General features: G+C 40.9%; 1 protein-coding gene across 1 annotated transcript; it reads right to left on the bottom strand.

The window, feature by feature from the left end:
* Positions 1-3,253: 3,253 nt before the first annotated feature.
* Positions 3,254-117,281, bottom strand: kif1aa (kinesin family member 1Aa). Its single transcript, XM_060919789.1, has 46 exons — positions 117,176-117,281; positions 92,627-92,700; positions 90,653-90,832; positions 90,232-90,300; positions 89,861-90,039; positions 86,504-86,615; positions 86,151-86,228; positions 85,611-85,676; positions 85,499-85,516; positions 85,165-85,243; positions 85,000-85,078; positions 83,094-83,236; positions 73,147-73,280; positions 72,734-72,813; positions 72,200-72,275; positions 70,933-71,012; positions 70,674-70,780; positions 69,428-69,505; positions 68,739-68,919; positions 68,572-68,644; positions 68,323-68,413; positions 64,671-64,819; positions 64,118-64,296; positions 63,871-64,008; positions 57,916-58,034; positions 57,561-57,646; positions 56,924-57,059; positions 56,151-56,304; positions 53,023-53,113; positions 52,812-52,930; positions 52,677-52,732; positions 50,753-50,861; positions 50,159-50,225; positions 49,908-49,992; positions 49,697-49,802; positions 37,198-37,312; positions 36,801-36,934; positions 36,606-36,667; positions 22,917-23,062; positions 19,402-19,605; positions 19,166-19,237; positions 18,911-19,035; positions 6,325-6,468; positions 5,678-5,870; positions 3,380-3,498; positions 3,254-3,296 (listed from the first exon to the last, which is right to left on the bottom strand). The coding sequence occupies exons 1-46, from the start codon at positions 117,279-117,281 to the stop codon at positions 3,254-3,256; spliced, it is 5,034 nt and encodes a 1,677-aa protein (XP_060775772.1).
* Positions 117,282-124,815: the final 7,534 nt, after the last annotated feature.

Below are 124,815 nucleotides of genomic sequence, written 5' to 3'. Positions count from 1 at the left end.
ATTTATAGCCATTATACTTTAATATACATTTCTCCAGACCATAATATTTCTCAGATAGCCTGAGTCTTTGCATTACTCAGCATGATCTGGAGGTTGGCTGGCCTCAGTCACGCTCCCATCTGCACTAATGTGTCAGGAGAACTCAGGGAAATGCCACATCACAGTCCATCTGGCTTAATCCAAATAAACAAGGATAGTTGGGATCTGTTCCAAGTCATCATAGTAATGAAACCACTTTTGTTTGTCCAGACAAACATAGCATTAAAAAAAGGTAAAGGTTAACTTTCAAAAAAAAAAAAAGCAGGTGAGCATGACCAATCACAACAGTGCAAATCAGTGGTGTGTAATATTCCTGGAAATTGTAACCATGACAAAGCTTCTGATAGCCAGCACTTTCAGCAGCGCAGTGTGGATTTTCACTTGTACACAAACAGTGGCATTTCAGTAACAGCACAGATACAAGTTGTTTGCTCTTCTCATTAAACATTAAGCCAACACTCGCATCACACACTAACCAATAAAGAGACTTTAGTTATTAAACCTACAGTATGAGTGCCATTAATAAAAATGCATACTGCAGCCTCGAAGCTTGCAGTCTCCACTACAATATTTTGTCATCTGTGGGAAATATAAGGTAACATGATACTTGAAAAAGGATGGTTTATGTGAACATCACAAAACACACTGTACACAGTAGGTCCATTTCCATGTGCAGACTTGTTGATCTGTGTGAAAAAAAAGTTCCCTGTCGAAAAATCCAGCTTTGTCTAATCAGCTTCCAGCTGCCAAAACGCAGACGAGGTGGTCAAACTAGTAGATCATCACCTTTTTTAAAAATTATTATTTTTCAACTTCTTTTATTTCTAAATTAAATTGATCAATAAATGTTTGAGTCTTTCCAATGACCTTACTTTTGTGTTTTCTTAAAAATCATTTATCTATGATGCTGCATGACTGGCAGTAAATAAAAAATGGCATCCTTTCGACCTTTTGGTGCCGGTTGATAAACATGCTTTAGTCCAGGGGGCATCAGCTGACACACCATGGTCCAAATATAAGTACTTGAAAAAATTATTGCAGCAGAGTGCAGCTGTAATTCAGGGACTTCAATTTCCTGAATATCAACCAGCTCGGCTTCTGCAGCAGACCTTCTGTTGTAGTTTATACAATCACACACATTTACCCAAATTTACCAAATGCTGAAGGCAAAATCTGATCATTGGAGCAGAGACTAGCTACAGTTTTAACAACATTAGATCAGAAAGGGAAGAATGTTCATACAATTTGATAAGATTTTTTGTTTAATTTAGCCTCTCTGGGTTGATTAGTGTGCTGATGACAGAAGCTTGTTGATGATCAACAATGAAGACAGAATGTTTGAAGACGATTGGAAAAAGAAGTATGTATTCATGCTCTGTGTCAAATGCAAAACTGATCCATGTTTCTCAAATGTTCCTAGTCATCAAATGTGGTAACAAGAAGCTCCACTATGAAACAAAACATAACCACTTTGAATAGTCTTATTTACAGCCATAATGTTTGTTGCCATTCAGTCATTTACATGGCTTATCCAGACCCAAGCAAGGATCCTTTGTAACTGAACCTTTCCAAATTGTTCTATTGGTTGAATGTCCCTGATCTACCAGTTTGACTAGTTCTACCTGTGTTTTGACAGCTTCTAGCTGGTCTTACCAAGCTGGATTTTTCAGCATGTATATAAGTAGTAGAAGCACCAGACCAATCACAAGTTATGCTTACAAAATTACTTGGGTATAATAAGTACATAGCATGAAAACTCAACCTCCATTCGATCAACCTTGGGACATGGTGAGAGGTTGCATTACTGGGCTGACATAATTTGGGAGACCTGAATAATGAAAGCAGCAAATGAGAATGTAGAAGCATGGGAAGCTAGTAAAATCATATAATATACAGCATTAAAAACCTGCAGTTTATGATTATACAGACTTTTGTCTTCAACTGATCTGGGTAACGATCCTTTCTCTGTTTCACAGCTAGATATTTTTGCAGCAAGTTCTTTCTTGCTTCTAACAGCTTGAAAGAAACGAAACATTCAGGTGATCTACACATAGTAGCAGCCATCACAGCATCACATCCCATTCCCTGTCCCTCTCCTCCGAAAGCATTCTGTAGTTCGAGGAAGGAGAGTCGCATGATACGTAAGCAATAGGTTAGTAAAACTCATGGGGGGAAAGTGCCATTTGCAGATAATTGCATTAAACGTCATCAAAACATTGTCAATAAATACACAACAAAATAAATAAACTCATGTTAAATAAATATCTAACTTGACAAGATTTTAATATAAACTTCAAATTAAATCAACCAGAGATAAGATCTTTAAGGGATAAGTTCATTTTAGAAAATATTAAACTGGATTATGATACAATTTATATAAGACTCACACACAACTGTCCATGTCTTCTTCTTCTTCTTAACACGCAGTTATGAGAAGGCTTCAAGAGTGATGTTTGATGTTTCTCATTGCAGGGCCTTTTAATGTCATATTATCTTATATAAATCTCTTTGGAGATTGTTCAAAACCTGTACTATGGCTGAACAGGGAAGAATCGGGTTCAATCCCAAACTGCATAAACTGCATACTACCATACTAAATAATCTGTAAAATAGTACAGCATGCTATTTAGTATGATAATTTAGTATGCATTTTAGGATACAGCCTCCTTAACATGTGTCAGTGAAGCTGGAATGTGAAGCTGATAAAAAAGATGTTATTGGCTGACTTAAATACTGACCAGATTCAACTGTAAAGAATAACACAATAAGGTCATGTGACTGAGACACCTCTATATTGACCATCAACTTTACTTTTTGTTACTCATCTTAACAAATCTGGTTGAAATGGGTGTCACTTGATCTGGAAGTGTCAGGCTTGTTTTTCTTCTATTGTAGTGTTGGAGCTTTTTGTGAGATTATCTAAGCATCTAAAATGAAGCTAAGCAAATGCTTCTAATCTCCATTACTACAGTGCTCCAAATCATAGTGGCCTTAGATTCTTAGGAGGGTTAATGGATTGAACATCCAGGTCCTGGTAGACACACAGGATTGTGAGCCTTTTGTACACAGGTGCTTAGTGCTATATAGGGTAAGTGCAGGTACACACAGGAAGGGAGGAGTGTAACGAGCATTAGAGACTGGACCAGGCACAGGAATGGAGGACTCTATTTACAGGGACAGTCTTTGTTTGTGGGGCTCTGTTGTCTTTGTCCTCTCAAAGCCTCATCTGTGCTGCTCTTCTTCTAGAGAGTTTGGACCTGTGGCAAGAAGATGTTAAATATAATGATATATTTATAATGACACATCTGGATGAGACACTTCCTGGCTTTATTCTGTGTACCTGATGGAGCCAGCAAGGAGAGGGTTAAATGCATACAGCCAGTCATGCATCTCTTTGTCATTACTGGCTTGCAGGAGTATCCCACGATGCTCTGTGCACACGGCAAATGTGTAGGGCGTCTGCAAAAGAACATCAGACTTATGAGAGTCACAAAAAAAACCGAGAATAATTCACATTTTTTCTCTATAGCCATAATATAGAATTATTATACATCCAGCACACTTTTTCAATGGAATAAAAACATGTATTCTATTCCCTTCTAGCAGGTTTCATTCATTTGGTTTGATAGCATGCAATATTGTGAGCATTTCGCTTATCTTACGTGTATTATGTCACTCTACCCAATGAAGAATGAGTGTTGAATATGGTTTACGATATTGCATGGTTGTCCCTCTTTGTGTTTGTCTTGTTTTGTCGCATTACAAGCTGGAATTAAAATGGATTTTTGGGGGGTTAGCACCATTTGATTTTCACAACATGCCTACCACTATAAAGGTGAAAATTGTTGTTTTATTGTGACACAAACAATAATTAAGATGAAAAAAAAAAACCAGAAATCTGGAGTGTGCGTAGGTATTCACTCCCTTTCATATTAAACCCCTAAATAAGAGCTGGTCCAAACAATTCACCTCATAAGTCACATAATTAGTTGATTAAGATCCACCTGTGTGCAATCAAAGTGGCACATGATCTGTCACATGATGTCTGTATAAATCAACCTGTTCTGGAAGGACCCTGACTCTGCTACACTGCTAAGCAAGCAACATGAGAACCAAGGAGCCTCCAAACAGGTCAGAGACAAAGTTGTGAAAAAGTATAGATCAGGGTTGGGTTATAAAAAATATCCGAAACTTTAAATATTCCAGGGAACACCATTAAATCCATTACAGCAAAATGGAAAGAATATGGCACCACTACAAACCTGATAAGAGAAAGCTGCCCACCAAAACTCACGGGATAAGGAGGGCATTAATCAGAGATGCAGCAAAGGCACCAAAGATAACACTGAATGAGCTGCAAAGATCCACAGTGGAGATGGGAGTATCTGTCCATAGGACCATTTTAAGCTGTATCACAGACCGGGGCTTTATGGAAGAGTGGCCAGAAAAAAATAATTGCTTAAGAAAACACGTTTGGAGTTTGCCCAACAGCATGTGGCAGACTCCCCAAACACATGGAAGAAGATTCTCTGGTCAAACGAGACTAAAATTGATCTTTTTGGCCATCATGGGCCATGTGCCATGTGTGGCACAAACCCAACATGTGCCATGTGTGGCACAAACCCAACACCCTGAGAACACCATTCCTACAGTGAAGCATGGTGGTGGCAGCATCATGCTGTGGGGATGTTTTTCATCTTCAGGGACAGAAAAGCTGGTCAGGACTGAAGGAAAGATGGATGGCACTAAATACAGGGCAATTTTGGAAGAAAACCTGTTGCAGTCAGCCAGAGGTTTGAGACTGGGACAAAGGTTCACATTCCTGCAGGGCAATGACCCTAAACATACTGCTAAAGCTACACTGGAGTAGTTTAAAGGGAAAGATTTAAATGTCTTGGAATAGCCTAATCAAAGCCCAGACCTCAATCCAATTGAGAATCTGTGGCATAACTTGAAGATTGCTGTCCACCAACGCAACCCATTTAACTTGGAGTTAGAGCAGTTTTGCCTTGAAGAATGGGTAGAAATCCCAGTGGCTGGATGTGCCAAGCTAATAGAGACACACCCCAAGAGATCTGCAGCTGTAATTGTAGCAAAAGGTGGCTCTAAAAAGTATTGACTTTGGGGGTGAATACCTATGCACACTCCAGATTTTTGTTGTTTCATCTTAATTATTGTTTGTGTCACAATAAAACAATAATTTTCACCTTTAAAGTGGTAAGCATGTTGTGTAAATCAAATGGTGCTAACCCCCCAAAATCCATTTTAATACCAGCTGGTAATGTAAGAAAACAGGACAAACATGAAGGGGGATGAATACTTTTGCAAGACACTGTATCTGATATACTCAATGCAATATACTACTCAACACCAGCCAATATTATTTAAATATAAGACGGAGGGGTAATATGTGGATTATAATATTCTGTTTGCTGCAGACTGTTTGACGTCACATGTGGACAAATGGCCCATTTAGCATTACGGTGACTTTTACATGATACTATGGATTATAGTTCTTCATTATCCTTTATCAAGCATTCTGAATGTGAGCATCACTTTACATCAATATGTGTGTGTGTGTGTGTGTGTGTGTGTGTGTGTGTGTGTGTGTGTGTGTGTACAGGTAAATGCATTTTACCTTCAGCATGGCCTGCTGGTCCTCACTGTACTCCACTTGTGCAGAAGACAGGTTGAGGATGGCTCTCTCCACTGTGTCTCTCTCTGAATTGTAGATGTAGACGTACGGCCGGCGCACCACCACATAGCGTTTCACCCAGCCATTAGTATGCGGCTCCAAGAAGTGCAGATAGCCCTTTTTCGATACTATTGGGCTGTAAGAGCAAAAACAAGAGATGATTTAAAAGCTAACACAAAGGCTCCTAACACAGTTGTTTCTTAATGACTAACAATGTTGACTTACAGAAAGCTTCACCATCTCAACAATTATGCATTTTTAATTGTTAAAGACCAACACATTAATTTATTATTAGACTTAAATTGCTCAGGAGTCCACCATACAAATTTCCATGTACTTTTTTACTCAAGAAATAATCACAAATGTAGCACATTAATATTTGGATTACAGCAACCAATATAGTCAGAGCTCCTGTTGTAAAAAATTAACAAATCTTAATGTTAATTAACAAAAAGAATTCAACAGCACTGTTGTTGAAGAAATCAATGAAATTATAACACTGACCTTTTGTAATTAGACATTAAAATACGCAATGAATCTGTTTATCCTTCTATTCATTTTGTCCTCAGTATTAAGGTCTGTAAACTGACCTGACACGGATTTCCTGAATGTCAGGGACAAATGTGTGGGTCCTTGATTTGGACTCTGGAGCTCCGTTGGGAGATTTCTTGCCCTCGCCATCAGATATTGAGCCTCGGTTGGGGCTCACAGCACGGGAGCGAGGTGTCGGGGGTCTGCACACATGAGTTTACATCAACAGTTTTAAAAAAAAAACATTGAGAAAGTGTGGCATCTTATAGATTATTACTTATTTCAAATTACTCAAGTTTTTTCCACACCAACCTCATCTTCATGGATCTTATTTTGAGCACGGGGTATTATTTTTTCATTATGCTGTCATAGTTAGTTTTGCCAGAGTCCCTACTTGCACTCAGTGCAAAATGTATACTGTTCTTACTCATTAGGTGACATTGGGCATACCTAACAACCTGTCTGTGTCCCCCCCCGTCTGATCCTGAGATTGAGATGCTGACCTCTTCTGTTCCTTGGACCTGCCTGATCCATCCTGATGCCCTACGTCTGGCTGGAGTCTCATCACATTGCTCCTGTGGCGGATGGCCCCATATGGATAGTCGAAAGTCACACTTGGAAGATGGCTCTGGACACTTACAATAATGCTTTTATGGCTGAGAACTACAGTTGACTTGCTAACTGTAGGACTGCAGTTGTCATGAATAGTTTTGTAGTCAAGTTTCCATCAATGAACAGTTTATAACTTCAACAAAATTGACTTTGTGTTAAAACTATAATGAATTTCCTGGTTTCACAGTTATATTTTGTGACTATATACTGTAGGACACTGGTATAGAAGCAAGTTATTTATAATCACGTCGTCTCTTATCACCCAAATGAGGATGGGTTCCCTGTTGAGTCTGGTTCCTCTTGAGGTTTCTTCCTCATATCGTCTGAGGGAGCTTTTACTTGCCACCATCACCACAGGCTTGCTCATTGGGGATAGATTAGGGATACAATTAGCTTATGTTTAAAGTCTTTAAATTTCTGTAAAGCTGCTTTGCGACAATGTCTATTGTTAAAAGCGCTATAAAATTAAACTTGACTTGACTATCATGCTGGAACACATTTGAGCTAGGCCCATTAGTTCCAGTGAAAAGAACTCTTAATGCTACAGCATACAACTGTTTATTGTGTGCTTCCAATTTCGTGGCAACAGTTTGGGGAAGTACCACATTTGGGGGAGAGGGTCACATGTCCACATACTTGTGCCAATATAGTGTATCTGCTGCTACATACACTTTGTATTTGTATCAAGACAGTTTGTATTGTGACAGCTAGCATTAGCATTCAGCTAGCTTGTATCATCAGAGTTATTATCATGCTAGCTAACATTAGAGATTAGGAATAAAGCTGCCGTTAGTTAGCCTTAGATAAAGTTTTCCCACATTCCTTGGTACTTTGGTTAAACTTACTTCTTATTCTTCTTACTTTGTCTGTAACTCCTATCTGCTGTAGCAGGCATTGAGCGGTTAAGGCCTTAGCCAACCATATCCAAATCCCTTTTAATGGAATATCTGTAAAATTTATCTTTAGTCATGCCGGTGTTTTTAAGCACTTGATCTTCTAGTGTTATCATTGGTCTTCCTACTTTGCTATTCTTGTTGTCATTGAAGAGAAGTCTCTTTGTCAAGGTGCTATTGGGCTGGCAGGCCAAGTATGCTAGATATTTTATTTATTGTCTATTGATGAACTTAATTATGTCTTCAGTTGTGCAGATGTTTTGCACATCTTTGTTTGTTAAGATGTTTGTTTTGGGTGGCATGGTGGTGTAGTGGTTAGCACTGTTGCCTCACAGCAAGAAGGTTCTGAGTTCGAAGCTGATGGGTCCTTTCTGTGTGGAGTTTGCATGTTGTCCCTGTGTCTGTGTGGGTTTCCTCCAGGTGCTGTCACAGTCCAGTCCAGTCCATCCATGCCTTAGATTGGGCTCCAGGACAGGAATTCAGTCCTGCCTTGCTGAAGGCCATTTCCTGAAGTGGCACTCCCACACCTGCTACCACTCCTCTCCCATCAGCCAGAGCTTTTGAAGAACTGTTTAGAGCTACTCCATTTGCCAGACTGTCTCTTGTAGACTTTCCTCGCCTCACTACAGCTCATTGGTATTGTGTCTTCTTGATTCCCCTTGCCTGAAATTCTCCTTGTTTTTTGTCAAGTTTTTCTGTCCAGTTTTTTGTGCCTGTTTTTTGCCTGCCTGTTCTTTTGAATTGTGTCTTTTGCTACCTCTGCCTGGATTTCCCTTGTCCCTGTGTTCATCAGTTTTTGTGAAGATTTTTCTGTCCTGTTTTTTGTCCTTGATTGTGTCTACCTGCTCCTCTGTGTTTTTGACCTCTTGGCCTGTTTTTCAACTACCAATTTTTGCCTGAGCCCTGCTGTACCTTTTGCCTTTCTGCCATCTACTTCATTAAAGAAGTTTTGTCTTTACACTACCTGTTTTCTGAGTCTGCTCTTGGGTCCTCACTTCACCCCAGCTCGCCACTCCTGACAGCACAGTCTGGCCAACATGGACCCAGCAGATTTCGCCCAGCTAAGAGCAGTGGTGCAGAAACCGGGAGCTCTCCTTGGGACCCACCAACAGGACATCCAACAGGTGAATCAAAACCTTGTCGCCATCTCTGACACTCTCAATCTTCTTGCCACTCAGCGACAACAGCTTCAAGTAACGTCTGCTCCTACACAACCCCCTCCACCTACCGCTCCTCCAGGTCTTGCTCCAGCCCTCTTCAGAGAGCCGAGACTTCCCGCCCCACAGCCATACGATGGAGAACCAGGTACCTGCAGATCATTTTTCTCAATGCTCGCTAACCCTTGAGCTTCAACCACTGGCCTTCCCTACAAAGCGTTCCCGAGTGGCCTACACCATCACTCTCCTCACTGGCAAAGCTACGGAGGGGAACAGCTATGTGGGATGCCAATGCACCATGCTGTGCCAGTTTCAAGGATTTCACAGAGGAGATGAGGCGAACCTTTGATCGCTTTCTGTCTGGCAGAGAGGCAGCAAGAGAAATCATGGGGTTGTGGCAGGGAGCCCGGTCTGCTTTTGACTATGCAATTGAGTTTTGCATTTTGGTGGCATCTTGTGGCTGGAATGAGTGCTTTGTTTGACACATTTCTGAATGGGCTGTCAGACTCCATCAAGGATGAGCTGGTCTCATGAGAACTGCCACCTGATCTCCCCAGTCTCATGGACCTCGCCAGTCGTATTGACTCCCGGATCAGACAGCAGGTGAAAGAGAGAACTCGGACTAGTCTTGCTCCCCCTCAGCCTCCCATCCCTTCCACTGAGCCAATGCAGGTAGACCGAGTCCACATCCCACCTGAGGAACGACAGCGCCGTCGGGATATGAGGGCATGTTTTTATTGTGGACAGCTGGGGCATTTCTGCCAATCTTGCCCTTTAAAAGGAAGAGTCCACCAGTGAATTTAGGGGCCCTGGTGGGCAATGTCCAGAATCAGCCCCCTACCGCTTGACTGCTACTCTCAGTGGTCATCATCCATGGCAATCAGCCCCACAACCTCCAGGCACTCATTGATTCAGGGGCTGACAAAAACCTGATCTGCTCGACCACCGCCAAGCACCTGAGGATTCCACTACTGGCTCTGAACCCGTCCCTCACTGTCCTGATCCTTAACGGTACTGGTCTGACCACCATCACCCATAGAACAGCCACAGTCACCTTAAGAATTTCTGGCAACTACTCTGAATTCATCCAGTTTTTTGTCATGAGTAATCCCCATATGCCCATAGTTCTTGGTCTGCCCTGGCTAACTCTACATAACCCCCATGTCAACTGGACTAACAACACCATTTTAGGATGGAGTCAATTCTGTTTATCATCATGCCTGAGATCTGCCCTCCTTCATGCCGAGCTGCTCCAGCCCACCATTGGTGAATATCCTGACCTCTCTAACGTGCCTCCTGAGTATAATGACTTAAAACCTGTGTTCAGCAAGTCTCAAGCTGTTTCCCTTCCTCCCCATAGGCCCTATGACCTTCTCCCTGGAACTGCACCACCCAAGGGGCGACTTTACTCTCTCTCTCCTTCTGAAAGCTAAGCCATGGATGAATACATCACTGAGTCCTTAGCAGCTGGAATTATTCATCCCTCCTCTTCTCCTGCAGGGGCAGAATTCGTTTTTGTGGAGAAGAAGGACAAATCCTTGCACCCTTGCATTGATTACCGGGGGCTAAATGACATCACCATCAAGAACTGTTACCCCCTACCTCTCATGTCTACGGCATTTGAGTTACTCCAGGGAGCCCAGATTTTCACCAAGCTAGACCTGTGTAATGCTTACCACCTCATGAGGATCAGGGAAGGGAACAAATGGAAGATGGTGCTCAACACCCCCACGGGCCACTACGAATATCTCATGGTTCCATTCGGCCTGACTAATGCTCCCGCAGTTTTCTAGGCCCTCATTAATGAAGTCCTGAGGGACTACCTTAACGTTTTTGTTTATCTGGACAATATATTGATTTTTTTCCCCCGCTCCCTTGATGAACACTGCATCCACGTCAGCCAGGTACTTTAGTGACTCCTGAAAATAAACCATTTGTTAAGGCCAAGAAATGTGAGTTCCATAGAAGTTCTGTCTACTTTCTGGGTTTCATTATCTCCCCCGCACAGATTCAGATGGACCCCCTGAAACTCAAGGCAGTTGCTGACTGGCCAACCCCATCCTCTTGGCGAGAACTCCAGCAGTTTCTTGGGTTTGTGAATTTCTACAGGCAATTCATCAGGAACTTTAGTACAGTGGCTGGGTCCCTCATGGCTCTAACTTCCACCAAGGTCCCTTTCAGCTGGGAGGAAGGGGCCGAGAAGGCGTTCTCCAAGCTCAAACAAAGGTTCACGTCAGCACTGATACTCACCATTCCAGATCCGTCCTGGCAGTTTGTGGTTGAGGTCGATGCTTCGGAGTCAGGGGTGGGGGCCATATTGTCCCAAAGATCGGCTAGTGACAACAAGCTTCATCCTTGCTCCTTCTTCTCTCGTTGGCTTTCCCCCTCTGAGAGAAACTATGATGTTGGCAATAGGGAACTGTTGGCTATTAAACTGGCCTTGGAAGAATAGAGACATTGGTTGGAGGGGTCAGACCTTCCCTTCATTGTATGGACAGATCACAAAAACCTCGAATACCTCAGGACTGCCAAGCGCCTCAATTCTCATCTGGCCCGATGGTCTCTTTTTTTCTCGCTTCAAGTTCACACTTTCCTTCTGCCCAGGCTCTAAGAATGGTAAGCCCGATGCCTTGTCCAGAATGTTCTCTCCCCTCCAGGAGGAATCGACCTCCTGGTGGGGGACGCTCTGTTAGAGGTGGAAACCCTGGTCCAGAAGGCCCATGAGCAGGACCCAGGGCCTAGTAATGCACCTCCTAACCATCTTTTTGTTCCTGTTTCTGTGCAGGCACAGGTGTTGCAGTGGGGTCATGGTTCCAGAATGGCATGCCACCCAGGAGCAGCCCGGACTCTGGCACTCATCCGACAATGTTTTTGGTGGCCATCCATCAAGGAGGATGTCCAGAGGTTTGTGGCAGCTTGTGACATCTGCACCAGGAACAAGACTGGCAACAGACCTCCTGCCAGCCTGCTGAGACCCCTTCCTGTTCCCCACTGGCCCTGGTCACACATAGCCCTGGATTTCATCACAGGACTCCCCGATTCAGATGGCAATACTTGTATCCTCACTGTTGTCGACCATTTTTCTACAACCCCGATTCCAAAAAAGTTGGGACAAAGTACAAATTGTAAATAAAAACGGAATGCAATAATTTACAAATCTCAAAAACTGATATTGTATTCACAATAGAACATAGACAACATATCAAATGTCGAAAGTGAGACATTTTGAAATTTCATGCCAAATATATTGGCTCATTTGAAATTTCATGACAGCAACACATCTCAAAAAAGTTAGGACGGGGCAATAAGAGGCTGGAAAAGTTAAAGGTACAAAAAAGGAACAGCTGGAGGACCAAATTGCAACTCATTAGGTCAATTGGCAATAGGTCATTAACATGACTGGGTATAAAAAGAGCATCTTGGAGTGGCAGCAGCTCTCAGAAGTAAAGATGGGAAGAGGATCACCAATCCCCCTAATTCTGCGCCGACAAATAGTGAAGCAATATCAGAAAGGAGTTTGACAGTGTAAAATTGCAAAGAGTTTAAACATATCATCATCTACAGTGCATAATATCATCAAAAGATTCAGAGAATCTGGAAGAATCTCTGTGCGTAAGGGTCAAGGCTGGAAAACCATACTGGGTTCCTGTGATCTTTGGGCCCTTAGACGGCACTGCATCACATACAGGCATGCTTCTGTATTGGAAATCACAAAATGGGCTCAGGAATATTTCCAGAGAACATTATCTGTGAACACAATTCACCATGCCATCCGCCGTTGCCAGCTAAAACTCTATAGTTCAAAGAAGAAGCGGTATCTAAACATGATCCAGAAGCACAGACGTCTTCTCTGGGCCAAGGCTCATTTAAAATGGACTGTGGCAAAGTGGAAAACTGTTCTGTGGTCAGACGAATCAAAATTTGAAGTTCTTTATGGAAATCAGGGACGCCGTGTCATTTGGACTAAAGAGGAGAAGGATGACCCAAGTTGTTATCAGCGCTCAGTTCAGAAGCCTGCATCTCTGATGGTATGGGGTTGCATTAGTGCGTGTGGCATGGGCAGCTTACACATCTGGAAAGACACCATCAATGCTGAAAGGTATATCTAGGTTCTAGAGCAACATATGCTCCCATCCAGACGACATCTCTTTCAGGGAAGACCTTGCATTTTTCAACAAGACAATGCCAAACCACATACTGCATCAATTACAGCATCATGGCTGCATAGAAGAAGGGTCTGGGTACTGAACTGGCCAGCCTGCAGTCCAGATCTTTCACCCATAGAAAACATTTGGCGCATCATAAAATGGAAGATACGACAAAAAAGACCTAAGACAGTTGAGCAACTAGAATCCTACATTAGACAAGAATGGGTTAACATTCCTATCCCTAAACTTGAGCAACTTGTCTCCTCAGTCCCCAGACGTTTACAGACTGTTGTAAAGAGAAAAGGGGATGTCTCACAGTGGTAAGCATGGCCTTGTCCCAACTTTTTTGAGATGTGTTGTTGTCATGAAATTTAAAATCACCTAATTTTTCTCTTTAAATGATACATTTTCTCAGTATACCCTTTGGTGACTGACCCCTTGAAAATGGTTCCTCCAGGAACCATGACGTTTCAGTTGTCAAGACAACGGAAAAACTAAAATACAAATACAAATACAAGAGCATTTTGTTTTGTGCACAAGAGCATTGTGACGTATCTTTCTGTTTTTGTATTTTAGTTTTTCCGTTGTCTTGACAACTGAAACGTCATCGTTCCTGGAGGAACCATTTTCAAGGGGTCAGTCACCAAAGGGTTAAACATTTGATATGTCATCTATGTTCTATTCTGAATAAAATATGGAATTTTGAAACTTCCACATCATTGCATTCCGTTTTCATTTACAATTTGTACTTTGTCCCAACTTTTTTGGAATCGGGGTTGTAAAGCTGTTCATTTTATCCCTCTGCCCAAGCTTCCCACCACCAAGGAGACTGCTGAATTGCTGATACTCCATGTTTTCCATCTACAAGGACTCCCCTCAGACATCGTATCAGACCATGGACCCCAGTTCTCTGCCCAATTCTGGAAGGCTTTCTGTAAACTCATTGGTGCTTCTCGCAGTCTGTCTTCAGGTTTTCACCCTCAGACCAATGGACAGACGGAACGGGCCAACCAGGAGCTGGAAGTGGCCCTCAGGTGCATGGTGTCCAAGGTTGCTGCCTCCTGGAGCAAGGCCCTTCCTTGGATAGAGTACGCTCACAACTCCCTTACCCACCTCTGCTACAGGTCTTTCCCCCCTTCCAGTGCTCTCTGGGTTACCAGCCACCACACTTCCCCATCCAAGAAGAAGTCATCATGCCCTCTGCCCAGATGTTTGTGCGCCGCTGCAGGAGAACGTGGGCATTGGCCAGGAAAAAGCTCCTACGTTCTGTCAAGATGTTTAAAGAGCAAACCGACAAACACCGCTCGGCAGCTCCCATCTATCGGGCGGGGCAGCGGGTAATGCTCTCCACTCACCACTTGCCCCTCAAGACAGTCTCCCACAAATTGGCTCCCAGGTTCATAGGACCTTTCCCCGTCTCCAAGGTAATTAATCCTTGCTCTGTAAGACTGTCTCTGCCTGTAACCATGCACCGTATTCACCCAACTTTCCAGGTCTCCCAAATCAAACCCCTATTCTCCAATTCCCTGTCCCCACCCTCCAAACTCCCTCCTCCTCCCAGGTTCATAGATGGTGGTGAGGTCTTCACTGTCAGGAGGTTGCTGAAGGTACAACGCTGAGGCAGAGGACTCCAGTACCTGGTTGATTGGGAGGGGTATGGTCCTGAGGAGTGGAGCTGGGATCCTGCCAGGTTCATCATGGATCCCACCCTCATCATGGACTTCCAACAATAACACCCTGAGGCACTTTCTAAGGTGCCTGGAGGCGCCTGTTGGGGGGGGGGGGTACCGTCAAAGTCCGGTCCAGTCCATCTATGCCTTAGATTGTGGGATTTTCATGCCTGCTCCAGGCCAGATCCAGGACAGAAATTCAGTCCTGCCTTGCTGAAGGCCATTTCCTGAAGCGGCACTCCCACACCTGCTACCACTCCTCTCCCATCAGCCAGGGCTTCTGAAGAACTGTTTGGAGCTACTCCATTTGCCAGACTGTCTCTTGTAGACTTTCCTTGCCTTGCTACAGCTCATTGGTATTGTGTCTTCTTGATTTCCCCCTGCCTGAATTTCTCCTTGTTTTTCTGTCCAGTTTTTTGTCCCTGTTTTTTGCCTGCCTGTTCTTTTGAATTGTGTCTTTTGCTACCTCTGCCTGGATTTCCCTTGTCCCTGTGTTCATCAGTTTTTGTGAAGATTTTTCTGTCCTGTTTTTTGTCCCTGATCGTGTCTACCTGCTCCTCTGTGTTTTTGACCTCCTGGCCTGTTTTTCGACTACTGATTTTTGCCTGAGCCCTACTGTACCTTTGCCTTTCTGACATCTACTTCATTAAAGAAGTTTTCTCTTTACACTGCCTGTTTTCTGAGTCTGCTCTTGGGTCCTCACTTCACCCCAGCTCGCCACTCCTGATAGGTGCTCCAGTTTCCCCCACAGTTCAAAGATGAGGTAAAATGCAGCTTAGGTAAAATACCCAGCCACTGGTTTGTACAAGACAGTGCATACTTAGTGCCAGTCTCAAGCCTGGATAGATTTGAAGGCCCAGTGTGAGATTAGCATAAGCTAAACTGGTTATTAACCTTCTGAAAATAAAGTCTATGAGTAAGATATAACTGAAGTCTAGATCATTGTTTTCTTCTTTTGTTTTTTCCTCTTGAATCCTCCTTTTATCATCTTTCTTAGCATGTTGATACAGTATGTTGCTCTAAGTCACTGTTCCTGATTTTGGGTTAGGTTCCATGTCTGGCATGAGTATATTAGTCACCTGCAAACCATGGTGTTTAGGATGTGTGCACATGTCCTTTAAACTAACAGTTATCAAACCCCTGATTAAAAAACCTGACCTTGATCCCTGTCAGCTGTCCAATTATCGGCCAATATCAAACCTCCCCTTTATCTCCAAGATCCTTGAAAAAGCTGTGGCACAGCAGTTATGCTCATATTTACATAGGAATAACATCCATGAAATGTATCAGTCAGGATTTAGACCTCATCATAGCACAGAGACAGCACTGGTTAAAGTAGTAAACGACCTACTGTTGGCGTCTGATCAGGGCTGTGTCTCGCTACTTGTGTTGCTTGACCTTAATGCAGCATTTGATACCATTGATCATTCCATTCTTCTGGATAGACTAGAAAATGTTGTGGGAGTTAAGGGCATGGCCCTCTCCTGGCTCAGGTCTTATCTAACTGATCGTTATCAGTATGTTGATATAAATGGTGATATTTCTAGATGTACCGAGGTAAAATTTGGTGTTCCACAAGGTTCTGTCTTGGGTCCACTGCTTTTTTCTCTATATATGTTACCTCTGGGCAATATTATTCGTAAACATTGTATTAGTTTCCACTGTTATGCTGATGACACACAGTTGTATGTCTCTGCAAAACCTGATGAGAGACACCAGCTTAATAGAATTGAGGAATGTGTTAAGGACATTAGACACTGGATGCTTATTAATTTCCTTCTGCTTAACTCTGACAAGACTGAAGTACTTGTACTAGGACCATGTACAGCTAGAAGTAAGTTTTCTGATTACACAGTAACTCTGGATGGCCTTTCTGTTTCTTCACGTGCAGCAGTAAAAGACCTCGGAGTGATTATTGACCCCAGTCTTTCATTCGAAACTCACATTGATAACATCACCCAGATAGCTTTCTTTCATCTCAGAAATATTGCAAAGATAAGAAATTTAATGTCATTGCATGATGCAGAAAAACTAGTCCATGCTTTCGTTACCTCCAGGTTGGATTATTGTAATGCCTTACTGTCTGGATGTTCCAATAAGTGCATAAACAAGCTCCAGTTAGTTCAAAATGCAGCAGCAAGAGTCCTTACTAGAACTAGAAAATATGACCACATCACGCCTGTCTTATCCACACTGTATTGGCTCCCAATCAAATTTCGTATTGATTATAAAATACAACTATTGACCTTTAAAGCACTAAATGGTCTCGCACCACAGTACCTGAGTGAACTTCTGCTCCTCTATGACCCACCACGCCTACTTAGATCAAAAGGTGCAGGCTATCTGCTGGTACCTCGTATAGTGAAGGCTACATCAGGGGGCAGAGCCTTTTCTTACAAAGCCCCACTGTTATGGAACAGCCTTCCAAGTAATGTTCGGGAATCAGACACAGTCTCAGCATTTAAGTCTAGGCTGAAAACATATCTGTTTAGTCAAGCCTTTTGTTAATGGTGTTTATGAGGTAAAGGAGTAGATCTGGAGGGTCCTCAGACATAGAGTGTTTTGGTAAACTGGGATGTATGGATGCTGTCAGTCCCCACTCGCTTGCTCACTCGAGTTTGTTGATGGTGTAGTGGCTGGCTGCTTTATGTCCCGGGGCTCCCTCATGCCTGTGTTACCTTCTGGCTCTCTCCTTTTAGTTATGCTGTCATAGTTAGTTGCCGGAGTCCCTGCTTGTACTCGGTGCAATATGTATACTGTTCCTACTTATTCAGGTGACATTGGGCATACCTAACCACCTGTGTTTTATTTCCCTCCCCCCCACCCCAAATCTGTCCCTCTGAGTTACATGGAGTCAACAGGAAATCTTTTGGTGGAGAGGGTGGAGACCTCGACTGGCTATCGTAGCCTGCAGGGAATCGGCCATCAGACATTCCGTCGCATGTCCCAGACCCGGTGAAATGTAACTGAATTGTCTTGGCCAGCCCTAAGGGTCCCATCTGCATCTCATCATTGCTGAGGAGTGTGCTCCCATCACCCAATCAAGCATCCAGCCAGAGCAGGTCATGATATATTTTACCATATTAACATGCTATTGTTGTGTGTTATGCCTGATGTAAAGACTCTCGTCTCTGCGAGCCTACCACACAGATTCAATACTTGTCATTTTTAGGGCATACCTAACAACGTGTTTTCTTTCTCTCTCTCTTCCCCCCCCCCCCCCCCCCCCCCAATCTGTCCCTCTGAGTTACATGTTGATCCTGGGATTAAGATGCTCATTGGGGATAGATTAGGGATAAAATTAGCTCATGTTTTAAGTCGTTCAAATTCTGTAAAGCTGCTTTGCGACAATGTTTATTGTTAAAAGCGCTATACAAATAAACTTGATTTGATTTGATGTCTTCAGATAAATCTTGTGGTTGGTCAGTTTTTTTACAAAGTTGGTGAAATTTAGCTTCAGCAACAGTAATGTGTAAATCAATTTCAACATCACCAGTTGATGGTTGGTCAAATTGAATGTCTTCGCCAAGGTATCTGAACATTTTGACATTCTCAACAGGCTTGTCATTAAGGCTGACAATGCCCTCTGGGTATATTTAGCTGTTTTTGTCAATATATTTGTAGTTGGCAATCATTGTCCGAATGAAAGAAGCATTAATTTATCATCAGTGACTAAGCTGGGCATGCTATTTGAGGCAGATATCTTTATTTTGCTAATCGTTCTTTAAGTAAATTTAAGCACCTTTGCCTTTCTACTTTTAGTAATTGCTCATTTATGTAAATAATAATAAAGAATTTGAATACTTTTACCCCCTCTGATTATAGTACTAGTTTGCCATAAGCAACACAATAAAATCAGTGATGTTTGTCTCAGATTTTGGACCCTGTTGTACACCAGGTACTTATATATAATACTAATGCATAATTCTCAACAGCACATTTAGATTATCATCTCTCCAGTTTGAAAAGATACAGTATGATACAATACAGTGGTGGGTTTCCCAAAAGCCTCTTAAAACTAAGAGCGTCTTAACTAGGAGACAGTGTTCATTGTGCTGCTCACTCTACCATTTAATGATGATCTTTGCGTTGTGATGCTTTTGGGAAACTCACCCCAGATTGGTGTTCACAGATGTTTAAACAAGCGAACTATGGTTAACCTGACCTGAGCTCAGTGTTGCTGCTGTAGCGTCCCTCCACCAGCGAGGGACAGGTGGAGGAGGGTGTGAGTGTGTTGATGTCAGAGATAGAGGTGGAATCTCTTATCAGTGTTACAGACATCTCGCTTAGCTGAAACATAGAGAGAAACCATAAACACTCATCCATAATCATGCAAGGCATCCGTTTAAGTTGAGGATGTTAACAAAGCAGGTAAAATCAAAACTTAACATAAGTGTATCATTTCCTGTTAGAATCTCACCTTGCTCTCACTGGCACTCACACACACATGGCTGTAGTCTCTGTTGAATGTGTGGGTAAGCAAACGCAAACACTGAAAAGAGTGAGGAAAAAATACAGCTCATTAGTGGAGTTCTGAAATCATAGCACAAGAGGTCCATGTCAATAAAATCATCATTAATAACAGTGTAATAGGGTTTTTTTATAAATGTTTCATCACCATAGTCTAGACAGAAGAGTATAATTAAGCTTCTTCACCTTGGCGGCAAGTTTGCGCTGCCTCTCATTGGTTATTTCATGCCCAGGGTCAGCATCAGGGTCATAACCCTGCCCCGGGTGTTTGGAGGGGGAGGAGGACTCGGTCAGATCTTCACACACACAGGACAGCGGCACCTCCTGGCCCAACAGCAGGGTGGACTCCAGCTTCTCCTTCAGGAGGAGGTAGTGCCTGGTTTTCTCCACCTGTAGCACAACAACCGTACAGAGAATGAAATCTAAAACACAGTATGTACTGTATATTAGAGATTGTTTTGATCCGAAAGAAACACAGTTGAAGTTCAAATAAAAGTGTTAGTGTTTGTAAATCTGGTGCAAAACAAGGTACATTCGTTTATTAATTTGTTCATTCATTCATCTGCAGCGACTGCTTAATTTTGGTCAGGGAACCCTGGAGCTGTGAGATGGCAGCTATACAGTCCCCTCTGAGAGTATTTCAATGGCAAGGCCATTCTGTTGGTTTTGCTATACACTGAAGACATGTAGGTTTGAAATCAAATACGAATATGAGATGATAGAAATTCAGCTTTTATTTCCTAATATTTACATCTAGATGTGTTAAACAATTTAGAACATGGTACCGTTTGTTTGAATCCACCCATTTCTTAATTGATCAAAAATATTGGAAAGTGTGACTGCCGTGTTTCTTGTGGCCCATGTGTGCCCTATTACCATAGATTGCTCTGAATACAGACATAGCTCTGAATGTCTACTCTTGGTTTGAGCCCTGGAATTCACTTGTGACTATTTGTTGTTAAAAACTGAGGACCAGGGAGGTGTTTATGGGGAAAGCATGCCAAATCCATCAGAGCCATTGCACAAGCATTGGGTATAGTCAATAATACAACGCTCTGGAATGATCTGGAAAACAGCAATTGATGACAGAAATATTGTGAGAGGTGTGAAGAAAACCCTCAAAAACAACAGCTCACTAATCTTTATTGATGATGTAACTCATGATGGTAGCAGCAGAATGAATTCAGAAGTCTATAGAAACATTCTGTCTGCCAATTTACAGAGAAATGCATCCAATCTAATTGGGAGGAACTTCATCATGCAGAAAGACAATGACATAAAACACACTGATAACACAACAAAGGACTTCATCGGGGGAAAAGTGGATGGTTTTAGACTGGCCAAGTCAATCACCAAACCTCAACTCAACTGAGCATGCATTTTACCTCCTGAAGAGGAGATTGATGGGATTCCCCCCCAAAAAAAAGAAAGAAAGAAAAGAATCTGTAGTACAAGCCTGGAAAAACATCACAAAAGTTTGATGATTTCAGTTGGTTGCTGGCTTGATGCAATCATTGCAAGTAAAGGATATGCATACTGTGTTATTTAATTTACTTTTAGACTATCGGTTCCAATACATTTGCTCAACTAAAAAAATTGGATGGTCTGCCAACAAAGTTGCCAAGTTCTAAGTAGCTTAACACATCTAGATGTAAATATCAGGAAAATAAAACTGACATTTTGATCTATCATCTCTTATTCATCTTTTGATCTGAGAATCAAATGTCTTAGTGTGTAGGAAAAACAAAAGCCTTGCTGTTCCAATACTTTTGGAGGGGCTATGCCTCCTATGCCACCATGCCACCTAGATTAGTTCAGTTTCATACAAATAAACACTATAAACACCAACACTGCCCATAACCTTAACCTTAACATTTCATATGCATTGACTCATACATGATTGCAGGCGAAACCATGTTGGTGCACACACACACACCATCAGAAGGATCCACATGATAGTGTATTTATGTGTCTATTTAAAAAAATAATGCATGTATTTATTAGCTAGACCAGGGGTTTTCAAAGTGTGGGAGAGTCAGCCCCCCCTCGGAGAGCAAATAAACAACAGCACCCCCCCTTACAATTTTTGTTGTTGCTATACTTAATGTTCCATTTGTATTTTTAAAAAATGGTTGTTGTACACATTTTTCTTTTTTTCTGTTTCACATTTTAAACATCTGTGCTTTTTAAAACATCTTGTTTTACACATCTTAAACATCTCATAGCATCGTTAGCTAGTACCTCTTGGCAGACACCACACTGTGGCAATGGAGCATCTTCAGATCCAGTCCATGAAAATCCAATCTTTAAATAATCGTGGTCATACTTCCTTCTTTTTCCAGTCCCCCAGGATTCCGCGGGCCTTTTTTGTGATTGTTGCGGGCTAAAATGTCTGATGTTGCGGGGGGGTTTCCAAAAAAATTGCGATGAAAGTTGCAGTGTTTTTTAGGTTTTTGTTGCGATTACATTGTGGGAGGAAGTGAAAGTTGTGAGAAATTGTTGCGATTTTTTCTTTTTGTGATTAAAATTGAGTGATATGTTAAATATTAAGTTATTACTGAAAAACTATTGATTAAAAAAACAAAGACACTGAGAAACGGTCCTATAAACAACTTTACCAATATAAAAGATTACCAGGACTACAAAAATGCAGAAAAATAGGCTTTACTTATCCAAATGCACCTGTTGGTTCAAAAGTTAAAGTGCAGAGAACCTCACAGCACAACATGAAGTTACCTTAAAATATAATATAAATGCCTCAGCTTTCATGTAAGAAAAAAAAACTATTAATACTAGTACTATGTGCAGGCAGTCTCTCCTGAAGACTAAATTAAACAATAATTATAAACTAATAAAATAAATGGCTCAGGCTTCATAGAAGAAAAAAAACAACAATTTGAACAGAATCTCACAGTATGATGCTGTAGCTGCCTAAACAATGGAAAATAAAATACCATTTTGGCAAAAATGTTTAATTTCCTGTATTAAGTAAAAAAAATAAAGTGCACACAGTCCTTCACTGTAAACATAACACACTTTCAGTAACAGAATTTTAGCCTACATAAACACTGACTCGCACATCATGCAATGTTGCCAGATACTGCTGACGTTTTCCAGTCCAAAATATGTTCAAAACCCGCCAAAATGCACTTGAAACTGCCCAATCTGGCAACACACACTGTGCACATGCTGCTCCTCTTAAACGTTAACATGGAAGTAAGGCGGAAGGTAGTTTGTCGATGTCACCTCAAGATGACGCCAACGATTGGTCAAATTTGCGGGAAAGTTGTGGTGATTGGATATAATTGCAGTACCGCCCTGAATTCGCGGGGATTGGTTGAATTTGCGTTGAAGTTGCAAATCGCAACATCCTGGAGGCTCTGTTTTTTTGCTTGGCCCAGACTTTGTCTCCTCACTCACTGTAGCTTTAGGTACTAAAATCGATCCATTTTGTCTCTGGTAAAGGCTAGCTGAAGTTCGCTAAATGTCCGCAGTAGTAACTTATTCTGGTTTATTTTTCCACACGTTGCGCCCCCCCTGAAGAACTCTGGCGCCCCCCAGGGGGGGCGCGCCCCACACTTTGAAAAGCCCTGAGCTAGACCATCTTGTTTGATTTTATACCAAGTCAGTAGATATTGATAAGGGAAAGGCAAACACGTGTGCATGGGAGAACTCATGTCATGGTGTGTTGTGTCTTTTACCTCCTGCAGGAGACTGAGCTTCTCCAGCTCCCACTGATGGTCCAGGATGAGGCTGTCACTGCGGGGCCTCCATCCAGCCAAATTCTCCTCCCCTCGTACATATGCCACGGATGTATCTAACACCCGCCTGCGCCTCCGCTGCATCCCTACAAAACAACAAATCTATTTGATGAAGCTCTCCAAAGTGATCTATCTTTCTAGTTAATGTATTCTGTCACAGTCAGTATATTAAGAATCTGTAACGGGGAAAAAAAGAAGTAGCATACAAACAGCTTTGGTTGAATAATATAGGAGGAATGGGTGTAATTTTGTAGCTTTAAGTATTCTGGCATTACCAGTAACTTAAAATGGTTACATTACAGGCCAGAGCTCCACAGCTGGAGATACTCTGGATCTGGTGAGCCTCAGATGGCACTGGGTTTGCAACTAACTGGTAGATTTGGATGATTTTATTTAAAATTATGGCCATTTGTCCATTATTATTCCTAAGTGAGAGTGTTGATCAATTACACACACCTCAATCATTTACAGAGGCATCAATATCTATTATTTAACCATAACATTTAAGATTTTACCCCCTCATTATTGTTATATAGAGGACACCTGAAAACTATGCCTTTCTCTGTTTTTTTTCCAAATACCGTAAATGTAGCAGTCACACCAAATGTTAATAAATTCTACCCATAAGAAATGGCAAGTCACTGAAAGGGAAAGGGTGCAGAATATAAAAGACAGATATAAAAGACTCTGGTAGAGTTTCTGTGGCAGCGGGAGCATGGTCAAGCATCGGTCTGTGAACGGAGGGCAGAGCCAGGGAAGGTAAGTGGCAGAATCACTGCACCTGATGGGAATTAACCTGTGTTTGTGTGTCTTCCCCAGTGACTGCGCCCTATAAGAGGAGAGGGAGAGCAGAGGAAGGGAGCTCCCCCAACCTGGACACTGGTGTGCGTGTGTGTTTGTGTGTGTGTGTGTGTGTATGTGTGTGTGTGTGAGAGCGAAATATAAGATGCTGAAAAGTGCAATAAAAGAGTTTGTGAGAACTCAGTTCTGGCCTGCCGTGCTTCTGTGCTCCACCCACCTTAAACTATTTCAACAGTGGTGCCAAAACCTGGGACGGAGTACAGAAGAGAACAGCCTCATGGAGTCCTCCCCCTTCAAGGACCTGGTCCATGCCCTCGCCATGGCCCAACAGAGCCAGCACCAGGCGCTGGTCACCCTCCGGAAGGAGCAGGAACAACGGTTCAAAGCCCTGGTGCTGGCACAGCAGGAAGATCGCCAGGTGTTCCGGCACCTGCTTGCGTCGGCGGGGTCCACCATCACCACCGTTGTGGACCCTCCCCACCTCACCCTAACAAAGATGGGTCCCCATGATGACCCCGAAGCCTTCCTCGCTCTTTCTGAGCAGGCAGCAGAGGCATGGGGTTAGCCGGTGGAACAGCGCGCGGCGCTCCTCCTCCCCCTGCTAACGGGCGAGGCGTAGCTGGCCGCGCTACAGCTCCCCGCCGACAGCCGGCTGGTCTATGCCGACATCCACAGGACCGTCCTCCAATGTGTGGGGCGCACCCCGGAGCAGCAATGGCAGCGCTTCCGCGCGCTGCGCCTGGAGGAGGTCAGCTGGCCATTCATGTTTGGCCAGCAACTCCAGGACACCTGCCGGCAGTGGCTGAGGGCCAACAACCGCGACGCCAAAGGAATCATCAACCTGGTGGCGCTGGAACAATTCATCGCCCGACTTCTGGAAGGAACAGTGGAGTGGGTCCAGTGCCATCACCTGGCGTTGCTGGATCAGGCCATCAAGCTGGCGGAGGACCATATGGTGGCTGTTCTGATGGCAGGACATCATGTCTCCTCTTCTCCCCTCTCTTCTCTCTCTCTCTCTCTCTCTCTCTCTCTCCCCTTCTGTTCCTCATCCTTGCCCCATTCCCCCACCGCGGAGGCGGGGGCCGGCTCCACCCCAGCCGGCCTGCTGCACCCACGGTGCCCTACCATTTCCCACTTCCGTGTCTGTCTTCCCCCCCTCAGATGAGTGAGCTCCAGAACACCGGTGCAGAGGGAGAGCCTGGGCCGGTATGCTGGTGCTGCAGGGAGCCAGGGCACCTCCAGCATCAGTGCTCAGCGATGGAGGTGGGCGCAGTGGTCCGGATCCCCAATGCGCCAGGGACCACCCTTGATCGGGCCAGAGCGTATCGCATACCGGTGAGTATCCAAGGGAATATGTATCAGGCTTTGGTGGACTCCGGCTGTAATTAGACCTCAATCCACCAAAGCCTAGTGCAAGACGAGGCATTGGGGAGAACACAATTGGTGAAGGTGTTGTGTGTGCATGGGGATGTTCACAACTCCCCTTTAGTGTCGGTCGACATTCTATTTCGAGGGGAGAAATTTAGAGTAAAGGCAGCAGTTAATCCTTGCCTTACCCACTCGATAATTTTGGAGACTGATTGGCCGGGATTTAGGGAACTAATGGCACATTTAGTGAAGAGTGGGGCCTGCCATAATTTAGCCGGGGGAGGTCCTGGTGTGGCATTGGCAGGAGCAGCTGTCACAGAGCCGTCTACATCATCACCGCATCAGGGTGAGGAGCAGCAGGCTCCTCCTCCCTCTCTAGGGGAATCCCTTGCAGATTTCCTGTTAGAGCAGTCGCGAGACGAGACTCTGCGGCATGCGTTTGACCAAGTGAGAGTAATCGATGGTCAAACGCTCCAGCCAAATGCCACCCCATCCTTCCCCTGTTTCTCCATTATTAAGGATAGGTTATACCGAGTGACGCAGGACACTCAGACTAAGGAACCGATAACACAGCTTTTAATCCCAAAGAGCCGCTGGGAATTTATATTCCAGGCAGCTCACTTTAATCCCATGGCTGGACACTCGGGGCAGGATAAGACACTAGCCCGAATAATGGCCCGGTTCTATTGGCCAGGAATTCGCGGCAATGTCCGTAGGTGGTGTATGGCGTGCCGCGAATGCCAGTTAGTAAATCCCGCGGCCATTCCAAAAGTGCCTTTGCACCCTCTGACATTAATCGAGACCCCATTCAAAAGAATTGGGATAGATCTCGTCAGGCCATTAGATCGGTCAACACGAGGATATCGCTTTATTTTAGTTCTGGTGGACTATGCAACGCGATATCTGGAAGCAGTGCCTCTTCACAATATCTCAGCACGTAGTATTGCAGAAGCACTCTTCCGCATCATCTCCCGAGTCGGAATCCCCAAGGAGATTCTGACTGATCAAGGCACTACATTTATGTCACGCACACTGCGCGAACAGTATGGGTTACTGAGAATTAAGCCTATCCACACCAGCGTTTATCACCCACAAATGGATGGCTTAGTCGAACGGTTCAATCGCACCCTCAAGAACATAATTCGGAAATTTGTAAGCGAGGACGCACGCAACTGGGATAAATAGCTCGAGCCCCTGTTATTCGCAGTGGAAGAGGTCCCGCAAGCCTCCATGGGGTTCTCCCCATTCAAATTATTATACGGGCATAAGCCACGTGGCATTCTAGATGTGCTGTGTGAAAATTGGGAGGAGGGACCTTCAACAAGTAAAAATGAAATTCAATACGTTATCGACCTGCGCACCAAACTCCACACACTCATGCACCTAACCCAGGAGAATTTGCGGCAGGCCCAAGAATGTCAAGTCCATCTGTATGACAGGGGCACGCGCCTTAGGGAATTCACACTGGGAGATAAAGTACTCGTGTTGTTGCCCACGTTGAGCTCCAAATTGATCCCCAGGTGGCAAGGACCCTTTGAGGTCACAGGGCGAGTTGGGGACATCGACTATGAGGTGAAGCGAACGGACAGGGGCGGGGCGTTACAGATTTACCACCTCAATCTGTTAAAACTTTGGAACGAGGAGGTCCCCGTAACGTTGGTGTCAGTGGTTCCAGAGAAGGCGGAGCTGGGACCGGAGGTTCAAAAAGGAAAATTGACATCGCCCACCGCTCCAGTCCCCTGTGGAGACCACCTCTCCCCGACCCAACTCACGGAGGTCGCCCAGTTGCAGACAGAATTTTCTGACGTGTTCTCGCCCCTGCCCGGCAGTACCCACCTCATAGAACACCACATTGAGATGCCCCCGGGGGTAGTAGTGTGCAGTCACCCTTACAGACTGCCCGAACACAAAAAAAGGTGGTTCAGAAAGAACTTAAGGCCATGCTCGAAATGGGCATCGTCGAGGAGTCTCACAGTGACTGGAGCAGCCCGGTGGTCTTGGTTTCCAAGGCCGACGGGTCGGTCTGGTTCTGTGTGGACTATAGAAAAGTCAATGCAGAGTCTAAATTTGATGCAGACCCAATGCCTCATATTGACGAGTTGCTCGATCGACTAGGCATGGCTCATTTTTATTTGACACTGGATTTGACAAAGGGATATTGGCAGATCCCCTTGACTCCGCTATCCCGAGAGAAAATGGCCTTTTCCACACCGTTTGGCTTACACCAGTTCGTCATGCTTCTGTTTGGGGTGCCCGCTACGTTCCAGTGGCTTATGGATAGGGTCCTCCGCCCAAACGCCACCTATGTGGCCACATACAACCCTGATTCCAAAAAAGTTGGGACAAAGTACAAATTGTAAATAAAAACAGAATGCAATAATTTACAAATCTCAAAAACTGATATTGTATTCACAATAGAACATAGACAACATATCAAATGTCGAAAGTGAGACATTTTGAAATTTCTTGCCAAATATTGGCTCATTTGAAATTTCATGACAGCAACACATCTCAAAAAAGTTGGGACAGGGGCAATAAGAGGGTGGAAAAGTTAAAGGTACAAAAAAGGAACAGCTGGAGGACCAAATTGCAACTCATTAGGTCAATTGGCAATAGGTCATTAACATGACAGGGTATAAAAAGAGCATCTTGGAGTGGCAGTGGCTCTCAGAAGTAAAGATGGGAAGAGGATCACCAATCCCCCTAATTCTGCGCCAACAAATAGTGGAGCAATATCAGAAAGGAGTTCGACAGTGTAAAATTGCAAAGAGCTTGAACATATCATTATCTACAGTGCATATTTTATCATCAAAAGATTCAGAGAATCTGGAAGAATCTCTGTGCGTAAGGGTCAAGGCCGGAAAACCATACTGATGCCCGTGATCTTCGGGCCCTTAGACGGCAATGCATCACATACAGGCATGCTTCTGTATTGGAAATCACAAAATGGGCTCAGGAATATTTCCAGAGAACATTATCTGTGAACACAATTCACCGTGCCATCCGCCGTTGCCAGCTAAAACTCTATAGTTCAAAGAAGAAGCCGTATCTAAACATGATCCAGAAGCGCAGACATCTTCTCTGGGCCAAGGCTCATTTAAAATGGACTGTGGGAAAGTGGAAAACTGTTCTGTGGTCAGACAAATCAAAATTTGAAGTTCTTTATGGAAATCAGGGACACCGTGTCATTCGGACTAAAGAGGAGGACGACGACCCAAGTTGTTATCAGCGCTCAGTTCAGAAGCCTGCATCTCTGATGGTATGGGGTTGCATTAGTGCGTGTGGCATGGGCAGCTTACACATCTGGAAAGACACCATCAATGCTGAAAGGTATATCCAGGTTCTAGAGCAACATATGCTCCCATCCAGATGACGTCTCTTTCAGGGAAGACCTTGCATTTTCCAACATGACAATGCCAAACCACCTACTGCATCAATTACAGCATCATGGCTACGTAGAAGAAGGGTCCGGGTACTGAACTGGCCAGCCTGCAGTCCAGATCTTTCACCCATAGAAAACATTTGGCGCATCATAAAACGGAAGATACGGCAAAAAAGACCTAAGACAGTTGAGCAACTGGAATCCTACATTAGACAAGAATGGGTTAACATTCCTATCCCTAAACTTGAGCAACTTGTCTCCTCAGTCCCCAGACATTTACAGACTGTTGTAAAGAGAAAAGGGGATGTCTCACAGTGGTAAACATGGCCTTGTCCCAACTTTTTTGAGATGTGTTGTTGTCATGAAATTTAAAATCACCTAATTTTTCTCTTTAAATGATACATTTTCTCAGTTTAAACATTTGATATGTCATCTATGTTCTATTCTGAATAAAATATGGAATTTTGAAACTTCCACATCATTGCATTCCGTTTTTATTTACAATTTGTACTTTGTCCCAACTTTTTTGGAATCGGGGTTGTACTTGGATGATATTATTATTTATAGTAATGACTGGCCGTGGCACTTAGAACACCTAAGGGCCATCCTTAGGTAGCTGAGGCAAGCGGGCCTCACAGCCAACCTGAAGAAGTGTGTGATTGGGTGGGTGGAAGTACGGTATCTGGGCTTCCACTTGGGCAATGGGCAGGTGCGTCCCCAAATCAATAAGACAGCAGCGATTGCGGCCTGCCCGAGGCCCAAGACCAAAAAGGGGGTGAGACAGTTCCTGTGGCTGGCTGGCTACTATTGTAGGTTTATACCTAATTATTCGGACATCACCAGCCCGCTGACTGATCTCACTAAAAAGGGGGCACCAGAGCTGGTCCAGTGGACGGAGCAATGCCAGCGGGCTTTCTCAGAGGTAAAGGTTGCACTGTGTGGGGGGCTACTGTTTCACTCCCCTGACTTTTCTCTCCCCTTTGTTTTGCAGACGGATGCGTCGGACAGGGGGCTGGGGGCTGTTCTGTCCCAGGAGGGGGAGGACTGTCCAGTACTGTACATCAGCCGGAAGCTGTCGGTGCGCGAGGACAGGTACAGCACAATAGAAAAGGAATGCCTAGCCATCAAGTGGCTGGTCCTTGCCCCCCGCTACTACCTGCAAGGGTGCCCTTTCACCCTCTGTTCGGACCACACACCCCTGCAGTGGTTTCACTGCATGAAGGATGCCAATGCGTGGATCACCCGTTGGTATCTGGCACTCCAGCCATTTAAGTTCGAGGTGGTCCACAGACCGGGGGCACAGATGAGGATTTCCTCTCCCATCGGGGGGGGTCTAACTGGTCAATTTTAATGATTTTATTTAAAATTATGGCCATTTGTCCATTATTATTCCTAAGTGAGAGTGTTGATCAATTACACACACCTCAATCATTTACAGAGGCATCAATATCTGTTATTTAACCATAACATTTAAGATTTTACCCCCTCATTATTGTTATATAGAGGACACCTGAAAAGCATGCCTTTCTCTGTTTTTTTTCCAAATAAATGTAGCAGTCAGACCAAATGTTAATAAAATCTACCCATAAGAAATGGCAAGTCACTGAAAGGGAAAGGGTGCAGAATATAAAAGACAGATATAAAAGACTCTGGTAGAGTTTCTGTGGCAGTGGGAGCATGGTCAAGCATCGGTCTGTGAATGGTGGGCGGAGCCAAGGAAGGTAAGTGGCAGAATCACTGCACCTGATGGGAATTAACCTGTGCTTGTGTGTCTTCCCCAGTGACCGCACCCTATAAGAGGAGAGGGAGAGCAGAGGAAGGGAGCTCCCCCAACCTGGACACTGGTGTGCGTGCGTGCGTGTGTGTGTGTGAGAGAGAGTGAAATATAAGATGCTGAAAAGTGCAATAAAAGAGTTTGTGAGAACTCAGTTCTGGCCTGGTGCTTCTGTGCTCCACCCACCTTAAACTATTTCAACAGGTTCCTTTTGCTTTGCACATTCTTCATCAACTTTATCTATGTGACTTACATTACAAGCACTGGCGGCTCGTTAATAGGGGCGATTTGGGCGACGCACTCCCAAACAGGGAGGGAGATTTTTTTTTTATCTACTCCTACTACCACGGCAACAGTAATGTCATTGTCCAATCAGGCTAAGGTCACGCCTGGTGTAGCCACGCCCTTTTGGGGCGATTTCTGTCAGGTTCAGATTTGCCCCAAAATCTCCCATTGACACTATTGGTACGTACGTTTTTTTTTGAAAATCATGCTCCCAATGCATTTTCTATTGGGTTTTATGTGCTCGCACAAGCAGCGTGCTTACGTCATACGCCTGTTGTGCCGCGCAAGTGTTGCCAGATTGGTGGGTTTTAAGTGCATTTTAGCGGGCTTTGAACATAACTTTGGGCTGGAAAACGCAACTTGCGCGGGAAATGTGTGAACATTCTATGAAGAAGATGGCGAGTGTTGAGTGCAACAATACGATAGCGGCTCTGAAAGAAGTTCCCTTTAGTCGTCGTACCAATGAGGAGAAAATGGCAATCAAACAGCTAGGACCTCCTAGACCGAATTTAAACATCAAGCAAGTGTCTACGAAGGGGGAGAAGACCTACTCAAGAGGTTTTAACAAGAACTGGTACCACTGGAAAACTTGGCTAGCTGGCTGTGATGTAGTCAGTGCTCTTTTTTGCTCCCCTTGCGTTCTCTTCCACCCTGGAAGTAGCACAGCAGACGGTACAGTGATATCTGATATTTGAATTTACTAGGCAAAAGTTGTTTTTGTGTGTGTGTGTGTGTGTGTGTGTGTGTGTGTGTGTGTGTGTGTGTTACCAATGGCAGTTTAACATTGCCATGTTTTTGTTTTACCAATGGCAGTTTAACATTGCCATGCTTGGAATATTTCAGTAGCCTCAAGTTCTCTCTGACTTGGTGTAAATTAAGCATATTTTCAGTTTTTATATATTGTACAGTATATGTGTTCATTGGAGCCAGCAGCACCTTACCTTTTTTCCAACTTGTTAAGCCAAGTTCACTGACTACAAAACCTTGTGTAACCTTGTGTGTGTATAGCTAAATAACTAAAGCCTTTTGTGTTCATTGACATGCTTGTAATACTTTAAATTTCCTTTTAAGGCATGGCTTTCTGGAGGAATTCTTGGGAAAAAAACTGCAGAATTTATTTAGAATTATTTGTTGTTAAAATGGTGCAATTCCATATAAAAAAACACATAATTAAGCTGCACATGTTTGTTTGATGGTTATGCTTTTCTTCATCTTTTTCAAAACTTAAATAAACACTTGTTTTGGATTTATATCCTGCCACTTTAATTGCATTCTTTAGAATGAAGAAATTAGAATATGTTTGTAATTAAGAATTTGTGTCTACTTATTATAGAATACTGGAAAAATATGAGAAAATGAGTAATGTAATATTAATTGATTGTGATGCCAAATGTTTTGCTTTGAAGGCTTCACAATGAATCTTCCTTAGTTTTAGCCTGGCAAGCCAGACTAAATGTGAATATTTGCCACTCGTAGGCAAAAATATTTTTGGCCGCTATGCGGGTGGGTCTAGTTTACTAGGCTACCTTAGTTTGCCACCTTTAACTTGTTTAGTGTTGCCACCTAGTGGAGAGAAGAGATTGTCTATATTGATATCTGAATTTACCAGGCAAAAACAAGTTCGGCCAATTGATTTGCTACCTAGGTCAATTTACTTCAGTCCTGTGGACATTTACGGTCCGTGTAGACATAACGGGGGAAAATTGCCCCCCCTGAAAAAAAATTCAGGAGCCGCCACTGATTACAAGCCTCCATCTTGTAAGTCAGTAGAACACAAGAAGGCAGTAAGTAGTGTCTTTGGTCGATAAAAAATGGAGCAGCTGTTCTGACACATTTGGTTTTGGCAGTGATATGGCTGCCCTGGACTGCATTAACCATTAGCCCCATCAGACTACTACAAATCACATGACCCTGTCACATGCCCTTCTGACTGCACTCACTTGTTATGTGTTGTCCCTTGATAAGTGTCCCTTTACAGTACTGTGTAAAAGTATTAGGCACTCTATTTTTAATACAAATTTTGTGATAGAGTTTCATTTTATGACTTCTACATTATTGAGTCAGTATAAAAATATTTTAGATTTCCAAGTCTAAAAAAAAAAAAAGGCTGCTGGGTAAGTGTGCATGAATAGTTACTCAAACTTCCATTAGGAAAAAAAATGAGTTGATTCCTGATTAGCATATCAGATCACATGAGACCATTCCACAATTATTGACACCTTTGTCCACAGTTATCGACACCATTCCACAATTATCGACATCCAGATGATTATTTATTAAAAAAGATATAATAATAATAATAATAATAATAATAATAATTGGTATGTGGTCTTAAGTTAACAAAACATATTTTTTTATTTAAAATTTGTTTTACAGAGACTTATATTTAGTACAAAATATATTTTATATAAATATATCGATGTCGGTGCTTACGTAAATGAGGAATTGTAATGTTTGTAAACAAATGAACTGATAATGTTTAACCTGTGTCAGAAAATCTTTTTGTTCCACTTTCTACCCACCTTCTAAGTATTTTTGTAGATCACATTTTGTTAATCATTCATTGTTGCCTGTATTAATTTCTAGTTTTGTAGTTTAACAATAACTCAAACAATGCTCTAATTTGTTGCAATTAGATTCAGATTGGTGAAGCTTCAGTATTTTTGAACAAGTGATTTTTTAAATTGAGATTTTTAATTCACATCTAAAAATATAAAATGTCTACTGATATTGTAATATGTGGTAGATATTTACAGCACACCGCAAAAAAAATATTTTCTGAATGGAATAGAAAAATCTGAATATTTCAAGCATGTAATTTTTTTATATGCTAGGAATTTAATTCTGGTCTAATTCTATTTATTGCAATAGGATTCCAAATACTCTATAAGAATTCCATTCTGTTATAAATCAGAAAAAAAAATTATGAAATCACAGCACTTTTTTTTTAAGTACTTCATCTATTTCAACAATGTTACGCAGAGATAGATCCATAACAGTTGTAAATGTCACTTAATTCCCAGAGGTGGACAGTAACAAAGTACATACTTGAGTACTGTACTTAAGTACACTTTTTGAGTATCTGTACTTTACTTGAGTCTTAATGTTTTTGGCAACTTATGACTTTAACTTCACTACATTTGAAAGACAAATATCGTACTTTTCACTTCACTGCATTTCTATCAAGGTCCTCGTTACGCATTACTATGAAGTGGCTTTGAACATGGATGTTTTTTCTTTTCTTTTCTAAAACGTGATTAGTTTTTTGCAGGTGACACTGAGACAGCCGATCAGTAATCACTAGGGTCACGTCACATCCATAGACTGTATATAGTCAAGATCAATGATTTCTCCACAGCATTATTTAACATGATCAATTGATGGCAGAATGGAAGGAGGTGGTACTTCTGGGGAATGCACACACCCATGGCCATACCTAGAACCCATGTTTCAGTTTTCTGAAAGGAATAAAGAGTCGTTTCATTTTAAATGGTTGCTTTGTTTGCCTAAAACGGAGCACATCATGGCCTACAAAAACTCGCCGTCCAACCTGCAGGAGCATATTGAGGTATGTAAACGTTTTATTCCAAGAGAAAGCTTCTAATGAAGTTCTCTGTGCTTTTAGAGCTAGCGATAATGTTGCAATAGCTGTGCAGTCTGGTTAGTCAAATGACTTTCTATGGATTTGCCCACCAAGTTGCCATCGCCTTATCCACGGCTAACGTTAACACATAGCTAGTTAACTTGGACACTGTTAGTTAGCGTAACTCCATTTTTACATGCTAAAATGAATAATGTTAACTTATCTGAAGTCCTTTCAGAAATGTTTTAGCATAATCTTGCCAAATAAACAAAATGTCGAAATCTTTCTTTTCTAGTAATGTTAACTACCCAATATGATTTCGAGTTTGAAAAGATTTTGCTCGCATGTCAGGTGGAGCTTCACTGACTAGCTAGCTTAACATTAAACCACCATGATTCCACAGGCAGATTCATATGTGCATGAATACATACTAGTACACTTGCACGCGCACAAGACCTGTGAGATGGATAGTATTGTACTAGTCAGTCACAACAAATGGTTGGAATTTTTCGTTTTGATGTCAGATGATGGTCTTGCATTTTTATTTTATTTTTTTGTCTTGCTTAAAGCAGTGTTGCTGTTGGGCATTTATTAAGCTCAAGATGTGGACCTGGGTTTTAATCAGGTTGGATTGTCACTTTTATTTTCTGAGCAAGCTGCATTTACAGCTATTCCACTGTCTTCCTGATTAACATACACATACATGTGTGCACACACTGCCAGAGCTGGGTCAGAACACTACCATGCTTCTTTGTGGGGGTGGGGAGGAGTGTTACAATTTCAAAAAAAAAAAAAAAAGAAAGAAAATGACAATGGTTCTTTTTCAGTTCAGTTGTGTTTCATTTTGTAACATTCTACCAGGTGTTTATTCTACAGGCTCTACAAGCTCGTCAGTAAATCCAGTCGGTTGCTTCAGAGGCATTAGGTTTTGTAAGCGTTGTGGCAATAATACAACAATGTGTTGACAGAAAATGTTCTTTTAATACTTAAGTATTTTTAAAAGCAAATACTTCAGTACTTTAACTTAAGTAAAAATTTGACCGTACAACTTTCACTTGTATCGGAGTAACATTTGACCAGTGGGATCTGTACTTTGACTTAAGTAATGAAGTTGGGTACTTTGTCCACCTCTGTTAATTCTGCAGGGTGTCGATAATGGTGGACACTGGTGAAACTGATCACTATTATCAACACCTCATGTGACTTCTCAAACGCACGTTTAGATACAAAATGGCGACTGTCAAATGAAAGAGTAAGAAACAAATTAGCTTTTGACAAGGATATCATGAAATATCTGTGAATTTAATCAGTAAAAACATGTCCATGATCTTTCCACCATGCTTACCTGCGATGATAATGTCCTGGTTTTCCTCAAATTGCTGATCGTGCTAAAAAAAATTCCATCTCAGGTAATAAGCTGTGTCATCAGACGACAAGATCAAAGGGTGAGGGGGTCTTCCAGTTGATTAATTAAGCAATAATAACTGTTGAAACTGAAACTCACCTTTGTAAAATTGTTTTTTATTGGTAAATCTGAAAAGGTGTCAATAATTATGGACTGTTGATAACTGTAGCCGCCGCTCTACTATATATTTTTAAGCAAAGGGTCAGCACATCAAAGATTGACTTTGTTTCATTTATTACTGTTTACTGCTTTTTATAGTATGTTTAAATACAGAAATTATTAATGTAATTATTTTTGAAGGCATCTTTGCTCTATAGCATTTCTTTACAGGTGCCTAAGACTTTTGTACAGTACTGTAAGTTTTTCCCTGTTTAGTTGCGAAGCATTTGTGGCGTAGTGTCTTGTGTGTTTGGTGCTATGGTCCACTAGCTATTGTTTCACTCTTCTTGTTTTGTCTTTGTTCTGTTTGTCTTTTGTTTCATTAAAAGCCTACATTTGCATTCATCTCCACCATTTTGTGCCATGCTAATTATTATGTAGCAGCCACGTTACTGCACTACACCACATTACTGCACTACTACTACTACTTTCTTAATTTCCCTGAGGGAACCTTCCCAAAGGGATCAATAAAGTTTTATCTAATCTAATTGAATCTAATCTAATCTAATCTAATCTACTCTAATCTACACCCTCAGAAAATAAAGTACCCCTAAAGGTACAATAAAGTACATTGTACCTTTAGGGGTACAATGACTTGTCACTGGGGCAGTACCCGCTAGGGTATTTATTTGTACTCTTTATATACTGCTTGGGAACATATATGTACCTTTTTGGGCCTAAAAAAGAACAGATAGTTACCTTGAGGTCTAATAATGAGCCCCAGGGTGTACATTAGTGTAGATTGTCCCTTGGGGGACAGAAATTGACTCCTACTGTACCCCTATTTCTGACAGTGTATAATTTATATATAGTATGTGTAAAAATGATGTTAATTAGGATACAGAAGAGAGAATGGAGGGCTGATATTTTACCTGGGCTGCCTGCATCTGCCAGGTGGCACAGACTGAGCTCATACACTCCAGTAATTCGGTTTCTACACACACACACGAAAAAAGAAAAATATGCAAGAAATCTATAATGACACAAAAGCAAGAGTCAGAAGCTTGCTCTCTCTCTCTCTCTCTCTCTCTCTCTGTGTCTAATAGAATGAAGCAAGGTGTGTTTACCCTTCGGATGGCCTCAGACTCCCACCGCTGAACAGGTTTCTGATAGAGCGTGAGGCTGAGAGCTTGGCATCTCGGGAATAAAACACCATGCAGAAGTCTTTGGTTATAATTGTAGGCTGTGTGCAGTTCTCCATCTAACAGAGTTGGAAATCATTTTAGACCACTTGTATGCAATTTTTAAAGTCAATCTGAGAGTGCTCATGCAGGGCAAAAAGCTCTTTTAAACCACAACAGATAATTAATAATAACTGCAAACTGAGATTCCAGTGTTTAATATTTTTAAAAACTGTATAGCAAATCTAGATTGCTGCAATAATCATGAATATCCAATATTATAAATAAATTGCTATCATGAACACAGGCTAATATTAATAGTGTAGTGAGAGTCGAATGGTACCTCCAGGTAAGCAGACAAAGTCATATAGATTTTCTCTCCATATGGAGTCACTCGGTTCAGCAGGAGCGAGTTGTGCATGGATGAATCCCAGGCAGCTTCAAAGCGGTAGAATGTCCTACACATTACATCAAAGGAGATTTAGCCTTATCGTTTTCTAGTCAAAATGAATGGCTTTAATAAGTATAGAACTAAACATAACTTAAAAACAAATATTAATATGGCAGTAACTGAGGCACAACAAAGATCAATCATTGCATGTGTTATTCACATTAATATGCAAAGATCTTAAAGGATTATATTAAAAGTGCGATAGTGATTTCAAAAAGCCACCGATTACAGGACATTAGCATTACAGAATTACAGGATATTTGCATGCCAAAATGAAAAAATGTGTGTGTGTGTGTGTGTGTGTGTGTGTGTGTGAGAGAGAAACACTTAAGTGTCTTTTTAAAGAACACAATCACTAATATGATGAAGAATGACAAAATTATTATGGAAAGAACTGATGAAAAGTACTGACAGGGGTGGGTGGATGTGGGACAATTATACCTAGGATCAAATCCCAAGGAAATGCTTTGTGTGGTAGAGAAAAAAAATCAACAATATGATCAGAGGCAAAAGAGGAGCCATGGGTAAAGAGGCAAAGGTACAAGCCAAGTTTTCATGAGTGTCCCATTATGGCATGAAAAATGTGGTCATTCTCATTGAAATGCCTCCTTACACAAGTTGTAATCACAATAAAGACCTGCAAATTGCCTCATATCTCTTCCTAATGACCATTACAATAAAAAATTATGGATGAAAAACCAGCCCATCCCAAAACATAATTAAGCAACTCTTAAGAATTTACTGCTGTCCTAGTATTAGATCTGTCTGACTTTCATGAGAAAGTATGCGATGAAAGCAGGATGGGCTGCATCTCAAACAAAGACCTATTCCACCCTACTTCTATACTCTGATAAATGTAAGTCTTGAACTTTCAGATAGGTTCATTTCTATCTCTGGCCTTATTCCAAGTGTGCACTTATGGCTCTGGGAGAAACGTGGGCGAGGGTGAGTCGTTGTGAAGCCTACGACAGATAAGGGATCAGATGGAAATGCTATACTTTAGGGCACTTTTACACATAATAGTCCATTTCCCAGCTGTGAATCAGAAGTAAAATCGATACTTTTGTTTAATTTGTGATGTGATTTCATACTACACATAACTAAATAAACCAAAAAGTAAAAAAATATATATATTGAGAGGCATATGGGGCTGAATTTTTATAGCAGCCTATTTATAAAACTCTTATTCATTGGTCAGAAACAAAATCATGGAAAAAATGTAAATCAAAATATCACTTCAGCACAGAGAACAAAGCACTGGTACTCATTAAACTACTAGATAGATAAACTACTAGATTTCCCATGTTTTGTTTGTCCAGAACAAATCACATTTCTGCATTACTACAGCTCTGTGCTTTTGGCTCACTTCAGCAGCTCACATCTACAAAACAATCCAGACCAAAATATATGCCATGTTTGGTTCATTTCCTGCAATCAGGTCGATTCAGAGTCAAATTGCTTTCTCACTGCAATCAAACTGCACCAAAGTTCATGAGTATGATTGTGGAGAAGTCATGGCCTAATGGTTAGAGAAGCAGCTTTGGGACCAAAAGGTCACCAGTTCGATTCCCTGGACCAGCAGGAATGGCTAAAGTGCCCTTGAGCAAGGCATAATCCTCAACTGCTCCCCAGACTGCTCTGGGTATGTTGTACATTACTCTGTATAAGAGCATCTGCTAAATGCCATTCATGTCATGTCACATGTCTAAATACACCACGGGGGGGGCACGCCAGGTTTTGATTCAAGCTGACTAAAGGCAGCACATATGAAGGCACCCTTCGATGAGGAACACAGCTGGACTGAGGACAGAGAGGTGTGGGACAGTTTCACTGAGGAGCTGGTGTGATTCATGGGAGGACAGAAAGAAGAACAAAGAGAGAATCTGGAGGACACATCCTCACCTGTTACACTGCTATATAGACCCTTCCCACTGACGTCACCGGAAACCGGAAGTAAACAAACCCTGCGCCATATTGGAAGACCAACAAACTCGTGATTAGGGGGAAATAACGGCAGCGTGCGGAATTTAAACCCACGAGGCACTTGATTCATCATAAACCTACAATGGTAAACTTTTGTGCTGTGTTAGGGTGTTCCAACAAAGCTGATGGGAAAGGTGAAAAGAAGTCTTTCTACAGAATACCAGCTGTGATTGAAACACAAGCAAACCAAGGAGCTTTCTGCCAGGAGACAGAGAATAAGTGCATTACTGAGTGTCTGTGAGCAAAGGAGAGTCTGAACGTTGCAACCTCCCTATTGGCTGTTTATTGGCTGTTTGTAAAAATGTATCAATTGTTGCCCTTCATCGCTGGCTCGAGAGACGAGACCTGACGAGTTAGTTCGTTGGTAGCAGAACAAAATGTCTGGACACAAATCGGGTTTTCAGAAAAGGAAAGAAAATAAACGCAGGGTCGAAAATACAAAAAAGGAGGCAGAAAATGCAAAACGAGGTTTAAGGTAGGACAAATGGTCACTTTTCTGAGGCAGCCCGTCGTGGCTGCAGGCTGTCAGTTGTGTCATTGAATGGTTACTTTTCTGAGGCAGCCCGCCGTGGCTGCCTGCAGGCTTATTTACTATAGCCCATTTAGTTAAAATAGTTGATATAAAATGTTTATAGTTATAGTTATGTGATGGTTGTCCTCAGTGTTCGAACTATGCCGATATTTTCGGGGGGTCCCTTTTTTTTCCCTGGGGGGTGCTTGCGCTTGTCTCAGAGCGCGGATCTCCAAACACATGAGAAGCCTATCTTACGCACATATCACACGGACTCCACACCTCCACACACGCATCGCGTCTGAAGTCATAACTCATCAGGGGAAATCGTGTCCGCATTGGCATGTTCAAAAAACAACCTCGTGTCAACAATGATACCACACGCAAGAACAAAAAAAACAGTCAGGCTACTCAACAACCAACCTGGCAGCAGCAGTCGTTGTCATATCGGTTTATTTTATCTTTGATGTAAACACAACACTTCGGATATGCAAATGCTTCCCGTTACACACGATTGCTATGTCAATAAACATCATTTTGCCAATATTTTAGAGACCCCCCAACATTTCCCAAATCATGTTTCCAAGGGATCTCATGTCTGTTTCAGGGGATCTCGGATCCCCCGAGTACCCCCGTAGTTCGAACACTGGTTGTCCTGATTTAGACTGGTGTGGTGTTGTTTTTTTTGGGGGGGGGTTGCGCTATGTTGCACCCGGGTCCAGATTAGGGCAGAACCGGCCCTGGCTACATTTCAGGTGTAGTTTGTTTTATGTATGTATATACTTGCATAGATGTGTACTTGGTCTTCCAATATGGCGACTACCGAAATCTCGCGGCGCAGTGACATCATGCGGGAACCCTCTATACTTTTGTGCTCTTTCACACTGCAAGTCTGTCTCTCACTCATGCACATTCATACCCACCCACATACGCAGACTCACAGACCTTTATCACCACCACCATCATCATCACATAGGAGCACACATACAAACACGAGAGCCTGAGAGCCTCTGTCATGCTCTTGGCAAGGCGTGCAAGGAAACCATCCTTTTTACACTCTTTGGCTCCACTTCCATCAAAGTCCTAAATGAGATTTGAGAGTGAGTTAGCTGTGAAAACACTACCACTGAGGTAATGGTTCCATGAATTAATTTTTAGTGCCCTGGCTATGCAGGCCTCGCGAACAGCCAGGTGCTGCTGCAGGTTTCTGTTGTCGCTAACATTTAAAGTCACTGTTTGAAGTGTGTGACAGGGTGTAGGGGCATAAACGCTTCTGTGCTGTTAAACAGAGTCACATGTGCTTGATGAGAGTTCTCTGGTACTTCTTATAAGCCCTGTTGGCCTTTTACTACCCACCTCCACCCATGCTGAGCACCATGCACTGGGCTTGGGCTGGAAATTACACTTGTTTTGCTCCATTTCCATGGTGCCTTGTTTATTTGCGAGCACTGAGGGCTGGGCAGGTTGAAGTTTATGATCTTTTTCAGTACAGCAATCACATTTGCAAACAAATTCATTTATTCTTTAATCTTCAGTAAATGCTTTATCCTGGTCAGGGTCGCAGTGGATCCAGAGTCTATCCTGGGAGCACTGGGTGTAAGGTGGGAATACATTCTGGATGGGACACAAGTTCTTTGCAAGGCACTGTGCACACACCCACAAATTCACACCTATTTCCAATTCCATCCATTATCCATCCATTTTCCGTAACTGCTTATACTGTGCAGGGTCGCGGGCAAGCTGGAGCCTATCCCAGTTGACTATGGGTGAGAGACGGGGTACACCCTGGACAAGTCACCAGATCATCGCAGGGCTGACACAGAGACAAACAACCATTCACACTCACATTCACACCTACGGTCAATTTAGAGCCACCAATTAGCCTAACCTGCATGTTTTTGGACTGTGGGGGGAAACCGGAGCACCCGGAGGAAACCCACACAGACACAGGGAGAACATGCAAACTCCACATAGAAAGGCCCCCGTCAGCCACTGGGCTCAAACCCAGAACCTTCTTGCTGTGAGGCGACAGTGCTAACCCCTACACTACCTATTTCCAATTCAGTGTAGTTAATCCACCTACTGGTGTATGTTGGGAGGATGGAAGGACCCTAATGGAAAACCTCTAGGGTTTTCATCAGCCATAGGGAGAATGGGGCATGGGGAGAATGGGGCATGGGGAGAATGTGAAATTCTGCAGTAGTAACCCAAGCTCAGGATTGAACTGGAGTTTCCTGGAGCTATACCACCATGCCTTATACTCAAGTTTAATACTGAAAGATGCTTCAGATGTTTTCACCCAGAGAAGCTTGAACGCATAAAAGGAGGCTGATGAAAACTTGCATAACACTGCCCACTGGTGGTGCAAGAAAAAACAGCCATATTTGGGGGGGGGGGGAACCCAACAACAATTAATGCATACTGGAGTGTTGACCTTGCTCATGATAATGACTTACATTGTAAATCATAGATTAGCACACACCATTGGGAATGAGAGCCAAGCATGACAGCCTGCATATGAGGCCATAAGTCATAAAAAGCCTACAGCATGTGAGGTGTGATTCTCAATCACAGCCCCACACAGCAGCACCTGTGTTTTACAGCACAGCTTTGACATTTGTGGTGGAAATTCATCAGTGCTGTGGTACAGACTTAATTAAATCATAAATCGCTACCCAGAAGATGTGTTCTAGATGTTCCAAAACAATATATTTTACATGTATGGATCGGTGAAGAAACGGTGACTCATGACTAAATGTCACAGATAACTAAAAAGTCATTTTTAAAATGGTAATCTATGTTCTGACTTTATTTTTATAGTCTGTGTGGAAAGCGTTAATTTCTCACATAAAATCAAATTACAGTTGTGTTGGTTAGATGTAAACATGCTTTCTATAATACAACAGGATAAAAAAAAGAGCTCTACCACACCTCCTGCAAGGATTCAGGCAAGATGAAGCCTACGCAAAGTCAAGCCATGCATTCCACAGCCAAATTAACATCCCACGAAATGTAGAGACCGTACACGCACACAAAATCATTTCCATAGGCTTCGAAAGAAAATGGGGAAAAACAAAAAGAAGGAATCAAACAAATGCTGAAGGATACAAAAAGCAGCACCAAGAGTTAAAAATGAAAAAAAAAAAAAACACACAAAGTATAATGGAAAGTGACTCAATGATGCCAAAAGAATTTCAGTAATATGTATCGATGAAAGAGAGAATGAGAGGATAGGGATTGGAAAAACAATATACCTAGGCATGTCCGAATCAAGAAACTGTCTGCAAAAACACAAAACAACATTGTGTTAGTGGACTTGAGGGCAGATGGGTCAGAGCAAGCATCATCCATGATGTTACTAGTGAAGGTTTGTTGTAGACACTTAACCGACTGTAAGGATACTGTTACAGCGGCCATCTTGGTGATGGTTCAGTACAGTCAGCACAACTGGCTAAGCCTCAGCATTAGTGGCTCGTTCTGTCTTCTAGGTTACTCCTTTGGCTGTGGTCAGTGAGATTATGCTTGATGTAAGGACTGGGGTTACATTGTAAAACAGGAGGTCATGACTGCAGGGGAAAGGAACTGGGAGATTAAGTCTGTTGGAGTGATTTGTTTTTAAGGGCATATTTACGAGAAAGAGATATACATATTGAAATCACAGTGCTGCTTTATTCTTCAATCCTACTGATCAGAAAGTGTTTATATAAACACATACACCGATCAGCCAATCATAAAAAATAAAAACGCTGAAAGGTAAAGTGTTGTTACGACGACATCTGTCAAGGGGTGGGATATATTAGGCAGCAAGAGAACAGTCAGTTCTTGAAGTTGATGTGTTGGAAGCAGGACAAATGGGCAAGCGTAAGGATCTGAGTGACTTTGACAAGGGCCAAATTGTGATGCTCAGACCCAGTCATCTAGCCATCTCCAAAATGGCACATTTTGTGGGGTGTTCCCGGTATGCAGTGGTTAGTACCTACCAAAAGTGGTCCAAGGAAGGACAACCGGTGAACCGATGACAGGGTCATGGGTATCGAAGGCTCAGTGATTCACATGAGGTATGAAGGTTAGCCCACATGGTCCAATCCCACAGAACATCTACTATAGCGCAAACTGCTGAAAAAGGTAATGCTGACACCTTCCTGTTTTAGCCAGCAGGTCCATATGGGCTAGCCTTCATGCCCCATGCGAATCAATGAGCCTTCGACACCCATAACCCAGGGTTCTAACTAGACCAAAATATCAGCGTAGTGACACCAGTCATAACAGCTGGGGGTTCTACATGCTCAGAGATACATTCTAGTGCATTTCCTGGCACTTGCAGGCCTTCCTGAAAGTCACTCTTTTTTGGTAATATTAATGAGATTTTTTTTGCCAAAAGTTGTTGTGATTGTTTTTGATTGAAGACTTATTATAATTAATATTCAATTATATTAGTGACATATTTTTGGAATAAGAATAAAACAAACAGTTGATGTTCACCAAGTGTCAGCTTTATTTTCAGCTTCAGCCATTCAATTGCAATACATTACTCTCCATATCTAACTCGGGGACTGGCACGTATTATGTCCGTGGCATGTAAGTGCCTCTTAACACGGATGGCACTTTACTGTGAACACAGCATAAGGAAGGGGATAAACCAGATGAGCATGATCAGTGAGAAGCTCCACATGGAACGACTCGGGCAGCTATGTACTGGCACTTAGGTGGAAGGGGAGTGGAGTATGTCTGAATGTAGAACATTCACATGGCGGCACGCCATCGCCTCCGCGTAGGCATAACAAGAGAAAATTAAACAAAAGATCACATTTTCAAGATTGACAAGTCTTTTTATTAGCTTAAGCGGCAACTTTTACAGGCGTGTCGGCAATATTGTGGGTGTAGCAGTAAGGAAACATTGCATATCAGCCTGATACACTGAAAGGGCCTAGTTAGAACCCTGATGACCCTGTTGCCAGTTCACCAGTTTTCCTTCCTTGGGCTACTTTTGTTAGATACTAACCACTTCCTACCGGGGACACCACACAAGATGTGCCATTTTGGAGATGCTAAGACCCAGTCATCTAGCCATAACAATTTGGCCCTTGTAAAAGTTGTTCAGATCCTTACGCATGCATATTTTTCCTGCTTCCAACACATCAACTTTGAGAACTGACTGTTCTCTTGCTAATATAGTCCACTCCTTGACAGGTGCCATTGTAATGAGATAATCAATGTTAGTCACTTCGCCTATCAGTGGGTTTAATGTTATTGCTGATATATATATATATATATATATATATATATATATACACAATGGTGCTTGAAAGTTTGTGAACCCTTTAGAATTTTTTATATTTCTGCATAAATATGACCTAAAACATCATCAGACTTTCACACAAGTCCTAAAAGTAGATAAAGAGAACCCAGTTAAACAAATGAGACAAAAAATATTATACTTGGTCATTTATTTATTGAGGAAAATGATCCAATATTACATATCTGTGAGTGGCAAAAGGATGTGAACCTTTGCTTTCAGTATCTGGTGTGACCCCCTTGTGCAGCAATAACTGGAACTAAACGTTTCCGGTAACTGTTGATCAGTCCTGCACACTGGCTTGGAGGAGTTTTAGCCCATTCTTCCGTACAAAACAGCTTCAATTCTGGGATGTTGGTGGGTTTCCTCACATGAACTGCTCACTTCAGGTCCTTCCACAGCATTTCGATTGGATTAAGGTCAGGACATTGACTTGGCCATTCCAAAACATTAACTTTATTCTTCTTTAACCATTCTTTGGTAGAACGACTTGTGTGCTTAGGGCCGTTGTCTTGCTGCATGACCCACCTTCTCTTGAGATTCAGTTCATGGACAGATGTCCTGACGTTTTCCTTTAGAATTCGCTGGTATAATTCAGAATTCATTGTTCCATCAATGATGGCAAGCCGTCCTGGCCCAGATGCAGCAAAACAGGCCCAAACCATGAAACTACCACCACCATGTTCCACAGATGGGATAAGGTTCTTATGCTGGAATGCAGTGTTTTCCTTTCTCCAAACATAACACTTCTCATTTAAACCAAAAAAATTCTATTTTGGTCTCCTCCATCCACAAAACATTTTTCCAATAGCCTTCTGGCTTGTCCATGTGATCTTTAGCAAACTGCAGACAAGCAGCAATGTTCTTTTTGGAGAGCAGTGGCTTTCTGCTTGCAACCCTGCCATGCACACCATTGATGTTCAGTGTTCTCCTGATGGTGGACTTATGAACATTAACATTAGCCAATGTGAGAGTGGCCTTCAGTTGCTTAGAAGTTACCCTGGGGTCCTTTGTGACCTCACCAACTATTACAGGCCTTGCTCTTAGAGTAATCTTTGTTGGTCAACCACTCCTGGGGAGGGTAACAATGGTCTTGAATTTCCTCCATTTGTACACAATCTGTCTGACTGTGGATTGGTGGAGTCCAAACTCTTCAGAGATGGTTTTGTAACCTTTTCCAGCCTGATGAGCATCAACAACGCTTTTTCTGAGGTCCTCAGAAATCTCCTTTGTTTGTGCCATGATACACTTCCACAAGCATGTGTTATGAAGATCAGACTTTGATAGATCCCTGTTCTTTAAATAAAACAGGGTGCCCACTCACACCTTATTGTCATCCCATTGATTGAAAACACCCGACTCTAATTTCACCTTCAAATTAACTGTGAATCCTAGAGGTTCACATACTTTTGCCACTCACAGATATGTAATATTGGATCATTCTCCTCAATAAATAAATGACCAAGTATAATATTTTTGTCTCATTTATTTAACTGGGTTCTCGTTATCTACTTTTAGGACTTGTGTGAAAATCTGATGACGTTTTAGGTCATATTTATGCAGAAATGTAGAAAATTCTAAAGGGTTCACAAACTTTCAAGCACCATTGTATATGATAGCACAGCTCTGACAATAATTCAATCACAGGTTTATATTAATCTGCTTGTTCTAATACATTATAATTTCTGTAGTAAAAGCTAACATACAGGGGTTAAGATGCTCTGCATAATCTAAAACTGATAATAAATATTTTTAAAACTGTCTTGTTATTTAAAAAATAAAATATATAACTGTTGAGATGAGGTTTTCTGTAAGGAGACTCCAGTGTCAGTGCTTTGTTATGGTAAGTAATTTTTCCTCCATGGGTGAGTCCTCAGTCCATTGCAATTTCTCTGTAACATGATAAGCTGTGTTTGTTTGTTTGTATCTTATTAATTTCAAAAGAGAGAAAGAAGGGAGGCTGGTCATGGAACAATTGTTTATAGCTGCAACCGTGAATGGTATTCACGTGATAACACTTCTTTTGTGGATGTCCCACAGTATTAAATGTAACTATAAATGATGAAGGGTACGACATGTCGTACATTTATAAATTAAAATACATTAAATTAAACATTCCTTGGCAAATAGCTATCATATAAAGAGGAATTAAATGTTTAGGCACATGCTGTTAAATGAAAATAATCAACTTCATGTCAGGCCCCATTACACCACTCTGTTTTTGACTGATTTCCCCAAAATACTTTATTCCTTATATAAAGGAATGAATAACCTTTGTAAAAATTCCAAAGTCTCACAGCATATAATGTTTTCCATTGTCATTGCATGTTACAGTTTATGTGATGCTGCTGTAAGTAATGGTACAGTGAAAGCCAATGATATAATGTGCATTTTACTCTGACATGAAACGTGGTCACATCAACTGGACTGCTCATCATGCTATGAGTTACACTAAGATCAATGAAGTTAGGTCAACAGCTGGTTTGTACCAGGTGTGGGGATTCATTTATGCAGGGATTTTCTGTGTTAGTGGTGTTGTGTTGTTAGTCCTGAATGAAATACACACTTAACTTCTACAGGATTCAAGCAAGAATGTTTAAAGTTTTGCATGCAGATCACAACCATGCGGTGGTTATCAATAGAGATGCCTGGCTCTCTATCCCCAGAGTGGTTAGTAGTGTCTGAGTGGTGGAGAGGAAATGGGGCAGAATGGATAGAATTAATGGATGAATGGACAGATGGAAAATGGACACAAAGTCACACAGCCAGCAAGGAGGTGAACTAGAGAACCTTCACTGTATTTTATAATCCATTGTGGATTGAAGCATTAGAAATCAGTAGGACTGGATTTTTGTTTGTTAGAAGTATGTAACTTCCTTAATCGAGAATGAGAGAACCACTTTCTGGATATAAGTGAAACTTAAAAAGGAAAAAATGGTAACACGTTATTTGAATGGTATGTACATTGAGCCTTGACAACGCATTCATAAGCACTGTGTGAATATATTTTATAAATCAATATTGTATTATTTATATCTGTGTCAAAACCTGTGAGATGGCAAGTTTTTATGGGGCATTGTGGCAGTGGGAGCATGGTCAAGCTACCTGTTTTGAAACAGGGGAGGGGTCAGGGTGAAGGATCAGAGTGCAGGTAGTGAAAGTCTAGTTATATGCCCCGTGATATCATGCTTATGAAGGTGTTATTAAGGCCATGTGTTGGTCCCCTGTTAATAAAGTGGTAACAACAAAAACATCAGAGACAGGCGTGCAAGTTCTGTGTCCAAAGCTTCCTGACCCATAAGCCTTTTGCTCCCATCATGCATCAGGCTCCAACAAAGGTTTGATGCAACAACAGCAACAGCCTTTCTGTAACCTCATATTTGACATTATATGGGCTTTGGGAAAGGAGTGTGTGTTGGTCATATTGGAAATGCTGACATTCTAATGGACCTGTGTGAAGTCTCACAGGCCAGGCATGACAGCTCCAGCTGCTAGACATCATTGCCATGCCAAGGAACATTAAAGAATCAATACACCTTCCTCTCCAACAAAAGTTGGCACTATGGCCAGTGCTGTGATCCTGAAGTGCTCCCCTGACTCAGGCCTTTAAAAGGTCCTTGAAAAACAACTAGTACTGCATCATTTCTATCTGGACAAAAAAAAAAAAAAAAACTTTGCTTTTGAAGTGATCACATTTAGGTTGCACAGTGCACCGCTTGTCAGCGTTTTGGCTGCTTATCTGAGACTAGATGCCAAGGCAGAACTGACAGGAAATAAGGAGCTGCATAATGTGTAGCTTGTTGTGAAAGAAAAATCTGTTCAGCTTAAGAAAAGCTGATGTGCTGAAGGTCTGCTGCTCTTTGTGGTTTATCAGTGCATCAGTGAGAGTACTTTCTACAAAGTAGATAAAATTCTGTGCATTCAGATTATCAGTAAGTATAACGTTAAATCAGTGCTCAAGGGATACTACATCCCATCTGCTTGCAGGATTACATAAAAGTTCAACTCCCATTTAACCTTCTTGTGATCCTGAACAATAAATTGCAGCACCTTAAAAGCACTCACTAATGACACTTTTTTCAATGCATGGAGTTTATAAAAAAACTATATCTGGAAAAAGTACTGAATTTTGGCTTTAAGACCTATGTATCTCCTTTGAAGGCTGAATAAAATTACTTAGAGCATGGACAATAAGATTTTGTTTTGAGAAAACATCCAATAAACATAATGCCAACAGCCAACAGAATCCCAAGAAATAGTAAATCTTTTTTTTTAAAGCACAACTCATTATGTCATCTAAGGAAATGTCTATCCCTGATCTGCATAACATATAACATTTAGAAAATAAGCTTTATAGGAATGCATAAAATGATGAGATTAAAAAGAACCAGAACTATAACTGCTAAGCTAGGCTAAAAGTGAAAAAATAATAATTTTAAAAAAACAATATTCATATCAATAATTGCTTCCTTTTCCCTATTTTGGAAATAAGAAAGTTATTGCCGATGATGGCTAGCCTTAATAGCCTCTTGTTTATGAGCTTTTAATTATTAATCAGATTATTTTTCAGACTCTCTTGCTATTATGATTCAGAAACCTGCCTGTCATCTTGAGTTGGCTGGATGTATCCAGCAGACAGGATGTTGAGGGACAGAATGTTGGGGTCGATGATGGTCTCATCTGCTTCTGGTGTGTTTCGAATGCGGCCTGAAATACACATAGATACCTTAGTGCTCTGTGATTTAGCCACTAAAGCTGACCACCTTTACTTTAAAATTACAGGATTGGAGGGAAAATAAGAAGTGAACTCACCTACAACCAGCTCACGAACCTCTTTCCAATTAACGTCACCCCCTGTCTCATGCACTATAGTCACTGTCACTCGTCTCTGAATTCCCTGTGAGAACAAAGATTCATCTAGTTTAGCTTAGTATGCTTTATAATATATAGTAGGTGTTATGTGAGGTCGTAAGTGTGTGTGTGTGTGTGTGTGTGTGTGTGTGTGTGTGTGTGTGTGTGTGTGTAAGAAGTGATCTGGATCTGGATCAGTAAGATGAACAGACCTGGTGTAACAGGAAGGTGCCATGACAGGGCATTCCACCTCTGTGGTCTACTACAGCAGGAATGTAGCTATGAAAGAGAGGAAAAGTGCACATTATACATTTGCAACCAGTTAAAAAAAATTGTTCCAAAACAGAATGAGCCTCATTTATTAATCTTTGTGTAATGTTGCGTGTAAATGGTTTGACAGAATAAAATGAACTAGAGTCCCACTAGAGTTACAAAATCTCAGTAATACTGATTTTACTCTTTCTCACACAAGTATGTTGATACATGCCAATCACCTGTAAATTACAAAGCACCTTCACAATACAGCTGATTTACATTTAGTGAGTCCCAAAAAAATTCCATAAAAGGAAGTTCACACAGACCTAAAAATTACAAAATAAGGACTAAACAGTGAAAGAGCACCTCCTAGGCATGGCATGTGCTAAAACTTCCAGTAAACCCAACACTGATATATTAAATTCAAACTGATGCTTCATTTTAGCAATATTTCACAATGCTCTATATACCAGTGAGTTTGATCATTTCCTATTCAACCTATTCTCCTTAACTCACAAACATGAACAGACCAAGACATTAGATAAACTCACTCTCCATTGGCCTCCAGCTCACAGATCTCAAAGAATACCATTAGGTCATATTTACAGTGGCAGGGTCCAGCTGTGGGTCGTGTAAGGGTCGTCAGCTTAGTAGCAGGTACTGAAAGAGAGAGTGTATTTCAGTTTTCGAGGAGTCTATTAGAGTGTGTAAGGGATTTATTCACTCACAAGCTGGAAAAGGGGAATCTGTTTAAAAGAAGAAAGAAAAAGGAGAGAAATATAATTGGAAGAAATGAGGCCAGGAAATTAAACATAGTCAGAAAAGGAATAAACTGGGAGCATAAGGGTCCAGAGGAAGGGCAAATGCTGTGTCTGAATGATTGAACCATCATCTGAAAAACAGTGATCCTTTCACATCTGCAGTTATTGAAATATTCAATATCGGATTGTAGATTTTTAACTTTTTTTTTTATAAATCAGTATATTAAGGCATTTTATATGATAGGACAATTGGGAAATATACTCCTTAAAATTATTCGATGGAAGTAAATGTGTTTATCAATATTATATTTTAAGAAAAAAAAAAGCAAATGTTAATGGACTACTGTAGCAACAAACCCACATTCATCCCAAATGTGACACATCATACATGCAGCACAGGTTCAATAGAGGACACAATACAAAACCACAAGTGTGTAAAGACTCTGTATGTCTGATTAAAATGAAGGAGTGAGAAAGAGCTGCACAAACACACCAGTTACTTTCAAGCCTGAGGAAAGTCCATGGACCAAAATGCACTCTCACTGATGCAGTTATTTGTTCAATAACATTTTGCATTTACTGTGTGGCATTATCGGTATAAGAATGTGGAAATGGCATGTGAGCTCTCAAATTTTTTGACTGTTTTTATTTCATTCTTTTTAGATATAATAATAGTGTAGTCCTGGAAATGACTGTATTAAAATTGAAGATTATTTAAGTACTGAGAATTTTTCAAAGAAACCAAAACAGATTGCTTGCACAACATAAACTATATGAAAACTGTAATTAGACTTTGGTCCAGACTAACACAACTGGTATAGACTGGTATAGAACGCGTTCTTGGGCCATGTGAACCCACACAACCTCACAAATTAGCTCTGCATATTCCTACTGCTTTCAGTCAATGAGAAACATTGTTTGATTTATATGCATATATTCTTTTAAGAAATATAATTGGATAAAATTTGAATGAACAAAAATTCTCTCTGAATTTCTTGAAAACCTCTTGGACACAACTGTATCTCTGACAAGTTTTATAACAGCAACTCAATATTATTACAGTTTAAATTATGTGACCGAAACACACACACACACACACACACACACACACACAAAAAAAAAAAATCTATTTCTGTGATTACATCATAAATAAAAGTTAGATTAGGTACTGACTAGTTTTCTTTAGCTGGGTTCAATGCCTGTAACTGCATTAGATGACATGAGAGCCTTTTTTTTCCAGGGAATTTCTCAGACCTCATACAAACATGATCATTACAAACCCGGCTTCTGAGCTTTAATTACTGAACAGATAGAGAGGGGCGGGGCTGTCAGCTGGGCTTGCCCCTCCCCCTCTAGAAGGAAGGAAGCTGCAACCCCTGCTGCATTGAGGGCATGCCCTGAAAGGGAGTCCATCAATGTCCCGTTGAACACATCAGGCACCAGGTAGCGAATCAACTCCAGCGTCTTCTCCCGATCTGACGGGGCATCACTGTCTGCAGCTGAATTCCCACCCCGAATGATACACAACTGATGTGACATGGACCCCAAAGCAACAGAAATGATATACAAAGCAACACAAATACTGCCAAAATGCAGACACAAACAACATACTAAAATGAAAATGAAACAAAAGCTGCCATTTTATGGGGTTGCGGTGTACAATACTTGAATATAGTATAAATAGTATTAATAAAGCTCTGATGGCTGCTCTCACCTGGTTTGGACAGAGGCATGACTCTTGGGAACTGTCTTCTACATGGACGCAATGGGCTAATAAGAGAGACAGACATTTTAGATTGACATGCAATAAGAGGAGAAGACAACGTAATGGCACATATGAAGTAATGACCTGATTAGGTCCTTGCACAGTGGAGGGAAGGGCTGTTTCTGATAGTGACCAAACACTTCAAACACGATAGGCTGGGTCTTTATGTACTCCACAAAAGACTTAGTGACCTCCACCGCAATCTGAAAAACCAAATACACAACATTGTCCTTTCTATACAAAATATGTGATGGTGGATTAAATGCTTATAAAAGTTTGTGTTGAGGACTCTTACATTCTGCACATGATAGAAGCCCAGGGGTGGACCTCGTCCAGTGTTTTTCAGTGGCTCTGTGGAAAATGCCTCGTCATGCCGGTGGATGAAACTGAAAAAATAGGTGATCAAAAGCTCTACAGATCCGACGCATCTTTAATGAAATGTATTCTTTTAGAAACCCACATACTTTGTCATTATCATTAAGACAGTAGACCATTAAAGAGTGTTTAAGGGCCCGGTTCCATAACACTGATAACTATAACTATACCTATAACTACATCTATGACTATACCCATGCCTGAATTTAGTTCCAGTCTGGAGCAGTCACACCACAACTATAATCTCGACTATAATACCGGTTGGTCCTGCCACTCAGGTAAATAAATGTGTGCAACTTAGGAATAGTCGTGGAAGTTTTTTCCCAAGTAGTAGCACATTATAGGTTCAACCACCCCACGTCCCCCCCACCCTCTCCCTCACTGCAGCCATCTCTCCTTCTTCCCTCAACACACCTCCCCCCAGTCATCACAGCAGCCCCCTCCTCCCCCACCTCAACACAGACTCCTCCATGCATTACTGCAGACCAGGTCAGAGGTCAACTGAGGAAGCTTCACCCCAGGAAAGCAGCAGACCCGGACAAGGTGTGTCCCCAACTACTGAAGACCTGTGCTGCTGAACTGGGTGAACCACTCCAACGCATCTTCAACCTCAGCCTGCAGCTGGGGAGAGTGCCCACCCTCTGGAAGACATCATGTATCATTCCAGTTCCCAAAAATAATCGGCCCAGAGAGCTGAACGATTTCCGACCGGTGGCACTCACTTCACATCTGATGAAGACATTGGAGTGGCTCTTTCTCAGCCTCCTCAGACCCCAGGTACAACATGCCCAGGACTGTCTGTAGTTTGCGTACCGGGCAGGTGTCAGTGTGGAAGACGCCATCCTCTACCTGCTACACTGAGCCCACTCGCATCTGGATAAGGGAAATGGCACAGTGAGAATCCTCTTCTTGGACTTCTCGAGTGCCTTCAACACCATCCAGCCCCTATTGCTTCAGGACAAACTGAATAGGATGCGAGTGGACCCCTGCCTGGTCACCAGGATCTCCAGCTACCTCACTGACAGGTCGTAGTACGTCAGGCTGAAGGACATCACGTCTGACACTGTGATTAGCAGCACCGGAGCACCCCAGGGCACGGCGCTGGCCCCTCTTCTCTTCACCCTGTACACCATGGACTTCTGCTACAACACGGAGCTGTGTCACATTCAGAAGTTTGCCGATGACACAGCCATCGTTGGGTGTATCAGTGACGACAGAGAGGAGGAGTATAGGAGCCTGGTGAGGGACTTTGCTGTGTGGTGCAACAGGAACCATCTGCAGCTCAACGCCTTGAAGACCAAGGAGCTGGTCATTGATTTTGGGAGGTCCAGACCAAGGTCACGACCAGTTCTGATCGAGGGAGTCAAGGTGGAGGCTGTGGATTCCTACAAGTACCTCGGGCTGTGGCTGGACAGCTAGCTGGACTGGACTTGCAACACCAAACACTTATACAGGAAGGGACAGAGCAGGCTATACTTCCTTAGGAGGCTGCGATCCTTTAACATCTGAAGGAAACTCCTGTGGATGTTCTATCAGTCTGTGGTCGCCAGTGTCCTGTTTTACACCGTGGTGTGCTGGGGGGGCAGCACATCCAAGAAGGACAAATCCAAGCTGGACAAACTGATCAGGCAGGCCGGCTCTGTGGTCGGCATGAAGCTGGACTCTCTGGTGACGGTGGCAGAGAAGAGGTCTATGGACAAACTATTGAACATCATGGACGATGCCAGTCACCCTCTGCACACCGTCATCAGCAACCAGAGGAGCCTGTTCAGTGACAGAATGCTCCTTCCCAAGTGCAGGACGAACAGACTTAAAAACTCCTTTGTCCCTCACGCCATCAGACTGTACAACTCCTCTCTGGGGGGAGGAGGGGTAACAGGAGGACAGAGGATGGGAAGGAGCAGTAGCCTAGCCTAACAATAAGCAATACCAGACAATGTACAATATAATGTGCAATATAAAGTGCAATATCTCTCCTGCCGCTGCTCCCCCCCTTCTCCCCACCTTTTTTTCACTCTCCTTCCCCCCCTCCCCTTCCTCTCTTCCCCATATCTTATTCTTTTTACCGGTATATTTGTATATGCAAATACTTAATTTATTTTAATTTATGTAGAAGTTTTCTCTATTTCTTTTCTCTGTTTATCTGTAATGATGCTGCTGGAATCTTAATTTCCCTGAGGGAACCTGCCCAAAGGGATCAATAAAGTTTTATCTAATCTAATCTAATCTAATCTAATCTAATCTAATCTAATCTAATCTAATCTAATCTAATTATTCCGCGTCATACTGTACAGCTTGGACTTCAAAACAAAACAACCCATGTACATACTCCAGTAGTTGACAAAATACAGATAGGTCACAGACTTCAGAAATATAATAAAAAAGGATACAAAATACGGAGTGGTTATGGATTTTAATACGGATGCATCACGGATGCTAATAATTTACAGATTGGTCACGAACTTTTCAGTAACAGACTGGTTACCGATTTCATACGGATGATGTATCACGGATAAAATATTAAGAAGTCTAAAACAATTAAATGTTTGAACTGCCAAAGTTCATAATTAAAATATTTTACCTGCATTTATATGTTTACTTTATTAATTTACTATTGATATTTGATGTAAAATCACATATCTGTGAATAAAAGATCCGTGCTTTGTATTATATTTTTTATTTTCGGTGAATCTATAGTCCATGACCTCATGATGCAACAAGGATGTACAAAGATGCCTGGGAAAATAACACGTGCTCAGACAATGTCACATGTAAACAATTACCTGGTCAGATGTTTAATGGGATCAGGTCCAGGCCTGGAAAAATCGCTCCAGAAGCAATCTCACTGATACCGATAAACCCAGGCCTCGGCTGTAGGTATCATTATCGATCTGGTGTGACCACCAACCACATAAATTGCAGGGGACCGATTTGTTTATAGTTATCGTTATAGTTGCAGTTATAGTCATAGTTATCGGTATTGTGGGACTGGGCCTTAAGATAGAGTAAAGATAGAGTTGCTCTGTTTGAGAGAATAGATGGACATACTTAAACTGGCAGAAGATGTCTGCATACTCGGCGGAGATGCTGGATGCCTGGAGCACGGTGACTCTGAATGTAAAGAGCTCTCCAATCTTCAGGTGGTCCAAAGCGCCATCCAGAACACCATCTTTCATGGTGCTGTCCAGATCTTCTGGGTCAGCTAAGAAGACATAAAAAGAATGAGGAAGCTGATGTACATTTACATGCAGTATAATATGAACAGGATTTCAGAAGGGTATATAAAACCTACTTATTAACCAGTGAAATCACTACATACCAGTCAGTCTCTTATGTTTTATTAGAGTTTAATCACTGTTATTACCACAGACCAAACAAAGCAATACACAATAGAAAGTCTATCCAGGAAGCTGAATCTTTGTGTATAATAATAATGGGACTCTAAATGATTGCTTCATTAAAGGTAGGCACACTTGAAAAGTATAAACCTTTTAAGCCTATAGATAAAAGACTCACAGGGCTTGTAATAACTGTAAAACATAAATATGTGGTGTGTTTCTGGCCCTTTCCAATTAGATTATATGTAGATTGTCATGAAAATAAAGTCTTTTCTAACATTTCTTCTTTTCACTTCATGTATACATATACCTTGGCTAAATTTTCACATTTTAAAGTATTTAAAGTCACTGAAGTCATTTGTCTGGTAGTTTATACAATATATCCCATGTTAAAGATATGATTTCCTGAAATTGGCATGCGTTCAAACTGCTTTTAACTTTACAGCTTCTTGGCTTCTTCATGCTGGCTACTCCATTCATTACCTGCGCAAGTGTTGTTGTTGACCTCATCAGCAGATGGCACCATCTCTGCATTCTGTCCCTCACCCTCCACGATTCGCAGTTCCTCCTGGGAAAGTCCAGTGCGGGAGAGACCAGCTGGGCAGGACTCTGATTGGAACTGAGAGAGAGAGAGAGAGAGAGAAACTTGTTTATTTTCTCCTTAACACACACACATATAGTGTATATGGTTTAATAATGTATTGCAAAATTGGTGGAAAATGGGTCAAGTCAAAGGTTCACAATCTATATCTCAGATAACCCCATGGCCATGTAATCAGTACTTTATGGTCTCCGGGTAGGCTCTTAGCCAGAAAAGAGCAAAAGCATGCATTTCTGTTGGTCTCCATGAAACTGAGATCAGCATCTCTTCCTAAAGTATCGAAAAGAATCTCTGTCAGAGGCTCAAATACAGTCCTGGAGTGACAGAGATCAGTGACATGTTTGGGCTAATGTATTTACTAAACCTGGTAATAAATTATTTCTCACTTAATTGTGATGAATTCCATCCAGTCAGTTCCAGAACTTCATACCTGAACTTCAAATCCTACCTCTAAAACTGACCGTTCTAAGAGAACACAATGATCACAATGGTTACTCACTTTATTAGGAGTAGTTTTACCTTCTCAAACTGCTGGTCCTCGAAGGAGATCTTGGCCGTTCCAGACTGCCTCACACCTGAGCCATAGTCGGGTGCCTCCTCATCAGCTGGAGGAAAAACCAGAGAGCCTTCACTTCACTTCTTCATGAAGTCACACATACCCTGTCCTTTAGATTGACCAAATTGAGGCCTACACATCCTTATCATCACTCACAAAAAAATGATGTTGGGCCATACTTAGTACAAAATCTCAAGAGAAACATCTTGCTGTACCATCTCGTTATCCTCACTACTATTGTTGTGCTATTAAACCTGTGGCACCTCTTTTTTTATTATTTTACTTTTTATAAATTAAAATTTAAGGTCCCAATCTTACCTGATATTGCCTGCACTGCTACACGCAGAAAACCCTTGACCTCTCCCTTCTCGCTGACAATAGCTACCCGATGTACCAGGGGCACAGGATACAGCAGATTGCTTAGATACACAAAGGCCCTGGAGGGAAAAAGAGATGAGGGGAGTAAACAAGAAATGCATTTTGTGACCGGAGATGGACATTTTGATACAATGGACAAACACAACACAGAGCTGCAAAGCAACCAAATAAGCGGGGACTGCAGTGACCCTTGACATGACTGCCCCTCAGTGGAAATGTTCAATCATGCTATCTGAAACAAGCATGTATGCCATTTTTAAAGGTTTAAATCCTTTGGTGGGTTTAAGGAGCATGGGCTAGGAATACCATTAAGCTCTTCATACCATATTGGTCATAATAGACATAAATGTACTAAGCATTGGTCTGCAAGTGAGTGCACAAATTTGAAACTTCTTATATGTATGATGCTTCTTAGGAAAGTAATCAGGGCTTTTAATCTTCATAGACTGGAAGTGAAGATTCGTTAACTGTAAGCCAGCTACCTAAAACTCAGCAATGATCTCTATAAATCGCTATTAAATCACTATAATGCCAAACCAAAATTCAAGGCAGATCAAAACAACAGTAAATGAGTCTGGATTTTATGGGGATAGACTTAATAGTGAACAACATGTGCTGAAAACATTTCAATGTTCTTAAATTCATATCAATCTTTAATATTACACATGTGGTTGAAAACCAGATTTTGGTTTCTTCGGTACTACTGCTTGCCACCTTCAAGGTTATGTTTAGGTAAACTCATTTAACGATACCACCATGGTTCCTTATATTTAAACACATAATGTTCACTTTTTACATTCAAAACTACACTATATATTATTGTGGTGTATGCGTGATCAAAATTGAGTTTCCCATCATCCCATGGAGGGTAGACATTTAAGGGGAAAGGAGTGGTCAGCAAAGGCAAGATTGGTGAGGTACAAAGAAGGCATGCTCTGAACATAAAGAAGTGCTCAGCAAAGGCAAAAAGGCATGCTCTGACTCTGGACAAAATAAAAAAATACACAAAAATTGACTCAAAGATGAAGAAGGCAAATCAAAAATACCAAGCATTGCTCAGTTGAAACAAACACTGCCAGCCTTGAGATTAGTGTGACATCCAGATATGAACAATAAGAAGCAATACTCTGACTTTCACAGATGTGTGACGTGACAAGTGCAGCTGATCTCAAAAACGAAAAGAAATGAGCGTGAGCCAATCCGGTAATCCAAGGTTTGTGTGTCCAACCTCACAAAAAGAACAAATTGAAATAAATGCTGTGGCATGCCTTGAAGAGACAGCTGTTCTAGAAACCAGCTCTTTCATCTTGAGATATGGGAGACATCCTGAATTAAGGCCATATTACCGAAAGCAGTTATCAAGTGACTGGATGTTTTATTTGATCTCATTCTTCGGAAATCCATGCCATGTATGGGAAAATCTGAGCTTGTTTGTTTCTCTGTGAGGCAATCAATCTGATATATTTATGAAAGAGATTAACACTGACTAGCAAAATGGACCTATGAAGGATCATTAGGTGCTGCTGTGCAGAATTTAGCATGAAGCACTTAATTCATCCAAAGCAATTCCATGCACAGCTGATCTTTAGGGTTTACCAATCCTTTATAAACACAATATTACCTGAGAAGGAATCCGTTCCAGATTTATCTGAAATCTGCTCAAAATGGATGCCCAAGCTATGCAATTATATAGTTTAGATGAAAGTCAAAATATATGGAAGTGACAGAAGACAGGTTTAAAGCCCCCAAATGTCTACCAAGTTCAAAATGAAAAAAAAAAGTGATTTCAATGAAACTCATACAGCTCTAGGCTACTGGGGATTTGTATCGTTGGATAGGAGCTAAAACAGTAATATAATTCTCTTCCTGTAAAATTATTACATTATTCTCTTCCTGTGCGATTATGTCATCCTGCCTTACTCCGTTTTGGAAGATCTTTTCCAAGTTGATTTAGTACCAGCTAAATGAAAGCACCAGCTGTCACATATCACCAGTGCAATCTATTGCTATGATTATAAAGTAACAATTAGTATTTGTGTCATTTTGTACACTCTCCGGTCACTTTAACAATAACACTCGTACACCAATCATGTCATCACATGATTGGTGTATGAGTGTTATTGTTAAAGTGACCGGAGAGTGTACAAAATAACACAAATACTAATTGTTACTTTATAATCATTTGACGTCATTTGCAGCACAATGCAAAAATCATACAGATACAGGTTGCGAGCTTCAGTTAATGCTCACATCAAACATCAGAATGTGGAAAAATGTGATCTCTGTGACTTTGACCGTGGCATGGTTGCTGGTGCCAGATAGACTGGTTTGAGTATTTCAAAAACTTGAAGTCCATAGTAACTCAAATAATCACTCTTTACAACTGTGGTGAGCAGAAAAGCATGAAAAGCATCTCAGAACACAAAACACGTCAAAATTTGAGGTAGATGGGCTCCAATAGCAGAAGATTACATCAGGTTCCATTTCTGTCAGTCAAGAACAGAAATCAGTGGTTATCAAGGGCACAGACTCACCAAAACTGGGCAGTTCAAGACTGGAAAAAGACCAAGTGATTTTTTTTATCTTCAACTGTCTAGTTGGGGTGAGTCTGTACTCATGACAGCCTCAGATTCTTGTCCTTGACTGACAGGCGTGGAACCTGATGTGGTCTTCCGCTGTTGTAGCTCACCTCAATGTTCAATGTTTTTTGTGTATGCTGAGATGCTTTTCTGATCACCATGGTTGTAAGGAGTGATTACTTGAGTTCATCATCCTTCGACCACGGGGGTGGGTGAGATTCCCATGATTAACTCTCTCCAGACACAGCAGTCCTGCATCGCTGAACCCAGGTCTTCAATAATGATGCCCGAGTCTCTGGCAATGGTGTCTGGGTATGTTAACTTTCTGGATACAACTTTGCCAGAAGGGCACCATAGAAGGAGAGAGGAGATCACTTTGCCTGTGGCACAATGGCAATGGCCAGCAAACTGTAGACGCTTTTGCTTAAGCTTCTGGGATACTCGGGATAATCCTGCACAGATTTGGCCAAGAGTGGCATGGTCCCTCCAGCTGATGTTCTGTGCTCTTCTTAACAGATTTGTATAGCATCCATCAAGATGACTCTCAAGCTTGGTAGTTAGGGTCCAGGTTTCTGAGGCATCCAGAAGAACTGGCTCTACTAAAGTTCTAAATGTCTGGACCTTAATAGACTTAGTTTACTTGAGTTACTATATCCTTTCCGGCAGCTTGAACCAATCTGGCCATTTTCCTCAAACCTCTCTTATCAACAAGGCATGTGTGTGAAAATCTCAGGAGATCAGCAGTTTCTGAAATACTCAAACCAGTATTTCAAAAATCTCATACCATTACATTACAGGCATTTAGCAAACACTCTTATCTAGAGTGACATACAACATACCCAGAGCAGCCTGGGGAGCAGTTGGGGGTTGGGTGCCTTGCTCAAGGGCACTTCAGCCACTCCTGCTGGTCCAGGGAATCGAACCAGTGATCTTTTGGTCCCAAAGCTGCTTCTCTAACCATTAGGCCATGGCTTCCCACGTGGTGAATTCCCATCTTCCCATGAGGTGAATACCAACAACATGCCACGATCAAAGTCACAGAGATCACATTTCTTATTCATTCTGATGTTTGATGTGAATGTTACCTAAAGTTCTTGACCAGTATCTGCATGATTTTTTGCATTGCGCTGCTACAACATGATTGGCTGATTAGATAACTGCATGAATCTACAGTTGTACAGATTTTCCTAATAAAGCAGATGGTGAATGTATATGAGCTATGAGTTATGCGTTTGTATAATACTGGGATGCGTATTATGTAGGAATTAAAACATGACAGGGCATACTGTTATGGAAAAATAATCAACAATCTGGTGGTTTAATGCCAATACAAACCTGAAGCTGATTATTTTCCAATTACAGCATGTCTCAAAGTGATTTATTCCTTTTATACCACAGCATGTACAACTTATACCACTATTTTCTGAGTCATGCTGTTATAGAAAATGAAAGCAATCAGATTCTAAGCAGGGCGGCACGGTGGTGTAGTGGTTAGCGCTGTCGCCTCACAGCAAGAAGGTCCGGGTTCGAGCCCCATGGCCGGCGAGGGCCTTTCTGTGCGGAGTTTGCGTGTTCTCCCCGTGTCCGCGTGGGTTTCCTCCGGGTGCTCCGGTTTCCCCCACAGTCCAAAAGACATGCAGGTTAGGTTAACTGGTGACTCTAAATTGACCGTAGGTGTGAATGTGAGTGTAAATGGTTGTCTGTGTCTATGTGTCAGCCCTGTGATTACCTGGCGACTTGTCCAGGGTGTACCCCGCCTTTTGCCCGTAGTCAGCTGGGATAGGCTCCAGCTTGCCTGCGACCCTGTAGAACAGGATAAAGCGGCTAGAGATAATGAGATGATGAGATGAGATTCTAAGCAATCGGATTTGCGATTCAAAAGCACTGTGGTATAATAACTTTCCTTGATTGTGTATGTGTTACAGTGGTCTGTTTGCATGTACAGGTGATGTTGAATATCTGTACAAGAAAACAGTTGTCCTGTGTCTCAGTGTGAAAGAGCTAGTTTCCTTTCCCAGCATGCTCCTGAAACCTCACCAACCTTCCCACTACACTGAACAAAGGGGTGCGCTCATAAAATGGATCCTCCGCCTCGCAGGAGTTTCTGCAAAGCCCCTTCTCGTCATCCTTATAAACGTCATCATCATCTTCGTCGCCAAGCTCAGAACACAGGTCATCCGACAAGAGCTCATCTGTGCAGTCCTCCAACTCTGCCCCGAGCCCCCCGCAGTGCCGTGACTGGATGAGCTCGGTGGGTTCAGTGGTCTCGGTGGGGTCAGAGAGGGTCGGGGAGGCGATGGGGTCTTTCGCTTGCTCACTAAGGCATGAGGTGAATAGGAGGTTGCTGGTGTAGCCAAAGACATGGGAGCCCAGTTAGTATGGTAACCCTGTTAGTTCATGTTCATGTACCGGTAAGGGTCACCTGATTCAGTTGCTCGGTTTTCGAGTAGCCTTGAACATATTTTATTCTTACAGGGTTACCAATAGCACACCTTGCAAAACACCATTGTTTTATCTTCCTCTTAGTGAGCTTTTTATAACTCTTCAGTAAGGAGAGCGTTAAAGAAGATGCTTTCTGTCACTCGGTCAAATTTTTAACCATTTAAACGCCTAGGAGCTGTTGGCAGATCCAGACTTGACATTCCTCAATCTCATAATTACATATTTTTCTCATTAGGTTAACTGTAGTGACTGAATAATTTCTGGTAGTTACTCAGAAATACCGTATATGTTATGATGAGTAACTGAATAAAAAGACAACAGTTGAAGGAGTGAGATAATACTGAAAAGAAATCTTAGTAGGGTGAAGAGGTATATACAATATACTGCTGGAAGTGCTAGAAGCCTGACTCTTAATCGTAAAACACATATTCTGCAGTATAAAGAGTGCTATGATCACTTTATCACTGGCCATGATAACGCATCAATTTTAATAATAATGCAAGGTTCCATAAGGATCTTGTAACTCATATTACAATACTTCCATGCATGTAGGATAACTATAATAAGCTGCTTAATTATAACGGGACAGAGAACCTTTTTTACTAAATATATATTCCATATTTTCTGATCTGACTTGATACAGGAGTAATTTGTGCTGCTGCATGATGACAGTGTTTCTCAAAATTCCTGGGGGCTCCAAGCTGCACATTTCTGTGTTTTTCCTCAACACATTATTAATTCAAATTTTTCACAAGTAAATCAATGTGTCACATCAGAAAAGAACACAGAGATGTGTGGTGCATGCCTGGGACTGGGGCTGAGATGTACATACGCTGCATGCTTCACAACACATCTGCACCATCTGACTACTCACCTTCCAACCAGGCGGAACCAAGGGAAACGATCGTAGAAAGGGTCTCCTCCCGTCAGCACATTGTCACACTCCTCTGCGGCACCACTGGGAACCTCTGCAGCTCGGTCATACATCTCCCTCATCAGGTCCAAACGCTGCCTGCAGGGAGCATCATTACACACATTATCATTTCTTCACGTTCAACATGTAACGGTATACCACTTCGTGGTACATTAATGTTGGTCATGTGAAATGTCATGGCATATACCTGAGCTTCTCCAGGGTCCAGTAATGTGTAGCTCCATTTTTCTGGTCCTGCACCTCCACAGCCACGATGGTGCGGGGAAATGGGCTTTTCTCACGCCCTTTACTCACATCAGAAGGCAGTAAGTCAGGAGGAAGTGGAGAGTACAGCGTGTCAGTCAGCAACACAAACTGAAACTGCACCTGTGAGCAGACATCACAATATTTATATAAATATTCTAACCAAATCATGATTAAAAAAAAAGACAGCGCATGGCAGAAATATGATGCATATACAATACTGATGAAGCCACTATATTTACTCTGAATTACCTCTGCCAGATAATGTAATACCCTGGGTGACTGAAGACCTTATTTATAATATAAATTAATTTCTATGAAGGCATGATCGAGTATTTATGTGTCATTAAGCCATTGATTTGCTGCAAAACTCCTTGCAAGAAAGAACTGACATTTTTACATACTTTCACTATAGCCACTTACTTTAAACATATTATTGTTAGTTATGAATATTATTAACATCATTAACCATACATGACTGAAAATAAAGCTCCCACCTTCTTCTTGAGCTCCACACTAATTGCATTGGCCTCTTTGAGGAAGATGGCATTGCCCCAGAGAAGGTCTCTGAGAGAGGTAAACTGGTAACACCTCCACTTTCTGAAAGCCCACATCGCCAGCTCGGTCTCCCTCTCAGTCCATTGCACTGTTGATAATAAAGTTTCAGAGTGGAAAGGCATGACAAACATGTAATACGTATCTAACAATTATATAACATATAATTATATATATAATTGTATGATTGGTGCAGTGTGGATTGGGCAGCAGTCGAAGGCAGGGGCCTCGACGACCTGATCCCTGAACACAACGGCTAGCTGTTGGGACATGGAATGTCACTTCGCTGGGGGGGAAAGAGCCTGAGCTTGTGCGGGAGGTTGAGAGGTACCGGCTAGAGATAGTCGGGCTCACCTCCACGCACAGCTTGGGCTCCAGAACCCAGCTCCTCGAGAGGGGCTGGACTCTCCACTTCTCTGGAGTCGCCCATGGTGAATGGCGGTGGGCTGGTGTGGGCTTGCTTATAGCTCCCCAGTTCAGCCGCCATGTGTTGGAGTTTACCCCAGTGAACGAGAGGGTCGCCTCTCTGCATCTTCAGCTCGGGGAGAGGGCTCTTGCTGTTGTTTGTGCCTACGGGATGAATAGCAGTATAGAGTATCCGTCCTTCTTGGAGTCTCTGGGAGGGGTACTGAGAGGTGCTCAGACTGGGGACTCCATTGTTCTACTGGACTTCAACGCTCACGTGGGCGATGACAGTGATACCTGGAGGGGCGTGATTGGGAGGAACGGCCTCCCCGATCTGAACCCGAGTGGTGTTTTGTTATTGGACTTCTGTGCTAGTCACGGTTTGTCCATAACGAACACCATGTTCGAGCATAGGGGTGTCCATAAGTGCACGTGGCACCAGGAAACCTTAGGTCGGAGGTCAATGATCGACTTTGTTGTCGTTTCATCGGATCTCCGGCCCTACATCTTGGACACTCGAGTGAAGAGAGGGGCTGAGCTGTCAACTGATCACCACCTGGTGGTGAGTTGGATCCGCTGGCGGAGGAGGAAGCCAGACAGACCTGGCAGGCCCAAACGTATGGTGAGGGTCTGCTGGGAACGTCTGGCCGAGCACTCTGTCGGGGAGGTCTTTAACTCCCACCTCCGGGAGAGCTTCTCCCAGCTTCCCCCGAGGGAGGAGGGGGACATTGAGTCTGAGTGGACCATGTTCTCTGCCTCCATTGTCGACGCGGCTGTTTGGAGCTGTGGCCGCAAGGTCTCCGGTGCCTGTCGTGGCGGCAATCCCCGAACCCGGTGGTGGACACCGGAAGTAAGGGATGCTGTCAAGCTGAAGAAGGAGTCCTATCGGGCCATGTTGGCCTCCGGGACTCCTGAGGCAGCTGACAGGTATCGACAGGCCAGGCGTGCCACAGCTCAGGCAGTTGCGGAGGCAAAAACTCGGAACTGGGAGGAGTTCGGAGGCTGATGACTCAGAGGTGGACTTACCCAAGCTGAAGTCACTGAGGTGGTTAGCAAGCTCCTCGGTGGCAAGGCACCGGGGGTGGATGAGATCCGCCCCGAGTATCTCAAGTCTCTGGATGTTGTGGGGCTGTCTTGGCTGACACACCTCTGCAACATCGTGTGGCGGTCGGGGACAGTGCCTCTGGAGTGGCAGACTGGGATGGTGGTCCCTCTTTTTAAGAAAGGGGACCGGAGAGTGTGCTCCAATTATAGGGGAATCACACTTCTCAGCCTCCCAGGAAAGGTTTACTCCAGGGTACTGGAGAGGAGAATTCGGCCAATAGTTGAACCTCGGATCCAGGAGGAACAATGCGGTTTTCATCCTGGTTGTGGAATACCGGACCAGCTCTATACCCTTCATAGGGTGCTTGAGGGTTCATGGGAGTTTGCCCAACCAGTCCACATGTGCTTTGTGGATCTGGAGAAGGCATTCGACTGTGTCCCTCATGGTATTTTATGGGGGGTGCTTCGGGAGTATGGGGTTCGGGGCTCTTTGCTAAGGGCTGTCCGGTCCCTGCACGAACGGAGCAGGAGTCTGGTTCACATTGCCGGCAGTAAGTCAGACCTGTTCCCAGTGCATGTTGGACTCCGGCAGGGCTGCCCTTTGTCACCGGTTCTGTTCATAATCTTTATGGACAGAATTTCTAGGCGCAGCCAGGGGCCGGAAGGAATCCTGTTTGGGAACCACAGGATTTCATCTCTGCTTTTTGCAGATGATGTTGTCCTGTTGACTTCTTCAAACCAGGACCTTCAGCATGCACTGGGGTGGTTTGCAGTCGAGTGTGAAGCGGCTAGGATGAGAATCAGCACCTCCAAGTCCGAGGCCATGGTTCTCGACCGGAAAAGGGTGGCTTGCCCTCTCCAGGTTGGTGGAGAAGTCCTGCCTCAAGTGGAGGAGTTTAAGTATCTCGGGATCTTGTTCAGGAGTGAGGGAAGGATAGAGCGTGAGATTGACAGGCGGATTGGTGCGGCCTCCACAGTGATGCGGTCACTTTACCGGTCCGTCGTGGTGAAGAAGGAGCTGAGCCAAAAGGCGAAGCTCTCGATTTACCGGTCGATCTACGTTCCGACTCTCACCTATGGTCATGAGCTTTGGGTAATGACTGAAAGAACAAGATCGCAGATACAAGTGCCCAAAATGAGTTTCCTTCGCAGGGTGGCTAGGCGCTCCATTAGAGATAGGGTGAGAAGCACAGTCACTCGGGAGGAGCTCGGAGTAGAGCTGCTGCTCGTCCACATCAAGAGGAATCAGCTGAGGTGGCTCGGGCATCTCTTTTGGATGCCTCCTGGACACCTCCTTGGGGAGGTGTTCCAGGCATGTCCCTCCGGGAGGAGGCCCCGGGGAAGACCCAGGACACGCTGGAGGGACTATGTCTTTCGGCTGGCCTGGGAACGCCTCGGTGTTCTTCCTGAGGAGCTGGCCGAGGTGTCTGGGGAAAGGGAAGTTTGGGCTTCCATGCTCAGACTGCTGCCTCCGCGACCCGGCCCCGGATAAGTGGAAGAAGACGAGACAAGACGAGACGAGATAATTATGGTTATAAAAAATACTGACTATCTGCTATTGACACAGTAAAACAATGATACACTATATGGCCAAAAGTATCTGGATACCTGACCATCACACCCATACTCTATGTGGGCCTGTTGCCAAGAAGCTCATAATTGTCTACAATGTCTTGGCATACTGTAGCATTAAGATTTCTCTTCAATGGACCAAAGTCACCCAAACCTGTGCCAGCATGACAATACCCCTGTGCACAAAGCGAAATCCATAAAGACACAGTGTGCCACATTTGGAGTGGAAGACACTAAGTGTCCAACACAGAGCCCAGACCTCATCACCACTGAATACCTTTGGGATAAATTCTAATGCAAAATACATGCCAGGCCTTTTCGCCCAACATCAGCACCTGACCTCATTAATGCTCTTCTGGCTGAATAGGCAAATCCCCACAGCAACACTCTAAAATCTATTTAAAAGCCTTTTCAGAAGAGTGGAGGCTATTATAACAGCAAAAGAGGACTAAATCTGGACTGGGATGTTCAACAAGCACATATGAGTGTGACTGGTCAGGTGTCCTCATACTTTTGACCTTATAGTGTAAGTGTGTATGTGATTCTTGGCTAAAAATTAAGGTTAGAGCCCACCTTCCTCCTCAGGTTCATCCTCTTCCTCTGCTGCTTCAGGATAATAACGATCAACCTGCTTCTGCAAGGCCTCCAACTTGCTTTCATAATCCTGAAAAGGTAGTAAATATTTAGTGTGTGTGTATGTGTGTGTGTTCCATGTATTTCTAAGATACAGATTTTCCATTATGTTTGAGTTGAATTTGAAGGGCATATTTATATCTTTGTCAATGTTTATTCTATTAAATGTCAGTGATATATCTTTCTCACTAGTCTCTGTTGCTCCAGAAGATTATTGGCCTCCTCCCTCTCTTTGCGGTACTGGTCCTCCAGCTCCTGAAGTCTAACCACACACAGGAATAAATGCACAGATGCAGCATTAATAATTAATCATCTCTCCTTCCCTCTTACCCCACCCCCTTCTTGCTGTCTCCTACCTCTGGTCCATTTCTTGTTTCATGTCAATACCCTGTTTCTCTAGCAACTCTCTCTGAGCAAAGGCCCAGTCCACAGGTTCAGCTGGAGTCTCAGCACACGGAGTCCTTTCCCGCTCCTGTCTTGCCTGCTCCGGGTGGTTGAAGCGGAACACGTGGCTCTTTCCCATGATAATACGGTTCCCTGTAAAGCCAAACCATTACGATCCTGCCACTTGTTGAACTGCAGAACCTTGTTTTGTAATTATATTAGCATGCATGAGCAGCAATCGAGCCTTCTGTAATCTTGTGTCACATGATGACAATGCATATTACATGTTATACATGTGTAATTTGTTTTGATCTTGTTAGTGTGTATCTATGTCTAGACACAAGACTATACTGATACATTTCACTATACACTTCTTTATATTATAATGATATTCAATTAAACTTGGAAAATAAATGGTTTGAGGAAATCACCTTCCTCTGGAGGCATTTTAACTTTAATGTCATTACCTAATTACATGGCTGAACTAAGCAGTTTAAAAGGCACAAAGAAATCACTTTGATTCATTGAAATAACCCCAGGCAGCCGGTTTCTCTAAATAATAAAGCAAGTAAAGTAAAACTGTCATGGTAAAACGACCATCTTGTGTTGCATCACTTTAGAAAGCAAACAAAGTTTAAAGAAGTACAGCATGAAGACACACCTGATCTGAGGACAGTGGGCTCTATTACTTTCTTCCCATTGACGTAAGTCTCAGCCCCTTCGCACGGCTCCAGAATGACTGTTGGTAAAAGCACAGTTATGCTATAATAAATGTGATTTTTTTTTTACAAGAAAAAAAATATTTTATGTTGCCTGAGGAAGTATTGCACACAGGACATAATAACATTGTGGGGTCTTTGGTTCATTTCCTGATGCTTGAGTAACTCTATGGAGTAACTATATGGACATTAGAGACTTTGATAGCTGATGACATCATACAGTTCTTGGTTGCCATATTGCTCCATGACATAAAATGAATGATTGTATATGGGAGCAATGTCGACATACATATACACATAATCAAGTTTTTCCTACAGCAATACAGCATATTATGTGTGATACATTTCACTGACAAATCATCATGTAATAGTTTCATTTAAATTGGGAGTAAAATGGAGTAACTGACATGAGCTGATCCTTAACTAAGTTAACAAACAAAGTTCCCCAGTAAATACTAGCTAGCTACATTGGCTTGTTAGATTAGGCGAAGTATTTGGCTTATTTGGCTATATCATTAGGGCGGCACGGTGGTGTAGTGGTTAGCACTGTCGCCTCACAGCAAGAAGGTCTTGGGTTCGAGCTCAGTGGCTGATGGGGGCCTTTCTGTGTGGAGTTTACATGTTCTCCCTGTGTCTGCGTGGGTTTCCTCCAGGTGCTCCGGTTTCCCTCACAGTCCAAAGACATGCAGGTTAGGTTAATTGGTGGCTTAAAATTGACTGTAGGTGTGAATGTGAGTGTGAATGGTTGTTTGTCTCTATGTGTTAGCCCTGCAATGACCTGGCAACTTGTCCAGGGTGTACCCTGCCTCTCATCCATAGTTGGCTGGGATAGGCTCCAGCTTGCCTGCGATCAGCGGCTACAGATAACGGATGGATGGATGGGCTATATCATTACAGTATATGTTCAGTTAATCACTCTTGGGTGATCCATTTCTTCAGTTCATAACTGACTTCATAATTGATATTGTACATCTCAACTTCTGGCAATAAACTACAATACATTTCACCATGTTTTGTATTCACTTATTAGCAGATAAAGTGAAAAGAATCCCTTTGAGTTTGTTTGGTTTACATTATATGCACACATGGCAGCATTTAATCACAGTAATACACATTTCAATGTACAATAGACACAGAGTATGTAAAACATGATTTGGATGTTTGAGTGCATGAGTAAGCATTCTTCACCTTCTCCCATAGGTCCTGCACTGCTCGTAAAAATACAGTGCTCATCCTTGATGAAATGTCCACTAAGGACAATGTCCTGCCTTGTCATTGCATCCTCTCTTCCCACCCTGAGCAAACACAGAACAACAGAGTACGGACACAGCATGAGAGGGTTTAAGTTGCATTATAGTCAAATAAAAAGGAGTTCAGACAGCATGTGTTAGTTAACACATAAATGATGTTACAAAATGCAGGAAAAAATCATGAACATTAGACCAACCTGGTGATTCCATCTTTAATGTAGTAAAGGAGACACTCAGACATCAGAGGATCTTCATTCAAGTTCACCAAATGAGGAGTCTGAAATATTACGAAAAAAATCTCTCAATTCAAGGATTTTTTTTATTGAGCCAGTAGTAAGACCCTTTATAACTGAAGTAGAATAAATTTCTAATGTTCAGACAGTATTACAGTCTATTTATGTGTATTTTACTAATTGTGTCCATAAACTACATAACAGCTGTTACTACAACTGAGAAAATGTCAGTTGTTGTGTTTGGTTTTTGTGTAGCACTAGATCTAGTCAACTAATCACACTATTAATAGCAGACAGCTATGGGACTATTAGCTAAGCATATAGCTATCACTAGATACAGTAGCTGAGGTCAGGACAGCTGGTGAAACTATTCAATTACTAAAAAAAAACACTTAATTTACAATGCAAGATGCTAAACACCAATGCGTTAAAGGTAGATTTGTTTAACTACATGGTTCTTTTGTTAAATTGAGGTTCTTACAAGTAACCTAAATAATAATAATAATAATAATAATAATGTGAATCACTTACATATCAAAATGCTAAGCTGAACAGTAACGGCATATATAAGGTGTTGCCTTGTTCCTTTCTTTTCATCTCATAAAACTAAATAAATGAGTTATATCAGAGGCTATCCCAAAGTATTTGCAAAGGAATCAAATGAAATTTTTATACACATAATTTGTAATCAGTTGTGGATTATTTTCCCTCAGTAAAAACCCAACACTGTTAACAACACACAGGAAAAGGTGCATGCAAAAAGACTGAGATGTCCAACCCCAGACATAACCAAGAAATTTTGAAAGATCATACAAGGCTACATTTAGACAAAGATCTCAGTAATTTTAAAACTATTACAATCACTTTACCATTAATACACTAGCATGAATGTTACTCTCAATTAAATTAGGCATATAAGTATCTAAATATCATGTGATTCTGCAGTAAGGAAAGTGGAACACTAGGATAGTTGCAGGAGAAATGAACACTCAAGAATCAGTCACAGCCTTTCCATAGCACTCTATAACCAACCTCATTGGGGGAGAACAAGCCAACAGAGTCTATAAAGATGGCCTGAGGTTTTCTCTTTTCTGCTGGCTTCAAAAGGATGAATGGGAATGCAGTCATTTGGTGACTCCAATGTATAAATCAGTAACGTACTGTGTTATAGTGAATATCCATATGTGTATGATATTAAAGCATGACATTGATGTCATGTGACTCTTTATACCTTTTTAGGTGAAAAGACGCCAACAGTGCCTCCATCTTCCCTCATGGCTACACCCATCTCAGCAAGCAAGGCCTCTCTGAAGAACAGTAAGTGCAGTTATATTTCACAAGACAGTCTACAGGGTCTACAGATGACAATATGGATCTGCTTGCAAGCTTGGAACTTTCTGCACATGTGACACTGTTGTGGATGGTCCCACTTAGATACCCTAAAGACTGCACTTCACAAAAACACCTTATGCCCAAGACTCACCTTTGCTTCAGTGGATAATCTCACCTGGATACTGTAGATTTGTATATAAAAATGGTTCTGTGCTCATCTGAACACAGTACTGCTTGTCTATTATACTGGTATAGAAGAGTAATGTTTTATAATCACAGTATTTGGAGATGAGTTCTCTTTTGAGTCTGGCACTTCTCAAGGTTTCTCGTCATTTTAGGGAGTTTTTCTTTGCCATTAGCTTTTCCTCTGGCTTACTTATTAGGAATTTAAATCTAAATCTGGAAAATGGATGATGTAACCTAAAGAACTGACCTTTCCATCCTGATGGCCTCGGTACGGCGAAGCTTCTCTTCCCATGTTTCATTGAGCTCAGCAATGATTTTCTCTGTTTCCTATTGATTGGCACCATGAGAGATTTCAAGTCAAATACTCAGTAATGTTATGTCATACCAGAACATTAGACATGCAACTGAGCTTTAGAGAGATCAAAAATAAGGATAAATGTATTCAGAGTATTTGTGGAAATACTGGGTAATGTTTTGTTAAGTATGGGATAGCACTTCAGAGCATGTGACCTATTTGAGGGTATAATGAGGTACAGAAACTATCAGGACTTATAACTGAATTTCTTTTTGGGTCCTAATTTGTAATACTTCATGGGTATATACAGGTATACTGACCAGGTTGGCCAGTATTGTTATTGTTCTTGTAATCAAAGAAGTCACCTTGAGCCTCTCAATGGCCTCTTCACTCCCAGGGCTGAACATGATGCGGTCATGCAGGCTGCTAATGGATCCAGCACGACTGGACAGGGCGGAGAGGGAGGGGGAAGGACTCATCCCTGTCATGGCATTGGTCACTGCGGAGAGATCACCCCTTTCATTGACAGCTTGGCCAGTATTGTTATTGTTCTTGTAATCAGAAAAGTCTGTAGGTAGGGGGAGGGTTGCCGGGTGGGGTGGGGGGAAAGTGAGGGATGGGAGTCAGAGAGATATGGAGAGAGAAGCAGACAGAAAAGGGAAAGTCCAGAGAAGGAAAAGTAGAAAAAGAGGACAGAGAGAAATATATATATAGCTTAAAATGAGTTTGTCCAAATATCAAATGGCCGGTACATGTGAGTCGAGGAACCAGAATGTAACATCAAAAGAGGGAGAACAGACAGATTCTACAGTCAAGGCTCCAAAAGAAAAGAAAAAGCAGCACAAGCATAAAGCAGCAAATGTCCACCTGCTGTGCTAAGTGTAGTGTGACCTATTAAGCTTCAGCCAAAGCACTGCAATTGGGACACCAATTCATATTCCCTCACTATATAAACATATGTGCAGATTATTCAGTCATACTATATTCTATGTTCCCTTTCTGTGTGTTATTCCAGTCATGGAGAAATATTTCCTGTTCCCTTACAGTAAGCCTCATATTCTTCAACAATACCCCTCCTGGATGTGCTATATCTTCTAATATGGGGTTCGTGTTGCTTCTAAAAGCTAGTGACTGTCATTAGGTGCTCAACTAGCTCTAATAAAACCCCATTACTAGCTCCATTACACTCTGAGTAAAATCCATATCCAACACAAGAGCAGAAGTGGTTGCATTAGAGCTGTGAGCGAGCATTTACTGTATGTATCTCATGTGTGAGAAGCATCGTCTCATCCCCACCTTTCAGTCCTAATGGGATGAGTACCATGTGTCTAAACCACACATTAGCATACTGAATAATTACTGCATGTTTTTGCACAATATCTGACGTTCTATTAGTGTGATCGCAGAATATAATAGAGTAAATGACTGTGAGGATAATGTCAGAGTGACCTGCTGCATAATAAGGGCTCTCAGTTCTCAGAGTGCTGCTATGGAAACAAGGAGCGAGCATTCTGTCAGCTATTAAAGACAGCAGTTACACCAGAAAATCTAGAATTAGTCTCATACCTAGTGAGAAAAGTAAGCTTTTGAAGAAAAGGCTTGGAATTCTGCAATCTGTATATAAGGATGGGAATTTGGTTAGGTTTATGTGAGGCGCATTAAATTATGTGAGGCGCATTTATGTGAGGCGCATTCAGTAAAAGACAAAAAATAGTGCCTTTCTTTCTCTCATCCACCCCCTCAAACACCCTTCTACACACTATATAATGTGCACAAACAATGTCTGCATGGTAGAAACCATGAAAACAGACAATTGGTAATTTACAACAACGTTCTGGACCACAATTTCCATCTAAACAAAAAATAAATCAGTTAAACAGACTAGACAAGCAGCTAGCAGTGCTAGCAGTGCCACTGAATCGATAGCATCCAAAGTCTAAACTTCCCTTATAAACACGGCTCAGTAGACCTTAAGAAGAATGATGAATTGGATTTTTTTCACTATCCATTAGCATGTTAATCCTCTAGACCAGTGGTTTTCAAAGTGGGGGCCGCCAGGGGGCGCTAGGGGGGCCTCAGAAAGTTGGAGGGACGATAACAAAAAATTGCGAAAAATATATATTTTTAAAAATAATTATTATTAAATATATTGTAATTAGTTTTTTAATCATTATTATAAAATATAATTATTAATAATAATACATCATATTGAAACGTTGTTTGCCATGCTCATCTCTCCGATTGCCTGTGACGTTGCGGTTTGCGCCATTTATCAAGCTGCTTTGCTCCTCAAACTAGCGTATTGCTAGCGCAAAATGGACAGGTTTTTGAAGAAGAGACCGAAGGAACAAGGAACACAGCCCTGCTGTGGAGGACACTGCTGCGAAAAAAACTAAGAAGTCCTGGCCAACTAAAATCCGAAAATATGAGGCAGCATACATCAAGTATGGCTTTACAGCCATACAGAAAAATGGCCATGATTGCCCGAAATGCTTACTCTGTCTGGAGACCCTGTCAAACGAGTGCTTAAAACCTTCGAAACTTCAGCGTCACTTGGTACAAAAACATCCGACAGATGCCGAAAAAAACAGTAGATTTCTTCAGACGCAAAGAAGAGCATTTGGTCAGGCAATCTGCTGCATTCACCCAGCAAGTTACTGTCCCCGAGCGGGCCCTGAAGGCATCATTTTTAGCCTCGTACCACATTGCTTGTGCTAAAAAACCTCACTCAATTGGAGAAGATTTGATTTTACCAGCCACCAAAGACATTGTCCAAGAATTGCTTGGTGAGGATGCTGCCAAAAAAATCGATGCTGTCCCACTCTCTGATAACACCGTGAGCCGACGGATTGGTGACATGGCTCAAGACGTATCTGCTCAGCTGTTGGAGCAGGTGAGAGCCAGCGAATACTTCGCACTTCAGCTGGATGAGAGCACAGATTTATCCAATGAGGCCCAACTGCTTGTGTACATCAGATTTATTTCACAGGAAAGATTTGTGGAGGAAATACTATTTTGTAAAGCATTTGAAAGAAGAACTACTGGGAAAGACATTTTTCAAGTTTTGGATGATTACATCGAGTCTAACGGATTGGACTGGACCCGTTGTGTGGGGGTGTGTTCGGACAGAGCCGCGGCAATGACCGGGAAGATCAGTGGAGTGACCGCGCTCATTAAGCAGAAGGCCCCGCATGTAGTGGCCACACACTGCATGCTCCATCGCGAGGCACTGGTCGCAAAAAGGATGGATAACGAGTTGAATCAGGTACTACAGGAGGTTATACAAGTAGTGAATTTTATTAAAGCCCATCCCATGAAACACAGACTGTTTACCCTGCTTTGTAATGAGATGGGCACTCGTTTTGAGGGGCTGCTGCTTCACTCGAACGTGCGCTGGCTGTCACGGGGCGCAGTTTTGAACCGTGTCTATGAGCTGTGGAGGGAGGTTGCAGAGTTCCTCTCATCTGAAAAGCATCAGTTGGCAGATCGGTTCACCGATGCAACCTGGATCCGCAAACTTGCATACATGTCAGACATTTTCCAGCATCTAAATGTACTGAATCAAAGCATGCAAGGACGTGACACGTACATACTCCAGGTGCAAGACAAAGTGCGTGCTTTTTCCAAAAAGATCATGCTGTGGTCAAACAAGCTCCAGGAGGGAGTTACAGAAATGTTCCCACTACTTCACCAGGAGCTGCTGTCATGTGATGATTTGGGCTCCGTCTCTCCATTGATCCAGTCCCACCTGGAGCACATCCAAGGATATTTCAAAGACTATTTCCCTGACCTCAAAAACACACATTTAAACTGGGTTAGGAACCCCTTTGCCCCCGGTGTCGGTTCTAGTCTGGACTTAAAGTCACAGGAGGAGCTGATTGAGATGACAAACTCAGGGGATTTAAAAATGGACTTTGAGGCTCTTCCCCTGTAGAACTACTGGCTACATGTAAGAAAGGACTATCCCAGCTTGGCTGACAGGGCATTGAAATGCCTTCTCCCTTTTGCAACAACCTACTTGTGTGAGTCTGGCTTTTCAACTTTAAAGGTACTCAAAACCAAACATAGAGCACATCTACATGTGGACAATGACATGCATATGGCACTGACGGAGATTAAGCCCAGGGTTGACAAACTATGTAGAAGCCACCAAGCCCATCCTTCCCACTAGTGTAAACCGTCTGTCACTCCCAGACACACACACACACACACACACAATTGAGAGTGGTTTGATTTCTTTTGTGCTGTTCTTATCAACAGTTTGTTGAAAAGTTTATTGTTCAGTGCGAAAATATTTGTGTTGAAAACATGTTGGTTAATAATATTCTTATGCTAAACAAATGTAACAATTATTGAATATTGAATAAAAGTAAGAGAAAACATTCTAAAAGTTGATGTTTCTTTATATATTTTGTAGCATTGTCTGTGGGTTTGCAAAGGGGGTCCCCGGCCAGACGCTAATGCTGTTTGGGGGGCCTTGGCATGGAAAAGTTTGGGAACCCCTGCTCTAGACCAGCCACTGGCAGACCATGGTCTAAATTTGGACTGAGGAAAGAATTTCAGTCAACTGAACTAAGTACTTTAAAAAATATACTATAGCAGAGACAATCAACACAAAACTGGCCATAGTTCAGTGACTTTAATTTTGCAAACAAGAACCATCTCAGCTTCTGTAACAAATCCTCTCTCCTGATCTATCCAATCACATTACAGTTATGTAAATGATTTGTTTTAGCTGAAGGCAGCTCATCGGACCAGAGACTGACTACAAAGCTCAATGAGTTTTCACACACTTTGATAGATGTTTGATTTTCTTGAACCTCTATGGACTGATTATCTAACTGTTCATGTAGCTTGTCTTAAAAAAGTCAACAATTAAGACATTTAAATGATGAAAGATGATAGAAAAAAGACGTGGCCATTTATTCTCTGTTTCAGTATCTGGTTACAGTCCATGGCACGAATCAAAATCTGACAAGCTGAAGCTCTACGACAGAACAAAACGAAACCACTTTTGCTTTCTTATTTACAGCCATAAAATAATTGTTATTGATTAAACATTAAAAGCTAAATGTTGCCACTATTCAGTCATGTTAGTTGTTTATTTGGACCTTTGCATTGTAAACAAGACATTTTATGTACCTGGACCTTTACAAATTTTAACCGAATCAGCCCTGTGATGACCTGGCGACTTGTCCAGGGTGTACCCTGCCTTTCGCCCGTAGTCAGCTGGGATAGGCTCCAGCTTGCCTGCGACCCTGTAGAACAGGATAAAGCAGCTAGAGATCATGAGATGAGATGAGACCCCTGATCTACAGGCTAAGGACAGGAACTAAGGATGAGGTATCACCATAACCAAAGCCGCAGGTTGCATAAGACAGTCAGAGTGCAAATTCACGTGATGTGTACTATCACTCAAACACACATCTGTGATAAAGCTCTCCCAAGTCTTCAGTGAGATGAATTTGTACCTAAAAACAAGACCTATTCAAAATTATTTATATTAAAAGTATTGTTGGGGTTTTATTTTTCCACACTTGAAAAAAAACCCTCCTTCTCTCTAACAGTTCAATAACATTTCATAGATTTTTCCATAAAGAGATGAGTGGATGAGTGAGACCAGTTAAACTCTGCAAAGCAACAGTCTTCTTGCTGAGCATGACAAGCCCAAAAAGAGAAGCAACAAATAATATGGCAGAGACGGAAAGGGAGAAAACACAGCCCTGCAGCACCAGTATACACAAAGCACAGCCAAATGTGCTTCAGCATTAAATGCCAAACCAGCAAACAGGCTCTGATAAAAGTGGAACAGTCAGACAGTCAAATATTCTTAAGAGTTTAGGTGATATTTTGCTGTATAGTTTATTTTATTCCAGATGTTATGTCAGACCTCCACTTTAACCGGAACAACGTGGTGGAGGACTGGATTCTCATCTTTTGTGAGTCACTAATGTAGCATTGCCATGGCAATAATGAACTGAGTCAGCAAAATGAATAATCGTCTTTACTCTGAGTCAGTCGATATGCTGATAAATGGACACAGTGATGTAACTGAACACTTTTCTCACCTTTTATCTTATGAAAAAGCTTTGGTGGTACGGTAAATAGAGTGATTTTTTTTTAAAGAAGCTCTGGGATGATATAACACTTTACAGTAAAAAAAAATCTATGACTGTTCCTCTTTATTTAGCACCAGATATATTGTTAGTCAACCAATCTATTATAAAAATAGATGAATGTATTTTCACCATCTTCATGAACACTGACTTACATAAACCTGATAAAAATGTTTATAAGCAGCAATCGGGGTATTTAAGTTAAGTCTTGAGACTCTGACAGCCTGGTTGCTAGTCTACACATGCAGCTACATAAACTAACTGAACCCAACCAAGCCAACATTCAGCTGATGCAGCATGAGGATGGTTATGTGACTGGTTCATTTCATTATGAAAAACCCCAGAAAGGCCCCTGGTGCTGCAGACATCTGCCACATCCAGGAAAGCTGCTAAAAGCACAGGGAATAGAAACAGGGAGAGAGGAGAGCCAAGGAAACACACATTTCAAACCCAAACCAGCATTGTCATCAACTGGACCCCGATATGCTGAGGGAGAGAGCGACAACGGAAAACAACAGAGTGAGAAGAATAAATAAGGAGAGAATATCAAATGAAACAAGGAGAGGGAAAAGAGAGAGAGAGAGAGAGAGAGAGAGAGAGAGAGAGAGAACGTGAGACTCATTTAAATAACCCGTGAGACTCATTTAAATAACCCAAAGCCAAAGAGATACTAGGCATCTCAAATGTCACAATTTCTGAAAGACCATAGATATGAAGATATGAAGATTTCAAAATGCTTTGCTCTAGAAACTTTTGGAAATGTGGAACATTGAGATTACAAGAACAGAAATGAAGGAGAAGTAAGGAGAGGAGTGACTGCACAGGAAAGTGGTGAGTGAGTGAGTTACTTATTTGAATTTACATTTTTCGTGTGTGTGTGTGTGTGTGTGTGTGTGTGTGGGTGGGTGAGTGAGTGAGTTACTTATTTGAATTTACATTTTTCGTGTGTGTGTGTGTGTGTGTGTGTGTGTGAAAAATGAGCATAAAGTACCAGTCAAAAGTTTGGACGCACCTTCTAATTAAATGTTTTTTCTTTATTTTTATTAATTAAAAGACACTTCATGTCTTGTCAGCCCTGTGATGACCTGGCGACTTGTCCAGGGTGTACCCCGCCTTTCGCCTGTAGTCAGCTGGGATAGGCTCCAGCTTGCCTGCGACCCTGTAGAAGGATAAAGCGGCTAGAGGTAATGAGATGAGATGAGACTTCATGTCTTAAAGCGAGACGGCCTTTCGATTTCATAAAATCGGTGAAATTTACTTCCCTCTGAAATTTGGTCATTGTGATACATATTTATTTCTGTAAAATCTCACAAAATATCAGGCCATTCTGTGGCTGGGAAGTTATTTAATTTGAGCAGATTCCCGAGCAAATAATGTGTATGAAATCGTTCACTTTGTGTAGTCAAGCAGACAGAGGAAGTCTGTGTGTGCATGCACAGGTTCACCTTTGAATCAATGTGTGTGTGTGTGTGTGTGTGTGTGTGTGTGTGTGTGTATATATGTATATGAGTGTTTAGTCTACGTCTAGTTCATATCTAGTGTTTACACTGTTTATATTGTCTGAGTGTTTAGTCTATGTCTAGTTCTTATCTAGTGTTTATACTGTTTATTTATACTGTTTATATTGTTTGTCTGAGTGTTTAGTCTATGTCTAGTTCCTATCTAGAGTGTTTATACTGTTTATATTGTTTGCTTGTTTTTTCAATTATTCTATTTTTATTTTTATTTATTGCATTGCCTGTTTGCACTGTGGGTCAGAGAGGACTGAAATTTCATCTGTGCTGTATGTCGAGCATGTATAGCATATTTGACAATAAAGTTGACTTGACTTGACTTCTTCTTCTTTGGGGTTTTACGGCAGCTGGCATCTACAGTGTTGCATTACTGCCATCTACAGGTTTACCTTGACCGTGCACTGACAATTCCATCATTCTGTCACTAAACAAACAGTTGATCACACCGAGGTGCTTGCTGACTGCCGATATTTATTAGTTTGGTCCTGCGTTTCATTTCCTTCGCAACATAATGTCTTTTCTTCTCACGTTCCGTTACTGTAGTCGGTCTTTCACTTTTCATTCGCACACTCATGTCCTCCATTTTTCTCTCCTGTTTCAAATTTGTATCCCACAATGCCTTGCATAAACAGGGAAAGCCCAGCACATGATGCATGACATAGTATCTTGAATTGGGTCATGGTGAAGCAGGAAAAAATAGTGGAGAATTTAGGGCCACATGGCCCTAAATTCATTAATTGTTCTATTTTTAAAAAATCATAAAATTGGAAGTTTGCAAGTCGAATTCAGTAGTTTTTGGTCCACTAAACAAAATTAATTGGGTGTCAGGGAAAATTCTTTTTTATGACCTACACTTGAAAAATCTGAAAGGCAGTCTACCTTTAAAGTAATGATGGATGTAGTTTCTCTTTACTTAGTTGAGCAGTTCTTGACACAATATGGATTACTACAGTTGTGGAATAGGGCTCTTGACTGTATTATTAATATTATTATTGACTGTTTGATCTCAAACGCATTAAGAAGGCAATAAATTGCTCTAATTAACTTTTGACGAGGCACACCGGTTAATTGAAAAGCATTCCAGGTGACGACCTCATGAAGCTGATTAAGATAATGCTAATAGTGTGTAAAGTGTCATCAAGGTAAACACTGGCTACTTTGAAGAATCTAAAATATGAAATATATTTTTTTACACTTGTTTACCACATAATTCCATATATGATCTATGTGTTATTTCATAGTTTTGATGTCTTCAGTATTGTTCTACAGTGTAGAAAATAGTCAAAATACAGAAAAACCTATGAATGAGTAGGTGTGTCCAAACTTTTGACTGGTACTGTATACATAAGTTATTTTTGTCTATTATTCTGTACAGTTGATTTAGGTGTGACAATAATGCAAAACATATCTATATATGTTTCATATATAAATATAAAACATTTACTATAATGCATTTGGTAATGAAACTATGACATCTCTTAAGGGAATGGATAAGCAAAAAAAAAAAATCTAATTTAGCATTACACAATAACAATGACAATGGCTTCTTTAGTTTTGAACTGGAACTACAAGGCTAATGTAGCTAACAATAAAGGACACTTATGTCACCCAAAATGTGACCTATAAACACATACCCCAAAACTATGTACTTGTTTCAAATTGCAGTGTTTCTCTATGCATGAGATCTTAGCATGAGATCATTATGATAAGATGATTATAATAATTAGAAGGCATAGTTTGCATTATAGTTCACATTATTTACATAATTCTTTCAAACTGCTAGCAAGGGCATGGTCAAGCACCATTTGTGACTGGAAGGCTGAAGAGCTGATGGTGACCAGCAAAGTGGCATCTTCTGACATCTTACTGAGCTTGTTTTTATGTGGATTTTGAACATTTTTTCCCTTTTAAACTGTAAGATTTCAGTTGAGAAGGTTGCCGTGCTGAAAAGCACAGACAAAAGCCCTAAAATAAGCTTAACTCTGCAATACAAACTCCACCCTGCATTCAATATAGATGCACAAAACATGGAAACAGGTCTTTTTCTGTAAAAGCTGGCAATAGCAACAGGAGGCTAAGAAACTGTTGGTGGCACAAAGTTGACTAAGAGAGTGACACAAATTTAAAAAAAATCTGATTTGTGGTTAAATTGATGGGTTTGCATATATTCTGTAGCTAGCACTATAATTTCTATGTCTATATGCAGGTGGAACCAGGGTAACCATGGCAACCAGCAATAACTCAAGAAATTATGTCATAGTAATTACCATTATTAAGGAACTTAAGTGATGCAAGATGGAAAATCGTTCTGTGTGAACATGGGGTCAAACACCTTTTGTCATCTTGTAAAGAGTGAAACAAAATCAAGGGGGGAAAAAGTGATTCTATTTGTCACAGATGACAACGCCATGATTATTGTTTATGTCATTTTTACTCTTAATTTACATCAGCAGATCTGGTTGCAGTTTGAGGCTAGAAATTTACAGAAAAGTTGTTTGGGATATGTAGATTTACATTTTTTGTGAGCAACATTAGCCTTGTAACTTGAACAATGAACACCAATTGTTGACATTTGGGCTAATTTTTCACTGAACCATTCCCTATAAGCAACTTTATACATCTTTGTTATAAAGGCATGCATGTGAATTAGGTGTGTCAAGCAGAAAGAGTAGAAAGTCTTACTTTCAATGATGTCACCCAAGCCCTGGGCATAGAGGAGCTCTTTCAGGCGTGACACCTCATCCTTCAGCTCACGCACCAGCCGGTTGTTGGGGTCCTCATTAATGACAGCGTTACAGCGGATCTGCTTGGCTCTGTCTGCATACCTGATTCAGAAACAATTCAGGCCAAAGTCATCACAGAACATCATGTACAGTGTAGTCATGGATATTGGAGCATGTGTTAGTGTTCATATGGTGCATGAATAGTAGAGCAGCAGTCTGTCGGGTAACTCATACACAAATTACAAATAATTAACACTGTGTTGGGAAGTACTTAATACATGACAAGATGGCTTGAGATGATGAAATTAATTGTGCATGTCTCACAGACACACACATTTGTTGAGGGCTTAATTTTATTGCTGCAACCTTGGAAGGATGTTTGAAGAGTGAAGTTACTGAGGTATTTTAAATGCTACATGCTGTGATTAGCCTTCAACACCTTGATCATATTAATAACACAATAGAGAGAGTAGGAATGTGAGAGAGAGAGAGAGAGAGAGAGAGAGAGAGAGAGAGAGAGAGAGAGTGTGTGTGTGTGTGTGTGTGTGTGTGTGTGTGTGTGTGTGTGTGTGTGTAAAAGAGACAGACAGTGAGAGGTGTTACAGGCATTGTAAATAGATAACAAGAAAAAGCTTTGATCAAACAGGAAGCTCAAACCCATTTTTTTCTTTCTTTCTTTTTTTTCTTTTTTTTTGCATAACCAATTTAAACAGGGTCTGTGTCTATGTGTCAGCCCTGTGATGACCTGGCGACTTGTCCAGGGTGTACCCCGCCTTTCGCCCGTAGTCAGCTGGGATAGGCTCCAGCTTGCCTGCGACCCTGTAGAAGGATAAAGCGGCTAGAGATAATGAGATGAGAATGAGAATTTAAACAGGGAGGATTTTCTGCAGTCTAAATAGCTAAAAATACACAAAATCTGACTTTTTTCCAAAGCCACATTTCATATTTTCATATCAAATTGGGACTTATGTTTTTATCATTTGGTGCACAATGCTTCTTGACAACAGTTTTTGTGAAAACAGCAACATAAATGAAAACCAGTATGTCAGAAAAGGACCAACTACTGTATGTAAATAAAGATAACTTTGTGTAAAGTAGCAGTGCCAATGGTAAGTGCAGTAATAATAATGGCATTCACACAATGAGTCTGGTAGAAAAAAAATCAGTTTTTCTTTTATTGTACTATTATTTTTGGACATTTTTATGTTAGTATTTATATTAATTAAATTATATATATATATATATATATATATATATATATATATATATATATATATATATATATATATATGCTCACATGGGCAAAAATATCCTAATTGACTGTTTGGGATCCCAGGCTCTACTAGTCATCATCTTTCCAACATTTGCCTGTCTCACATTACTCCAAAACACGCCTGTCATATTACTATGGCGACCAATGTGAATATGTGGGCTAATGTGACTACAGTGAGCTGCATGGTGGAGGAAGGAAGCAGTGTTGCCACATCACAGCTCCAGGCGAGATCCTGAACTTGGGTTCCTCTCTATCTTGAGTTTTGCATGTTCCTCCAGATTCCCTGGTTTTGCCCCGCCCCCTAAGAACATGCTGGGAGGTGGATTGGCTACTCGAAATCGCCCATAGGTGTGAATGTGTGTCAATGTTTGTGTACCCACAGGGTGTATTCTCACTTTGGGCCTGGTATTCCCAGAATAAGCGCCATATCAACCATGACCCTGACCATATCAAGCAGTTCTTCAGGTGAATAAATGTGACTATGGTCCAGGCAGACATAGGCTTTGGTTACTTGACTTTTTTTTTTAAATCGGATTTGTCCTGCTGTTTGAACTTAGGGTTAATATTATGATGGAGAGCCGGACAGTGACACCTGAGTGTGCTGAGAGTCTCGTCATAGTTGATATCTGCAGGACTGAGAGCAGCTACCATGGCAGTTCGAGAATTTCCACCTGCATGAAGGGAAAGGTCAGAAAGTCAATATCAATATAAACCTGGAGTTAAACTGGGTGCATCCACTGATACAGATGACACATACCTAAATTTTCTCGGAGTAACCATGTCAGTACAGAATCTCTGTATGGGATAAAACTTTCCACCTTCTTTTTCTTCTTGTTCTGTATATAAGAAAAGGTCATGAATAATTTGGCTTAAAATGAAATTTACACAGTAGTTCAATGTGGCATAGTTTAATATGCTTGTTAGAATTTATACATGCAACCCAATGCTAAAATAGCTTCTTCTTTTTTGTTGGTTGCTAAATTTCCAAACATGTCTTGGTAGACTGACTACATATGGGATAGTAGAAAATTTTACTGTTGATCATTGTTTTCACCAAAAGCTGCATCTTTACTTGTAGAAAATTCTCATACCTTGTTTGATCCAGAATCCTAAGAAAATTAGAAATCAGAATGCTTATTTGATTTCATTCACTGGAAAGGATACACTGTGTAATACACTATAATGCAAAAAATCAATACGTACCACCTCAGCCAAAGCTGAAATGACTTTCCCTAGTGTGGTGAGGGATTTGTTTATGTTTGCTCCCTCCTGAAACAAAAAAGAACACCTTTGTGAAATACCTTATTAAGAAAATTTAAAATGAACGATCTTTGAGTAACCTTGGAAGCTGCGAGCCTGGTCAAAGTGCCTACTTTCAGCACCAAAACAAAATAATTTTGCTCTATCCTGACAGAATGTCACACACCTCACAGTACACAGTGCTTATGAAGCTGAAAACATGGAGAAAAGAAGAAAAGGCAGTGGAAAGTAACTCTTGCATGCTCTCAACTTGAGTTTTTAATGGTTATATTGGCAGCTGTGTTAGGTAGCTCATTGTTTACCAAGATTGGGGGTTAGGGGATAGAATATCAAAAGGCTATAGCTGGAGGAAAACAGAACAAAAGCCTGCTAGACACTTAGCAAGCCTAAAAACAAGTTATAGATGATTGAGAGACAATATACAACAGGAAAACAGGGAATATTCAGTAATGAGGTGCATGGAGTAAAAGCAGATGTTGTCACCTTGAGCCGAGTGCCTTTGGCTCCAGTGGAGTCAGCTCTTTCACTGCCAGCTAAATCCACCAGACTGATTTTGCTGACCTATTAGAAAGAGTGATAGAGATTAGGAGTCAATGGAGAGAGAGAGAGAAAAAGACAAAAAGTAAGACATTTAAAGATATATAGATATACATAATATGTACTGAATTCTAACACAAGATGAATAAGGTCTTCTTGACCTGAAAGATCAGCCTCAATGTCAAACATCTTTTAGTGCATTTCAGGCAACCAGCAGTGATGATCCTCTGGCCTCTGTGCACCCACTGGGAGCAGCTTAGTGTGATTGACAGGGTGTAAAATGTTCCTTGGCAGCCTACCTTCTCAGATGTGTTGTCTGTCTCTGCGTCGTGCCTCCTCTGTGTGAAGATGATGTTGAAGACAGCATGAGAGCGACTGCTTGTTTCGTTCATGTTGGTGGCAGCCACCGTCCTGCAAGAGAAATGAAGAAAGAGCAGATGGCAGACAGATATCACCCAGGCAGAATAACCTTTTAACTGTGATTACAGGCAAGGAATCTATCTATGAGGGATTTTCCTTCCTGAAACTGTTAGCTTATAATTAGCACTGTGGGATGAAGAGTATGAAAAATGATCCCCCAGCATCAGGGTTGTCTGTGACACCATCTGCTTTACATTTACAAACTTTACACTTACAGAGAGGCTGGTAATAAATGGCATATGACACTACAATGACAGAATACATTTAAGAAAGTGCTGCAATACTTAAAAAAAAAGGTTTTGTCGCTAATAATAGTATAATACTATAACATGTATTAGGTTGTTACTGGGAAAGCCAGGACTATAACAGAGCAGTAAGCCCCATTTTTCTAATACACAATGACCCTGTTCACACTTGGTTTTAAAGTGTGTATTGGATGCTTGGCTCACAAGTGGACAGAGTGAAATACAAGGGCAAATGACCACCAAGAAACATTCAAGGCACATTCACTCAAACCACTTGTTGAGGTGGACTGGAACACATTTGACCACATATCTTTTGTAGTGTAAACACAAATGCATGTTGATGCCTCCCTGACAAGGACATAACAGGAAAGTGTGTTGTTAATGCAGGACACGGTGGTTGTTTTGTTGACGGCATGCCAACACTCAAAAAATGGAAAGGAGAGCTGATGTACGTGGTTGGAGTGCAAGAAAAATAATGAAGGTATGTTACTGAGTTGGGCGGCATGGTGGTGTAGTGGTTAGCGCTGTCGCCTCACAGCAAGAAGGTCCTGGGTTCGAGCCCCGGGGCCGGCAAGGGCCTTTCTGTGTGGAGTTTGCATGTTCTCCCCGTGTCCACGTGGGTTTCCTCCGGGTGCTCCGGTTTCCCCCACAGTCCAAAGACATGCAGGTTAGGTTAACTGGCGACTCTAAATTGACCGTAGGTGTGAATGTGAGTGTGAATGGTTGTCTGTGTCTATGTGTCAGCCCTGTGATGACCTGGCGACTTGTCCAGGGTGTACCCCGCCTTTCGCCCGTAGTCAGCTGGGATAGGCTCCAGCTTGCCTGCGACCCTGTAGAAGGATAAAGCGGCTAGAGATAATGAGATGAGATGAGATGTTACTGAGTTAACTTTATTTTTTTTAACATAACTGTGTGCAGGGCCCTTGGACCTTCTATCAGAAGTGACGTAGGCAGTAACGAATCTGAACCCAAGTGGACAGCTTGAGACCATGAAGATGCATCATAGACATAGGTGTAAACAGTGATATGTCTCAGCTGTCCACTTGCGATCTGATCACCCAAGATGCATTTTAAAGCCAAGTGAAAACAAGGCCATTATCTTGTGCTATATCTTGCAAGAGTCATTTCCGATTATTTCTTTCGTGCCAGTGAAACATCCATCCCTAATTGTGTGCCTACGCCTTCTGTTTCACACACAGAAAAAAAGATTAATGACCCACAACACTGCAATTAGTCTCTCTAAAATATTGAGAACCCTTCCCTACATACATTATTTCAGTGCTAATAGCTCCAACCAGATTTAAGTCTGAAAAGAAATAACCCTGAAGGAAATAATTTATTGTGCGAGGAAAAGAAAACTCAAATCCATTCAAGCTCATTTTCAACTAATGCTTCAGCAAATAAAGCATGAATTTAAGACTATCTAATTATCTACTGTGCTCAATTAGCCTGCTGGTCTGTGGTCCTGCTACTGAGTTGTTTAACAGTTGGGTAATTGTGTGGTAGGAGAGAAGATAACAGGTTTAAAGGCTTTGTTTGCACCATAAAAAAAGCTATGTTATTTAATCTGAAATGCTGAGACAGGAGGACCTTGACAGGTGGAAACTGGAAGAGAAATCATGATTTTTGGTCCTCTCAGTATGCCTCTTTACCCAGAAACAATGTAATGAAATATATTAAGCTTCTAAAATGTCACTGTTTAAAATATGACTCTTTACAAATGTTAGCTACCTATTTTAACCTGAACTTTTATATCATGCTCTTCTTTGCATGCATATTACACGGTTGCAGGATAGTACACTTTTGTGCAAAGATGTGAAGTTTACCTTTGAGTTCTGAATGCATATTTCACGAGTGAGTGAAGTGAAGTGAATGAGTGATATATTTTTAAACACGAGAAGATAAACCGGTTTGCCATTTTGACAACACGCATCAAGTCAGCAGGAAAACATTGGGAGTGATGTCATCGGAGTGAAATACCGGGAATTGTTTTACATACAGGACACTTTTTTGATGGAATAAAAACATGTATTCTATTCCCTTCTAGTAGGTTTCAGTCATTTGGTTTGATGGCATGCAATATTGTTCGCATATCACTTTTCCTACTTGTATTACATCACTCTACCCAATGGAGAATGAGCGTTGAATATAGTTGAGGATATTGCATGGTTGTCAAGACGACATGACATCACGTGAATATTTAGTGAGAAAGTTTTCTGCTGCGCATGCAGAGAAGCATTTCTTTGTTCACTGGAGGTGCTCGCAGTAAAACTGAAATTTGTCTCATGCCCCTTTTCCACCAAAGCAGTTCCAGGGCTGGTTCGGGGCCAGTGTTTAGTTTGGAACCGGGTTTTCTGTTTCCACTGACAAAGAACTGGCTCTGGGGCCAGAAAAAACGGTTCCAGGCTAGCACCAACTCTCTGCTGGGCCAGAGGAAAGAGCCGCTTACGTCAGCGGGGGGGCGGAGTTGTTAAGACCGACAACAATAACAAGATCGCGAAAGATCGCCATTTTTAAGCGACGAGAAGCAGCAGCTGTACAAACGCGAAGTCATCCATTATTATTATTGTTGTTGCTGCTGCTGCTTCTTCCGTGTTGTTTTTGCTTTGATATTCGCGCCAAGGTTTATGCAAACGTAGCGATGTAACTGACGTATACAGCGACATAATGACGTATACAACAACGTAATGACATATACAACGACGTAACTGATGTATATTGTGACGTAATGACGTGTCTTCTCTTAGCACCGCGAGCGATGGAAAAGCAAGCTGGTTCTCAGCTGGCTCGCAAGTTGAACGAGTTGTGAACCAGCACCAGCACTGGCTCCGAACCAGCCCTGGAACTGATTTGGTGGAAAAGGGGTATGAGTGAATTGAAAATGCCATAAGATATATTCCATTCAGCCATAAGATATATTCCATTCAGCAAGCATGATATTGAACTCATCTTCGACTCATTCATGACATGAAAAAAGAAGAGAAGTATAACCTGGCCTTATTTCCCGAGTCCATCAGGTCTTGAATGTCATTGTATGACGTCACAGCAAGCTTTGACAGATCTTCCACGTATGGACCCAACAATGGGTGCTCTCTCACTCGCAGGTTCCCTTTGTTTTTGGGGTTAAGCAGGTCCCGTACACGCTCACAGTAAATCTCCATATAGCTTACCTAAAACACCAAACAGCACCAACTGAGGTGACATTCATAAACTGTACAGCTTCAATAGAAACATGCAGAACATGACTTTTGACAGCACAACTATATTGAGTCTTCTGTTTGCAGTAGAGCCATATATAGTAACAATTACTAAGAAATCACAGAAATAAACCAGAGAAACAAGCAAATTGAGTCTCTTTTTACCTCTACAGAATAAGACATGCTGTTGTCAGTATTACTGTCATTGATCTTGGTGAAAAGATCTTCACACAGCTGTTGATAGAGAAATGGGTTCAAGTTATTGGATGAAAATTCAGATGCATTTATCTCATCTTCTCAGACATTGAATGGATATTTGTGTACATGCTTCAGTATGCTGTTTGTGTTCTCATTTAACCCTGTTTGATTTCACATTGTTCATGCCGCATGCCTGATTAGAAAGAAGTGTGTGGAAAAACCTGAGATACGGCTCTATGAGCAAATAAGTCAGTAATAATAGAGCGCTTTATTCGTGATCATTGTGATACTGTGTAAACAGGAGAGTTTGCTCATCATAGTAGATAAACAGGTAAACTCTTAGGCTGATTCTCTTGTTGAGATAATAATAGTTTTGTATTGGCTTTACCAGTGGGATTATTCCTTGCTGGTCCTTTTCTTGTTTGCCCATCATGGTATATGATTTGCCAGCACCAGTCTGGCCGTATGCAAAAATGCAGACGTTGTAGCCCTCAAAGGCATGGAGCAGCATCTCCTCGCCAATGTCCCTGTAGACCTGCTGCTGAGACGCATAGTTGATGTCCTCTGGCTGCATGTGCATGAAAAATACCAGGACAGATCAATCAGTTTAAACCATTAACCACTGTTGAATAAACACTGACAGGTGAATACGACCAGACAAGAATTCATACATTATTGAAGGACAGAATCAATGCTTTCAGTGTTCCACTGGGATGTGCTGAAGGTTTCAACCATAGTCGTAGAAAGAAAACATTAAATCCATTCAAATACTGTGTAATAAATTCAATTAGCATGGATCATATTGTTTTGCTATTCATTTTGTAAAGGGCTGCAATATGAGTCAAATTTTTTGTTGAGATTACACTTATAGCTTTTGCAATATACTAATCATAAAAATTGTGATTTTTATAATTATAGTAGGCATATCAGATGTTCTCTGGCCGTGCTGTGAAAATTCTGCATGCAGATGCTCATCTAAGTTTCCAAATCTGTCATTGCTTAACTCTTTAATATTTTCTATCATTAATACTAGCATTAAAAAGCTTATAATCTCTGCTTTCCAAAGAAATGTATCTCATTAAGATCTGTTCAGTACTTTGGGAGTAATGGCAAGTTGAAGTTGGTATAACAGAGTAAAAACTCTGCTCACATGATGTTGGGAAACTGCCGGTGCTTTTCGAGTCACGGAAAAGTGGTCAGTCTGTCTCTTTTCTGATTGGTTTCCGACTGGATTACTCATGAATATCAATCAGATAACGTTTATAGGGATGTTCTCTAGCTCTCACTGTTTCTGATGAAATATTCAGCAAAATTTTCCATCAGCTTGTTTTGATGTTATGCTTCACGGGAGACTTTGAAGTGAGTTTTCATAGCTTTACCTACTTATTTTTTTTTTTCAAATCAAACTGATTCATGTAAATAAATAACTATTTTAGAATATAACTGTAGTTGTTTTGGTGAAAAATACTGAGATCTTAGTAGTCAGAATAATATTTTAAAAAACTGGAAGTCAGAAATGCGAGTGTCAATTTCAATTCATTTAATTAGAAGTGTTTATTGGATGTGGCTCCCACAGTTTTTTCAAGGTTAGCCTTGAAAGCTGTGAATATTATCATTTATATTCTTTCATATAAACACTAGTAGGCCCTACTTTTGAGAAATACAAAGGCCTACAGAGCACAGAGAGTGTATTAGAAATAATCTTTTATAACTTTTTTTTATTGAACGTATCGAGTTAATGGTTTTACGTAATTAGCATAATTAATACTAATTAAATACTAATTTGCATAATTTGTTTTTACTCATTTTTCAAACTTTGTATTCAGTATACAACCGTCTATGTGCCTGCCAATTTCCATGTAAATATCTTGAAAAACATAAAAGTTAGTCAGAAAAAATATTAGATCTCATTCATTAATGAGGCCCATTTTGGACCATGTTATCCTCATACACAATATTACGGCAGTTTTCTAAAAATTAAGCCATTTTTTCAATCTTTGATTTGTAATATCTCAAGAACGGATAAACATTTTCATTCTGTAAATAGTATGTTGTTCTGCATTCGATTCTGAATTCAGTGAAAGCAGTTTCAAGCAATTTGGACTGAATTCGAATTTTCACCTGATTTGCCTAATGAAATGAAAACGTGTTTAACAATTGTGCCATGTTCAAAGAATTATATTGACTTCTATATTCGTGTGTGTGTGTGTGTGTGTGTGTGTGTGTGTGTGTGTGTGTGTAGTATACACTGCCGGTAAAATTACAGTACAATGAGAAATAATTGGCAGTTTGATTTTAATGATAATCATGCATCATCCCTATCTGTAATGGAGTCTGCTTGACTTTCTCTCACAGTACTCACCGAGGTATGTGACCAGTAAGAGTAATCAAAACTGAAGCTCTTGGTTTCTTTGGGTACTTTGGGGTTGATGATAGCTGAAAGACAGGAAAGGACAATACAGGGCTCGAGTGTGAATAAGATAGCTTACTGGCTAAATAATCATACTTGACACCTAATACCCTGCAACACATTGGAAAAGGGATTCAAACAGAAATGCTGAGTCACTGTTGTCAAGCCACAAAGGGAATTCGTAAAGGCCTGCTGCAAATCTCACTGAAGTGTATTTTACTCTCAGCTAACCATTTCAGGTTATGTGATGGTTCCAGGAACTTTTGTCTAACTAGGCATATTGTATGATCAATGTTATAATAACACTGTCAAGTAAAAATCGCTACTTCTGCAGATGCTTTTAGCAGGAGTTTTATTTTTGAACTGTTATAGCAAAAGCTTCTGATTACCTGTTGAATACATTCTGAATACTGTAATAATATTTTTTTTTTTGGGGGGGGGGATTAGTGAATAAAAAAAACATCAGGAGGAGAAGGAACAGAACAAGTTTCACACAAAGGTCAAGCTAGTTTCAAATAAATGAGTTCTGAGTGCTGAATGCTAGGTGAAATGATGTGGCTCATGTATATTTAGTGCTGTGAATTTAAAGGTAGACTGCCTTTCAGATTTTTCAAGTGTAGGTCATAAAAAGAATTTTCCCTGACACCCAATTATTTTTGTTTAGTGGACCAAAAGCTACTGAATTCAAATCACATACTTCCAATTTTATTAGGTTTTTAGAACAATTAATGAATTTAGGGCCACATGGCCCTAAATTCGCTGCTATTTTTTCCTGCTTCAACATGACCCGATTCAAGATACTACTTCATGCATCACGTGGTGGGCTGTCCCCATTCGCTCAAGGCACTGTGGGATACAAATTTGAAACCGGAGAGAAAAATGGAGTGTGCGAATGAAACGTAAAAGACCAACTACAGTAACAGAAAGCAAGAAGAAAAGACACTATGTTATGAAGGAAAGGAAACACAGGACCAAACTAATACATATCGGAGGACAGCGAGCACCTCGGTGTGATCAGCTGTTCGTTTAGTGACAGATGTAACTGTCAGTGCACGGTCAAGGTAAACCTGTGCATACGCACATGGACCTCCTCTGTCTACTTGACTGCACAAAGCGCGATTTCATGCACATTATTTGCTATGGAATCCCCTCAAATTAAGTAACTTAAGTAGCTACAGAATGGCCTGATATTTTGTGAGATATTACAGTAATAAACATATATCACAATGACTAAATTTCAGAGGGAACTTAATTTCACAGATTTATGAAATCGAAAGGCAGTCTCTCTTTAAAATCTAATCTAAAAGCAGCTGTCATAAACTGGATCAAATCATGTACATTATATGCACATTCAGAAAGCATTATGCCAATGGTCATAATGAATTATATTTTGCTTTATTATTCAAACAAACATGACTGGACTGATCATAAATTCTCTCATTTTGGTAAACATGAATTGGATATGGTTTATTGTTCAGCAGCCCAATAAAAATACTAAGTACAAGTCATTTGCTAAGCACACAGCATCTTGGAGCAGAAAAGAAGAACAAAGAGAAACAGACAGAGAGAAAGTCAAAGAAAAAGAGAGGAAAAGAAACTTCGCACAATTAGGTCCTGCATTGCAAGAATTCTTACTCATTGTGTTAGTACTCATTTTCTTTCAGAAGTGTAAATAGGAAATATTGTAATTAGAGCTAATGGCTGTTTCACATTACAGTTCATTCTCATCTCATCTCATTATCTGTAGCTGCTTTATCCTGTCCTACAGGGTCGCAGGCAAGCTGGAGCCTATCCCAGCTGACTACGGGCGAAAGGCGGGGTACACCCTGGACAAGTTACCAGGTCATCACAGGGCTGACACATAGACACAGACAACCATTCACACTCACATTCACACCTACGGTCAATTTAGAGTCACCAGTTAACCTAACCTGCATGTCTTTGGACTGTGGGGGAAACCGGAGCACCCGGAGGAAACCCACGCGGACATGGGGAGAACATGCAAACTCCATACAGAAAGGCCCTCGCCGGCCACGGGGCTCGAACCCGGACCTTCTTGCTGTGAGGCAACAGCGCTAACCACTACACCACCGTGCCGCCTACAGTTCATTCTATTTTGGAGAATATTAAGACAGTCACTGTCCATTCCAATCCATGCATGCTGACTGAAATCAGCTCTCTGAGATACTGTTAAGTATATAATCCACCTGCAAAACTCTCTTGCCTCTGACATCACTTCCTGTGTTAAAATCCCTGCTGTTCTCAGCAAGCCACCCACACACAGACAGACAAGTGTTTCTTCATGGAGAGCCACAGAAAATATCTCCATATTAATACACACAATCTACAAACCACTGCTGACAAAAGCTCACCGGGTAGAGCCAAAAATGTCAGCTCTGCAGGAACCACAACTGATATGTAAGATAACAGGAATGGCACAAACTATATGGCAATTATGTCATTTCAATACACAGTGAAAGTACAGCATCACAGCAAGCATGAACATGGCTGAAACACAAGATTGCTTTTTGAAATCAGTTGTATGGTCAAGCCTTTATTGTTGCTTGCTGTGAGTGATATGCCTCTAGAAACATCTATAAAATACACTTCAGCAACACTTGCAACATTACATGCATTTTGCTTTGGTGGTCTTGGAGTGACCTCTGATATAAAATGCACTTTAATGACTGCAGCTTTACTTCCATTCATTGTGGACCTTCAGAACTAGGGCAGTTTTCCTATTTCCTTGCTGAGTTCTGATAGCATAATAATAACTACCTCATGACCCCACAAGTGCAGCCTATAAAAGCCTCCCACGATGCTATGCTTGTTCTCTTTCCCATGATTGCAAAGTGAAGTCTTTGCTATTTCAGTTCGTGAACAATGGCAAGTAAGAGGTTTTGTAATTCTCTGTCAAAAATCAGTGGGCGTTCAGTCCAGTAAGCTTCACTCCAATGGATCCTGATGTACAGAAACATAGTTAAGTCAAGTCAAGTCTATTTGTATAGCGCTTTTAACAATAGACATTGTCACAAAGCAGCTTTACAGAATTTGAATGAATTAAAACATGAGCTAATTTTATCCCTAATCTATCCCCAATGAGCGAGCCTGTGGTGACAGTGACAAGGAAAAACTCCCTCAGACGGCATGAGGAAGAAACCTCGAGAGGAACCAGACTTAAAAGGGAACCCATCCTCATTTGGGCAACAACAGCCAACATGACTACATTAACAGTTTTAACATGAAGTCAGTTTCATTGATGTTATAACTCTTCATTGATGGAAACTTGAGTGCAAAACTGTTCATGACAACTGCAGTCCTAAAGTTAGCAAGTCAACTGTAGTCCTCAGCCATAAAAGCATTACTGTAAGTGTCCAGAGCATTTTCCAAGTGTGACTTTCAACTGTCCATATGACTGACTAAACATACAGTTGTGGTCAGAAGTTTACATACAGTGACATGAATGTTATCTTGGATATGAATGTCATGGCAATATTTGGGCTTTCAGTGATTTCTTTGAACTGTTCTTTTTATGTGGCAGAATGTACAGCATACATCTTTGGTGCACAAGTTTTAATTTTCTTTGGGTTTTCTGAAATTAACACAGGGTCAAAATTATACATACAGGGTCAAAAATATGCATACAACACACCTAATATTTGGGTAAAATGTCTCTTCACAAGATTCACCTTGACCAAACATTTTTGTTTACCATGAATAAGCTTCTGGCAGAATTCTGGTTGGATATTTCATGACTCTTCATGGTACCGGTAGAATTGGTAAAGTTCAATTAAATTTTTTTTTCTTGGCATGGACTCGACTTATAAGCACGGTCCACATATTTTCAATAGGGTTGAAGTCAGGACTTGTTTTAAGCTTAATCTCAGCCTGCTTTATCCTCCACAACCAGCTCTGATGCATGTTTGGGTTCATTGTCCTGTTGCAAGTCCCAAGTCTTTGATGGTTTATGCTAAAGAATTCTGAGGTAGTCCTCCTTCTTCATTATTCTATCCACTTTGTGCAATTAACCAGTTCCACTGGCAGCAAAACAGCCCCAGAGCATGATGATCCTACCACAACCACCAGCTGGTACAGTGTTCCTCTGTACATGGTGGTCACTGTGGCCAAACAACTCAATCTTTGTCTCATCTGACCATACAGCTATCCTCCAGAAGGCTTTTTCTTTGTGTGGTCAGCTTCAAACTTTAGTTAAGCTTGAAGGCGTCAATTTTGGAGCAGGGGGTTATTTCTTGGATAGCAGCCTCTTAGTCCATGGTGATCTGAACTGTAGACAGTGATCCATCAGCTTCCAGCTCGTGGCAGAGCTGTGCCATGGTGGTTCCCAGGTTGTTTCTGACCATCCAAACCAATTTCCTTTCAGCTGAGGGTAACAGTTTGGGTTTTCTTGAAGCAAAGTGGCCTGGCAAAGTGACTACACCTCGCAATAACTTGGATACAATTGTTTTAATTGATCTTGGAATTTGCAGTTGTTTAGAAATGGCTCCAAGAGACATTCCGGAGTTGTGTATATGTGCGATCCTCTTTCTCAGATCTGCACTGAGCTCCTTGGACTTTCCCATTTTACTGTGTGTTGGTCAATCTAATGAGTGCTGTAAACAAACCCTTTTTATGAAGGCACAGAGAAGTTACCAGCTGTAGTCAATCATGATCACTAACAGGAAGTTAAGAGACCTTGGCCTTGGCAAGATAAGAGACATTTTGGAAGTTTAAGCATCTCTGAATTAATAATCTAAGTAAGCACATGTACATTTTTGACCCTATATGTATAATTTTGACCCTATGTTGATTCCAGAAAACCCAAAGAAAATTAAAACTTGTGCATCAAATTCTCATGTGTTTTTTTATTAAAGATGTATGCTGTACAATCATTCTGCCACAGAAAAAGAAGACTTCAAAGAAATCACTGAAAGCCCAAATATTGCCATGACATTCATATCCAAGATGACATTCATGTCACTGTATGTAAACTTCTGACCACAATTGTACCTGCTCTGAAGCAGGAAATAAAAAGCTTATTGGAATTATGGTTCAAGCACTAATATCCCTGGATCTTCCAACAGAAACACCTATTTCTTCCATAGACACATGCTGAATTAGACAATACCAGAACACTGAAAACACCCTAAACCAAGACCTGTGGAATGCAGTGTGCTGAAGAACATTTCACTGTAAGTCATCTTATAACAAATATCTTATTAGATCTGTCTCATAGATGTCAGTATTGGCAAGGGGCTTTTTGTGTCAATGATGAAGACATTATAACAGTCATCTGAGAGGTTTCATGAATTCTGCTGAATCCATGTTAACACTGTGTGTGAATGATATGAAACTGACATGACACCAAGGGTGGCATGGTGGTGTAGTGGTTAGCACTGTCGCCTCACAGCAAGAAGATTCTGGGTTCAAGCCCAGTGACCAAAGGGGACCTTTCTGTGTGGAGTTTGCATGTTGTCTGTGTGGGTTTCCTCTGGGTGCTCTGGTTTCCCCCACAGTCCAAAGACATGTGGTTAGGTTAATTGGTAGCTGTGAGTGTGAATGGTTGTTTGTCTCTATGTGTCAGCCCTGCGATGATCTGGTGACTTGTCCAGGGTGTACCCTGCCTCTCACCCATAGTCAGCTGGGATTGGTTCCAGCTTGCCTGTAACCCTGCATAGGATAAGCAGTTACAGATAATGGATGGATGACATGACACTAAGGTTTGAAAGTGTGAATTGGCATGAAAGCACCTTCTGTTCTTCCTTCAGAGACAGTTGTTCCAATGTGGCATGGTGGAGATAATGGTTTACATTATGCTTTCTAATCAACTGTGTCCACTGACCTCCAGTTTAGTTACACAGCTTAATCCTGAACTGAGGAATTTCCTATGTTGGGAGTCATAAGTCAATTCCATTCAGTCAGATGTACAACTAAAAGACATCTAATAAGACCTGGATGATCTTCACACTTTTCTATTTATTTGTTTATTCATTCATTTTCAGTAACCAGTTTATCCTGGGGGCAGCACGGTGGTGTAGTGGTTAGGGCTGTCACCTCACAGCAAGAAGGTTCTGGGTTTGAGCCCAGCAGCCGATGGGCGCCTTTCTCTGTGGAGTTTGCATGTTCTCCCCATGTCTGTGTGGGTTTCCTCTGGGTGCTCCGGTTTCCCCCACAGTCCAAAGACATGCAGGTTAGGTTAACTGGTGGCTCTAAATTGACCGTAGGTGTGAATGTGAGTGTGAATGGTTGTTTGTCTCTATGTGTCAGCCCTGCGATGACCTGGCGACTTGTCCATGGTGTACCCTGCCTCTCACCCATAGTCAGCTGGGATAGGCTCCAGCTTGCCTGCAACCCTGCACAGTATAAGCGGTTACAGATAATGGATGGATGGCTGGGATGGTTTATTCTGGTCAGGATTGCAGGGACTCAGGAGCCCATCCCTGGAATACTGGGCACAAGGCAGGAATGTACATAGTACATTCACACCTAGGGACAGTTTTTAGCAAAAGTAATCCACCAACTGGAATGTTTTTTTGGATGTAGGTGGAAAGCTTAGAACTTAGAGGAAACCCACATAAATGCAGGGAAAACATGTGAAACTCCACACAAATAGTAACCATAGCTCAGGATCGAACCAGTGATCCAGGAACTGTGAACCAGCAATGCTACCATCTACACTCTTAGAAAATAAAGTGCATTATTATACCTTTAGGGGCACAATGGCTTGTTACTGTGGTAGTACCCTCTAAGGTACTTATTTGTACCCTTTATATACTGTTTGGGAACATATATGTACCTTTTTGTGCCTTAGGGGACAGAAGTGGACTCCTACTGTAGCCCTATTTCTGACAGTGTAGGCCACCAAACTGCCCATTTAGCAGATCAGATTTTATTAATTAAAACAAAACATCCTCATTAAATTTTAATTTACAGTTTTGTGTACAAGTAAAAAATGAAAACAGAATTTGGTTGAAGTGCTATTACTGACTATGAGATTTTTTTTTTCAACTTCATGAGGTTGAAGTCAGTGTGTTCCTGAACAGTGTTAGTCTCAGGTATCAAGCACAGCTATTAAAGGCATTGAACGGAAATATCTGCTTTGGACTCACACTACACACAGTATACACACACTCAGGAACTTATTAACTACAATATCAATGAATAACACAACATCAGGAATGAGAGAGCCATACCAATTTTCTCACTATGCCTTTTGACTTCCAAAGAAGAAGAGCCTAAAGGAATTGGATTTCAGTGATGTAGAGTGGACTCAAAAGTGCACATATCACAACATTCTAGCAGCATATGAGAAAATACATAAGGAGTAAAGACTTCTGGTCATGTGATAATATGAAAAAATAAAAGAGAAAATCAGGAAACTGGTGTTCAAAAAATAAGATAGAATGCCAAAGATACAATGGACATAAGGCACTATCCATCCATTATCTGTAGCCGCTTATCCTGTTCTACAGGGTCGCAGGCAAGCTGAAGCCTATCCCAGCTGACTATGGGCAAGAGGCAGGGTACACCCTGGACAAGTCACCAGGTTATCGCAGGGCTGACACAGAGACAAACAACCATTCACACTCACATTCACACCTACGGTCAATTTAGAGCCACCAGTTAACCTAACCTGCATGTCTTTGGACTGTGGGGGAAACCGGAGCACCCGGAGGAAACCCACGTAGATAGACATGGGGATAACATGCAAACTCCACACAGAAAGGCTCTCGCCGGCCACTGGGCTCAAACCCAGGACCTTCTTGCTGTGAGGCAACAGTGCTAACCACTACACCACTGGACATAAGGCACTAGTAATACCAAATCAATTTTAAAACTAAAAGAAGAAAAATAAATTTTTGTTAATTAATCAGATTAATTTAATTTGAATTCAAAATGGCAAGTCTGCTTGAGCTTATTTAAACATATGGTATAAAACACATAGTTATTGCAAACATGATGACTGCGATGCTAATCGGTTATTCTATTATTTCTTAGCCTTCTAGCTCCAATGCAAAACTAAACAGTATTTGTTTTTGGAACATCTTTGTGCATATTTTAAATCATTCCTTTTGAAAGAATGTAATACAAGTCACTTTTTCTTGTGAGTTTAAGTAGAAATAGGTTTGTTTGTTTATTTGTTTGTTTGTTTTTTCCAGATTTTACATCTGCCAATTCCCACCCACAGGGAGGGTGAAATCAAACACATTATGTCCTCTGAGACACATGAAGCTTTGTTGTTTCCCAGCCACAGATGGCTGTGGCACTGTTAGTATTAAACAGGTTAAGGTCTAGTTTAAGTTGTTAAGAGTCTGCACTCAGCGGCACGGTGGTGTAGTGGTTAGCGCTGTCACCTCACAGCAAGAAGGTCCGGGTTCGAGCCCCGTGGCCGGCGAGGGCCTTTCTGTGCGGAGTTTGCATGTTCTCCCCGTGTCCGCGTGGGTTTCCTCCAGGTGCTCCAGTTTCCCCCACAGTCCAAAGACATGCAGGTTAGGTTAACTGATGACTCTAAATTGAGCGTAGGTGTGAATGTGAGTGTGAATGGTTGTCTGTGTCTATGTGTCAGCCCTGTGATGACCTGGCGACTTGTCCAGGGTGTACCCCGCCTTTCGCCCGTAGTCAGCTGGGATAGGCTCCAGCTTGCTTGCGACCCTGTAGAAGGATAAAGCGGCTAGAGATAATGAGATGAGAGAGTCTGCACTCGATGAACTGATGAAGCCTCAGTATGGACTCAATCCTTATGATTCAATCTACTAATTATGATTAAATACTAATTATGATTAAATCTACTGCTTCTTTTTTTATTTAACTGCTGCCTCATAGGAAGGTGCTATCACATATATGAGATGCCCTTGACTAGCTAGTGATGCTGTGATTGACAGGGGAGAGATAGAGCGTATGTCACCCCTCATCCCTAGAGAGAACAGTCAATTTTGCTTTGTTGTTTCCCAGCCACAGCTGGCTATGGCATTGTTAGTATTAAAACTTGCGATATCCCAAAAATAAGATGAACACTTTTCCTTTGTCTTACAAGGTTCCCCAGGTTAAGGTCTAGTTTAAGTTGTTAAGAGTCTGCACTAGATGAACTGATGAAGCCTCAGTAATTAACTTCCCTATGTTTCTTTCACTTCCTTCCTCCTCAGCTCTCGTTTTCTACAACCCCTTGAGAAAACCAAGGACATAAACTAGCATGGAATCAACTTACATAATCATTATGATTAAATCTAAAGCCCATTTGTCCTGGTAAATGCTGCATAGTATAATTCCTATAAATACATTAGATTAAGGCTCATGACTTTCATTAGTTTATGGCTGATTGTTGTGAGTGATATGAGGGTAAAGGAGTCTTCAGTCCAATGAGATCCATTTTTTCTGATTTTGATAAGGAAACTGCAGTGCTAATTAAGTAAAAATTTCTACATTTCTTATAGAACTATAAGCAATCTATGTGTACTAACAGATGAGGATGAGATCAGTGTGACACAATGAACAAGCTTAAAATTTTATATCATGTAACTCCTGGTGTATATCAGAAAGACTGCATCATTATATAATCCATCCTCTTGTTAGTGCTTCGTACTCCAGAAATTTGTCTTTGTCCTGGTTACTAACACATCAACGTCTGTCTTACTTTCAACCTTCTTCCCTGGGTTCTCAGCAAATCATGTCATGACCTGCATCAGTCAATAACACAAACTCCATTTCACAAACTCCTCAGCCAAGCAAAGGAAGTACAGTCCATGTCATCTGATACGTCACATGAGATGTATCTTTGGCTATGATACCCTGATCTTTAATCATACATACATGTTCCTGATCATATTAATACTTTGAAATAACCTAGAAATTCTTCTGTTCAGTGTGAAGTCTCACTTCTGATTTTTGGCTTGCTTTTGTTTGTTTGTTTGTTTGTTTTTAACCAATTCTCAATAATACAGTGAGAGTAACAAGTATTTGATCCCTTGCTGATTTTGTTGGTTTGCCCACTAATAAAGACATGATCATTCTATACTTTTAATGGTAAATGTATTCTAACATGGAGAGACAGAATATCAAAAAGAAAATCCAGAAAATAACTTTAAAGAATATATATTAATTGATTTGTATTTCATTGAGGGAAATAAGTATTTGATCCCCTAGTATGCATTAGGAGTTCTGGCTTTCACAGACCAGTTAGACACTCCCAATCAACTTGTTACCTGAATTGAAGACACCTGTTCTAACTAATCACCTGTATGAAAAACACCTGTTCACAGAATCAGACAATCAGACAGATTCCAAACTCTCCAACATGGGTAAGACCAAAGAACTCTCTCAGGACCTCAGAGACAGGATTGTTGACCTGCACAAATCTGGAATGGGCTACAAAAACATTAGCAAGATGCTGGGTATTAAAGTAACAACCATTGGTGCAATTGTGAGAAAATTTAAGAAGCATAACATGACCATCAATAGACCTCAGTCTGGTGCTCCACAGAAGATTTCACCTCGTGGGGTGGCAATGATCATGAGAACTGTGAGAAATCGGCCTGCAACCACACAGCGGGAGTTAGTGAATGACCTCAAGGCAGCTGGGACCACAGTCACCAGGAAAACAATAGGCAACACTTTGCGCTGCAATGGATTAAAATCCTGCAGTGCCTGAAAGGTACCCCTGCTTAAGAAGGCACATGTGGAGGCCCGCCTAAAGTATGCCAATGATCACCTCAAAGATGTACAAAGTGATTGGGAGAAGGTTCTGTGGTCAGACGAGACCAAAATTGAACTATTTGGCCTAAACTCTACTCGTAATGTGTGGAGGAAGAAAAATGCTGCCTATGACCCTAGGAACACTGTGCCCACTGTCAAGCATGGAGGTGGAAGCATTATGTTTTGGGGGTGTTTCTCTGGCAAGGGCACAGGGCTACTTCACCGCATCAGTGGGAAGATGGATGGAGCCATGTACCGTGCAGTCCTGAGGGACAACCTCCTCCCCTCTGCCAGGAAGTTGAAAATGGGCCGTGGTTGGGTCTTCCAACATGACAACGACCCAAAGCATACAGCAAAGGCAACAAAGGAGTGGCTCAAGAAGAACCACATTAAGGTCATGGAGTGGCCCAGCCAGTCTCCGGACCTCAATCCAATCGAAAATCTATGGAGGGAGCTGAAGGTCCGAGTTGCCAAGCGACAGCCCACCAACCTTAATGATTTAGAGAGGCTCTGCAAAGAAGAGTGGGCCAAAATTCCCCCTGATATGTGTGCTAACTTTGTGGTTAACTACAACAAACGTCTGTCCGCTGTGCTTGCAAACAAAGGCTTTGCCACCAAGTATTAAGTGCTTTTGGCTAGAGGGATCAAATACTTATTTCCCTCAATGAAATACAAATCAATTAAAATATATTCTTTAAAGTTATTTTCTGGATTTTCGTTTTGATATTCTGTCTCTCCATGTTAGAATACATCTACCATTAAAAGTATAGAATGATCATGTCTTTATTAGTGGGCAAACCAACAAAATCAGCAAGGGATCAAATACTTTTTACTCTCACTGTAAATCCTTCCAACAGGCTTAGAAATAACCACTTGTTAAATAATTCCACAAAAATGGGCAAAATCACTCTAATCAGACCTAGCCTAAAGCAAATATGTCACTGACTGATCCAAATATAGCACACACATGGAAAACACCCTATAGGCAACATTACATTAACAAGTCTTACGCTAAAATGGCTGACCCTACATGAGTAGCTGAAGTGAAATAATTCATATATTTCCTTTACTAAAACAGAAATTTGCTCCTGGGAGTTTGTCTCTATGTTCATGTTCACGTTTATGCTATGCTTACATCGCAATTGTCATGAACATAGTAATAAAATCCCACTACACAGTGTTGGCTAGATAAGGATGAGTTCTCCCATTTGGGTTTGGTTGCTTGTAAGACTTCTTTCTCTGCATATAGCATATTCAATGAAAGGCATAAAACCCACCATAAATGCACACCAGATATATGAACCAGGTGTCAGATATTTTATGTATATTTGTGAAAATTGATTATGCTGACGATGAATATGTAAAGCAGAACTCATTGTATTGCATGGCTCTGTCTACCCTGGGCCTGTTGCTAGGAGCCGAGTGACTTGCGCCTTCCTTCTGGAAACTCTGAAGGGTTGGGCTTCTACCAAGCAGCCAATAAAGCCAAACCACATTCAAGATGTGGTGTGAGAATCACGCTTAAATTTTTCATAGACAGAGGAGTGTTTGCTTTCAAGTTCATCTCCGAGTCCTGTTTTGTTTTTATTGCACTGTAAACAGGACTGTCAAGTCACAAAATCATTCCATTTTCTCAGGGACACCTAGTTCAATAGAGAACTCTGTCACCCCCTTTTTTTGTTATTGACTTCCTTGCTTTCTTCTCTTCTTTCCCCTACTTATTGCTTCACTGAGCTCCTCAATGTCCTTAGCTGCTATTATTGGAGCTCTGTACCTCCTGTGTACCCAGGCATAATAAGCAGGACATTTTTAATTACTTTTGGTGAACACAGGCAGAAGTAGTGCCTGTGACTGAGTGTGTGCAGGAGGAGCCTGCAATTAAAACATGCAGCAGTGTGTGTTATTGCCACCCTGTTCTCTATTTGCACACATTTCATTTTGTGCTCTGGTAAGGCGCAAAAGGTCACTGTGACTGCAGGGCTTTAATAATGTGACAAAAATAGTCATAATAGTGGAATAGGGCAGTACTGTGTGGGATAAAAAAGGATGTCTGCAGCAGGCTCGAAATTAAATCGGACAGCTCTGTTCATGCAAGTATAAACACATCAGGCGATTTGTTCCTGTGTGCCTGATCCACATGGACACTATCAGGTTTTGTCATGATGTATTACAACTACAGCAATAATAAAACAATATATCCAGCTTGATGCCTTTTATAGAAAAAGCCTTTATTTGTCACATATACACTACATCCCAACTTGTTAGGACATGGGGTCAGAGCACAGGGTCTACCATGATACAGAGCCTCTGGAGCAGATAGGGTTAAGGGCCTTGCTCAAAGGCCCAAAAGTGGCAGCTTGGTGGTTATGGGGCTTGAATCCCTCACCTCCTGATCCATAACCCAGCACCTTTAACCACTGAGCCAGTTAGAATTCATGCATCCGTTACTGTGATGCCACATGCAAGGCAAAACAGGCATTACATACTGTATATAAAGGATCTAATCTGGGCTCCTGGGACAAGCAGATTTCACATCCTGGCTATGAGTTTTTTATTTGTACTTGGCCAATGGACAAGTTCAATAATGAGAGAAAGAAAAAAGGTTTTTCAAAACAAAAAGTGCTCATTTTGTATGTATTAGACTACATTTAAATTTAATACAGTTCACAATTATACAACACATGGGGTGACACAGTGGTGCAGTGGTTAGCACTGTCGCCTCAGTGCAAGAAGGTTTTTGGGTTCAAGCTCAGTGGCCGATGGGGAGTCTTTCTGTGTGGAGCTTGCATGTTCTCCCCGTGTCTATGTGGGTTTTCTCTGGGTGCTCCGGTTTCCCCCACAGTCCAAAGATTAGGTTAGGTTAACTGGCTACTCTAAATTGTCCATAGGTGTGAATGTTTGTTTCCGAAGCTCAGAAATGGGAGGGTTGTGGCAGGAAGGGCATCTGGTGTAAAACTATGCTCCAATTAATATGACATGTGGATCAATAGGGTCCACATGGACCCTGACCTGGAAACAGTGCTGAACAAAGGAGAAAAAGATGATGAATGATATGACACACCCTAGTGTGCTCTACTTGTTCTGATCTGCCTGCTGCACTACACACACTGAACAAGGTAAGATCTGGCTGATGTTAAAAACTGGCCACTTTTAAACCTTGGTTTCTGGGCAAACCATGTTGGAACTTTTACTTAAATTTATCATTTGTTCACCCCTCCTCATACAGTATAAGGAATTCTATAGTAAGAATGGTAAAGCCATTCTTGTGTGTGTGTGTGTGTGTATTTACATTTTTATGAACGGTTTTCATAAGGGATCAAAAATTAAATTACGTTTTAAAAGCAACAAGAAGTTATCCTGTAAAATATGTATTTAAAAATATATTTTATAAACACAATGTATTACCCTGAAACAAAACTGAATGAAATAAAATCTAATATAGGGTCCCTAGAGATTCCCGTCCCTTCTATATATGGATCTATAGATACAGAGCCGCTGTTCCATTTCTTAATGTCTAATATGAAAAAACCCACAAATCTTTTCTCTCCCTGCCTTGTAATTGTTGTTGATTCAGTTTAGGAACCCCCCTGAGATCAGCTCCCACCTTCTCAACTCCTGTCACTAGGAGCTAAACTGGGATTGGCAGCACAACCCCTCCATAGTGACAGACATGGGAGGACCAAACTCTTCCAAATACTACAAAAAAATTACAATTAAAAAAATTAAAAAGACAAAACACTTTTATCATCAAGATAGTCTTATCAGAACTGTATTTATCTTGTCATTTCTGTTTCCCAATACAGCAGTAGAGCACAACAGTAGATGACCATAAATGCAAAGACTGAATGTCTAAATGAAGATGCTTTTTGTAGAACAGTCATAGGATAACAATAGGAATAAGTTAAGCTTAAGCTTGTCATTAAAAACAGATAAAACAAAAAAGATTAAATGATATAATTTAAAAGTGTATATGTAATTTTAAATAGTGGCAAATTAGACAGAGTTTACAATTCAATCTCATAAATAGAGATAGAAAAAATGTACAATATATAATACATAAAGTTATTATTCACATCAGTTGAATAAGCTATTTTAACATATACAGCCATGTGTTTTACATTAGCATTCTATTGGAAGAGGAGCTGAACTCCTACAGACTGAGATTCTTTCCCAAAGCCTGAACTCTTTTCTCAGCTGACTCGAGTGCTCTGTGAGGAGCCTAATCAGGCCTGCTATCATAGCAATGTGTCTCAAAGTATCCAGAGCTGCCAATCACTTAGCTCTGTGCCATTCTCCAGCTTTGTGAAAACCCAGCTATTGACCCATCTCCAGGCGACAGAGCAGACAAAGCAGGATACAAAAGAGATTCTCTGGGTCTAGACTCCCACTAACAGCTAGCCATTTATACCCCAATGATGGGACTGGCCTTCTGCCAACCAGTAGAGTGGGCAAGTTCATTCATGACATCACCCATATTCTTTCCACTTTACTGAGTCTGAATCTCAATGCCACAAGAGAAAATGACCTGCACACAGATCCGCTACTTAACCTTCTTTTTCTGTTTATCGCTTAGAAAAGCATGTTCAGATAAATTATTTCTTACTGAAAATAAGCCAAGCTTGTCAAGACTCATATCTGAAAAATAATTTTTGGATGGTTCCATTTGTAGTAAATTTTATTTAACCCAAATAGAACAGGGTCCACTCTCATCCTTGTCATCATATATTAAAAAATAAAAATAAATAAAAACATATTACATAACTGGATTTTTCTGTTAAATGAAAATGTACACACACACACACACACACACACACACACACACACACACACACACACACACACACACGCTGCCCCCACACACACCCACACACAATTTTATACTTAAGTGAGCTAAGTGGAACCTTTTTTCTGGTGTTGTAGTGTTTCAGTGCTTAGGCACGCTGTTATTTGTTCTCATCAATATTAAAATAAAGATGCCTGAAATAACTATTTGAAGGAATATAAAAGAGAAAACATTTTTCAGTTCTTGAAAGTATCATTTTTGCTTTCATCAATAACTGTTCCATGAATCTTTAACCATTTGTACTGTTGCCACAATAAATTCATTTATTCATTTTCATTAAGTCATTCATCCTGGTTGGAGGTTGCAGTGGAGATGGAGCCTATTCCAGAAAAAAACTGGGCATGAGGTGGGAATACACTAGAATGAAAGTTAAACTAAGATACCTAAAAAATTGAAAATCTAGACTGAATTACACTGAACATCTCAGGCATATCAAAAGACTTAAGCCAAGAATGTTTCTGAAATATCCAAACCATACTTAGGTTCTCTGAGCCAAAATAAAATGTAGCCACCCTGGTGAATAAATGTGCTAAGTGTACTAAAATTTAGCATACTTTTGTGTACTTGAAGCCACACTAATCATCAGTATACTTCAAGTGTGTTTATGATTAGTTAACTTGAGGCATGCTATTTTGGAACAACTAATTTTGTACTAAATATATTTTAATTGTAATTAAATTGTAGAAAAGTGCAACTTGAAGTGTATTTAGTGTACTTTCATGTGCTAAATTACACATAACTTTCACTTAAAGTATATTTTAGTATAATATATTTCTATAAAGTGTAATATAGTATAATTATTTTAGTGTGTTACTGTAAGTGTTAGCGTGAAAGCGTGATGTTAGTATACTTTTTATATATTTACAAAAAGTACAATTTGTGTAAGTACATTTTCAATATACTATTGAAAATATGAATATACTTTAAATACAATAAAGTACATTTATTTTTCACCAGGGCAGTATGAGAATTTAATAATCTGATTCATTATCTGCAAATGGACAGTGGAAGACTCATCTTGGTGACATTCAAGACTTTGTTACTTTCTCATTCCACAACACTGCAGAATTTTCACTCGCATGTGAAAAAAGTGTTTTTGCAACATTTGCCTTCTGAACTGAAGTGTTGATGTAAATAATCGTTTTGGAAGCTATTTGTGAAACGTAGAGAAGTTGGTACTCATTAATTATGAAGTTAATATGTGTGACTCTTCATTTAATGTTAATAGAATATAGCATGATGGTGCAGTTGTTAGCACTGCTGCCACACAGCCAAAAGGTTCTGTATTTGAACCTCACGGCCGATGGGGGGCTTTCTGTGTGTAGTTTGCGTTAAACTGGTGACCTGCCCAGGGTGTACCCTCTTGCCCAAAGTTACTTGTGATTGGTTCCAGCTTCCCCCATGACCCTGATGAATAAGCGGTTACAGATTGTGAAGATGGATGGGTCCAATATATGCTAATGCAATCTCTAGTTAAAATAAATCTACAAAACAGGTCTTGTTTATTCTCTGATTTGTATTTTGTTTCCTCCTGGAATTTTAAGCTTATCCTGCTGGACATTGCCATCTTGCCATCCTATCCACCTTTCTCACTTAACCTTGTTCCTGAACCAGGTACAGCACTGTGGTGTAGGATTACATCCACCATTATTTGTTTCTTAAAACACCTGGCTAGCACAGTGTGTAGCTGCAAACAGAAAGATAAGCACAGGTTTCCTGATGTTTCTGTTGACTTTCCATTCATCATGACATGGAAACTCCATCAGAACTCTCAACACTTCATCAGCAGGCATTGTGAGAGAGGACGTTGGCCATCTTGCTTCTCTCAAGATGCACCACCCCTGATGGTGGAAGTGGTGTTAGGCTAAACTTTAAATATTTTACAAGGCCTCATACATTATTGACCAATGGTTTTGCAGGCTAGAAATCAAATCTGCCTCAGTTTTCTTTCAGTCTGTTTCTTTTCAACTGCCCTGGGTTTCCTAACACACACTCTCACAAACAAGCCATGACTAGCACAACTCAGCAAAACATGAACAGCCCAGTAATGTTGTGAACAGTGAAAATGCTTGTACAAACATTTATGGAGATTAGTTCTGTTTAGAGTAGAGATTAATGCCAGAACAAAGCTAAACAGCTCTCATATATGTTTGAGGGTTGTGGTTTAAATATAATGAATTAACAGATAATCGCCAGATCTAAGCTGTTGTACCTATAGGAATGCATGTGCAATAAAAATACTAGATTACTTTAACTTACATATATTCATTTATATTCGTTTATTAACTCCAATCGCAGCCATGACGGCTGAATTACAGGGTATTGCGCAATTAATCATAACAATAAACAATTAAGCATAACAATAATCTAAATACTTGACAGTTACAAAATTCTTCAGCCGTTCAGTATTGCATACAGACTGTATAGCAGTCCTAGCCGATCTTAGATTATACCTTATATCACGTTCTACAATTCTGCTTTGTATCAGAGGAAAAAGGGGATTCCCGGGTTGTATCTTTTTCATAAAACGTTTGCAAGATTCAGTGCGACAGTCCGCAAGTGTAGATAGACCGGTTTGTGATAAAGCATCGCTATAATGTACACCCGGTAGAATTATTGCCAACGCGCGTTTTTGGACATCTTCTAGTGCCTTGGAGAGAAAATTAGGAAGAGCAGAATAAACGACGGATGCATATTCTAATATAGAGCTTATGAGAGAGCAATATATGGTAACAATATCAGTTACCTGAAAGCCAGAACGTTTTAGATTCCTTATTACATAAAGCCGCTTGTTGGCTTTCTTCAATACATAGGCTACGTGGACGTCCCATGTCAAGTCATGAGAGATGTATACACCGAGTAGTTTAAATGACTTAACGCGTTCCACAGTAGTGCAGCCGACGGCAATCGGGCACCAAACGCAGCTGTTGTATTGAAGAAAGTCAACAACCATTTCCTTACACTTTGAAGGATTTAATTTCATGTCGTTAAGCTGAGCAAAATCTTGAATGTCCCTTACAATAAAGTTGGTCAGGGATGGAGAATTTCTTGGAACTACCTCAATGATAGATAAGTCATCAACAAACTTTATGCGGAGCGACCACTGAGACACTAGGCTATTGACCATAACCGCAAAGAGCAGTGGTCCCAATTTTGTACCTTGAGGAATTCCTCCGTGAGGGTATTTGGGAGAAGATACACTGTTACCGACACGCACAAATTGGGATCTGCCCTGCAAAAAGGCTGCTACCCACTTAATAGACTGGAATGAATATCAAAGGTTGCTAGCTTCTCAAATAGAATATGGCGGTTTATAAGATCAAAGCCCTTTTTAAAATCTGCAAAAAAAATACCTAATGCTAGAGTTACCTTTATCAAGTGCTTCTAATGTTAGGTGCAACAAGTAAACTATTGCTTGTTCAGTTGACCTACCAGAAACAGCGAATTGTTGGTTGTCTAAATTATTGAAAATTTTAGGGAGGAGTCGAACTAAAGTTAAACTTTCCACCACTTTAGCTAATTGTGAAGTAAGAGATATAGGTCTAATGTCATTCTCGATTGCCTTAGGTGGTCTCTGCTTCGGTATAGGGCAGACAGCAGTGCACTTCAGGAGAGGTGGAACAAAACCATCCCTGAGAGAAGAGCTGTAGATGTTTGAGATGATTGGGGCGAGCTCAAACGCAAATGTTTTGAGAACGATATTTGGAATACCGTCGGGACCTGGTGCCTTTTTTACGTGGATCTTGTGCAGCACAACATACGCCTCGAACTCAGAAACCAACTCAGAAACTCTATGTATATGAATGCTGTGAAGCAATGAATTGATTTACTCATTCTCATTGGCATACTTGATTTATAACAGTACAGTATACATACTGTATGCACTAATATGAGGATATGATGTTTGGGGAAAGCTGCACCATTTTAATGCTACAGCAATTAAATTTATGATATGGTTTAACTTTGCAAATATTACAATATATTATATGGACACGAGTGTTTTACTGGGAAATACACCACTCATATTCTTCATACAAGCTACATCCAGGACATGGAGATCCAAAACCGTGACATAAATCTCTATATGTCACTCATGAGGAAATTGATGAATTGTTTTGATAAATTTGGGTACTTTTTATTTGTGAATGTGTCTATATAATAAAAACAAAATCACATGTTGGCTTGAAGATATGAAGTTTATCTTTTTGTGTTGAAAAACTTGCATTTTTCATGTGAAATACATGATGGTTCTGAGTGACATATTTAAATAATATTGGCTGGCCTTTTTTGTGGTATATCAGATATATTCCATTCAGCTAGCATGATACTGAATGAGTCGAAGATGAGTTCAATATCATGCTAACTGAATGGAATATATCTGATATACCATGAAAAAAAGCCATTATTATTATTATTATTATTATTATTATTATTATTATTATTATTGTTGTTGTTGTTGTTATTATTATTATTATTATTATTATTATTATTATTATTATACATTCCTTTTGGATGTTCAACATGTCTTTCTCTTTCAAAATTCTCTCAAAATCTTCCATTTTTAACAAAGCAAACCTGGTGGCCATGTTTGTTTAGGAATTGTCACAGTCGCTCACTAGCACAGAAGTTTTATGTCTCCGACATGTGATGTCATGTTGTCTTGACAACCATGCAATATCGTAAACCATATTCAACACTCATTCTCCATTGGGTAAAGTGATGTAATACATGTAGGATAAGCGATATGCTAACAATATTGCATGCTATCAAACCAAATGAATGAAACCCACTAGAAGGGAATAGAATACATGTTTTTATTCCATCAAAAAAGTGTTCTGTATGTACAATAATTCCCAATATTTCAGTCCGATGATGTCACTCCCAGTGTTATATTACTGACTTGAAGCGTGTTGTCAAAATGGTGAACAAGTTCAATATTAAAATTCTTTTGATTAACTTGAGTGCGTTTTTTTTTTTTGTGTGGATGTGTCCATATAATATAAAGAATATCATATGGTGGTGCAAAGATACGAAGTTTACCTTCTCGTGTTGAAAAATATATCACTTGTTCACTTCGCTTACTCATGATATACAACCCCAATTCCAAAAAAGTTGGGGCACTGTGTAAAACATAAATAAAAACAGAATGTGACAATTTGCAAATCATGGAAATCCTATATTTCATTGAAAATAGTACAAAGACAACATATCAAATGTTGAAACTGAGAAATTTTATTGTTTTTTGAAAAAATATTCTCATTTTGAATTTGATGTCAGCAACATGTTTCAAAAAAAGTTGGGACAGGGGCAACAAAAGACTGACAAAGTTATGGAATGCTAAAAAAAAACTCAGTTGGTTAATTGGCAACAGGTCAGTAACATGATTGGGTATAAAAAGAGCATCCCAGAGAGGCAGAGTCTCTCAGATGTAAAGACGGGGAGGGGTTCACTGCTCTGTGAAAGACTGCATGGGCAAACAGAGCAACAATTTAAGAATAACATTCCTCAATGTAAAATTGAAAAAAATTTGGGGATCACATCATCTGTGGTACATAATATCATTAAAAGATTCAGAGAATCTGGAGAAATCTCTGTATGCAAGAGACAAGGCTGAAAACTGACATTGTATGCCTGTAATCTTCAGGCCCTCAGGCAACAGTGCATTAAAAGCAGACACGTGTCTGCAGTAGAAGTCACTGTATGAGCTCAGGAACACTTCAGAAAACCATTGTCTGTGAAAACAGTTCATTACTGCATCCACAAATTCAAGTTAAAACCATATATACGTAAACAATATCCACACTGCCACCTTCTCTGGGCCCAAGCTCTTTTACAATGGACTGAGGTGAAGTTGAAAATTGTCCCGAGGTCTGACAAATCAAAGGTAGAAATTCTTTTTAGAAATCATGGACACCAAGTCCTCCGGGCTAAAGAGAAGAGGGACCATCCAGCTTATCATCAGTGCACAGTTCAAAAGCCAGCATCTGTGATGGTATGAGGATGCATTAGTGCACATGACGTGGGTAGTTTGTACATCTGGGAAGGCATCATTAATGCTGAATGATACAACCCCGATTCCAAAAAAGTTGGGATAAAGTACAAATTGTAAATAAAATTGGAATGCAATAATTTACAAATCTCAAAAACTGATATTGTATTCACAATAGAACATAGACAACATATCAAACGTCGAAAGTGAGACATTTTGAAATTTCATGCCAAATATTGGCTCATTTGAAATTTCATGACAGCAACACATCTCAAAAAAGTTGGGACGGGGCAATAAGAGGCTGGAAAAGTTAAAGGTACAAAAAAAGAAACAGCTGGAGGACCAAATTGCAACTCATTAGGTCAATTGGCAATAGGTCATTAACATGACTGGGTATAAAAAGAGCATCTTGGAGTGGCAGCGGCTCTCAGAAGTAAAGATGGGAAGAGGATCACCAATCCCCCTAATTCTGCGCCGACAAATAGTGGAGCAAGATCAGAAAGGAGTTCGACAGTGTAAAATTGCAAAGAGTTTGAACATATCATCATCTACAGTGCATAATATCATCAAAAGATTCAGAGAATCTGGAAGAATCTTTGTGCGTAAGGGTCCAGGCCGGAAAACCATACTGGGTGCCTGTGATCTTCGGGCCCTTAGACAGCACTGCATCACATACAGGCATGCTTCTGTATTGGAAATCACAAAATGGGCTCAGAAATATTTCCAGAGAACATTATCTGTGAACACAATTCACCGTGCCATCCGCCGTTGCCAGCTAAAACTCTATAGTTCAAAGAAGAAGCCGTATCTAAACATGATCCAGAAGCACAGACGTCTTCTCTGGGCCAAGGCTCATTTAAAATGGACTGTGGCAAAGTGGAAAACTGTTCTGTGGTCAGACGAATCAAAACTTGAAGTTCTTTATGGAAATCAGGGACGCCGTGTCATTCGGACTAAAGAGGAGAAGGATGACCTAAGTTGTTATCAGCCCTCAGTTCAGAAGCCTGCATCTCTGATGGTATGGGGTTGCATTAGTGCGTGTGGCATGGGCAGCTTACACATCTGGAAAGACACCATCAATGCTGAAAGGTATATCCAGGTTCTAGAGCAGCATATGCTTCCATCCAGACGACGTCTCTTTCAGGGAAGACCTTGCATTTTCCAACATGACAATGCCAAACCACATACTGCATCAATTACAGCATCATGGCTGTGTAGAAGAAGGGTCCGGGTACTGAACTGGCCAGCCTGCAGTCCAGATCTTTCACCCATAGAAAACATTTGGAGCATCATAAAACGGAAGATACGACAAAAAAGACCTAAGACAGTTGAGCAACTAGAATCCTACATTAGACAAGAATGGGTTAACATTCCTATCCCTAAACTTGAGCAACTTGTCTCCTCAGTCCCCAGACGTTTACAGACTGTTGTAAAGAGAAAAGGGGATGTCTCACAGTGGTAAACATGGCCTTGTCCCAACTTTTTTGAGATGTGTTGTTGTCATGAAATTTAAAATCAACTAATTTTTCTCTTTAAATGATACATTTTCTCAGTTTAAACTTTTGATATGTCATCTATGTTCTATTCTGAATAAAATATGGAATTTTGAAACTTCCACATTATTGCATTCCGTTTTTATTTACAATTTGTACTTTGTCCCAACTTTTTTGGAATCGGGGTTGTATATACACGTTTCAGAGCAATATGCTGCCATCCAGACAAAATCGTTTTCAGGGAAGGCCTTCCTTCTTTCAGCAAGACAATGCCAAACTGTTTTCTGCACATATTAAAACTGCATGGCTCCATAGTAAAAGAGTCCGGGTGCTAAACTGGCCTGCCTGCAGTCCAAACCTGTCTCCCATTTAAAACATTTGGCGCATTATGAAGCACAAAATACAACAAAGGAGACCCCGAACTGTTGAGCAACTGAAATTGTATATCAGGCAAGACTGGAAAAACATTTCTCTTTCAAAACTACAGCAATTGGTCTCCTCAGTTCCCAAACGCTTACAGAGTGTTGTTAAAAGTAGAGGTGATGCAACACAAAGGTGAACATGTCCCTATCCCAACTTTTTTGAAACATGTTGCTGACATCAAATTCAAAATGAGCATATATTTAAAAAAAAACAATACAAATTCTCAGTTTCAACATCTGATATGTGGTCTTTGTACTATTTTCAATTAAATATAGGGTTGCCATGATTTATGAATCTTCACATTCTGTTTTTATTTATGATTTACAGTGTCCCAACTTTTTGGAATTGGATTTTTTTTTTATTATTGGAATTAGGTTGTGTATATTCAACACTCGAAGATAAACTTCATATCTTTGCGCAACCATGTAATATGCTGTATATATTTACCAATGGTAGTCATGTAGCAGGATGTTATTCTGATCCTAATATATTATTTAATAATATAAATAATGTGTATGCTCATGTAGTCCCATAGCTGTATAACATATTAATCATCTAACTTTACATTTAGTGTTTGTATTTTTTAAATACTCCAGTTCACCTTTGTACCATGTAAAACACTAATATAATTAAACTAATGTATATAAAATTTCCACCATCGACCTGTAGATGAAAGAATAAAGCCGCAAATCAAAAATAGCAAGGATACTGCAGACCTAAAACTTTCCATTCAACTTTAAAATATTTATTTCTCTTTTTGCAGCTCTTTTTCTTTTGAATTATTTCTGCACACTTTTCATAGCAAGTACATTTAATAAATAGATGGAGATTAACAGATCTGCAGCTCTGCAATTTCCTGTCTGGTGATCAGTTTGCTGCATCATCATAGCAGTATCTCAAAATGGCTGCTCTTCTGAAATCATCCTAGAACAGAGCAGCTACATACTTCATCAAAAAAAACTACCAGTCTACTCCTAATGGAAAAACCTTGTTGGGAAAGCACAATATTCAGAGGCTTGAAACAAAGGCCAATATGCTATAAGGTTCAGGTGCAGTTGTGTACTCACTGGTTGTGTTTCCTGACATCTGGATGATGCACTTGCTCTCTTTGCTCATCTCCCGCGAGTTGAAGGGGCGAACTCGCACCGCCACCTTCACCGAGGCCCCCGCCATGGCGCCTCCTTATGGCTCCCACTGTCCACACCAACAGACAGATGCCTGCTGGTGGGGAATGTTAGATTTTCACATTAGTAGAATTAATAGAATTAAGAGAATGTTCAAAATACCAAAGACATTTAGTTTCATAGATAGATAGATAGATAGATAGATAGATAGATAGATAGATAGATAGATAGATAGATAGATAGATAGATAGATAGATAGATAGATAGATAGATAGACAAACAAATAAATAAATCCAAAGTATGAGAACAAATCAAGACTGAAGTCACAATTATCAAGATTTTTCTGTGCCATTCTGTTCAACACAATATTTTCCTTTCCAAGAAGGTTTCACATTTATTTCATATGGCAGAAAACAATCAACCGAGATGCCTAATCCACTTAAAATTAAATTACATGTAGTTTTGAGTCGGAATGGGAATCGATTTCAGCTCCCAATTACCATAGCAACTGTAAATGTTCTGAAAGATATCATTACACAGCTGTGTGCAGACAGGTCTAGTCTTCTCTGACAGTAGTTTTACTAAAAACTAAAAATGAAGCTTGCCCAAACATACAGTATGGATAATACCTCATTACTCTGAGAGAGAGTCTATATAATTTCAGTTTAAAAAGCTACAGTTATCTAAAGGTAAGTTCTGGGCCCTGCAGCAACAAAAGAACTGCTGGTGTGGCTAAATGTCAGGGCGCTTCCTAGGGTTACAATGACCCAATAACTAACACTAACACACACACACGGTACCCATTGGACACAAAGTCGAATGCAGCCACAGTGCAAAAGCAAAATGGAAGCACAGGTCCTGTAAAGTTCAGTCACTGATCTCTCTTTCAACAAGCTAGGTAGCTAATAAACAGCACGGAGTGTTAACTGCAAAATCACTCCCCCTGTATTGTTGAATAGGATAAGATGCAGTCTTGTGTGAGCTGGCTGCTGAGGATGCTGCCATTTTCTCTCTAAAGCAATATCATGCTGTGCCACGATCTGCTCGTGCCAAATGAGTTTTACTGCAATAAGTCATACTCATTATTTTATGTCTTATTAGAACCATAGTCCTACTCCTATTTTGGTATCGTAGTAGTCCTAGTCCCTATGGCGACTGTTGTTTTGTTTAGTTTTTGGTGAGTGGTGGTGTAGAATGTTAAATACCTGACATAACTTGACTTGTATGACATTGCTTAGACCGTAACAATATTGAATTCTCAAATCGGATTGATCAGAAGGTGTTGATTAATTTTCTAGAACACCAGCTCAAACAGTAGTTTCATCCGCAAGGCTTGCTAGTATATTAATGTGTTCATTCTAATAGGTTTCTAGTGGAATCTATATTGTTTCTACAGTATGTTTCTATTGAATTCCATAACAGCTATTTCACAGGGACACCTATGGTGGACACTCCATATAAATGGGTTTAAAAAATGTGTGATATGGTGATGTTTTCTCTTAGGAGCTTTATTTAGCAGTCACAGAAGGAGTCTCCAGTGTCAGAGCTTTGTAAGATTTCTGGTATACTGCAGTGGTATAAAAGCAATAAAACACTTTGAAGCATGCTTTTATTGAAAAATCGTAGCATAAGGGTCAAATCAGGTTAGCTGGTTAATTTTTTTTTTTTTTACTTCCCTTATAAGATGTACTACATTTACAAACATATTTCTTTTCCTGAAAACATCATTTGTTTTATTTGCATCAGACACTTGTTTAATTGCCAAATAATGGTGTTTCCATGTGGCAAAATCAGGCTTGCATTTCAACTAGAAACATAGTAGTCATAGCCGATCAACCATACCATCAGAAGTAGAAGTATATATTGAAGACTATAAGATCACAACAAGGTTATGCAACAGCTGCCATTCACATCACTGGACAGGGCAGAAGAGAAGTGTTGAAAGAAATAATGTCATAAAAGGTCCAACTGTGCACATGTAATCTTGTTGTTAGTGGTAGCCATCCCAATAATTATGATTGGGATAAATAAGTGTTTTAATAGCTTTACATTTACCTCTATGTTACCTTTTATGTTAGAAAATTTAACTCATGTCCAAATATTGGGGTGTGCGTGTGCGTGTGTGTGTACACAAACAGGAAAAGACATCTATGGCTACTTCAAATTACCACATCAATACAGAGGATGTTTATTATGACAATTATCTTTCTCAAACATTACAATTGTTCTGTAATTTTTGAGAAGTGACTGTGGCTGGACCTTGTACTAATGAGAGACTACAGCATAGTAGGATTTATAACCTATAACACAAATAACCTTCATCTCATCAATGACGCAAAACGGAAATATGGTATATAATTTGCTGACACCATTCAGTGTCTCAAGCCCAAATTAGCTAAAATGATCATATCCGGTAATTTGACTCCACGCCTCACCTGAAGTGTGTAAAGCCTATGACGTCAAATACTGACAGATTTTTGGTCTTCTAGTGGTCTGCCCACTCTATGGATGACTATGCATTTATCATAGGCCCCATTAATAAAGATCTGTAACCCACACTGATCTCATATAAGATCTAGAATCTGTTCTGATATCCTATAAACCTTTTTATGTCTTTATCATGATCTGTTTTCTTCTGACCTCTCAGTAGCCGCACCCGAATGCAATTCCACTTTGTATATCCAGCCTTATAAAAAACTGCATTATCTTCAATAGCACAATATCAAAGAGAAAGTGCTTACCTTTACAATGCTGTATTTGTCTCCTGAGCTCTTTATTATACTGCAGATCTGTTGATTTGTTCCCAGAGGTCTAGTTCTGGGACAAATCAAAGAATATCCCCAGTGTCCTCAAGCCCCCGATGGAGAGGGAGGTCTGTGGGAAAGGGGTATCTGGATGCCCAGCAAGGCCTGCTTGACCTGGGAGGAGGCTTTTTAAAGGAGAACACTTGACGTTGTCTGTAATGCAGAAGCCAAAATGGCTCTGCTGGCTGTTCAGAGCAGTGATGCTGAGTCTGACTGAGCCAGTGACATCATCACTGAGGGAGGCAACACTATCAATGCAGCATGGACGCGCAGAGAGAGAGAGAGAGAGAGAGAGGTGGAGGAGGAGTGGAAAGGAGGGGGAGGGAGAAGAGCTGGTGAACAGAGAGTATAAACGTGGAGTGTGTGTGTGTGTGTGAGAGAGAGAGAGAGAGAGAGAGAGAGAGAGAGAGATTAGGATCCCCAGGGAATGTGGCGCACACAATAACACAGTGTTCTTCATCCAACATCATATATGAGCTTCAGTATTTACAGTGGAACAACAGATATAAATCCATGAAAAAAAGAATAGGATATTTGTGACAGAACCACCTATTAAAACATTAGGCACCACAGATGGAGGAACACATATTATTATAATAAATATTAATAAATTGTTTTAACATTATATATTTTATTAACAGTATGTAAAGCTATAAATGTTAAGATTTATTATATACTGTATTAGAGACCTGAATAGGAGTAAAACTATCCTGCATTTTTAAGTTAGGATGTGAAACCTTTAAACCTTCTATCATACTGTATTTCTGAAAGTCTCTGTTAAACTAGAGAAACAAATAAACAGGAATTTAAATGTCAGTTCCCAAACAGTGTTGTTTTTACAATTATGGCTTAGGGTAGGATTACTCTCAATTCACAAATCACAAATCTGCCTCAGCTCATTCTGCCTTACATTGAATGCAGGAAGGTCTTACACTGATTCCCTGCATTTACCGTGACTCAGCTTTAAAATTTCAGCTCCGTCTCAATGAAGGCATATTCAGCAAGGAAAACTTTAGAGAAATGTGTCCACTTACATAATCATCCTATGACAGAATTAGCATATTCGCAGAGAATTTAAATGATTGCTATGAAAATCTTCAATTGTTCTATCAATATATATTCTGCAAAATTAAATAGTAGAAGTCAGCTACTGGCTTCTTCACCTTACAAGGTGGAAGGTCATGAAATTTAACAGTAAATACGGACACAATTTACAATTGTGAATTTTTAAAAATTGTATAACTGTTTGTGAAATTGTTATTTTAAATAAATAAAATATATCGTATCAATTATGTGTGGACAATAAGCTACATCAAAAGTATAAACAAGTTATACTACTATTAAAACATCATGGAGCTGTGAATATGTGTCATATGTCGGCCCATTACATCAGACCTCCTGAGTGGATTAATGATGCTGAATTGTTTCTTTAAAGGATGCAGGCACGGGTTTATTGTTTGATTTGTTCAGGAATAATGGAGAACAGTGGAGGCAAAGTGACTGGGCCATGCGTCCAGAATATACCACAGCAAACCAGGCAGATGCCACTCAGGTTTCACCCAGACTGAAACACAATGCAGTCCACACACTCCTCCCTTTATAACACACACAAACCCAGCACAAAGCAGTTTCTCTTGTTTTCTCTTATCTGGGTCTTCTTCCTGTTTTTTTTTTTTGTCTCCCTCAGATCATATTCTCAATCTTTCTTCACTCCATTATGTCCATATATTCCATCTACAAAATCTAAGTACATATGGTTAATGTACTCATTATGGAATGCTACATTTAAGTTAGAACCACACCATAACACCTAATCACTCAGTAGTACTGAACAATACAAACCCTCAAACCCTCTCTCACTGTCTCTGTCTTGTTCTCTCTTAAATGGCTTATCTTGCCAGTGCAGACATGATGCATAGACTGATTCCATAGTGAGTGATTCAGCCAGGTTTTTAATTACGGAAGAGCATCTTTGGCTTGTCATCAGCCATCACAAATAGTACTGTAATAAGCTTGTGTTGAGCATGGTGCTACGTACCATCCTATTGCCTGTATGTTTCAATCGAACAAGGATGTAAAGGTGAAAGGGCAAAAGGATAGAATTTCCAATGATTTGAAAAAGGTCTGGATACATCTCCTTCCTTCTCTTCCTCCCTCTTTCCCTTTTCCAACTCAGCTCAGTAGAGCAAACTCCTGAATAATTTATTCAGCTAAAGAATAGTTGTGTAGTCCTGCTGCATCAAATGCCTTTTAAAGGGACACACACTTTAACAGCAAATATATGCATTTGCAAAACATTTTAGGGGACATCAGGAAGTTGTATGTGACACTGAATTTATTCAGGTGTAGACTGTTGGCTTGTTGACTGGTGTGGGGAAACAAATGTGAGAAACATGGACACATGTCACACCATAAACGCTATAAAACCACAAAGAACCCCTATCAAAATAACAAAGCAGTAAAATCCATTTTGTCTAATATTGGTGGAGCATAATGTCCATCTCACATTAAGTTTCATGTATGCTTTATGACAGGATATAAAGCAATTCAAAGAAATATGACCCATGATTCTCTAATCTCAAGACAAACAAAGCACTCCTCATTCCCTTTGGCCTTTGCAGTAAATGCACTATTCATTTTCTGTGTCATTGATAAATACCCTGCCTGGACAAAAAAAAAAAAAATTGCATACACTAATATTTAGTTGAACCACCTTTAGCTTTGATTATGGCATGCATTTGCCATATCATTGTTTCAACAACCTTATACAATGTCACAACATTTATTTCCATCCAGAGTTGCATTAATGTTTCACCAAGATCTTGTTTTAATGACAGGAGAGTCAAACCACTCTGTAAAGTCTTCTCCAGTGCATCCCAAAGACTTTCAGTGGGGTTAAGGTCAGGACTCGGTGGTGGCCAATTCTTGTGTGAAACGTATTTCTCATGCTCCCTGAACCACGCTTTCACAATTTAAGCCCTAATTTTATGTCTGTGCATAAGAAAAAAAAAATCCATTGATGAGTGTGGCAACGGGGGTGTGGCCAAGCGTCAGTTTGTGAATGGAGGGTGGGATCAGGGAAGGTGAGTGGCAAAGTCAGTACACCTGTTGTCGATTAATGTTGTGTTTGTGTGTTTTGCAGTGAAGACGGAAGGTAGAAAAGGAGGGAGAGAACTATGAGAGGAGAGCTCTCCTGATGAGAACACGTGCGTGTGTGTGCACGCACAACCACACTGAGTAAAGCTGAAAAGCAAACTCAATAAAATAAAGTTGTGTGTGAACATCATCTCCTGCCTGCCGTGCTTCAGTATTCCACCCACGTCAGGGAAATACTACAATGAGGTAACCTGGCCATTTAGTACATTCAGGTAGTCAGCTGACTTCATTTTATTGCCACATAACATTGCTGAGCCTAGATCTGATCAAGTGAAGCAAGGGTGCATTGCTTCATACGCGTTCCTTCTTACCATGATGCACCCATCTCTCTGAAATAAAATAGGATAAATCTGGCTTCATCAGATCACATGGCCTTTTTCTATTGCTTCAGGGTCCAATCTTTATGATCATATTGAAGACTCACTAACAAGTGGTTTTCTTATGGCCATACAGCTGTTTAGTCCCAATCCTGTGAGTTCCTTTTGCATTGTGCATGTGAAAATGCTCTGACTTTCACCATTAAACATAGCTGCAGTGGTGTAGTCTACGTGATACACAGGTATACACCGTATGCCCACTGGAAAAGCTCAGCGATTTCCGTATACTCACTGAAGAGCTCAGTGATTTGCATATGCGCATACGCCTACCGAAAAATATATTCGTTATTTGAACTGGCCAAACCAACGTCAACATTGTCAGATGAATGTTCCACAGTTCCATTCCTAGATGCCTGTGTCCACCAAACGCGCTTTAGCGCTACAAGCGCCTATTCAATTCAAATCCTATGGGCTTCATTAAGAAGACGCTGACAGAGCCCGACTCAGCACTCAAGGCGTTGCGAGTCGATCCAAGAGCACAGAATTGACCCTTCCGGGAGCTCCGCCCCCCATAGCAACTGTTGCTATGTCAGTCAAGCCAGCCGTCTGCATTTGTCATGTATGTAGCCAGTCAAATGAGGTCAGAATAGAGGGGAAAGCATACAGGTCGTACGAAGCTAGGTAGTTTGATGCCTGTTGCCTTGATGCGAAATCATGAAACGAAAACAAACCAAGGAGGCAATGCAGACCTCAAATGCCAGAATATAAAAACACCTGTAAAGTCCTGTAGACCTTTTTTGCAGGGCTTGTGGACTAACACACTGAAGGGCATTGCGTTAATTAAATTAATTTTTTCTTCTTTGAAGCAAACATTTGTTTTAGCACATCTAGGATGTTTTCTTGTTCATTTAAGCTGATGTGCTGAATAGATAAGAAATAAGAAATGCATTTAATATGTTAAAAAATATATTATTGTGTGATATGTGTTTAATTTACATGTCAATATGTCACATTTTCTTGATACATGAAAAATAAAAAAAATAAAACGATGGAAAAGCCCACTTATCTTAAGTTGAACGGTGAATCAAAATTTTCTAAATTTTGTACATTTAAACCACATTTGTTTTGCAAACAGTAGATCTGTACACAAAACCAGTTTCAAGATGCATATTAGCTACTATGCATTAGGCAGTGATGGTGCTCATGAGGTGTTGCTTTCAGGAGGTTATCGGACAGTTACAAGATGGATGAGTACAAGTACAAACCCGATTCCAAAAAAGTTGGGACAAAGTACAAATTGTAAATA

The sequence above is a fragment of the Neoarius graeffei genome, chromosome 4 (genome assembly GCF_027579695.1).
Source record: "Neoarius graeffei isolate fNeoGra1 chromosome 4, fNeoGra1.pri, whole genome shotgun sequence".
NCBI classification, from domain to species: domain Eukaryota; kingdom Metazoa; phylum Chordata; class Actinopteri; order Siluriformes; family Ariidae; genus Neoarius; species Neoarius graeffei.
The sequence above is the reverse complement of the archived record's forward strand: the minus strand, read 5'-3'. Positions and strand labels throughout refer to the sequence as shown.

Bases quoted from the DNA above. Each gene is read 5' to 3' on its own strand.
- kif1aa (XM_060919789.1), bottom strand. From the start codon at position 117,281: ATGGCGGGGGCCTCGGTGAAGGTGGCGGTGCGAGTTCGCCCCTTCAAC. The intron at 71,013-72,199 runs GTATAAAGAGTC...GTAATATTTCAG, and splicing joins GCGTCTTTTCACCTAAAAAG to ACTCCTCATTTGGTGAACTT. The intron at 52,931-53,022 runs GTAAGAGTCCTC...TTGGTTTTTCAG, and splicing joins GCTTCTATCATGTGCAGAAT to ATTGCGGTGGAGGTCACTAA.